The sequence below is a fragment of the Phacochoerus africanus genome, chromosome 2, assembly GCF_016906955.1.
Source record: "Phacochoerus africanus isolate WHEZ1 chromosome 2, ROS_Pafr_v1, whole genome shotgun sequence".
Lineage (NCBI taxonomy): Eukaryota > Metazoa > Chordata > Mammalia > Artiodactyla > Suidae > Phacochoerus > Phacochoerus africanus.
This window is the reverse complement of record NC_062545.1, coordinates 53,270,909-53,415,087: the sequence shown is the minus strand read 5'-3', so window position 1 is coordinate 53,415,087 and position 144,179 is coordinate 53,270,909. Positions and strand designations below refer to the sequence as shown.

Sequence of the window (144,179 nt, the reverse complement as noted above, 5' to 3'; positions counted from 1 at the left end):
CTCCATAGGCAGTTGTAAAAATTTTATTTCTACATGACTTAAACACGAAGAGGTTGAAATATGTTGTCTTTTCTTTTTAACTCGCCGCCATAGGAACAGGGTGATGTTTTCTGTACTGTCCCCTACTTGTAGCCTCTTACAAGTATTTAGATTTGAAGAGAAATAGGAATAAAGAAAAGAATATTTCTGAGTGTATGGATTTTTACTTCCTGCCAAGCATTCTATTCTCATACACCCTTGTGACCCTATGGAAATGGGAACCATGAAAATATTTTCTGGCTTGGAGGTTAATCTATAGTTCACTTTCTCCAGTGTACTCCACTAAAGACCAGATGGGATACTAAAACGAACTAGGTTCTAACTACAAAGCACCCTTGTAGCCTGAGGCAGGGGAAGGCATTACAAATATGTGTGCTATGTGGAAGTCCCAGCGGGATTTCCACAAAGAGCCTGTCTGAAGGCACATGTCCACTCTGGGAAGCAAACCTCTCCGAAATTCCCAATTCCCTCTGAGCACAGATCCTGCAGCATGGCCACGGAGGCCAATTGGAACCATGTGTAATGCTTTGGGCAGTCTTCCATGCCCTTGCCACACACTGCCTTGTGGTCATGGTCCCAGAGCCTTCCTGCTACAAGCTTGCAGGGTAAGCTCCCTCAAGGTGTCTCTAGCCTTCTAGAAAAAGGGTACCTCTTGTGATGGGGAAACACAGACTCTAGCATCATTCAGTTCTCAGTTGAATTCTGGCTCTCCTACTCTCTAGCTGTATGATTTGGGACAAGTAACTGAATCTGGCTTTGTGTCCTCGTACATAAAAGGTATAATTACAGCTATTTTGTAGAATGTTACAAATATTGAGTAAGAAAACAGTATTATAGAGAAGCAAGCTAGAAAAATGGCTGAGAGCTTTATAGCTTGACATTGTCAGCTTCAGTTTCCTCATCTGCAAAGTGGAAATAACGAAATACTTACCTAATAGGGTTCCTGGTAAGGATTCAGTGAACTTACTATACTTTAAGAGGCTTCAGCCAGAGTTTGGCATGTATTAAATGCTTAATAAATGTTTGTATTATTGAATAATGTCATATAATCTTTAGCAGAATGCTGTGGTAAAGCAGGAGCTCAAAAATAACATCATTGTCTTTTTATTTCTCCCTAAATATAGTATGAAAAGAAACTGTAATGTTTATTACTGTGATCCTACAATTTCAGTATGTTTAGTGTCCTCAAAACCATCTCTTTTAAAATTTGCTGGAGTTTCTATTGTGGCTCAGTAGTATTGAACCCAACTAGTAACCATGAGGATGTGGGTTTGATTCCTGGCCTTGCTCAGTGGGATAAGAATCCAGTGTTGCTGTGAGCTGTGGTGTAGGTTGCAGACACAGCTCAGGTCCTGTCTTGCTGTGGATGTGGTGTAGGCCAGCAGCTGAAGCTCCAATACCACCGCTAGCCTGGGAACTTGCATATGCCACAGGTGCAGCCCTGGAAAGAAAAAAAAAATTGCTAAGAGTTTTATACCATTCCAGATTGCTTGAACCAAATTCAGGTTTTGTCAATTCCCCCAGATTTGTAAGGATATAAAGTATAGGCTGAATTAAATGGATTCAGCAAAAGCTAAAGAAAAGTGTGTAAAGAGAGAATTTGGTTCAGGATCAAAGATGTATGACAGAAGAATTTAGTAATCTCTACCCAAAACACTCTGGTACTTCTTGAAAATCTCAACAAGAAAAATAAATGTTTTCAGAAAAGAATCTTTTCCTAGTGGCCAACTGAAAGATTTGTGTAGTATTTTACTCAAAACAGCAATTTTCATTGTGCAGCCAGGATACTTTAAAGAGGAGAAAGCCCAATTGTGTGCACTGCCATGAAAATGATTCCAGGTGCAACAAGCTCTCAAGATTTATATAACTCAGCTCTTAACTTATTTCCTTTAATCCACACGATATTTCCCGGCTTCTCAATTGTCAGCCACATGTTTCTCAATAGCGGCCATGGTGGCACCAAACTTCCCAAGTTAGATGCTGTAAGTATGCTTCCTGAGTGTCCAATATGAAAAGTAGTTACTGTTTTTAATAATTATTTCTCTGATATTTCCAGAAGAAAAAGTCAAAGTTTTAGGGCCAGACCTTGGTCTTCTGCATAGAACTCATCAGTGGGCACGGGGTTACCACAAAGCCAGATTTATAAACTCTGATGTTAATTCAGTCCCCCTGTATCAGCCCAGAGCACAGAACAGCAGTGGAATTGATAAGCAGCTGTCTCTCCAGTGTCATATGTGGAGCATGGGGAGAGGGTAGCTAATTAAAATCAAAGTCCATCGGAATCTCAATATAGAAGAATTCTTTAAAAAAAAAAAGTATAACATAGGAATATTAGCCAATGGGCAATTTGATCTTATTATCGATGTGACGAGGAAAAACAATATAAGTATGTGTGGAAAACTGTAAGAAAGAAATCTATAATGTGACAAGTTTTGGTGAACAAAAATTCAAACTAAGTTCTTAAAAATCAGTCTTCTGGCAGATAGAAATAAGCTTTATCTATAAGAAGTTCACTTTTACACCTGCCTGCTTGTACTTCTTTACCTGCAAGGACAATTTCTTATAGCCAATTAAGTAAGGAAAGACAATAACGCAAACAGAAAAGTTTTATTACATTTTGTTTTAAATCCATAAAAAAATAAACTATGTGAAATTAAAAGATCCACCAGAGTGACACTATTCGCTTTTTTCCTCTAAGTGGTCTGAGTAAGCATGCATCAAGATGGAAAGGTAATTTGGGAAACTTTTATGCGAAAGTGACATATATTTCCTCCTTTTAATATTAAACATAAATTTATTACATCCTCTCTTAAAAATAGAGAAATCTCTTCTACCCCATCAGCTACCACTGAAAATTTCAGAAGAAGCCAGTTTGTTACATTCTTCATGGTATTTTAGAGCCTTTGTTAATATAAGGAGTCATCATTTCTGGCTGTACAACTTGTGATGATAATTTATTTTTCAGGGTGGAACATCCAAATGAGCAACTTTTCACACGCTCTGAATATGGTGTTCATGTCAACATCAGGCAGAACAATGTGGCTTATGAGCAGAGGTTAAATGATAGGTAAATCATTTCAAGAGCAATGTACTTAAAACTCTACTATCAATGACTTGGTACTGTCTTTATCTTTGTTTCAGCCTGCGTTTTTTTTTTTTCTTTTTAATACGATTCTTAGTGTTTTGATGTCATATGTTTTGCCTTATTCAACCATTTGGACTACAGGTGTGCCACTGTGTTTTTGATGGAGTGTTGCTATTCCAGAAAGCTCCATCCAAAAACACAACCGCACACATGTAGTCCAAACCCGAAGATGAGTCAGCCATTGTGCCTTCACTCCTGTCCTTAAGAGAAGGCCTTGCATAGCTCCACAGAATATAGAATTAGTAACACACGTGATAGTTAAGGAATAATCCTGAACTTTAAAAGACCTCCGTCTTCCTCTGTGAATTTTCAAGGATGAAATTTGGTTTTAAATTCTGTGTACATTCTGCTTGAATTACAGCCAGTGCTTTTAGATTATAAGAGTCTTACCTTGGTCAATAAACCCCATATGCATGTGTTATACCACCTCAAAAATGTGAACACTCCACAATACTGGTTAAATTATTTTCCCAATAAGAACAAAGAAGCCTAAGAGATTTTCTTAGTGAAAATATTCCTTAAAGTGCTGGTCAAGACTATTGATCCTGACAAACACATCAGCAAATTCTTATTTCTTTGAAAATGTTTCAGTTTCTGATCATATTAAGGAAACAACCACTTTCAAAAAGCAGGCAACATACACACACACACACACACACACGTATAACTGAATCCCTTTGCTGTACAGCAGAAATTAACACAACATTGTAAATCAACTGTACTTCAATTTAAAAAGTAAATTTAGGAGTTCCTGTCATGGCTCAGTGGTTAACGAACCCAACTAGTATCCATGAGGATACGGGTTCGATCCCTGGTCTCACTCAGTGGGTTAAGGATCCAGTGTTGCAGTGAGCTGCGGCATGGGTCACAGACCCGGCTTGGATCCTACATTGCTGTGGCTCTGGTGTAGGCCAGCGACTACAGCTTCGACTAGACCCCTAGCCTGGGAACCTCCATATGCTGCAGGTGCAGCCCTAAAAAGCAAAAGAAAAAAAAAAGAAATTTAAAAAGAGGCTTGGGATAGACTGTGATGGAAGATAATATAAGAGGAAGAATATATATGTGTGTGTGTGTGTATAACTTGGTCCCTTGCTGTACAGCAGAAATTGGCACAACATTGTAAATCAACTATAATTTAAAATTTTTTTAATTAAAGGCAACAACAAAGAGAACAGCCTAGTTTTCAGGTTAATCTGGGTATTATTTTCAAGACACTTTGGAGAGAGTTTTTGCGTGCTCTGTTGGGAGCTTGTCTCTGCCAGTGTTTATTTCTTGTACTGATGCAATTCAGAGGTGATTAGTGAAAAAGATGCTGAAAGGGAATAACGAGTAGACAGGTGTCATATTCTTTGCACTCTCATTCAGAGCCTACACAGCCAATTCCTTGGTGGCAAATTCGGCACTATGTGGGTGGCTGCCTGACTTCAAATGCTCAGCTGCTCAGGCTCCCCGGGCACTGACAGACTGCCTCCCCAGTTCAGAGCCCCCAGATGATGAGGCTCTGACCCTTTAAACAAAAAGCCTGAGAGCCATATGGTGACTCTGAAAAGTGCTATCTGAAGATACAAGAACTTTATGAAGAACATTTGCATGCCATCTCAACACACGGGGTTGGTTTGGTCTATTGCTTTTGTTGGGAGAATCCGCCTTCCAGTCTGTATCTTTTAACAGAAATATAGCTGCGGACTAATAGAAGTTTATAGCTAGGAGGATCTTATAAACTATCTAGCCCAAACATCACAGATGATTAACAAGATAACATGTGGGAAACACTTTTTAAACTGAAAATTCTTTGTAGAAGGAATGTATTTTATTTTGGAGATGGGGAAACCAATGACAAGGAAATCATGACTTATCTGCTATAACTTAGGATGATCGATAATGGCCTAATTAATTTCAGCATTTTCCTACAAAGTTTTAACTGCGAAGTTCATTTAAAGTTTAAAGTTAGATCATGGGTTCTGTGACTTCTATTTGAATGTATATTTTGGATGAGGAATTCAGGACTTTTTGGTGCAGATAGTCTATCTTACAAGTAATACATGAAACTTCAAACAAAGAAGTTGCCAACCACAGCCTGAAGGCTTCTGTAAAGATGACCTCACAATCTAACCTAATGGAAGGAAGTGCAAGTGAGGAGTGAATATTATCTCCTTTTCACTGGACAGAAGAAACCCTACATCAAGTTGTGTTCCTTGGGGAGAAACAAAAGTGATATAAACTGTCATGTGTGATTTTTTGTTTGTTTTGTATCACTTGCTACAGACATTTTATTTTTATTTTATTTTATAGTTGTACAATGTTGTGTGTGATTTAAACACCAGAAGCTTCCCCATGCCTTTGTGTAGGGGTGTCCACAATTCACAAAACATAAAGGCATAGGAGGCTGCCCAGAGGGGGGCCTCCAGATTTCTGAGTCTGTCTCCGAGGATCCCTAAACTAACAGAGGCACGGTGGTACCGAGAAGCAAGTTCCAGCTCCTGTTTGCACACAGCATTGCACAGAGGGCACAGGAGAGAGACAGAACTGCCAGCCAGGCTCAGACCCGGTTGATCTCAGTCCAGGCACTGGATGCCACGGTGGCCTGGAAGCCAGGTGCTTTTACCTCTACACGTTGAGTCCATCAGCGACGCTCTCAGGTTTGAAGAAGTGGGGGTGAAACAATAGTTCATTTACTTCCGGATGCTCCCCAGCATCCAACGTTCACATTCCCAGGAAGCAGCTTGAGGAGGTCTGGCTAACAGGGGCATCTGCTGGCATCACAGTCACTGCTGAGATCTCTGCTGAGCCCATCATCCTGTTCCTCATCCTCTTGTATGACCTGAATGCCCCCTAGCCCTCTGCAAGGACCCCAGGATTCCCTGGCCCAAGCGTGCTCCAATTCCTCCATTAAAACCCTCTCCTGTCTCTGCCACAGTACCTCTCAGGGGCTCAGAATACGTTAAGAAGAATCCAGGTACTGATCCATGAAAAGAGCTGAGAAATTCAGGGAGGAAAAAGGAAGTGTAGCAGAGTTGCTTCACTTAGAGTAAAGCATTTAATCTATTTTCAGCTTTGAGAAATAGATTAAATACCTTATTATAATTTGGCTCTTTTTTTTTTTTTTGGCTTCTCCACAGTTTTATCCTTGGGCACCAGCCATGTGGAAAAAAATGGGTATGAATTTGGAGTGATTTTCAAGTTATTAACAAAATGTGACATGTAAGATGATCTTTAACAGTGAGATTGAAATACAAGGCACTCTGGTGACTCCCCAAGCCCAGAAGATGCCTGATGTCCACTCTCTTGGATTTCAGTACTCAGCTACTCAGCCCCTTTGCATTTTTCTTTATTTATTTATTGGCTGCGCCCACTGCATGTGGAAGTTCCCTGGCCAGGCATTGAACCCAGGCCACAGCAGCCACTCAAGCCACTGCAGTGACAGCACTGGATCCTTAACCCGATGCACAGCGCTCAGCCCCTTTGATTTATTTTCTTTTACAAAGTGGTGATGCTGGGGATGGGGACGTATAAGATCACTTACTCAGGAGCCCTGTCAAAGCTACTGACGACAACTGTCAGCACACGGACCACCCCCACCTTCCTGGTGAGACCCTGCCTCCTCTTCGCAGCCCAAACTCTGGCAACCCCAGGCATCCAGGGGCAGAACTGGAACTGGCTTTATTTCTCAACTCCACCTGCAAGATGCGGGGTGGAGGGGTGAGATGGGGGGGTGCAGATTTCCACCCACCCTGACTCCCAAGATTCTCTTCCATTTCCATCACTGAGGGAGAAGAATGTGTTTAATTCTTCCAACATATTAGGAAATTTGAAACAGCTATCTACTTTTATAGCTTAGACTTTGTCCTGATTTACCTTCTAAGCTAATAAGGATGAAAACTGGTTGTAATACTGAGCACAAACATGACTAGAGAGAGACTATCTCAGCGTGGTGCTTAGGATAAACATACATTCACGTACTGTTTATTATACTTCAAAAATTTTTTTTTAAAGTTTAGTTCAGGGAAAATTTTTCTAGCTGTATTTAGAGAGTGACCTGAGATGTGGGAAAGTTGTCTATTGCTTATGTTATTTTTTTCACCCACTTTTGAATTCTTTGAGGCTACATTTCCCCTGAGTTAAGCAGAGATTGCCACCCACCTTGGCTCTTCCTGCCTCGGCCCTGACAGAACCTCTTTGTTGTTTTATCTAATCAGATTCAGAGGCCCTGCTATGGTTGGCTCACTTGGATTTTTCAAGGAGGTTATATTTCTTATTTCCCAGGCTTCAGAAGAACTAAAAATAACTGGGTGAAAATCTGAAAGGCAAAGCTGTCCTATCTGCCGGCATTAGAAGGAGATAGGATCAGGCTTCACCAGAAAAGAGCGCATCTCTGTCCTTCTGTGATGATTAAAGCAAACTTGTGACATACCAGTTTGGTAGCTGAACTTCTGGTTTGCTTGATGCTCATATTGAATAGACTTATATTTTTCTTATTTGCCCATTAATAATAGCCATGTGAACACCTAAGCTTCCGTGTAAAATGAAACTGCCTTTAAGTCATGTGTGGCCTTCATCTTTCTGTATCTAATATTTTAAACGCAAATAATACAAACATTATCAAGATTGAAGTATAGAATGATATAGGAAGAATGTAAAGGATGAAAAAGGCTAAGAGAAGGAATTTCTTGATATCAAGACTGTATTACACTGCAAGCACAAGAGGTTTTGCTGAATAAATGCCTTCTTCAAAGCATCTTGTAATGCTATTCAATTGAGTCTAGTACTGAGACCTCTGCAGGTAGGAATACTCAGGGGTTGGAAAATTCATTTGCAAATTTCTGTCACCCTGTAAGTTCTGTATACGTTATATTATTTCATGACATGAAAAGAAAATTAGTAAATAAATTTAAAATAGTACAAATAGGTACAGGTTTACAATGGAATATTACTCAGCCATAAAAAGAATGAAATAATGCCATTTGCAGTGACATGGATGGACCCAGAAATTATCATACTAAGTGAAGTTAGGCAGTGAAAGACAAACTTCGTATAATATCACTTACATATGGTATCTTAAAGGATACAAATGAACTTATTTGCAGCATAGAAATGGACTCACAGACTTAGAAAAACTTATGGTTACCAAAAGGCACAGGTCGGGGAGGGGAGGGATGGACTCGGGGTTGGGATTGGCATATACACACTGAGGTATGTGGAACAATTGGTCAACAGGGACCTGCTTTATAGCACAGAGAACTCTGCCCAATATTCTGTGATAGTCTATGTGGGAAAATAATCTGAAAGAGAATGGATGGGTGTACATGTATAACTGAATCACTTTGTTGTACAGCAGACATTATCACAACATTGTAAATCAACTATACTTCAATAAAACTTTAAAAAATGAAAAAAAAAAAACACCAAAAAACAGCACCATAGAAGGTGTTCTATCTGAATGGCCCCTGTCTCCCATTGTCCACATCTAGCCACTTTCCACACTGTCGTCTCATGCTGATTCTCTTATTCTTCAGTGTCAAATCTCATCCAGAAACCTGAATAGTGTGTGGCCCTAAGACTCATTAGGAAGGATTTGCTAATCAAGAAAAAGCAGTCCTCTTTTCATGAGGCTTTACTGGCAGAAACATCCACCTCTGTGTTTTCAAAAGACGGATTATGCCCATGAAATATGGGTGAGGGAACATCTGTCATACATGAAAGATAAAATATATCTGGCTTTGCCTTTTCATGTGTTATTTTTTAGGGTCATAAAAAATTAAGAGACTAAGTCAGGGGAAAAAGTTCAAAAAAGGAGTTTGTACCATTAACTTTGCTAGGGCGTAAGAGGAGGTATAGAATTTCAGTTCTGAACTTACAAATATGTGAAACTAGAGATTATGAAAATAAATATTTAGCCATATTCCTAGTTGTCTTTTTTGTAAAGGTTAACAGTTTCATACTGAATGAAAAGCAAACCAACAGTGGTGAATTAAGAACTCTGTTCAGAAGGCTTCCTTTGTCATGTTCACAGCGATAATCCTGCCTTACAAAACTAAGCAAGGAAAAAAGTTAGACTCTCCAAGATAACACTGAAAAGTGACATTGTTTTTGGAGAGCATTTACATGCAATGTGGATAAATCGTTCCTCTTAAGTAGAACGCGTGACTATATAGAACATTTAAATGTAAATTAGTTCAGTCATGAGATTTGCCAAATTGTTCATATATCTGAGCTAAGCCACAATTGATGAGTCAGAATAATAAAACTGACTTAAGTGGGGGCTAGGGCAGTGATGAGTAGGACCATGAGCATATGAGAACAGGAAGGGGATCATTCCCAGTGTCTTTTGAGTTTTCCCTACTGGGTCACAAAAATAGTTGGCAGACAGTTTGGGTTCACTGTGTGGTTTTTTGCAAAATTTTTTTCTACTTCTATTTTTAAGCTCTGTTCAGGGCAAGAATATCTCTACCCTATTCACAGCTCTTCCTTGGAGCTTCTCAGTCACTGGTGCTCACAGAGCATTTGTTGAATAAACGAATAAAGGAATGAATGTGTGAACAGCCTGGGTAGAGGTGGTCTCAGTCTGGATGATAGATTTAAAAGGGGAAATGTGAGAAAAAACACAAGCTTTTGTGTTAGGATGGGTGATGACACCGTCCTTTCCCTCTCATGCTAAAGTAATTTTCCAATCTAAAACTTTGCAGACAAAAAAAAACAGAACAGTTAAGCCATTATCTGTGAATTGGAAGCCTTTTGTTACTAGTATTCCATGTAAAGTTTTGTTGAAGAGGAAGAGAAGATGAGTGGATTTACAGAAGCCAGAAATCTCTAAGAAACTCTGTCCAGTATAAAGTGACCAAAAGACGAGAACATGGTACAAAAAGGCCACAAGCAATCGACAAAATACTATTTTACAAAAATGAAAATGGTCACTATCTGCATTATTTTGCCTTATACAGTAGCTGTGGCACTTATTTTCAGCCCCAAAGCTTGTTTTGCTGCAAAATGCTTTTTAAATCGTAACAGTTCGTTCCAACTCTGTAAGGTGTTGGGAGGCAATAGACACAAAAATTTCGCCCAGTACTTCCTTGTGTCCAGCCCTGCTCACAGATTGTTACGGGAATATCTTGACCATATTTGTGCATTTCAAGTCATTTCAAAATGGGATCTTGCACACACAAAGATTTTAAAAATACTTTCTCTCCATAATGATTAGACACAGCTTCCCATACATATTAAATGACTTCACATACTCCACATCTCTCACCTCTGTGTATAAGCACCTGTCTCTTCTATAATGCATAGGTGCACACATATAGAAGAAGTTGATTTTGAATGAAAGAGTCAAAGAGAACAAAGTGGAATCCCACTTCAATGGGCATATGTTAAGTATGTCCATGTTAAATATCTAGGAAAATAGATTAGACCCATTTCTCTTAATTATTTGCCAAGCACCTACCAGAACCAAGTGTATGACCAGCACTATCTTTAACAGTCATGGGAAGTTACTATTATTGTTATTCCCAAGGAGGCTCCAGGAGGTGAAGTAACTTAAAACCCAAGCCATGCAACACTAGATGGAATAAATAAGATATTGGCCTTATTCAAGTGACAAAGCCATTGTTCTTTCCAAAACAGTCCAGTGGTGTATAAGCTGTTTCATGTGCAGCAGGGCATTTTTGTCTGGATGTTGATGGTTTAGATACCCCCACCCCTCCCCATCATGCATTCATACATATGCATATGCACACAAGCACACCTTGACAGACACATCTCTTTGACTTCATTTATTTGCCTTCATTTTTTTTATCAGGGTGAGAGGCAATAAAAGAAGTGATAGAGGTATGAAAGAAGTATGATATCTCTTCCCATCTGGACTAGTAGATTTATTTAAAAGGCATTCACTCTAGACAGATGGAACTGTTCAAATGTACTTTGAGCTGTGGAGAAAGGTATTTCAGAGCAGGGGAGAAAAGGTTCTTATGCTTACCTGTGTTGGCACCCAACACTGTTCTGGGACTCAGGTTAGGGAGCTTTGAGACAGTGCCCTTCGTGTGGACATTGGTGTTTTCCTGGCAGCAGCGGCAATGCAGCTCCCCCCATGTGACACTGCAAGCATCTACCAGAGGCAACAGGAGCCAGGGCAGCAAAAGAGAAACAGGAATTGGGGGACACTTTGCAGGGAGGCTGTGGATCTATGCTTACAGACCCACATATGTATTCATACAGCTGTCTGTTACACCTGAGCCTTAGGATTCTGAGGAGGTGTCTCAAGGGTCATCCTGGGAACTGAGGAGGAGACCCATCAGGTGGGCCTCCTGGCCTCTATGCCTATTTCATCCAGAGCCCACTTTCCAATGTTTTATAAATTGGGGTTCCATGCAATATGTCACTTGGAAAAAATATTCTGCTGCTTTAAAAATGAAAGTTACAGGAATTCCCATTGTGGCTCAGTGGTAAGGAATCTAACTAGTATCCTTGAGGATGCAGATTTGATCCTTGGCCTCACTTCAGTGGGCTAAGAATTGGGTATTGTTGTGAGCTGTGGTGTAGGCTACAGACATGGTTTGGATCCGGTGTTGCTACGGCTGTGGCATAGGCTGGCAGCTACAGCTCTGATTCAATGCCTAGCCTGGGAACTTCCATGTGCTGCACATGTGGCCCTAAAAAGCAATAAATAAATAAATAAAAATGTAACTTACAAATCTAAACAATAGTACCTCTCTTTTTTCCAAATAAAATTAAGTTTGATTACCCTTCCACAATTATACAACAGAATGACAAGTAAAGAATACAAGAAGGTTTTTTGTTTGTTTGTTTGTCTTTTGTCTTTTTTAGGGCCATACCCGCGGCATATGGAGGTTCCCAGGCTAGGGATCCAGTAGGAGCTATAGCTGCCAGCCTACGCCAGAGCCACAGCAATGTCAGATCCAAGCCGCATCTGTGACCTACACCACAGCTCACAGCAACGAGGGATCCTTAACCCACTGAGTGAGGCTAGGGATCCAACCCGAAACCTCATGGTTCCTAGTCAGATTTGTTTCTACTGTGCCACAACAGGAACTCCTACAAGAAGTTTTAAATTAGCTTTGAGAGTAGTTGCTGATGATATTCCTGAGGATATTTTATTTAGCCAGCTATTTACTTATCTATAACCCTCAAAGATGCTTCATCTACTCTGAACACCTACAGATCTTCCATATTTTTCCATCCCTCACTTCTCAAATTCAGTTGTGCATATATACCTGCCCTTAAATTAAATCAATGTATCCAAACCTCATACGTAGCCAATGGCCCTAGTACCCATGCATCCATCCATTCATCTAAGATAGAAGCCTCAAAGCCATCATCAGCTTCTCCCTCCACCCTACTCCATGAATCAGCAAACCAATATGTTTAGCTTCTCGAAGACTCTCTCAGTTCCACTTTCCCTCTCCCTTCTTCACTACCCCTTTCTTTTAAAGCCCTTATTATTTCTCACTTGATCATCATAAAAGTCTTCTACCTGGACTCTTTGTCTCCATCCTCCCTACCAACCTCAACATAGACAACAGAACAAATCTTTTTAACCCACAAGTATGATCATTATCCCCCTATTTTAAAGTCTTCAGGGTGAACAAAATATTTAGCATGGCACATGAGATCCTTCACACTCGACTTTAACTTTCCCAACTGAAACCTAAACGGGGTCATTCTGTTGCAAGAATTATGGCTAATAAAACAGGAAAGTAATTTAGGACAGGATATATTGAGTAGCTCACAAAAGTTTTCGAAAGGTTGAAGAATCAGATTCAGAAAAGACAAGAAGAGAAGTTAAGCAGACTACACAACCAAGAGATTTGAAATTGCCATTCCTGGCACTACACAACAATGGTCCTGTGCTCTGAACCACCACTGCAGCTCTCTCCGGACACAGTCTCTCTGGAATACTGGGTGTGCCATTGGTCCCACAGCCACCTCCTCTGAGAACTGCAACCACAGTGATGCTATTGACACTGGGAGGGTTCTCCACTCAATGTGTTTTTCTGCTTCCCTTGCTCCATCCAACTGGCAGAGCCTAAGTTAGATAGCCATTCCTTGTCAAAAAAGGGGAAGGTGGTAAGGGATGTAAAAACAAGAGTCAGACTTTTCAGCTTCCTAGGGAGAAGCTGGTCATAAAAAGTGGAGTTCAATGCTAGATGCCAGAAAATCAACAGAAGTACAATCAATCTATGCTTCAGCTATTTCAGCTGTGCAACATTCTCCAAAGGAGACATGTTCCCTTTTCATCTTTAAAAATGCTGTTCTCAATGTTTGAGAAGATAGTTCCCTGTTTTCTAATAAGGGAGCACCTATCTACCTCTGATCCTCTGTGAAGCACTGGCTGGTGCCTTCAGGCAGATTTGGTGCTTTTTTGCCTGTGGTCATCACACTTTATTGGAGTACTTCTCACAGGGTGTTGTAATTATAATATCATTTCACATCCCATCTTAACAGTGAGTTCCTCTTGGCAGGGAATATGTCTTTATCTCTGTGCTCTCAGGGCCAGGCATTGTTCTTGGGACAAAATATATTCTCAGTAACGTTTGTTGAATAATTTTTGTGGCTCCCCCAGGAAGAATGTGTTGGCGTCTATGGATGATCTCTAAAAGACGCTGGCCTCTACCACCAATAAGAGAGGCACCATCTTCCTCTTGCCCATGAACTGACGGTTCCCAGAACTTTACAAAACAATTACAAGCTGGAAGGCACTCCTGACAGGAACATTGTCCCTCAGCTTCATAATCAGCACCTCTCAACTCCACTCTCTTCTAACATTCATTATGTTGTGGTCTTTGGCATGAAACTAAGATTGCATCTGTACCAAAGCTTATGTTCAGTTGTTTTATTGCCTAAACCAGTTATAAGCTGGGTAGTATAGCAACTGTGAAGAGTTTTCCATTATTTTATAGAGGAAGGTTAAAGCAATTTCAAAAGTAATCAAATTCTGTTGGGTAATACTCATACATACCACAATTTATATTGTCTTCCCTGTGTTATGAATACAGTAAAGAACTGATGGTCTCTACCTAGGGTTCAGATTGCAAATGAGATAACATTCTTTAAACTCTTTAATGTTGCAGAGTGTGTCAGTATAACAATATAGAATTTGATAAATGTCAGCATATTCTATAGCTATTAAACTTCTAAAGACAACTTCATACTAAGTAGTACATTTTTTGGAGTTCCTGTTTTGGAACCAGACATAGTGTCTGTGAGGATGCAAGTTTGATCCCTAGCCTCACTCAGTGGGTCAAGGATCTGGAGTTGCTGCAAGCTGTGTCATAAGTCACAGATGCAGCTTGGATCTGGGGTTGCTGTGGCTGCTGTGTAGGCTGGCAGCTGCAGCTCTGATTCAACCCCTGGACTGGGAGCTTCCATGTGCTGCAGGTGCAACCCTAAAAAGAAAAAAAAAAAAAAAAAGGGAGTTCCTGTCGTGGCGCAGTGGTTAATGAATCTGACTGGGAACCATGAGGTTGCGGGTTTGATCTCTGGCCTTGCTCAGTTGGTTAAGGATCCAGCGTTGCCATGAGCTGTGGTGTAGGTCGCAGATGTGACTCGGACCCCAGGTTGCTGTGGCTCTGGCGTAGGCCAGCAGCAACAGCTCTGATTGGACCCCTAGCCCGGGAACCTCCATGTGGGAAGGCCCAAGACAAGGCAAAAAAGATAAAAAAAAATTAAACTTTTTGATCAAGAACATAAATATAAGAGAACATATTCTTTATACAATTAATATTATCTGAAAAGTAACAAAAGCATTTGTGAATAATGTTCACTTATTTTAGAGATGAGATATTCTACTTGATATTCACTTAGATATTGGCCTAAGAGTAGCATTAGTCCTCAGCAAACACCACTGTCAGTCAACAGCTGGATGCCTCTTGGAGGCACAGAGGACTATTGATCTTCAGGCATCTGAGAGATAGTGGTCAAAAAACATGGTAATGGAGTTCCCACAGTGGCACAGTGGGTTAAAGGATCTGGTGTTGCTGCAGCTGCAGTGTAGGTTGCAATTGTGGCTCAGATTCCATCCCTGGCCTGAGAACTTCATGTGTCACATGAGCTGCCATTAAAAAAAAACCCAAAACATGGTAATTATTCTATCAACATGCACCAAGCTTGTTAAAAGGAAATCAAACTGAAATAGCTAACTGGAAGAAGAAATGATACTATAGTTGAAAAGGGAAAATAGTGTAAGGAATAAGTATACATGAACTCAGGTGCAAATGTAATTATTCTCTTGTTGCAAGACTCAGTGAGATGTGGTTTTTACACATATAAACTTATTTTTTCATTTCACAGTGTATGGCTTTTATCAGTGTGCCCAGGAAGCTGTGGCACTCCAGCAATCCTCAGATATTTGTTTTGAAAAAATTTCTTCTTTTATATATGATTTTATTTTTTTGTATCCTAAGTCCTTTTATTTTTTTAATTACTCAATGAATTCTGTTACATTTATAGTAGTAAAATGATCCTCACAACCCAATTTTATAGCATTTCCATCACAATCCCCCAGCACATTCCCCCACCCCCAATCTGTCTCATTTGGAACCATAAATTTTTCAGTCTGTGAGTCAGTATCTATTCTGCAAAGAAGTTCATTGTGCCCTTTTTTTAGATTCCACATGTAAGGGATAGCATATGATATTGGTGCCTCACTGTCTGACTAACTTCACTTAGCATGATAATTTCTAGTTCTATCCATATTGCTGCAAATACCATTATTTCTTTCCTTTTAATGGCTGAGTAATATTCAACTGTGTATATGTACCACATCTTCTTTATCCACTCCTCTATCAATGGACATTTATGTTCCTTCCTTGTCTTGGCTATTTTATATAGTGCTGCAATGAACATTGGAGTACATGTATCTTTCGAGTCATGGTTTTCTCTGGATAGATGCCGAGGAGTGGGATTGCTGGATCAAAAGGTAGTTCTATTTTTAGTCTTCCGAGTAAACTCCATACTGTTTTCCACAATGGTTGCACCACTTACAGTCCCACCAACAGTGTACTAGGGTTCCCTTTTTTCCACACCCTCTCCAGCATTTATTGTTTGTAGACTTTTTGATGATGGCCATTCTGGCCTCATAGTAGTTTTGATTTGCATTTCTCTAATAATCAGTGATGTTGAACATCTTTTCATGTGTTTTGGGGCCATCTGTATGTCTTCTTTGGAGAACTGTCTGTTTAGATCTTCTTCCCATTTTTTGATGGGGTTGTTTGTGTTTCGATAAAATTTCTTGACCTAGGTTTTTGAAAACCTTTTTATTCCACATAGTCTAACTTAGGTTCTATCAAAATACGTTGGGCCAGTGTAGGTGTGAGCAGTATTTTATGAAACTATTAATGTGTATTGTTTGCCCCTCCCTATTTATGTCTCTAAATTAGAATCTTTAGAAGAATTAAAATATTAGGGAATTTTCTTCACCCTGGGCCCACCGCCTTTGGTTCAGTCCTCTAAGAAATTGAATAATAATCAAATAGCCTTAAAAGGAAATGTTTAGATTCACCATGACCTAGATAAAGAAATAGCAATGGAAGGAGGAAGTTTTATTATGTTTCAACCCACATATCCACCATTCCTAGTTTAGTATTTATTTATTTTATAATTAGATCATTATTACTTTGGACCTCTTCCACAATGTGGAGATCCTTATTACAAATATTTAATAACTTTATCTTCCTTTAAACTATAAATATCCTTAAAAGTTTACTGATTATTCAGTCTCCTGTGGATTTTTTTAAAATATAAATCTCTCACATTAGGAACTGCCTATTGAAGAGCCATAAACATATGAAATGCAACCATATTTGCAATAACTTCTCAGAAAATTAAAGCTCCCATTGCTTTTTCTAATTATAAATGTAGTTTTAAATAGAAATTAAACAGAGAACTTTAATTTTGTCTCTGATAATTTATTTCCCTCCCCCAACATCTCGATTAAAACATTTAAAAAATGTTAGCAAGAGTAGTGCATACTTGCATGTTTCATATTTTACTTTGTACTTTCTCTTTTTTCAAATTTAAAAAAAGAATGCACTTTCAGTGCAGATAAGTAGAAAAATATAATAAAGTATCAAGAAAATTTATCAAATATGGCCCCCAGCCCAGATAATTTTCATGTTTGACCCATGCAATTCTTTTTGGCTGCACCCATGGCATGCGGAAGTTCCTGGGCCAGGAAGTGAACCTGTACCACAGCACTGAGATCTATGCCTTTTTTTGTCTGAGATTGTATGTATATTAACAAAATTCAAATTATAAATTATAAATTTAATATTTGAAATGCAATCATATTTTGAGGTTTCAGTCCTTAAAAAGTAGAGAACTTTTCAAAATTTAAAAAAAAAAAAAAAACAGAAACAGAAACAAAAGTAGCCTCTTGCTCTTGAAGAGTTGCCAGGGCTGAAAATGTGAAGCAAATTCAGCTTAGCAATATATCCTGGTTGTTTTATCCAGACTTTAAAAGACTGTTGATCTGAGCCAAAAATATGCAATTCTTTTCTAATGTCAGATGCTACCTTCTCAGTAGGTTGCCCCTAGTTGGTTTTCATTCCATTGCCTGCCATCTTCTGCCAGCCCTGCCTCCCTACCTCTGTGATGCACTGGACAGTGGTTCTGCTGCCTAGGGCTGCAAGTTCTTAGACCATCCAGCTTTATCCTTCATGACGGTAGACATCTTGGCCGTTTGTCTGCCATATTCCTGGGTGTTTGGGTTCAAATAAAGTATATTTGTGATGGTGACATTTCCAAGTTGTATACAAGGTCTACCTCCACACTTAAAATCTTAGCTGGCACGCTCATGAGATGCCTTCTCCCTAATCAGCCTTTTCTGAGATTTACACAAAAAGTACGTTTTGGTTAATATGTGACTTTATTTCTTCTTTACTTTTTGCAGTGTCCGTGCTAACATATTTTTAAAGAAAAAAACTCAATTTCAAGTAAGATTAACTCAAATGTATGCCTTTTAAAATAGTACCTGGAAATATAGAGGTTGTAATCCCATGAGTTTTATTCTTTTTTCAAGAAAAATAAAGCATTAATGCCTCTCTTCCTAGTGGGGAAAAAACATGGGGAGCATAAATCCTGCATCTTTACCTATGTATTAGAAAATAGCTTTTCAGACTAGGTGAACAGCCTAAATGTGTTTACTTTTATAAGAGTAAGGAAATAAAACTGCTGAAGAAAGTTGCTTTAACTGGTCACCTTAGTTTATAGGAAAACTGTGGTAGAAATAGCAAGGCTTCTTCAGATTTCCCCTGACATTAGGGTGGGTACCTTATCCCAAAGGTTGTCATCAATGGCCATCCTCATTCTAAGGATGCTGAGGAACCCTATTATGGCCAGTAAATAATTAGTCAAGATTTCTATTTATCCCTTTTAAAGGTTTTCAGAATTAAGACGCAAAATGAAATAATTTTCCCATTGATTCAATATTTATCCAGATTAAAAGAAGCAACTTATTCACCCATTTACTAGACCCTGGGAGGGTGGAGAACATGTGGGTTGACTCTGCACAACTGCTGACCTGATAGAAAAGATCCTACAGTTCCCAGGTCCCTCATTGTGCTACCCCCTAGACTTTCAGTTTTCATTGCTACCTCTGATATTAGAGAAAATAATAGTGGGTCACACTATAATTAATTGTAATTATCCTACCTAGAAATAATGTGCTTGCCCATGCTCAGGCCAAAGGACAGTTTCTCTACCTAATACTCAGGCGTGGGCTAGAAGGTGGGAGGGGGCGGCATTACCCCCATACATATGACAATCATTTTAGAGAAGTTTTAAGTTATAACTAAACCATCATATAATGAAATGTAACCAAGAGACAATAAAGAGAAAAAAATGCAACAACTAGCTCTTGAACACCTACTTGAGCAAAAACATGGCTATGATCCAAAAATGGGTAACACAACACCCACCCTCAAAGAATGTATGACCTGGTAGGAGAAAGAGCAGGTACTCAATATAAGTAAATAACTATTTTAAAACATAAAGAAGACAACTTCTCTACTAGAAATATAAGCAAAGAGGAAGTTTTGTTTCAAACTTGAGGTGACAGAAGGTCACTGAAGGCTTGGGTGTGAGCATGAAATAAAGCTGAATTGGATGTTCTTTTGACCCTTATGTGGTTTCCCCAAAATTTAATGGATTCCTTTAATAAGGCAATGGTATTATAGAACTGATGGTACTCTCAATATCCTCAGTTCTCAAATGTGGAATAAGGCAGATGGTAGAGTATTCAGGATTTTCCTTCCTTTGGTTTTCACTATGAGAACCAGTTCATTGCTCATTGAAACCTCCTGCAGGGGGGCAAGCAAGGTAAGAGATGGAGATGAAATTCATTTTGGAACTTGTTAGAAGCATTGGTGAAAGGTTTGGTAGAATTGTAGAAATGGTCTCTTTATATTTTCTTTTTCTCTCAAAGAAACCTTGTTTTCCTTCAATGAGATTTATATGGTGACTAGAAAGTGGTACGTGTGCTTTGACTTTCTGGATAAAGGAGTTCTTCAAAGAAGGACTTCAAGAAAAAAAAATCAAAAATTTCTCCCATTTCATATCAAATAGTAATTTATACTTTCACCTTAAGATTGATTACAGAACCCAAACACACAAATAAACTATCTTTCAACTAACAAAATACATCAATATTCACACAAGTAGCAGATTCTATTTTCATGTTAAAATTGATGGACCCTAAATTTAATAATTCGGCAAGTGTTTGCAGCAAAAAAAACCCAAACGAAAATTTTTGAAAACCCAAGAATGACTTTAGAATAGTTATTAACATCAAGAAAAGGGCATGAATTAAAGTAAATTCTGTGGTGAAAAAAAATTTTTTTTTTTTTTTTTGTCTCTTGTTGTTGTTGTTGCTATTTCTTGGGCCGCTCCCGCGGCATATGGAGGTTCCCAGGCTAGGGGTTGAATCGGAGCTGTAGCCACCGGCCTATGCCAGAGCCACAGCAACGCGGGATCCGAGCCGCGTCTGCAACCTACACCACAGCTCATGGCAACGCCGGATCGTTAAGCCACTGAGCAAGGGCAGGGACCGAACCCGCAACCTCATGGTTCCTAGTCGGATTCGTTAACCACTGCGCCACGACGGGAACTCCGGTGAAAATTTTTGAAGCTCCAGCTTCTAACTGGCCTTTGCTGACCACCCCACATCCATGTTCATTGTATGTAAAGAGAACAATTTCAGATAAAAGCTGGCTGCACATATAAGCAGTGTGGAGGCTTCCAGAACTACAAAACCACTGGAAGATCCGAGATTAAACCCAGTAAGATAGAACTGATTCCAAAAAGAGGACAGAAGTGAGGGAAAGAACAATTGCATGGACAATAGCGAAGGCTAAGTTTTGGCTGTTTAAACAAACAGTCCACAAAAACGAATTCCTCGGTCAGTAACAGGCTTATGTTTTTATTACTTTTTAAAATTTTTTGATAGTTGTGATGCCCCTAGGGCTTCAAGAGACAAATGAAAAATCTAGTGTCTTTTTATATCCTAGATTGGAAAGACAGAACAAATACAAATGGTGATAATAACGGGTACCCAGCCATTGTTTACCATGTACACCATTTGACGGTTTCACAAAACATAACACAACAGCTAACATGCAGTGAACATTATGATGTCCAGTCACTGACGCAAAGTTTTACATGTTCTAACTCATGTATTCCTCCTAACACTATGGTATATAGATCCTACTGTTGAACTTTTTGGATCCATGAGGAATTTGGGATGGATGGTGTCACATTTTAATCTAAATTTCTTGTGTAAGTCAAATATAATTTTTCTCCACTAGGATTTTGATTGTGCACTATCAACTCATGTGCCACAGTATTTTTTTAAATAGTGATAAAATACACATAATAAAATTGACCGTATTAACCATTTTAAGTGTACAGTTCAGTAGTGTTAAGTACATGTACATTGTACGATTTTCAGAACTCTTCAAATCTTGCAAAACGGAAATCTCATACTCGTTAAATAATCCACAGACTCACCATTCTACTTTCTGTCTCTGAATTTGTTTACACTAGATACCTTAGAGAAGTGGATTCATACAGTATTTGTCTGTCTGTGACTTCCTTATTTCATGCGTCACAGCATTTGCAAAAAATGTAGAACTATGATAATGCAAAAATGTTAACAATCATTTTATAAGGAGGTTTTTATAATTATTATTAATCCCTCAAAAGGGCAATGACAATGGATGACGTGTGTTTTTATAACCCAAATGAAAATTATTTAACATTGTTTTATTGCATTTCAAATTATTTACCTAGAGCAAGAAAGCTTTTAAATCAACACATGCTACCTATGACAGACAAAATACATAGACAGTAGATATTTAAAATAAAATGTATTGACAATGAGATATTTGATACATTGTGCATTGTCAGTTTCCCAGATTAAAGTTTGAGATACACTTAACTGTGCTTTATGAAGTAGATGCTATGTGCAATAAGAAATGTATTCCTAAACAATTCCATTTTAATTTTATTTATTTACTTTTTCTTTCAATAAGTGGGATATTTTTGTCAGTTATAAACTCCAAAAACCCAAATGAGATTAAATATATATTCTCAGGACAGGAATCATCAACAGTCTGTATTTTAAATTTTATTCTGAAGCTAAAAATTGGGAGCACCAAAGGCAAATAAGAGCCTCATGCTTTTATGATCTATTGGATAATTTTATTGTTAAAAATTATTTTTCTTCCTTTACAAATGACCTTAGGTAGATTGTGGTTTTTCCCTCTGTTAAAAGCCTCCTAAGAGTGTTGCAGTTCAGATTTAAACTTTTTTTCTGACAAAAGCTCAAATTTTTTGTTCAACATTGTTCTTTCATGACCTCTGATGGTGAAAATGTAAACTGACATTATAAATACAACAGAAATAATACCAGAAATTCCATTTACCTTGTTATTGAAGATCCTTTCTCTTCTTTTCATATTTACTTACTTTGAGAATGTAATGGTATCAATTATTCAACAACGTAGAAGAAATGTTGGACAATTTCATACTACTTCAAAGCATAATAAAGCCCTCTTACAGTCTATAAATTCCCAAGTGTATGTGTGCATTTTACATAAAAGAAAGAACATTTTAATGATATAACAACTTACTACCATGACTCCTAGCTCTCAAAAGGAAGTTGAATAAAGTTTAGATAAATTGAAACAATTATTTTAATTTACAAAGCCATCACTCTTCCTAAATCTCCATACATATTATTAAGACAGCATAATTGCATATTAATTCCTGAATTATTTGGATTTATTTATTACTTCAGCTCAATAAGATTACTGTCTCAACCTGAGCTCCTCCCGAACAGGCTTCCCCCACAGGTCGTTTATCTCGGAATATGGCCCCAGAGATCATAAATAATGAGCAGGAGAGTAAAAACAGGAAAGAAGGAAAAGCTGAAATAAGGATGCATTATCAAAATGACTAAAGCCAACCTGTGCTGGATCCTATAGGCCTTCTAAGAAGCCTCAATGAAATCCATGAAATAAAAAAAGTATTTTTCTATGAGCTTCCATCCCCCATGAATTTAGTGGCCCTTGCACTTTGACTACCACATAACCACTTGTAGATTGCACATGTGTGGCAGTTCAATGGGCATTCCACACCTGCACCTCTTGTTGGAAAATGTCCAGGGAAGGAAGTGAGAAGCTCACACCTTGGCCAGAGATGAGGCACTCTCCAGTTGCACCTGTGGGAATCTGGTCAAAGTCTATGAGAACTGGCCATAGAAACAGTGTCTTCAGTAGAAGGTGGGGCCAAGAGGACTTTAAGTGATGCCCAAAGTGGTCACAGATGGATGGACTAGAACCTTTGCACAACTCAGATCCACTCTTTCTCTCCATTGACTCCAGTCTGTCACTGAGTCTCCTGCAAGGGGCTGGCCAGACACAATTTTTGCAAAAGCATTTGTGGAACTAGCTACAGCCCTGCTGCCACAGCTGGTCCCAAAACCTTGATAATAGTCATCATCTCTCTTCTCCACTACAGATTCTAAATTTCTCTCACACTTCGCCAGCATCTCAGTTGATCTAAGGTTGCTTGCCTGATAGAATGACCCAGACCTTCTTCCTCTAGGTTTGGTTTGCTTTGCCCTCATCAGGGCATAGTTGCTGTAACTGCTGATTCACTACATCACCTGGCACAAAACACCAAACATTAATCAAGCTCATGGATAGTCCTCCCTGTGTCCATTATATGGCAGTGCTCCAGGCTCTTTATGTTAATAAGGGCAGGTTAATCTTGCAAATATTAATTCCCTTTTGCTTGATGACCCAGGAATGAGGAGCCCAAATTGACTAGGTAATAGTCAAATTCTGTGGAACCCTTTTACTTAGTGCTCTGGTAGTCCTGATGAATGGCCATAAAGGCCCTTTGGGAAGAATAGGGAGAAAGTTTATTACTATTCTTATGGCATTACAGAGTTCCTCCTTAAGGGCACTTACCCTCCCTTTGAGTCCATGGTAGCTGGATCTGTGGAAATTAATTAAATCCAGAAATAGGGTGATGGATCTGGATCTTCCATTGTAATAGCTGATATTAGTATTCTGCTCACTAGATCTCTCCCCCCACCCCATTTTGTTCACACGCACGCATGCACGCATACACACACACACACACACACACACACACACACACCCCGAGTAATCAAATCACCCAATCAGCTGTCCATTTATCTCATCCCTCAAAACACGATGATTTATCAGCTCTTGGCACAGATTCCTGCAGGTCAGGACAACCTGATTGCTCCTACAGCCTTCCATTGCCAAAACTCACCCTCTGTCCACCAGTGCCGAATAGAAACATGGAGACAGAATTTTGGATGAAGGTGAAAAAAACAGCTTTTATTGCTTTGCCGGGAAAGGGAGGCCATAGCAAGCTAATGCCTCAAAAACTGTGCCCTCCCTTGGAGAAGAATGTTGGGAGTTTTATAGTTTAAAAGGAGAAAAACAAGGTTTCAGATAAAAATCAGGATCAGGGCAAACATGCACTATTCTTTTGTTGGGGGGATCTTAGTCATTAAAGCTGGCATCAGGAGATCTCAGCATGGTCCTGGTTGGTCTTCTGGGTTATAGCATCTTGACTTTTTCCACAATAACAGTCTTACTAAAATGTCATATTGATCAGAGATTCGAACAAACTGGAAAAGTTTCTGAAAACATCAGGCATAATCTTTAACTCACAGGCAATTTTGCTCAGGGTGCATAATCTTTAGCTCACAGGTGATTATGTTTAGGGTGCAATCAAACGAAGGAGAAACATAAGGAAAGGGCTCAAAGCTATTAATTTTAAACTCTGCATCCCCACCCTTCCCCAATCAGCAACTGTCTGAACTTGCCCTTCCAAATTTAGGGAAGGCCTTGAGGCTGAATGAGGCCCATTTCCTAAAAATAAGAAATGGGGGACACATAAAGGCTTTTGTGCCCAGGAGCCCTATAGGGACTTCCTTGGTTTCACTTCTGCCCATTTCAGTTATTATTACCATCTTACCTTTGATAGTTTTGTATTGTTATATGGGCACCGCCACTGAGAAATCTCGTAATTCCAATGATACTAGGGAGACAAGTTCTATGGCGAAAAGATATCACCAAGTTTTTTTACAGATGCTGACATCTCCCTCACCAATGAGTTCCTTATTGCCTTATTGAAGGGAATATCCTATGAGTTCTCATGGGGAGCAAAGTCAGGTGCTAGCTTCTAGATATCACATAAAAAATCTAATCTAACATTCCCATATCTGTGAGCCTTCTGACATCTTCCTTAATACTATGCCAAAGCAATTTTGGCATCTCATTTTCCTACCGGCCATTACGACATACAGACTTCAAGGAAACATCCCATCAGCAGATTAGGACAAGCTCGGATTGTTCTCACTAGCATTTTGAGCCCCAAGGCATGAGTGAATGTTCCTATGTCAATAGATTCTTCCTTATGCAGCCTAATTTTATCCTCCCTACTAGTTCAACTCTTTCCCAATGCACTCCTACAGGTGTTCCCCTCAGTCCTTTTAGTGTATATACCATGGGACCTGCACTTTATGTAAACCATTTCCTCCCAGATCAGGGATTGTTCTTCTCTCCCCCAGTGTCTGAGACCTGATCTGAGCCACTGGCATGAAGATGATGATTGGTGGTGGGGTTTGGATCCTGAAGAGGACAAGTGTTATCTTGTGAGTTGCCTTCCTCATATGAGGGTCTCTAATTCTTTTCAGGCTCTCAGGCAATAGGAGGATGCTCTCCTTTAGCAAGGAGAACAGGACAGCTTCTGCCAGTGTAGGGAGTTCAGGGAAACTTGGAAGTTTAAGATTCCCAGACTCATTGACCCAAATGTCCATATCCCCAGTTTAAGGATTTCAGTTTTCAACCAGGGCCCTAACTCAGGACACCCAAAAAGGCAATGCCTTCAGTCTCCTTTGCACCTATGCTGCAGGAAATGATGTTCTCCTCAAATGCTGGTAGAGGCCCTTGACATTTGCAATGTGCCTTGAGTTGTTCTGGGCTGACTGGAGCCAGCCATTTTCTTTATTGCAAAAAAATAAAATCCAGCCATCTCCATATCCTTACAATTACCACTGCTACCATATCATTCAAGTATAACAGTAAATATATGAGTCAGCCCTTCATTTTCCATCTGTACCTCTGTCCGATCAACCTCATATGAGAATTGCAGTAGCTATTTGCCACTGGTAACACCACCCCATTTTCCAGGACCAGTGGGTCTTCATTGCCATGTGACTATTCCATTACTCAGTTCCTAAATCCCATCCTAGCACTCTGTTGTCCAGGGCTAATCTTGATCTAGCATCTTTCCTAATGTTCCCTTGAAGCAGAACATGAGATAGAGCTCTGCATGACCATAATTTATTAAGGAATGGGTTGCCAAGTAGCAGGAGAGATGAATGAGAAGAATGACATAGAAAAGGATGGAAATCTAATACAAAAATGTGCCCTCAAGTTGGCCACTGGACCACAGAGGATGTTCTGATTAGTCTTATGAAATGAGTATCAATACTGTTCAGGGTCAATAGGGTGAATCATTTGTTCATCAGCTCCAGCCCCCACTGATAAAGGATGGGTCTGTGAGATTATGTTCCCCACACTGGACTGTCAATTTGCAAGTATTGAGCACTGAATAGTTTCCCTCAAGGATCAGAGAAGCCCCATGGATCAGAAAGCAAGAGGTTCACACTGCAGGCTCCAGTTAGACACAGAGTTGAGTTGCACCTGTATATGGCTAATCAAAGCCTGAGTGGAAATAGTTCCCAGCAGCTGTGGCTAGAGTATAAAGTGAGGCCAAGACGATTTGAGCCTAATGCATATTTGTGAATTAATGTAAAAGAGGCCTAATTTGTAAGAAGTTTCCTAATAGGGATGGATGGGAAAGCAACCCAGTGAACTATAGAGTTGGAATTTATCATTATCCCATACCTACACCAAACAAAGGTAAAACATTTTGAAATTTACTCATATACATTACCTATATGTCACTGAACGAGAGCTAAAAAATACAGAGAGAGATTGAGGGCTGAGAGAAGTGGTTGTGATTTAGCAGCCTGTATTCTCACCATTTGATATAGCATATGTAAATCAGCTTTCCATGAGCCATGTGGAGAGTCCAGAAAGTAGCTGGGCTTGAGCCAATTTCTAATATTCTCCCAAAGAAGTGTCCTGGGTAAGGACACTCCAGCAGTAAGAAATGGTTCAACAGGGGGTGTGAGGCATAGGTTGCTTATGATAGAAGCTTCAGAAAGGAGTGATAGAAAAATTGAGCCAGAACTGGATTCTATCCCTTAGGGGGTCCTCTGAAGAATCCACACTTTCATTCCACAATCGTAAACATCTGGATATCTGACCCAAGGAGGGCAATGGAACCAGACTTCTGGCTACCTAGCTAGCCAGAAAGCAGACACAACCAATAAGAAAAAGACTGTGACCTCACCCAATGAAGAAAAGAGACATCTTCCCTTCCCACCATCCCTCTATCCCTCTAGATCTTAAGAGGGAGAAATTTTGTGTAAAAAGTGGATCAGTCCCCCCTTCATTTCAAGCCTTTCCAAATACAAAAATACTATGAATTACTTATGAAAGTTCAGTTTGAAACTGTTTTGACAAGATTTAATAATTAGAAATTGCTAAAAAGTTATAGAAGCTAAAATTTGTCTAAGATGATAAGAAAGGGAAACAGAAGTATTGTAGTGGGGGAGGGGCCCTCCCAGAACAAAGGGAAGGCAACATACACCACCCCGTCTATGCCTGCATGTGCAACTCTGTGGCAGTGTGACATAATCAGTATCCATGTGCACAAGTGCAACTATGTAACACGAACTCTAATCAGAATTTACAGGATGTATGTTACCTTATAAGGGGGACAAAGGTACCAAAGTGCAGCAGGAAACCTAAAGGGGGTATATAAAGCAATGCCCACTGTGTTTGGGGCTCAGCCTTTGTATATAAATCCACTGAGCCAGTGCTGGCACAAATAAATGCTGCTTCCTGGTAAAATGCCTTGGTGTCCCATCTCTCTGTATGTAAGTCTTGTAACAGTATTCAACACAGCATTGTTAAAAGGAGTGATCATTAAAAATAAAACAACTTCATGTTTATACTCCAAAGAGTTTAGGTGTCTCAGAATACTGGCTGTAGTCCAGCCTGTTGGGTGATTTTCTTGAGTTATGGTCAAAGGCTCCTGGGTATTTTATTAGGTAGACATGCTCCAAGGACATCAGAGCAAAGCAGTTGAAAATATAACTGACCCTTGAAGAACAGTGAGGCATTGGAGGTGCCCAGCTCCCCTCCCCAAGCCAAAACTCCTCGTGTAAATTTCAAGCTCTCTGTCCAAAATTCTACATCTGTGAATTTAACCAAGCTCAGATCCTTTGCTACTGTAGCAGGAACTTAGGAAAAAAAAAATCGATTTTTCATTCTGTGTTGTTCACAGGTCAACTATACTGGCAAATGATTTGGAAGATTGAGAGAATGGAAGTTGGATAAGCAAGTGAAAACGAGAATTCTGAAAACCACTGTCAGGCAAGTTACTTAACCTCTGTGCCTCAATTTTCTCATCTGTAAAATGGGGATAACACGGAGACAGACGCTTGTGCTTCTTTTCACATGGCTTCCTTCTCACTGAAAAGGGCCTGTCTCCTCTTTATCAACTCTTGCTGTCTTTTACGCGTCCTTTAAGTGGTTTTGTAGGAGAAAATGTCCCAATAAAAATGTAGAAAGGAGAGACCCCTGCCATGATGACTAAGCAAAGTCTAGCCAACTGCCCCAACCACCCCTCCCCCACAATCTGCTTCTGTAAATTTGTTTTCACATCTACTACCTTGCCTGACGTCACTCTGGTCCAACTAGCCAAGCTTGGACCCAGAAGAAGTAGCCCATAAAAGCCTTGTGAAACCCTTCTTCCGGGCTCAGACTCGAGATCAATCTCCTCCGAGCTCGCCGGCATAATAAAGCTGAGTTCTCCAACTCTCTGAGTGCTTGCTTGGTTTCTCGCTGGGTAAAAGAGCTGATCCACTGCAGCCACAGAGCTGCTGGAGCTAGTACGCTACAGCCACATGGCTGTCACCAGAGCTGATACGCTGCAGCGCAGGGCTGCTGGGTAGCTGCCGTAACATTTCAGGTTTCAGTTTACCCTTCATCTCCTCTAGGAAGCTTTTTCCATCTTCCCAGGGGTTGAGGTGTTTTACAATACTCTACTTCTCCTACAAGAGCTGTGGTCATACAGAATCGCAACTGTCCAATCACTTGTCTACCTGCTACATTAGACCAAAGACTCTTTCAGGGCAGGGATTATGACTATCTTAATCCACTTAGCACATATTAGAAACAAAAATATAAATTGAACTGAATTGCCTTGTAGATTGTAAGGATTAAATGAAATGCATGTGCAGTTCCTATCAACTTCAATGCTCAGTAAATACTAGCTTTAAAAATCTCTATTATTATTCAAATCTTCATCACAGGGTACAGCTCCTGACGTGTACACAATTGTATCTCTATAAACACTTGCTGAATGAAAAGTTCAGGCTGGACATGATGAGGTCCTTAACTATGTCTACCAGCAGCAATGCTTTTGAGAAATAAAATATTGCCTGCCATATCAGTAAACAAAAAGACGTCATGGTCAAGTCGAGTGCAGCTACCTCCAAGGGTGAGCTGGGGAGCCCTGAGGGAACTCAGGAAGGAAACAAAGAATACCTGCCATCTAGCAGCCATCAGACTGCAGCCACTCCCAAGGGTGAGCCCTGAGGAAACTCAGGCTGTGAAAACACAGGATATTGGCCCAAGATAGCTGTGGTGCTTATCAAAGGAATGATTTCAGTGAACCCAGAACTTACATCTTCGCATACATAGAAAAATGCTAAATTCCTTAAGATAGCTGTTTTCTGTTATTAGCAGTAATCTTTTGTTCCTACTATCTGCCCTTTATTGCAAAACTCCTATAAATCCCAGCTCCTCACCTCACCTCCTTGTGAAACCAAGCATGGCCCTGTGGGGCTCCTGGGCACAAAAGCCTTTCTGTGTCCTCCATTTCTTATTTTTAGGAAATGGGTCTCATTCAGCCTCCAGGGCCTTCCCTGAGTCCCAAGAAGTTCAAACAGTTACTAATCAGGGAAGGGAGGGGATGAAAAGACAATGGAGGAACTCTCAAGCAACTATACTGCAAACTTGGGGCAGGGTCCTGGTTCCCCCTCAAAGAACACACATAAGATGTAGGCATCTTGTACACCTGAAAGAAAAGTTCATATTCCTTATGCTCCTTTAGGAAATGAACAGCTTAAAACTGAAGTTTGGAGCCCTTTCCTTGTGCTTCTCCCTCACTTGATTAGGCACCCTGAATACAGTCACCTGTGAGCTAAGATTCTAGCACCTGATGTTTTTCAGGAACTTCTCTAGTTTGTTCTAGTTGCTCATCAGTATAACCCTTTTCATGAGCATTGCTATTCTAGAAAAAATCAAGATGCTATAACCCAGAAGACCACCACCAGGATCATTCTGAGCTCTCCTGACACTAGCTTTGACGATTCCCTCAAAGAAACAAGAATGCATCTTTGCCCAACCCTGATTCTTCCCTGAAATTTTGTTTCTCTCTTTTTAGACTATTAAACGGCCGCCACAATTGTTCTTCAAGGGAGGGCACAATCTTTAAGGCATTAGCCTGCTATGGCCTCCTTTGCCTGGCAAAGCAATAAAAGCTTTTTTTTTCCTTCACCCAAAACTCTGTCTCCCCCTGTTTTTATTAGGCACCAATGGACAGTGGCTAAGTTTCCCCAACACTTGGAGCAGTTTTCCTGGGGTTACTTGAGATGCTGCCTCCTGGGATTAAGTCCTCAGTTTTATCCACCAAATAAAACGAAACTCTCAACTTTCAGGTGTACATATTTTTTTTAGTCAATACTTTCAACTGCAATCCATTTTACTTTAAATATCCTAAATGGGGTCCTGTCAAACTCTAACGGATGTTGTGTTTTTATTTTTATTTTTTCAGAGGAAGAAACAGCAAAAATAAAAAATTCAAGAAAGTAATTGTAAGAGGCCACTATAGAATGGAGGTGGAGGTGGGGGTTGGAGGGGTGGGAAACCATAGAAATGCTCCAATATGGGTTAGGGCTTGGGGGTTTGGGGGCTTAAGGTGTTTCTGTGTATTTTCCAAGTCTTGTCCACTAGATGGTGGAACAGAGTCCCTAGGCTGACAACAGAGTTCTTCCGCAAAGCTTAGAGTGTACCAACGCCCACACAGCGCTTTGCACGCAAAGGAAATCACTCAATAAGTTAAATTTTTTCTAGGCTTTCGCTTGGAGAGCAGAAAGCTGAAACTACAGGAGAGGGGAAGATTAGGAAGAGGGGAAGAGAAGTGATGAGAAATGCGGAACTACAAGGACCAAGGGAGTTAAACTACATTTCCCAGGAAGCTACGGGTGGATCAGCCACACTCATCACGCCTGTTCCGGCTCTCGTGACCCCGTCGTGCATCCACTAACCAAGGAGCGCAGAGAGGGCCCAGGAGTCTCTAGCGCTGCAGCAGCGACGACTCCTAACCCGCCAGATTATTCGGCCGAGCCACGGCCACTCCAACCTGCGCTGGCCCAGAGGAAAACACACTAACAGCTCTCAGTTGGCGCCGCAAGCCACGTGACACGTTTGGGTCATGTGACCCTGAAACCTGGCGGCTTAAGTCTGTTACCCCGGCAACTGCTGTGCCCCGGTCGACCTCCGGAAAAGCGCGGAATTCAGAGGCGAAGGTAGGTGAGGCGTGAATGCTACCTTCCAGCTCGGCTGAGTGGGGCCAAGACTGTGCTCAGACCTGCTTCTCAGGGTTTTAGTTTCGGGTCACTCCCCTTCTCCGCCCTGGCTCCCTTGCAGGTGCGTCTTTGTCTTCCTGCTGACTCCGGAACCCGCGTTTCCCGGGGCCGGGGACCCTTTGGGTGGGACCCGCCTTTAACCCAGAATCTGGGGCCAAGACCTTAACCAGCGCCACTCTGAACTGAACAGAAATGCAAATTAGAGGGAGGGGCTGTTATTGTGCAGGTTGGGCAAAGTATTGTCCAGGTCTACGTAGGCCGCCTCTGCAAAAGGAAGCCGAATTTTAGCTGCCTCTAGGAGTTACAACCCAGAAGCTGGCGCAGATCCGAAGTTTGAGTCTTTAGGGAGACGGGGGAGTTTAGCGTTGCAAGTCACCGTTTCATAGTTTTATTGACTTTCCCTTTCTCAGAATAAACATAACTTGTTTTAATTTGAATACTCCTTTAGCTTTGTTTTATGTGGAGTCAATCTACCTTTTTTTTTGGGGCCGCACATGCGGCATATGTAAGTTCCCAGCCAGGAATGGAATCTCAGTTGCAGCTGGGGCAACTTCGGATCCTTAACTCACTGTGCTGGGGGCGGGAGGGGTAAGGTGGGGGTGGGGCGCGGTGGGTGGGTAATGGAACCCACTCCTCAGCAGCCACCCTTACCCTTACCCGCTGCAGAGACAAAACTGGATCCTTACCTCCCTGTGCTACAGCGGAACTCCAGGTAGATTCGAAATCTTAATAAGTCAATCCAGAAATTTGTATCTGGAAACGTCCCCATATAAGCAAACAGTCTGTTTTGCAACTTTTAGTATGAATTGATAACTAACTGAATGGTAAGGCAGCACAAACTCTGTCCTGGGCTTTGCAAAAGGGAAGCAGGTCTTTGGGACTTGTTAATTTACACTTTTTAACAGATACACACTAATGTGCAAAGATTTAATGTTTTGGAGGCTATTCTAACAATTGGTTGTTAAGAATGAAAATATAGGTCTGAATTCTAAGTACAAGGCAAACTGTGAAAGCTGATTTTCCACGTTAAGTTTTATTAATGAACTGGAAATCACTGTACAGCGTCTTAATCAATATCTGTGTGTATATGCTAGAGAAATGTCTGAAGTTCAAGTCTGGCTGTTTTTATGATGTGATATGGATTTTCTTAAAGGATATTTATGATCTCTTGCCATTTAGTGTTTCCAACAGTGTACATACTTTGGAATGTTTACTTTGGGAAGTGAAAATTATTGATAATGGCCCACTCTTCCAAAGAAGAGCTAGATGAAGAGTTTGAACAGTTCATGAAAGAGGTAAGTGTAAATTTTTTAAAGTTGTTTTTCGGATTTGTCATAAGAAACTTGTTCTGGAGTTCCCATCGTGGCGCAGTGGTTTACGAATCCGACTAGGAACCATGAGGTTGCAGGTTCGGTCCCTGCCCTTGCTCAGTGGGTTAACGATCCGGCGTTGCCGTGAGCTGTGGTGTAGGTCGCAGATGCGGCTCGGATCCCGCGTTGCTGTGGCTCTGGCGTAGGCTGGTGGCTACGGCTCCGATTAGATCCCTAGCCTGGGAAATCTCCATATGCCGCGGGAGCAGCCCAAGAAATAGCAATAAGACAAAAAAAAAGAGAAACTTGTTCTTTGATGCTTTCACCTCTAAGACACAATCAGTCTATCACCAAGCTCTGTCATCTCTCTCCAGAATGTATTTATCATCCCTCTAGTTCTCTCCCTGCTCACTGCCACCCTCCTAGTCTAGGGCACCATGTCACGTAAGCTCCTGCAGCAGTTCCCAAGCACAGTCCCAGCATTCTTTTGTCACACTGCAGTGAGCATGGTCTGGCGCAAAATCAGACTCTGTTCCTCTTCAATGTAGAACACTCTGTTGGCCTCCGATCACATAAAAAATAGAATCCAAATTCCTTACTGTGGTTTACAAAGCACCCGGTGATTTTGCTCAGGTCCACCTCCCTAATTTTATACAACTCTTCCGCCTTATGCATGAAGTAGTAGCATTTTTTCTCCTGCAGATATGCAAAGCTCATTTCATATTAAGAGCTTTGTTCTACCTGGTTCTCTTCTTAAAAATTACTACCCGTGGAGTTCCCACTGAGGCACAGTGGACTAAGAACCTACTGCAGCAGCTGGGGTCGCTGGAGAGGTGCAGGTTCAATCCCTGTCCCAGCACAGTGGGTTAAAAAGGGTCCAGCATTACCACAACTACAGCATAGGTCTTAGCTGCAGCTCAGATTCAATTCCTGGCCCAGGGAACTTCCATATGCCTCAGGTTCAGCCACTTAAAAAAAAAAAAAAAAATTACTACCTAAGAGAGGATTTTTTTTTTCTGCTGATCCAGTAAAAAAGTAACCATCAAGTCCCTTCTTAGTATAACTTGTACTTAAATCTCCGTGTAGCTCTTAGAACCATTCATTATTTTACTTGTTAAGCTCTATTATCTACGGCCCATTATAAGAATGAATGTCTGTGACATGACAGTTGTACTTTTTAATTGTTGTTGATATACAATATAATATTAGTTTCAGGTGTACATCATAGTGATTCTACATTTTTATAGATTATACTCCATTTAAAGTTATAATAAAATGCTGGCTATATTCCCTGTGCTGTACAATATATCCTTGTAGCCTTTTTCTGCTTTGTTATATTCATTCGTTTTATTTTTTGATTCCACATATCTGTTATATTAGTGTTAGTCATTCTCTATCTGACTTAATTTCACTAAGCACAATACCCTCCAGGTCCATCCATGTTGCAAATGGCAAAGTTTCATTCTTTTTATGGTTAGGTAATGTTTCATCATGTGTGTGTTTATGTGTGTGTATGCCATATCTTCTTTATCCATTCATCTGTTGATGGACCTTTGGGTGGCTTCTATACCTTAACTGTTGTAAATAATGCTGCTTTGAACATTGGGGTGTATGTATCTTTTCAAATTAGTGTTTTTGTTTTCTTAGGATGTTTCCCAGAAGTGGAATTGATGGATCATGTAATAGTTCTGTTTTTAGTTGGTTTTTGTTTGTTAGTTTTTTGAGGAACCTCTATACTGTTTTTCATTACTGCTCCATCAATTTACATTCCCACTATAAGTGTACAAGTGTTCCCTTTTCTCCAAATCCTCACTAGCATTTGTTACTTATAGCTATGTTGACAGAGGTGAGGTGATATCTCTTTGAGGTTTTGATTTGCATTTCCCTGATGATTAGCAGTATTGAGCATCTCTTCATGGCCATCTGTATATTTTCTTTGGAAAAATGTCTTTTCAGGTCTTCTTCCCATTTTTTAATCAGTTTGGGTTTTTGGGGGGGAGGTTGATACTGAGTTGTATGACCTGTTTCTGTATTTGGGTATTAATCCTTTGTCGGTCAGGTAATTTGCAAATATTTTCTCCCGTTTCCATAGATTATCTTTTCATTTTGTTGATAGTTACCTTCGCTGGGCAAAAGCTTTTAAGTTTGATTAGGTCTCATTTGTTTATTTTTCCTTTTGTTTCCTTTATCTTAGGAGATAGATGCAAAAAATATTGTTCCAGTTTACATCAGTGTTCTGCCTATGTTTTCTTCTAGGAGTTGTATGGTTTCAGGTCTTACATTTAGGTCTTTAATCCATTTTGAGTTTATTTTTGTATGTGGTATGAGAAAAATGTTCTAATTTCATTTTTTTAAGACTAAATTTTTTTTTAATTTTAATTTTTGGCCATGCCTGCAGCATGTGGAAGTTCTGGAATCAGGGATCAAACCTAAGCCACAGCAATGACGATGCCAGATCCTTAATCCACTGAGCCACCAGGGAACTCCCCAATTTTATTCTAATACATGTAGCTGTCCAGTTTTCCTAGCACCACTTATTGAAGAGATTGTCTTTTCTCCATTGTATATTCTTGCCTCCTTTGTTGTGGGCTAACTGACCATAAGTGCATGGGTTTATTTCTGGGCTTTCTTTTGTTCTGTGGATGTGTGAGTCAATACCATGCTGGGTCAATACCACACTGTTGTAATTGTTATAGCTTTCCAGTATAGTCTGAAATCAGGGAGCCTAATATGTTCAGTTTTGCTCTTTTTTCTCAAGGTTGCTTTGGCTATTCAGGGTCTTTTGTGGTTTCGTAAAAATTTTAGGATTATTTCATCTAGTTCTGTGAAAAAATGTCATGGGTATTTTGATAGAGATTGCATTAAATCTGTAGGTTGTTTTGGATAGTGTGGGTATTTTAGCAGTATTAATTCTTCCAATCAGTGAACATAGGATGTGTTTTCATCATATTGTCTTCAGTTTCCTTCATCAATGTTTTATAGTTTTCAGGCTATAGTCTTCATCTCCTTGGTTAAGTTTATTCCTAGGTATTTTATTCTTATGCAGTTTTATTTTCTTTCTTTTTTTTTTTTTTTTTGCTTTTTTAGGGCCCCACCCACAGCATATGGAAGGTTCCCAGGCTAGGGGTTGAATCAGAGCTGCAGCTGCCGCCCTACACCACAGCCACAGCAACACGGGATCCAAGCCACGTCTGCCACCTACACCACAGCTCTTGGCAATGCCAGATCCTTAACCTGCTGAGCGAGGCCAGGGATCAAACCTGCATCCTCATGGATCCTAGTCAGGTTCGTTAACCACTGAGCCATGAAGGGAACTCCCTCTTGTGCAGTTTTAAACAGGATTGTTTCCTTTATCTTTCTTATAGTTCATTATTAGTTTATAGAAAAGCAACAGATTTTTCTGTATTAATCTTGCATCCTGCAACTTTACTTAATCCATTGATTAATTTTAAGAGTTTTTTGGTGAAAACTATAGGGGTATTTTAATGTAGTATCATGTCACATGCAAATACTGACAGTTTTACTTCTCTTTCAATTTGGATGCCTTTTATTTCTTGTCTGATTGTGGTGGCTAGGACTTCCAGTATCATGTGAAATAGAAGTGGTGAGAGTGGGCATTCTTATCTCATTCCTGATTTTAGAGGAAAAGCTTTTAGCTTTTCATCAGAGAGTATGATATTAACTGTGGGTTTGTAGTAAGTAGCTTTTACTGTGTTGAGATAAGAGTTGGGGTGCCAATTTTGATGAGAGTTTTTATCATGAATGGAGGTTGAATTTTGTCAAATGCTTTTTCTGCATCTATTGAGATGATCATGTGGTTTGTTAATGTGTTTTATCACATTGAATGACTTGGAAATATTGAACCATCCTTGTATCCCTGGGGTAAATTCCGTTTGATTATGGTGTATGATCCTTTTTATATATTGTTGAATTAACTTTGACAGTATTTTGTTGATTTTTGCATCTATATTCATCAGAGATACTGGCCTGCAATTTTCTTTTTTTGTAATGTTTTTGTCTGGTTTGAATTTGGTTGGAATGAATTTGGGCATGTTCCCTCCTCTTCAGTTTCTGGATAGTTTGAGAAGAATTGGTATTAGCTCTGGCAAAGTTCCCTTGTGAAGCTGTCCTGTCCTGGGATTCTGTCTGCTTGGAATTTTTGGTTACTAATTAAGGTACACTACTACTGAATGTCTGTTCAAATTGTCTGTTTCTTCCTGATTCACTCTTGGAAGATTGTATGCTTCTAGAAATTTATCCATTTCTTAGGTTGTCCAGTTTGTTGGCATATAACTCGTATTCTCTTAGGATTTTCTTTCATTGTTCTCTTTCATTTCCTATTTTGTTTATTTGGGTTCTCTTTTTCTAGATGAGTTTGGCTAGAGGCTTATCAATTTTTATTTGTCTTCAAAAAATCAGCTCTTGGTTTCATTGATATTTTCCATTGTTTTGGGGGGTGTTCTCTATTTATTTCCTCTGTGATATTTATTACTGCCTTCCTTCTACTGACTTTGGCCTTTGTTCTTTTTATTTCTTCAGGTGGTGGATTAGGTTGTTTGAGATTTTTCTTTTTTTTTGAGGTAGTGCTGTATCTCTGTAAATGTACCTCTTAGAATTGTTTTTCCTCTGGCCCGTAATTTTGGAAAGTTAAGTTTTCATTTTTGTTTTCCTCTCTGATTTCTTCATTGACCCATTTTTTTTGGGGGGGGGGTTGGTTTTTTTGGACCCATCGGTTTTTTAGTAGCATATTATTTAGTCTCCACATATTTTTGTTTCCCACTTTTTTCCTGCAGTTGATTTTTGGTTTTATACTGTTGTGATCAGAAGAAAAAAAATGCTTGATATAATTTTTGTCCTCTTAAATTTGTGAGACTTGTTGTATGGCCTCACATGTGATCTATCCTGGAGAATGTTCCATGTGCACTTAAAAAGAATGTATATTCTCTTGTTTTTGGGTGGGATATGTTGTAGATATCTATTAAGTCCAGTTGGTCTAGTTTGTTATCTAAGGCCACTATTTCCTATTAATATATTTTGTAATTAAAGTATAGTTGATTTATAGTGTAGTACCAATTTCTGCTGTATAGCAAAGTGACTCAGTCATACATATATATATTTTCCATCATGGTCTGTCCCAGGAGATTGGATATAGTTCCCTGTGCTATGCAGTAGGTCACTGCTGCCTATCCATTCTAAATTTAATAGTTTATATTTACTAACACCCAACTCCCTGTCCATCATATACCTTCCCCCGACTTGACAACCCCAGGTCTATTCTCTATGTCTGTGAGTCTGTTTCTGTTTTATAGATGGGTTCATTGTGCTATATTTTAGAGTCCCGTATATATATGATATCATATGGTATTTGTCTTTTTCCTTCTGACTTAATTCAATTAGTATGATAATCTCTAGTTGCATCCATGTTGTTGCAAATAGCATTATTTCATTTATTATGGCTGAGCAGTGTTCCATTGTGTATATACCATCTTAACCTGCTCATCTTTCAGTGGACATTTAGGTTTTTTTCATGTCTTGGCTATTGTGAACAGTGTTTCTGTGAACATAGGGGTGTGCATATATCTTTTTGAATTATGCTTTTCTCTGGATATATGACCAGAAGTGGGATTGCTGGATCATATGCTAATTTTGTTTTTAGTTTTCAGAGGAGCCTCCGTACTGTTTTCCATAGTGATTGCACAAATTTACACTCCCACAACAGTGTAGGAGAGTTCCCTTTTCTCCACACCCTCTTCAGCATTTGTTATTTATAGACTTATTAATGATGGTAAGAACACTCTTTCCTTATTGATTTTCTGTATGGATGATCTGTCCATTGATTTAAGTGGGGTGTTAATTTCCCTGTTATTATTGTATTGTCAGTTTCTCCATTTGTGTGTGTAAGTATTTGCTTTATATATTTAGGTGCATATATTTTAAGAAGTATCCTCTTCTTGTTTTGATTCCTTTATCATTATATAATGCTCTATTTGTCTTCTATTGTAGACTTTATTTTAAAGTCTATTTTGTCTCACATCATTACTGCTACCCCAGCTTTCTTGTTTCCATTTGCATGGAATAACTTCTTTCAACCACTCACTTTCAATCTGTGTATGTCTTTATCTCTGAAGTGAGTCTGTTGTAAGGAGCATATAAATGGGTCTTGGTTTTTTTGTCTAATTAGCCACTCTGCCTTTTGATTGAAGCAATTCTTTTTTTTTTTTTTTTTTTTGCCACACCCACAGCATGGAAAAGTTCCCAAGCCAGGGACTGAACCTATACCACAGCAGTTACAGTGCTCCTAAGTAACTCCTTTTTGTTTTTTCCCTTGTGATTTGATGCTTTTTCTTTTTTCTTTTCTTTTTTTTTTAGGGCTGCACCTGCGGTATATGGAGGTTCCAAGGCTATGGGTCATATCGGAGCTACAGCTGTCGACTTATGCCATAGCAATGCCAGATCTGAGCCACATCTTCAGCCTATACCACAGCTCATGGCAACGCTGGATCCCAGGCCAGAGATTGAACCCACATCCTCTTGGAAACTAATTAGATTCATTTCTGGTGTGCCACAATAGGAACTCCAGGTGCATTTTTTTTTTAAGTATGTTTGTCTTCCTTTCTGTCTGGTTTTTCTGTAGACTTTTGATTTGTGGTTACCATGGGGTTCATATATGTATACCTATAATTACATCTACTTGTTTTACACTGGTAGTCATTTAAGTTCAAACACATTCTAAAAGATCTATGTTTTTTCCCCTCCTCGTCAACATTTTGTGTTTTTGTGTTATGTCATCCATACATCTTCATGTTTACTCCTTCACTGTTTATTGTAATTATAGTTAATTTTATGGGGTTTTTTTTGTCTTTCAGTCTTAGTACTAGCTTATTTAAATGGTTGATCCACAGTCTTTGCTATATATTTGCCTTTCCTTGTGGATTTTTTTCCTTTCCTACAGATTCTTCCTGTTGTAGCTTTTTCCACTAAGAAGACCCTTTAATGCTTTTATTTTTTATTTATTTATTTATTTTTTTGTCTTTTTGCTATTTCTTGTGCTGCTCCCACGGCATATGGAGGTTCCCAGGCTAGGGGTCGAATCGGAGCTGTAGCCACCAGCCTACGCCAGAGCCACAGCAACGCGGGATCCGAGCTGCGTCTGCAACCTACACCACAGCTCACAGCAATGCCGGATCGTTAACCCACTGAGCAAGGGCAGGGACCGAACCCGCAACCTCATGGTTCCTAGTCGGGTTCGTTAACCACTGCGCCACGACGGGAACTCCCTTTAATGCTTTTAGAATCAGTTTTAGTATTGATGAAATATTTTAGTCTTTGCTTGTCTGAGAAGTTCCTCATCTTTCCTTCAATTCTGAATGATAATCTTGCTGGATAGAGTATCCTAGGTTGTAGCTTTTTCCCTTTTCAGCACTTTAATTGTATCTTGCCACTTCCTCTAGTCTGCAGAGTTTCTACAGAAAAATCAGCTGATAACCTTATGGGGGTTTCCTTAAATGTTATACTTTCTTTTGCTCTTGCTGCTTTTATAATTCTCTTTTACCATTTTAATTATGATATGTTCTGATATGGGTCTGTTTGGATTCATTTTGTTTGGGACTCTTCGTGCCCTCCCATACCTGGGTATCTGTTTTACTTCAGGTTTGGGTAGTTTTCAGCCATAAATTCATCAAATACATTTTTGACCTCCCCTTTCTCTGAAGGTTGCTGTACTTGACATTGTCTCAGAAATCCCTCAACCTTTTTTTAAAAATTTGTTTTTCTTTTTCCTGTCTGATTGGGTGATTTTCATTATTCTATCTTCCAGATCATTTATATGTTCTTTTGTAGCACCTAGTCTCTGTTAATTCCTTCTAGCTTTTCTTTTTCTTTTCTTTTTTTTAATGGCTGTACTTGTGGCATATTGAAGTTCCTAGGCCAGGAATTCAGTCCAAGTCACAGCTGCAACCTATGCTGTATCCTTTAATCCACTGTGCCACAGCAGGAACTCCCCTTCTATTGTATTTTTTATTTCAGTTATTGTATTCATCAGTTGTGACTGGTTCTTTTTTTTTTTTGTATTTTCTAGTTTATTGTTAAAATTCTCAGTGTATTCATCTGTTCTTTTTTTCTAATTTAGTTGGTATTCTTATTACTAATGCTTTGAACTCTTTATCTGGTAAATTATTTTCCTCTATTTTGTTAGGTTTTTTTCCTTGGTCTTTCATTTGAACATCTGAGAACATTCCTATCTTATTTTGTTTAGCTTTCTCTAGCTCTATTAAATTAGGCGATACAGTTACCTGTGCCCATTTTGAAGGAGTGTCCCTTTGTGGGAATGTCCCTTTTCAGTCTGGGTGTCCAGCGGCTTTGATGAGAGAGCTGGATCCCATTTGGGCAGGAGTCCTGTCTTTCCCTAGGGTGTACTAGCAGCTATCACCCCCGTGGGAGGTGGGATTGGTGATGGATGGGTGACGCCATAGCCATTTGTGATCCAATACCTATCTGCTCAGTGGTCAACATCCTATTGGAGGCAGGGTTCAGGTCCCAAGTTGCTGGAGCAGAAGCCCTAAGAGTCAGGTCCCAGCTGGTTCTTTTCCCTCTATTGTGAGCTTTCACCTCTCCCAGAATTGGCACCTTTGCCCCGGAGGGGAGCAGTGCTGGAGTAGGAAGGGCCAGAGTGGGTTCCTAGTGTGGCCCAGGGCATGCATTGGGGTGGTCCTAGCATTGGTCATAGGTCCAGACTGCTCCCTATCTGTTGCCCCTGTGACTGCCAGTATCTGCTCTTGCCCTGTTCAGGGGCTGTGCTGGGTCTGAGACAGCTCCACCCCCTACTGCTCCACAATTTCCTCAGCCACAGCAGCCTTCCCCTTGGGTGGAGCTGTGTTGGAGAGGGCTGAAGTGGGGCTTTGGCTTGGGCTGGACCAGTCACAGAAACCAGCCAGGATCCCAGGCAGTTCAGTGTCTTTCCTTTACCTTGTTGGGGAGTAAGCAAGCATGTACACACTCTTCACAAGCAGAGTCTAGATTTCCTACAGTCCTGCTGTTGGCCAGGGCAGTTTTCTAGCCAGCTAAGGAGACTCATCTTCCCAGTGTCAGACTACAGAACTGGGGCTCCTGATAGGTGTTTCAAACCACCCACTCCCCAGGGTGAATCTTCAAGTCTTAATCCCCCTCCTTTTCTGTTTCTCCTCTGTCAGGCACAAGACCTGACCTCATTGTTTTTCTTCCCTCCCTACCCAATTCCATGTGGATCTCTCCTACCGCCTTGATCATATAAGAGCTTTTGTGCCAGACTTCAGTTTGTTTTCAATGAGAATTGCTGCACGTGTAGGTGATTTTTTGATGTGCTCATGGGGGGAGGTACCTCCATGACCATCTTGATCTTCCTCTGGCTGTGCATTTATTGCTATAGCTGTGGTACCTAGTAGGTGCCTAATAAGTATTTGCTGATAGAATAAATTAGAGGATCACACCACATCCTGTTATTTCTATAAATGGAGAGGCCTTGTAGAACATTTAGGAGAGTTGCATTTTAAACTATGATACTAAATTCTTGTTCGTTACGGGAATTTGATTCATGGTGTAGGAGGAAGAACCTCAGTTTCATTGTCTAGCAGGAAAAATAATGCCTACTTTTTAGGATTGTTGTAAGAATTAGAAAAAGCATCTACCAACTACAGGACGTAATAGACACTCAGAATATGAGTCTTACTTCCCATCGGAAAACATTTTGAAAATCAAATCTATAGGAAGTATGTTCATTTCAAAAGATAAAAAGCAGTACAGGCCAGTTGTTTTTCTTCTCATTTATCACCTTTCTAGAAATCTCCACTTCTTTCTGTCTCTATTTTCTCATATTCAGCCTCATCTCATATAAGCTCTTATCTCATGATAGAGCTTTGAGTAAGGCAGTATCTCATTTTTAACAATGAAAAGTACTAGAGTTGTGATGATAGCTTGATCATTTTGATAATCTCTTCCACCAGTTTGTTCAAAGATAAGATTTACATATCTTTATTTTTAAGGAGGTTGGTGGGACCAGCTTTTCTTTTTAATAGCTTTATTGAAATATCACATACCATACCATCCATTTAAAGTTCAATCCAGTTGTTTTTAGTATATTCACAGAATAATGCAGCCATCACCATAGGCACTTACAGGACATTTTCATCACCCCAGAGAGAAACCCTGTACCCATCAGTTACTCCCTTCCTCAGCCTTAGGCATCAGTAATCTCCTTTCTGTCTCTAACGATATGCTATTATAGGCACTTCACAGAAATGGAATCATATAATATGTGACATGTTCCATTTACCATAACGTTTTAAAGGCTTATCCATTTTGTGGGATCTCTCAGTACATCATTCCTTTTTTATAGCTGAATAGTATTCCATTGTGTGGATTTACCACATTTTGTTCACCTGCTTATCAGTTGATGTACATTTGAGTTCTTTCCATTTTTGGCAGTTATGAATAATGCTGCTGTGACAATCATGTACAGGTTTTTTTGTGGTTGTGTGTTTTCATTTCTCTTGTGAATATACCTAAGAGTGGAAATGCTAGGTCACATAGTAGCTCTTTGTTTAACCGTAAGAGGAACTACCAGACCATTTTCTAAGTGGCTGTTGCGATTTTACTCTCTCACCAGCCATGTGTTCGTAATATTAGAGTTCCAATTTTTTGTGACCTCACCAACATTGTTATTAACTGTTGGTGGGGTGGGGGGAGCTTTTTTGTTTCATTTTGTTTTTAATAGTAGTAGCCTGAAAAGCAGTGTGAAAGATGGTTGGAAGTTAGAATACCTACTGTGTGTTAGACAGTAGAGCAGGCATTCTTTTATTTCTTTTTCTGATCTTTCCCATAACCATGCAGGGTCAGTGTTAACTATTGGCTATTTTACAGATGTATAAACTGAAAAGAGGCACGATTTTCCCTAAGCAACAGAACTAGCATATTTTGAAGTTAAAATTTGAACTTGGATCTTTCTGGCTTCAAAAACTTAGAGTCCTTTCACACGCCTCTGTGGGTTTAGGAGGAATAGACTGAATCTGAGGCAGATTATCTGAATTTGATAGACAGGGAAAGATGTAAAAGAGAGAAATGGAACATTTCAAGGTGACAGTGAAATTAGAGACTGGAAGATGATGCAAATAAAATTCAGATGAAGTGAAGAATATTCTTTCTTCCTTCCTCCTCTCTTCCTGCCTGGTGGTTAGGGAAGATAGTGAGTTCTCTTTGAACATTTAAAATGACATTTTTACAATCACTGAGGTAGGGTTGTTTGGTTGGCAGGTGGAAGCATGTGTGTAGTCATCTCGGAAGTTTGAAAAGTCACACAGCTCACAGTGTCCTAGTTGAGGGACTACATAGGGTATTCAAAAGTGGACAGCTTTAGTCTGAGGAGCCAGAGTTTGAAAAAGAATAAAAAGGACCAAGGGCAGAGTCTTGGGGAGGTCTCATGTCAAAGGGAAAAGGGAGGAGAGATGGAAGAGCAAAGGGGCCAAGAGCTATTAGAATTAGTTAGAGAAGGTCACAGCAACAAAATGTGGCTTGGGGGAAATGGTGCTATGGAATCAAAAGGAGAGGGTTTCGGGAAGTGAAAGTTGGTCACCATGTCAAATACTATGGTGTGATCAGAGAGATGACCGACAGTGGACCTTTAATTGTGGCGGTCAAGAGGCCTTTGGTGCCTGGAGGAGAGCTATTTTGGATGGGAACCAGATTTTATTTTATTTTTATGTATTTATTTCTATTATAGTTGATTTACAGTGTGGTGTCAATTTCTGCTCTACAGCATAGTGACCCATTCATATATATCCATTCTTTTTCTCATACACTATCTTCCATCATGTACTACCGCAAGAGATTTGATATATCCCCTATGATGTAAGGTAGGACCTCACTGCTTACTCATTCTAAATGTAGTAGTTCGCATCTACTAACCCCAAACTCCCCATCCATCCCACTTCCTCCCCCAACCCTCCGACAACCACAAGTGTGCTCTCCATGTCCATGATCTGTTCCTGTTTTGTGGATAGAATTGTTTGTACCATATTTTAGATTCTACATATAAGTGATATCATATGGAATTTGTCTTTCTCTTTCTGTCTGTCTTAGTATGAGAATCTCTAGTTGCATCCATGTTGCTGCAAATGGCATTATTTTGTTCTTTTTATGGCTGAATAGTATTCTATTTTGTATATCTACCACATCTTCTTAATCCATTCAATTGTCAATAAACATTTAGGTGGTCGTTTCCATGTCTTGGCTATTTTGAATTAGTGCTGCATTGAACATAGGGGTGCATGTATCTTTTTGAACAAAAGTTTTGTCCAAATATATGCCCAGGAGTGGGATTGATGGGTCATATGGTAGTTGCTCTTTTTTTTTTTTTTTTTTGGTCTTTTTAGGACTGGGGTTGAATCAGAGCTGTAGCTGTTGGCCTACGTCACAGCCACAGCAAGGCCAGATCAGAGCTGCGTCTCTGACCTGCACCACAGCTCACAGCAACACCAGATCCTTAACCCACTGAGGGAGGCCAGGGATCAAACTTTTGTCCTCATGGATACTAGTCAGATTCCTTTCTGCTGAGCCACAATGGGAACTCCTGATCATATGGTAGTTCCATATTTGGTTTTCTGAGGAACCCCGTTTCTATTTTTCATTAGCAGTTGTACCAAGTTACATTCTCACCAACAGTAAAGGAGGGTTCCCTTTTCTCCACACCCTCTCAAGCATTTGTTTTTTGTTGACTTGTTAATGATGGCCACTCTGACCTGTGTGAGGTGGTACCTCATTGTAGTTTTGATTTGCACTTCTCTAGTAATTAGATGTTAAGCATTTTTTTCATGTGCCTACTGGCCAAACATATGTCTTATTTGGAGAAATGTCTCTTTAGGTCTTCTGCCCATTTTTCAACTGGGTTGTTTGTTTTGTTGTTGTTGAGTTGTATTAGCTATTTGTATACTTTGGAGATTAGGCCCTTATCAGTTGTATCATTTGCAAAGATTTTCTCCCATTCTATGAGTTGCCTTTTCATTTTTTTAATGATTTCCTTTGTTGTGCAAAAGCTTTTGAGTTTAACTAGGTCCCATTGGTTTTTGGTTTTATTTTCATTATTCTAGGAGGTGGATCAAACAGGATATTGCTGTGATTTATGAAAAACAGTGTTCTGCCTATTTTCCTCCAGGGGTTTTACAGTATCTGGCCTTACATTTAGGTCTTTAATCCGTTTTGATCCATTAGGTCTTTAATCCATTTTATTTTTGTATATGGTGTTGGAAAATGTTCTGATTTCATTCTTTTTTTTTTCCTGGCTTTTTTTTTTTTTTTTTGGCTTTTTAGGACTGCAACCATGACCTATGGAGGTTCCTAGGCTAGGAGTCAAATTGGAGCTGTAGCCACAACCACAGCAGTGTGGGATCTGAGCCATGTCTGTGACCTACACCACAGCTCATAGCAATGCCAGAACCTTAACCCACTGATTGAGGCCAGGGATTGAACCCATAACCTTGTGGTTACTAGTCAGATTCGTTTCTGCTGCGCCACAAGGGGAACTCCTAATTTCATTCTTTCACATGAACCTGTGCATTTTTCCCAGCACCACTTATTGAAGAGACTGTCTTCCCTCCACTGTACATTCTTGCCTCCTTTGTCATAGATTAGTTGACCATAGGTGCTTGGGTTTATTTCTGGGCTTTCAGTCCTGTTCCATTGAGCTGTCTTTCTGGTTTTATGCCAATACCATACTGTTTTGATGACTAGCTTTGTGGTATAGTCTGAAGTCAGGGAGCCTGATTCCTCCAGTTCCTTTTTCCTTTTTCAATATTGCTTTGGCTACTGGGGGTCTTTTGTGTTTCCATACAAATTTTAAAATATTTTGTTCCAGTTCTGTGAAGAATGTCATTGGTGATTTGATAAGGGTTGCTTTGAATCTGTAGATTTTCTTTGGTAGTATAGTCATTTTGACAATATTGATTCTTCCAATCCAAGAGCATGGTATAACTTGGCATTTGTTTATGTCATATTGGATTTCTTTCATCAGTGTCTTGTAGTTTTCAGAGTACAGGTCTTTTGTCTCTTTGGGTAGGTTTATTCCTAGGTATTTTATTCTTTTTGATAAAAGAATGAAATGATGGTAAATGGGATGGTTTCTCTAATTTCTCTTTCTGATCTTTCACTGTTAGTATATAGAACTGCAATAGATTCCTGTTTGTTAATTTTATATCCTGCAGCTTTACAGAATTCATTGATGAGCTCTAACAGTTTCCTGATAGTATGTTAGGATTTTCTAGGTATAGTATCATGTCATCTGCAAATAGTGATAGCTTTACTTCTTCTTTTCCAATTTGGATTCCTTTTATTTTTCTTCTTTGACTGCCATGGCTAGGACTTCCAAAACTATGTTGAATAACAGTGGTGAAAGTGAACATCCTTGTCTTGTTCCTGATCTTAGTGGAAATGCTTCCAGTTTTTCACCATTGAGAATGATGTTAGCTGTGGGTTTGTTGTATATGGCTTTTATTATGTTGAGGTAGTTTCCCTCCATGCCCACTTTCTGGAGAGTTTTTATCAGAAATGGGTGTTAAATTTTGTCAGAAGTTTTTTCTGTATCTCTTGAGATGATCATATGGTTTTTATTTTTTAGTTTGTTGAAACAGTGTATGATGCTGACTTGCATCCCTGGAATGAATCCCACTTGATCATTCTTTCTTTTATGTTACCCAGTTGTGTAAAGTTTTTCTTGCTCTATCAGAATCCTAAGGTCTTTTTTCAGCATTCATCAAATTTTCTGTGTGAAAAATTCTATATGTAGATGGATTTTCAGTGTATTTGTTGTGCAAGTAGGTGAGAAGTGAGTCTCACATCTTACTCCTCTGCCATCTTCTTGCTGCCCCTGGAACCAGATATTAAAGGGTTGAGCAGGAGTTCCTGTCGTGGCTTAGTGGTTAACGAATCCAACTAGTAACCATGAGGTGCGGGTTCAATCCCTGGCCTTGCTCAGTGGGTTAAGGTTCCGGCGTTGCCCTGAGCTGTGGTGTAGGTTACAGACGTGGCTCAGATCCCGTGTTGCTGTGGCTCTGGCGTAGGCCGGTGGCTACAGCTCCGATTCGACCCCTATTCTGGGAACCTCCATATGCCACGGGAGCAGCCCAAGAAAGCAAAAAAAAAAAAAAGTTGGTTGAGCAGTGAACTTGAGAAGTTGTAGAATATATGTATATTATACATATACAAATATATATACACACATATATATGTTAAGTATAAATATATGTATTTACATATTTATATATATATAAAGTGATGGGTAGAATGAAAGGTGTTTAGTTTGTTTGTTTTGCTTTGTTGTGGTTTATGTTTGTTTATTTAAAAGTAGAGTTGACTTGAGTGTTTATTCTTTCATTCTGTGACTGTGCCAGGTGCTGTGCTGGGCCCTGGGGATGCAGCAATGAGCTGGTTTATAACCTGGGGCAAGGAGGGTGAGAGAGGAGGTGGGTGAGGATGCAGGGTGGCTGGGGGATAACCAAGGAAGTGAGAACCCGGCAAGTGGGAGTGAGCCCTCTGCAGGTTCTCCTTGGAGTGGAGGAAAGAATTTCTTTTCACAGAGAGGAAAGTAATGTCTTAACAGGCAAGTTTAGTGGTGGGGTGAGGGGATGGAGGGTGGTTTTTGGCTGAAAGTCTTCATTTTCTCAGTAAAGAGAAAGGCCAAGTTGTTGGCTGAGAGTAGGGGAGGTAAGTTGGAGGTTAGAGTGGGGATTTAGGATTGTAGTAACATTTGGACCTGAAGAGTAGAAGAGGACAAATAAGTTTGTTAAAGTTTGTTAATCACTGTGATAAGTGGTAATTTCTCTGGTAAACTTCTGACACTCAGTTCTTACCAATCTTAGAATTTTATGTTCTTCTGGAGTGATACTAGGTGATTTTGCTCAATAGTTGTTTATTCTTGATCAAGCTTTCTTTATTTCTTTGTTGTTATTATTGATGTTTTTCTCCTTGGTTAGTCTTCTTGTTTAATTCTATGTATAAAATCAATCAATGTTCAGAGATTTCTCTTTTTAGGGCCACACCCATGGCATATGGAAGTTCCTAGGCTAGGGGTCAAATTAGAGCTGCAGCTGCCAGCCTACACCACAGCCACAGCAACACAGGATCTGAGCCACATCTATGACCTACACCACAGCTCACGGCAATGCCGGATCCTTAACCTACTGAGCAAGGCCAGGGATTGAACCCACATCCTCAGGGATGCTAGTCAGGCTCATTACTGAGCCACAGTGGGAACCCCCAGAGATATATTCTTGATGTTTATCTTATTTTGGCTACATATGTCTTGAAATATGAATTTATATGTTATTGCTGAGAATATTTCTGTGCTAGTGGAACTGTGAAAGAACTAAGAGAAACATTTTTAGTGATAAATCTGAGATTCTTAAATTTAAAATTCAGTAGCTTATGTCTGATTCAGCTTTCAGATGATTCTTTTGAAAATTCAAACAAAACACCTAGAAAACCTAAAGAAGTGCAGAAGAAAGATACAGTGCCATGGTGGATAACTGAAGATGAATTTGATGATGGTGGTAAATATTGCTGATCTTTAATTTTTAAATTATTTGACCACAAGGGGGCAGTCAAGATTTAATTCTGAATTTTTTCTTACTCTGCTATAAGGAAAGTAATACTAACAGTGTGAACTTTTGAGGTTTGAATTGATTTTCATTTTACTTAACCATATTTTATATTTCTTATATAATTGAGAATCTGTGGTTCTATATTTATCAGATTGCTTTACATTGTGATAACATTAACTCAAATTATGATGGTGAATAATTCAGATGTATTTACATATTATCATGTTTAATGGTACATTGATTTAAGGTGATTTACTAAAATATTCTCACAAAAAATATTAATATCTTTACATTGGAAAGGTTTTAACAAGTCTATAGATTTTGGTATCCCTTTCTGTTAAATAACAGTAGAAAAAAAATAATGTTTTGCCTTAATGATAACTCATTATCGATCCTGTCTAGCACATGTGTATACCTTTCCCAGAACTATTCCTGGTCACGTCTTTACAAATGGGAAATTGCTCTCTTGAACATTTTCTTTAGTTTACCTACTATAATATGAACATTACCATATCAGTAAGAGGACCCCCAGACTATCTCTATTAAGTACCTGTATTTGCCCTATTTGTGGATCAGTAAGCACCATGTAATGAACTGATTTCTATCTCTTCTTTTTACTAGTACTCCCTGACCCTCAACAGTAAATAATAAATATTTAACAAGCAAATGTTATAGTAAATTTGATAGTCACTTCTTTTTTTTCTTAACACTGTACAATAAGTAGTTGTCTAGTTGAAAAATTGTTTTTTTCATAAATCCATAAACCACGCAAAAGTTTGCATAGGAAGAATTCCTTTTTAGAATCTTTCCCCCTATTGTGCTTGAAAACAATGTTATATGACTAAGTGCTATTGAAATAGTTGCCAAAGATTTAAGACTTAATTAGCGTTAAAATATCTTTCCTAGAAAGTAATGAATGAGAGGTAGAATATGCAAACTCACCCTAAAGGGAAAGGATGGGTTCTAAACCAACACTTATATAATATAACCTGACTAAAGATACTAAAATATTTTTAAAAGAATGTATCAATCAGAGTGGATTTGATTAGTAAAAGATGCAAATGATACTTAAGAAGGAAACTTTGACAATGTCCATTAAAACACAGGGGAGAAGTTTTTCTGCCCAGGGGCATAACCTAGTCCCTGGTTTAATCACAGGCATTTATTGAGATCATGTTATATTTTGAGTACTAGGCACTGGTATGCAAAGATAAAATATGATTTCTGCCATCAAAGTATAGACGCTTCTAAGGGAGAATTGAACACCCTTTTTTTTTTTTGTCTTTTTGTCCTTTGTTGTTGTTGTTGCTGTTTCTTGGGCTGCTCCCGCAGCATATGGAGGTTCCCAGGCTAGGGGTCCAATCGGAGCTGTAGCCACCGGCCTACGCCAGAGCCACAGCAACGCGGGATCCGAGCCGCGTCTGCAACCTACACCACAGCTCACGGCAACGCCGGATCATTAACCCACTGAGCAAGGGCAGGGACAGAACCCGCAACCTCATGGTTCCTAGTCGGATTCGTTAACCACTGCGCCACGACGGGAACTCCTGAACACCCTTTTTTGAGGAGAGAAGTGCATTCCCAATCTTAGATGCCATTTAAACATCAACATGGAGCTATTTCACATTTTCTTTCAGTTGCCATAAGGATAAAATATTCTGCGTGAAAGGTGAAACTATCTAATTTTCTTACTGGTTATTCTCTTCTTTATAAATAACTAAGTCTGATCTTGGTTTCCATTGTATTAGTCAGAAGGTTAGAGGCTGTGGCTCAGAGCCCTGGCCCAGCTTCAGAATTGGGGTTAGACCCTGGGCAGACGCCATGTTGGCACCCCGACCTTGGGTGGTGTTTTCACGTGAGGTACCTGCAGAAATGTCTCCTGGTTTTCTCCAGCTGTGTGGAAGTTATGAGCTCCATTAAAACCATTATTCACACAGAGCTGTAAAATAATTTGGACTAATTAGAAAATTGAAGTTAGAATTTATAACTTCTTAATAAGGCTTCCTTCTAAGCAAATTGTTACTTTTCTAATCTTTATATCTCACAATGTAGTTATTTACTTTTTGCATATATCGGTTTTTTAAAACATACTGTTAGGGTTAAAGAGAGTTTGATACTGTTTAACTTTTCCAGTGTTTTCTAGTGTTTTTAGAATGAAGAACAAAATCTTAACCCCTGACCTGTGAAGGCAAGTGTGGTCTGACCATTGACTCCTGCCCTGGATTATTTCCTCCCAGACCACCCTCCCTCTCTAGCCCCAGTCACTGGGTTTTTTGCATCTTCAAAAAGGACATGGTGGTTCAATCCCTGGCCTCACTGAGTGGGTTAAGGATCCGTTGCCATGAGCTGTGGTGTAGGTCACAGACACAGCTCAGATAGGTGTTGGTGTGGTGTAGGCTGACGGCTGCAGCTCTGATTCGACCCCTTGTCTAGGAACCTCCATATGCCATGGATTCGGACCTAAATAAATAAATAAATAAATAAATAAAAGGACATGGCCTATCTCTGCCTTGGACCTTCTTGTTCCCCAGCCTGGGGTTGTCTCCCTTCTTTCCTTCACATAAAGCAGAAGATACTCCTTAAAGTAGCATCGATATACAATATTAAATAATTAAATACTTGTGCTTCAAAATAATTTTTAAAAATCTTGTCTCATTATGCAAATTTTTGAAATATTCCATTTAATAAAGTGCACTGCTATCAAATAGAATTGTAATTTTTCTTTTGTACATTTTTGGTCTGATGGATTTTTATTTAATAGACCAGATTTATTTTGTGTCTACTGTCTACTGGTATACTAGTATAAAAGTATAACTAGTATAAACTAGTATAACAGTAGTACTGTATTGGTGCAGTGGTCAAAACACTTGTTTTTAAATATCCATGCTATACCTAACTACATTAAATATCTATAAATATCCAACTATATTAAATCTCCTCCCTAGGACTGCTGGGAACAAATGTAAGCTATTTGAAAACAAAGAAGACCCCTCAGCCTGTTATGGAAATTGAAGAGGAGTCTGCTGAAAGGATTCAGTTTCTTAAAAGCAGTGGAACCTCTGTCCTAAGTATTGACAGCTTAGAAGCCAATGGTAAGAAATGTGAGGGGTGTGATTGGACAGTTTATTATTCTTGTAATCAGAATTTGTAGAATATTAATTCATAACTATCTTGGAGCCTCCTTTCCTGAAGTATGTAAACAGATTTAGTATCTTGGAGGAGCCTTATATCCTTCTGTATTATTATGAATATAAAGCTATATTTGGTGAGTAAAATAAAATATGTAAAGTAAAATATGATTTAAATTTTTTTAAGTTTTATACAATGCCAGTAAATACATCATTGACATTAATTTTGCCAACATTTTTTATGTTAATAGACTATATTTGTGCTTTCCATTTAGAGATAGTTTCAGAGCTCAATCATAGTGTTCTTGGATTGGGATTGGACACATTAGAAGAACAAGAGGAAAAAGAGCAGTTTTTTGCCAGGCTTGAGAAAGGCTTAACATCTTCCATTGATTATTCAAGATTAAATAAGGAATTGGATTCCAATGACTCCATACATTTTAAAGCTTTACATAGGTAATGTAAATATAATATAAACTAATCATTAAATGACTTGTGTCTTTATTTTTGAAAGGCTGGTATATGCATGGGCTTAAGTGGGTAAATATTATACTGGCAAAAGTTAAACCTTATCTTTAATTCTGTTTCCTGTTCATTATTTTGGTCAAGGGTGGGTGTGTGTGTGTGTAGAATGAGCATATGTGTATGGCCTTTGTGATATGGATTTGATTCTCTAGGTATCTGAAATTGCACATGAGATGCTTTTGAGACTAATAACACATTCAAATAGACATAACTAGGAAGATAATTTATTAAGCGACTGTCTACAGATAACAAATAAGAGAAGCCAAGTAGCTATCATAAACTCAGGGAAAATAGAAACAGAAAGGGAAGGAGGAACCAAGGAGCCAAGACAGATTTGGTTCCTGTCCTACTGTTGTATTTGTTTGACCCTCATGATTACCAGGAAACCTCATTTATGCTGGAAATCCTGTGACTTGAGCTGGTGCTCTGTAAATGCAGTAGACCTTTGGCATTCTCAAGGCTTTTGTGAAACCTGATGTCTTTAATTGCCTCAGTTTCAGTTTTATATCTAGGTTTTAAAGTTATAAATGAAAGTCAGATTACAATGTTAAGATTGTAAGAACACCAAACTGTAATTAAATTAAGGGTCGGGAGAATGCTAGCCTCTGCTCATTAGAGTGTCTGATCTCCTCAAGATGCCTAGTTTCTTATAGAGAGTGGACAGAGCCGTGACTGTCATGGACAGTGTGTGGTGTGAGATTTGTACCCTACTTTCAAGCTAACAGTGTGTCAGCCTGCCAGATTTATGGATGCTGACAATAGACAAGATTCCTGGGTCAGAAACAAAAGGACTCATTTCTCATCATAAAAGCAGAACTCGAGTGTCATGTTTATTTGCCTCAGGTTCCCCAGGGCAACCCAGAGGGTCCATGATGGCTGACTGCCCATGTAGTGGGTTGCTTTACAGGAGATGATCACTGAGCTTGGGGAATCCATTGCCTGTACAAGTGGAAACAAGCTGGCTTTGGGGGCAGAAGCATTACCTCATACTCAGGGATTGCTCATGTCACTGCAGACACTAAGAAACGGCTGAGGAAGGAGAGGTCTGGGCCATGGGTTCTCTGCATAGCCAGCAAGAACACACAGGGACACTCAGGGCCCAGGGTGAATGCCTGTCCTAACAGTGACAACACAGATTAAACATACCCAGGCTTGTTTGACACAGTTTTTGCCTCTTTGGAATACTTCTTAACTTTTTCTTATCTCTTAATAGTCTTAACTAATCTTTCCACTCTGGAACAGACTGGTCAGAGTGCAACATAGTACAGAATATGCAACATTAGGTGTTTGCTGTTGTTACGGTTTCTTGGATCTGCTAATAATCTCACTGGAGACAAGAGTAGGTAGACTGAAAAAGGTAGGACTGACTCCTTGGTTTGAAAGAAGGCAGTGTATCAGTTAGTATACCCAATATCAATAAAACTAGCTCAGGCTCTGTTGCCACCTTGCTGAGTGTTTACTGGTTTAAGGCTGTCCTTCAGCTTCCATTTCAGGGTGAAATTTCTTACCAGCATATAAATGCTGACTGGCAGCTTTTCTGGCCTCCCCTAGACTTTACTGGTTCTCAGAGCTTGTGGTCAGTTCCTATCTTTAGCATAGAAAGGGTCTCTGGACCCTGTGACATATAATTGCACACATTTATGTATAAAATTATGTATATTTGTATTAAAAGTTAAGAAATACAGCATTTTCCCCTTTGTATTACTTTGGCAGCTACTATTAGTGTTAGGCTTTGAAGATACTTTATTTTCAAAACATTTCCCTCATAGCTTCCAAGTTTTTAACTTTTGCTAGAACAGGAGAACTTGAGAAGAAATATGTAATGTTAGAGATTTTTTAAAAATATACACAAAAATTGCATGGAAATATATAATTAACATGGTAAATCCTTTTCTAGTAATCAAGCTCTCATGGAACTAACCGAAGATATGCATGGGAGTGAAACAAAACATGAAGAATTAGCAGGTAATGTCACTGGTTTTAAAATTTACACTATTTGAAAAGAAAATATGAGCTTTTAATAATAACATTGATATGAGAAAAATAATTAAAACGAAAATCATATTATCTTGGAAAGAGCTTGAACAGGTAGAGTGAGTTGCCTGCATTAGAATTTGAGCTGCTAAGAAATGGTTGTAAGTGCAGTACTGCCTCATTTTTTTAGAAGTGGGTGGTGAACCCACTGGGATGACAGAAAAAGGACTTTTATGCTAGGGCAGGGGTATCTATGAAGCCAAGAGAAATAATTCTAAAGCATGGTGAGAGAGGTGTATCTTTTTCCATCTTTTGACGTTTAATGTGTCTTTTTATATTTAAAATGGTTTTTCTTATGGGTAGAATATAGCTGGGTTTTGCTACTTTATCCAATCTGACAATCTCTGACCTTTAAATGAAATGTTTTTACCCTTTGCAAAAATGTATTCAGTGATATGGTTATTTACTGTTTTGAATTTTTTTTTTTTTTTTTTTTTTTTTTAGTCTTTCCAACTCTCTCTCTCTCTCCTTTTTTTAATGGCCAAATCCCTGGCACATGGAAGTTCCCAGATCAGGGACTGAAGGATTGAATCCAAGCCACGGCTGTGACAAGCCAAATCCTTTAACCCACTGTGCTGGACCAAGTATTGAACCTGTGCCTCCACAGCAACCTGAGCCACTGCAGTTGGATACTTAACCCACTGCACCACAGTCAGGAACTCCTCCATCTTTTTTGTTATTGCTTTGTCCTGCATTTTATTGGTTTCATCATTTATAGGTTCCATCATATCCCTTCTTTTGGCTTGTTGTATCTCTGCATCCCTGGAAAAGACAGACAAAAAAACGAAATGAAAAAAAAAAATTTTTTTGTCTTTTTTTTTTTTTGCCTTTTCTAGGGCTGCTTCTGCGGCATATGGAGGTTCCCAGGCTAGGGGTCTAATTGGAGCTGTAGTCACTGGCCTACACCACAGCCACAGCAACGTGGGATCCAAGCCGTGTCTGAGACCTACACCACAGCTCAAGGCAATGCCGGATCCTTAACCTACTGAGCAAGGCCAGGGATCAAACGCGCAACCTCATGGTTCCTAGTCGGATTTGTTAACCACTGCGCCACGATGGGAACTCCAGAAATGAAATTTTTTTTAATTAAGGTATGATTAACATATAGAACATTATATTAGTTTCAGGTGTACAACATGATTCAATATCTGTATACATTGTGAAATGATCCCATGTTGTCTATTTAATATGTCACTTTACATAATTACCCCCCAATTTTTTTCTCATAATGAGAGCTTTTAATAGTTCCATTCTCTTAGCAACTTTCAAATAGTTGCTATCTAGTATTATTTTGAATTTCTATCAAATATTTTTCTTCAGCATGAAGAAGCTTCTTGTAGTACAGGCGTAGTAAGAATAAATTCTCTCAGCTTTCATTTTTCTGAAAATACATTTTTCTTATTTTTGAAGAACACTTTTGCTTATATCATTCAAAAGTATATCAAAATTGTAGGTAGTTTTTTTCCTTTGAGCACTTTAATGATTTTATTCTTTTGTCCTCTGACATCATTTCTCATGAGAAATCAATGGTAATTCCTATTATTGTGAATTTGTATATATTGTGTCTTCTTTTTTCCCCTCTTGTTTTCAAAATTTTCTCTCTAGGCAATTTGATTAGGCTGTATCTTGGTGTGCTTTTCTTGCATTTGTCCTGTTTGGAGCTGGTGGAGCATCAATTGACTTATGAACATCAACATCAAAAAATGTTTTTATCATTAATTCTTCAAATATCATTTTTGCCACCCCTTGCTTTCTGATTCTAATTACAGATGTGTCAGCAGGTCAGATTTTGTCCCACAGGTCACTCAGACTATTTCATTTTTTAAAGCTTTTTTTCCCTCTCTGCTTCAGTTCTGTTGCTGTGTCTTCAAGTTCACTGATCCTTTTTCTTTTCTTCAATCTTTTAATTCATTGAATGATTTCTTTTTTTTCTGTTACTCTAGAAGTTTCTTTTGGATCTCTTGTCTGTCTCTTCAAGTATGTTTCCTTGTATTCTTTGTTTTCAGGTCCTCAACACTGAGTGTATTTTGCCAATCCCAGTATTTGTTCATTTCTGGGTCTCTTTCTCTTAACTGCTTCTTCTCCTAGTTGTGGTTACTCCTTTCTCCTGGTAATTCTAGTAATTTTTTTTTTTTGGTCTTTTTGCCTTTTCTAGGGCTGCTCCTGCAGCATATGAAGGTTCCCAGGCTAGGGGTCTGATCAGAGCTGTAGCTGCCAGCCTACAGCCAGAGCCAGAGCAACTGGGAATCTGAGCCGCGTCTGTGACCTACACCACAGCTCACGGCAACGCCAGATCCTTAACCACTAAGCAAGGCCAGGGATCTAACCCGAAACCTCATAGTTCCTAGTCGGATTCGTTAACCATTGAGCCACGACGGGAACTCCTCTAGTAATTTTTTAATTGAGTGTTTAATATATTGTAGGTTTTTACATTGTTCAGTGTCTTAGTTTTCTTCTTTTGAAAAGTGCTGAGCTTTGTTCTGACAGGAGTTGATTCCCTCCAGGCTTTTCTTCTGCTTTGTTAAGGGACATCTAGAGTAGCCTTACTTACTCTAGTAGAGTTTGACACCACTACTGAGCACAAAGAACCCTTTTGAGATTTTCACTGAACTCCCCTACTGAAAATGAGGATTTTTTTCCACTCAAGCGAGGTTAGAGCTTCAGAGTCTCCTTACCCTGTGCTAACTTTGGAAATTGTCCAGCCGTCAGCTTCCCAGTCATTCTTTGCCCAAGCCACATATAAATGACTTCGTATTCAGGAAGGAAGGACTCCAGGGGACCCCATGCAGATTACTAGTGCTCTGTTTCTTCATAGTCACCTCCTCTCTTTATCACTGCCCTGCAGCTTCGAGTCACCTCATCTTTTCTGTCCTCCTATCTCTGTCTCCTTAGCACAATGAGACCATCGTGATCTCACCCTCCACACTCAGCACTCCAGGATGTACGAACGTACCTTCTAGTAAGTGGAGGGCTCAGCTCACTTGTTTGTCTTGTCTTAGGAGTCATATTTTGTGCCGCCAGTTGTCCAGTGTCTGGAAAGAGTTGTTTCATATATCTTGTCCATTTTTCTCATTATTTACAAAGTCCTTAAAATCCAAGATGGTAGAGAAAAAGCCCTCCTAGAGTCCATCATTTAAATTAAAATTTGCGCCATATTTTCCAACAGAAAATAAAAAATGTATCTAAGGAGTTCCCGTTGTGGCACAGTGGTTAATGAATCCAACTAGGAACCATGAGGTTGTGGGTTCGACCCTGGCCTTGCTCAGTGGGTTAAGGATCTGGCGTTGCTGTGAGCTGTGGTGTAGGTTGCAAACACGGCTTGGATCCCGCCTTGCTGTGGCTCTGGCGTAGGTCAGTGGCTACAGCTCCGATTAGACCCTATGTATTTTTTAGATTTTTACATTGAGTGTTGTTAACTTATTTTCTATTTATGCAAATAATATTTTCAAAGTTACAAGGTAATGGAATATAATAATAAAAATATGTAACATTGAATATGTAACATCTTCCTGCCAAAAAGATGAGAAAAATAAAAATTAATACTTTCATTGTTTTCCAAACTGTGAGATGAGCTGGATATTGTTATCTCTGATATTTCTCATTTGAAAACTACCTTCTCAATTGGGTTTTATTTTTTTCATTTTTGTATAAATAATTTCCCTTGGTGTTTCTTTCCAAAATCTCTGATATGCTATTTTCCTTCCTTCTGTTTCTTGTCTGTCTCATTTCTCTCTGTGTCTACCAATGTTATTTCTCAATGAAATGAAGAAAAAAAAAAACTGTTAGCATCCTCACTTGATGGATGGGAAGATGAGGCATTGTGGGTTTGTGACCTGCTGATGGGTCTACAGCTCAAAGTAGTAGAACCAGGGATTGAATCCAAGTCTTCTGGGTCCTGGTCATGCTCTAAGCACTATGCTGCACTTCCTTGAACTGTGTTTATACTGCTGCTTTGCAGTGACACAAATACTACATCCCCTTGTATTGACTTCAGATAGTTCCCCAGTCCCAAGTAGTTGTCTAAGTTCATTGTTACACCCTCCTGTATCTCCTGCTTCCTTGTTTACCATCTTTACTTAAGCAAGACTAATCACTGAAGTGTTTAAAATTCAGTGAGTCCCACTCAACTATTAGAATCTTAATCATCTGATATTGGTCGTAGCACCTAGGATTTGTCTAATACCAAGTAATTTCTTGGTAACTGTTTTGTGAATTTTATTAAGTCTGCTGATACTTAGAAAACCCTGGGCAGTCGTCTTTCTCATATGAAAGAAAAGCAAAGGCGAGCTTTTCAGCTTCAGAATATAGATGTTGATATAGTTAACCACCTAACCTAGCATATCTACCTAAGTCACAATACCTGGGCTTTTCCACCCTTGTGTTCCTTATGAACTAAAATGGAGATGTTTCTGTATGTAGATCTCACTAGAAGCATTTCTGTTTGACTTACTCATTTTTCATACTTCAGTTGTTAATGATACTCAAGTTGTCTGCTCCATTCTAAGAGAAGAGTGAAGAACAGCCATTCCAGAAGCAAATTCTCTCATACCTCGTGCAGTCTGTCTCCCACCAGGCCATGCATCCTGTCTCTGAATCTGATCTAATCTTCGAAATGCAAATAAGATTTTGAATGATCATTTCCACTCTGAAAAGGCCATTACTACTCTGCAGCCCATGAATCTCAGGCAGTCCTTTAATTTAAGGACCATAAACAACAAATTAAACATTGATAAAGAGATTCAGGCCCCATAGTCCTTGCCTGCTTTCGCCAAGTGTAATCTGGTGCCCTCAAGTTAACATGGACACGCCTTTCCCTTCTGCATCCAAGCCATTGAGATATAATTTGGGACTTTAGCTGAAGAGTGGAGGCTGTAGAAAGCTAGTATTTACCTGAGGGAGGGATCAGAGATAGACCTTTCATAAGTACTACCTAAAGATCACAGTAGAGATAACCATAAAAACCAAAATAAATCAACTTAAATAAGCAGAGTGTCAGGGTTTCATAAAAGTGCAATTTGAGATTTCCATCCTCAAAAAAATAAGTAAAATAATAAAAGTTTGTATTAAAGATATAAAGCCTTTGGAACAGCTCTAGAAAGATTTATTTGGTTAATATTACAAAATATTAAAAATATAAAACACATAACTATTTGAAAGTACAAAAAAAAAAACCCTAAGTCTTATGAATTAAATTCTTATTAAATCTTTGCCCCAAATAGTATGTTCTTTTTCTTCCTTTTTTCTTTTGTCTTTTTGCTATTTCTTGGGCCACTCCTGCAGCATGTGGAGATTCCCAGGCTAGGGGTCAAATCGGAGCTGTAGCCACCGGCCTACGCCAGAGCCACAGCAATGCAGGATCCGAGCCACGTCTGCAACCTACACCACAGCTCAGGGCAACGCCGGATCGTCAACCCACTGCGCAAGGGCAGGGACCGAACCCGCAACCTCATTGTTCCTAGTTGGATTCGTTAACCACTGCGCCACGACAGGAACTCCCAAATAGTATGTTCTTAAAGGTGTCTTTATGTTAACATTTAAATAAATTGTTCTTATGCAGATTTCTTTTGGAAATACAGTCTTTTCCTGGAATTTGACTTTTCACAGTATGATCCATGTATTCTTAAAACTGTTTTCTTCAGAAAATTACAGTGACGATTTTGAAGATGAAGAGGATGTTGATGCACCTTTGACCCCTAAGGAAGAGACTTATTCCAAAGAAAATCCCAAATCAGAAAAAATATGTGTACCCAAGCAGGTATATATCAATTGATGTTTGACCATATGGAAACTTCTTTCATCACCTTAGCTGACTGTTGCTGTATAAAGAGCATGAGATACAGATTTCTTTATAGTCTTGCTCATTGTTGTAAACTTTTAGATCTCTTAATACTGAGACATTTTCTTAACCCAGGATGTCAATTTAAATCTTATTAAAATACATGGCATTAGATGATTTTTTGGAAAGATTTCTTTTGGGAAGTTCCCTTAAGCTTTAGAAAACTTCATTAAAATCTCTAATTTTTAAACAAGTATATTAAATTATGCTTCTCTTTGGTAGGTCTTGTTCCTGTCATGTGCAATACATACCCCAGCTCAGTATTTAGGATAATAGTGACGTGGCTATCCGAAACTTATTGGGCTGAGATTGTAAATTATTGTGTTGTTGGACTCCAGTTCTGTCATTTCTCAATTCTTCCCAAGAACTGGCTACCAAGATTGGCTAAGGGTACTGTTCCATATTGCCTCCCAGAAGAGCTTACCCTTGAAGCTACCTAATAGGAACCAGTAGGACAATTACTGTGTGTTGTGTTGGTCTTGATCTGGATACAGTTTGTTTTGGGACCATGTGTTAGAACTAGATGTTTTGAACATATATGAAACCGTAGACTCTAAATAAAAGCAAGAATCACCTTCTGAGTATTAAGAAATACTCTTAATTTTTATAATTTACTTTGTCCTAGGTTGTCTTACGTAAGTCAGTTGTGGGAGAAAAGAATATGACCTTAGAAATACATGAAGATTAATATGATCTGATGATTATGTTTAGAAACTTGATGGTATCAATCCAAGGTATCAATCTGGAATATGGCAATTACAATGTTTTGTGTTATAATAATTTCCTTTAGAAAATTAAGTAGGTCAGTAGAAGGCACAGTAGTTTGGTAAATTAAGAAAATATAACCTGTTTAAAATGTGTCCACCTAAGTGTGGAAGCCTAGGAGAGAGCTGACTGTTAAGGGTCAAAACAGGAAGGATGTAAAGCTCTGCTGTTATAATGGTCCTGCCCTCTGCCTATCTAGGTAGAGAATATGGGTGACACAATTAGAAAACTTACTCCAAGGGAACCTATAATTTTGAAAAATTTCAACTATCTTGCCATTTGATGCCTGCCTTTTTGAAGATTTTGTCTCAAAATGTAGATGAAACAATGGGTACAAGTTATATTTGATCATTGATTTTGAGCAGTAGGGAAAAATGGTGACATTACAATAGCAAGAGTTTCATGTGAATTAACCACACGTCTTGCAGTTCAAAAAATAAGAGAATTTCTGAGCAAGGTCGATGAACACATGTCATCTGGGTACTTTAAACAAGGCTTATAAAGGCCTGAATTAATTGCTGGTAATCACCAAAGTTCTGAAGAGACTTCTAGAAGTTCTCTCACAGCTCCATTCTCTAGTCTTGTAGAACTATTGGTGAGTGAGAGTGATGAAAGAAACCTGGAAAGCACATTTCTTGATCTTTGAAGTAAAGCACTGGCTTTCTTTTTTTTTTTTTTAAAGCCGCACCTGCGGCATATGAAAGTTCTCAGGCTAGGGGGTCAAAGCAGAGCTGCAACTGCCAGCCTTTACCAGCCACAGCAACACAGGATCCAAGCCACCTCTGCAAGCTACACCATAGCTCACAGCAGCTTGGGATCCTTAACCTACTGAGCAAGGCCAGGGATTGAACCCCCATCCTCATGAATACTAGTCAGATTTGTTTCTGCTGCACCACAATGGGAACTCCCCCAATTTTTTTATTATTTGCATTGCAGTTATTTCATATAACTTTGGTTTCAAATCATATAGTTTATTTTTTTAATTTAGGAAGAAGAGAAGACTGGCATGTTGGCTAATGGTAAGTATTATATATGTTCATAAATTTTCATTGGTAAAAAATTGGTCTGTTCAGAACTATATCTTAATTACGAATAAATTACTATCGCTTTGTTTTCAAACATTTACTGATGAATTTAAGTTTACAGAATTTTTTTCAGTAGTATGTTCCTTATGCCTACCTTAAATTCTTCTTGTATTTAAGAATATTTCATTTTTTAAAAGCCCAGGACCAGATGCCTTTATAGGTAAATTCTACAAAATATTCAAAGATGAATTGATATCAGTCCTCATTAAACATTTCCAAAAAATAGAAGAGGGAATTCTTCCAAACTCATTTTACAAGGCTGACATCACCCTGATACCAAAACCAGACAAATACTCCTCAAGGGAGGAAAACTACAGAAAAGCAATTCTATTAATTGGTTAGCAATACTGTTTATTTCAAAAAGAATGAACTACTTAGAAATAAATTTCATCAGAGGTAAATTACACTTAAAAAACTCCTAAAACATTGATGAAAGAAATTGAAGAACATGCAAATAAATGGAAGACTTTTTGTGCTCATGGATTCAAGAATTAATACCTTTAAAATATCTGTACTTCCCAAGATGATCTATACATTCATTGCAATCTCTATCAAATCCCAATAGTATTTTTCACAGCAATCTTAAAATTTGTATAGAACCGCAAAAGACCTCACATAGCCAAAGCAAGCTTGAGAAAGAGCAAAGCATGGAAGGATCACACTCCCTGATTTCAAATGATTACAGGGCTGTAGTAACCAAAACTGTGTAGCACTGGCATGAAACAGGCATATAAAACCATGAAACAACATAGCCCAGAAATAAATCCATGCGTCTGTGGTCACCTGATCTTCAATAAGGGCACTAAAAATACACAGCAAGGAAAGGTATTCATTCGCTTCTATACATCATGTTCAGAAAACCAGGCATCCACATGCGGAAGAAGGAAATTGGACTCTTATCTCACACTACATACAAAACTCAATGCAGAGACTTAAATATACGACCAGAAACTGCAAAACTACTAGAAGAAAGCATAAGAAAAAAGCTTCTTGATGTTGCACTGGGCAATGATGTTTTGATGTGACCCCAAAAGCACAGGCAACAAAAGCAGAAATAGACAAATGCAATTGCAGCAAACTCAGAAAGCTTCTGCATAGCAAAGGGAAAAACAGAGTGAAAGGGCAGCTATAAAGTGGGAGGAAATATTTGTAAATTGTATATCTGGTTTACTATTAATTTACATTAATATTCTATATAATGTAATACTCAAAATATATGAGAAACTCATGCAACTCAATAACAAACAAAAAATTAAAAATGAACAAAGAACCAAATAGACATTTCTCAAAAGACGACATACAAGTGGGCAAACAGGTATGTGAAAAGATGCTTAATTTCACTAATCATCAGGGAAATTCAGATCAAAACTATAATATCACCTCACACCTGTTAGAATGACTGTTATTCGAAAAAGGAAAGATGATAAGATTTGGCGAGGATGTGGAGAAAAGGAAACTCTTGTACCCTGTTGGTAGGGATATAAGTTGGTGCAGCCACTATGGAAAACAGTATGGAAGGTCCTGAAAAAAATTAAAAGTGAAACTGCCTTATTATTCAGAATCCTACTTCTGGATATATGTCTCTCCAAGAGAGATCTGTACTCCCATGTTTATTGCAACATTTTTCACAATAGCCGAGATACAAATATAACCTAAATGTCTATCAACATTTGAAAGGATAAAGAAAAATGTAGTATATATAATATTACACATGAGCATGTATATACAATGTATTATTTTGCTTTAAAAAAAGAAGGAAATCCTGCTGTTCGTGACATGGATGAATGCAGAGAGCATTATGTTGAGTGAAATAAGCCAGGCAGAGAAAGACAAATGCCACGTGATCTCGCTTATGTGCCAGACACCTAGAAACACAGTAGAATGATGGTTACCAAGGGCTGGGTTGGGGGACATGGGAGGATGTTGGTTAGGGGGTACCAAGTTTTAATGATGCAAGGTAAGTTATGGAGCTCTAATGCACAGCAAGTTGATTATAGTTAATAGTTTTGTATACTTAAAACTTGCTGAGAGGGGAGATCTTAAGTGTTTTCACCACATACACAAAAAAGGGTAAATGGCTATGTTAATTAGCTTGATTGTGATGATTTTTTTTTCGCAGTGTATATACATTTGTCAAATCAACAGGTTGTACTTCTTAAATATGTACAATTTTTAATTGGCAAATATACCTCAAAAAAATTGGGAAAAAAAGAATGTTTCTTTTTTGCTCTTTTTCTCAGGCCCTTTGCCTGCCACATATAAATATACATTAGATCTGTATATATGCATAAATATGTATTGATATAAGCCTACTCTTGTATATAAGAAAATCAAGCTTTAGATATATGATTATATGTTTATATACAAGTATTTATCTTTGTTTTTATATAGATTGCATATGATTTAAATATTTTATTAATAGAACCATACCAACCTCTCTATATTCCTAATGTTTTTTCTTTTATGTTATTTCAGTAGTGCTGCTTGATTCACTGGAATCTGTTGCAGAGGTCAACTTTGATGAACAGAACAGGGCAACAACCAAGCCAGAGGTCCTCCCAGATATGAATGATAATGAAATGACAGGAACAGGTAAAAGTGAAAAACTGGCTATTCTCTAAGTGTGTAATATTATATGACTAATTGACCTCATTTTTAGAGAAATATATGTGTATGTATAATATATGTATTAATATGTAATATATAATATGCTATATTAACAATAAAATTTTACATTTTTTAAATTGAAGTATAGTTGATAATGTTATGTTAGTTTCAGATTACAACAAAGTGATTCAGTATGTGTGTGTGTGTATCATTTGCAGATTCTTTTCCACTCTAGGTTATTACAAGATATTGAGGAGTTCCCATTGTGGCACAGCGGAAGTGAATCTGATCAGGAACCATGAGGTTGCAGGTTCGGTCCCTGGTCTTGCTCAGTGGGTTAAGGGTCCCTGTTGCCGTGAGCTGTGGTGTAGGTTGCAGTCACGGCTCGGATCTGGTGTTGCTGTGGCTCTGGCGTAGGCCAGCAGCTGTAGCTCCAATTCCACCCCTAGCCTGGGAACCTCCATATGCCGTGGGTATGGCCCTAAAAAGCAAAAAAAAAAGAAGATATTGAATATACTTCCTTGTCCTATATAGTAGGTCTGTTTTTACCTGTTTTATATGTAGTAGTGTATATCTGTTAATCTTAGACTCCTAATTTATTCTTTCTACCCCCATTTTACCTTTGGTAACTAAAGTTTATTTTGCATGTTTGTGACTCTATTTTGTAAATAAGTTCATTTTAATCATCTGTTCGTATTCTGTATATAAGTGATGTCTTTGACTTAGTTTACTTATTATGGCAATATCTAGGTCCTTCCATGTTGTTGCAAATGGCATTATTTTATTCTTTTTATGGCTGAGTAACATTCGATTCTGTGTATGTACCACATTTTCTTTTCTTTTCTTTCCTTTCTTTTTTTTTTTTTGTCTTTTTGACATTTCTTGGGCCACTCCCACGCCATATGGAGGTTCCCAGGCTAGGGGTCTAATCAGAGCTGCAGCCACCAGCCCACGCCAGAGCCACAGCAATGCAGGATCCGAGCCGCGTCTGCAACCTACACCACAGCTCATGGCAATGCCGGATCGTCAACCCACTGCGCAAGGGCAGGGACCGAACCCGCAACCTCATGGTTCCTAGTCGGATTCGTTAACCACTGCGCCACGACGGGAACTCCTCTTTCCTTTTTTTTTAAATACCACATCTTTATCCATTCCTCTGCTGATGGACACTTAGGTTGCTGAGTGTCTTGGCTATTGTTAAGTAGTGCTGCTATGAACATTAGGGTGCATTAGAGTTTTCATCTTTTTTGAATATATGCCCAGAAGCAGAATTGCTGGCTCATATGGTAACTTTATTTTGAGTTTTTTGAGGAACCTCCATACTGTTCTCCATAATGGCTATACCAGTTTACATTCTCACCAGCAGAGCAGGAGGGTTCCTTTTTCTCCACACCTTCTCTAGCATTTATTTTTTGTAGACTTTTTGGTGATGGCCATTCTGACTTGGGCAAGGTAATACCTCATTGTAGTTCTGATTTGCATTTTTCTAATAATTAGCGATGTTGAGCATCTTTTCATGTGTCTATTGGCCATCTGTATGTCCTCTTTAGAGAAATGTCTGTTTAGATCTTATGCCCATTTTTTGGTTGGGTTGGTTGTTTGATATGGAGCTATTTGTGCTGTTTGTATATTTTGGAAATTAAGGCCTTGGTTGCATCATCTGCAAATGTTTTCTCTCATTTCATACACTGTCTATTCTTTTTGTTTATGGTTTCCTTTGTTGTGCCAAAGATTATGAATTTAATTACGTCCCATTTGTTTACTTTTGCTTTTATTTCCATTAACTCTAGAAGATGGATCCAAGAAAATTTTGTTGCAATTTATGTCAGAGAGTGTTCTGCCTATGTTTTCCTCTAGTAGGTTTTTGGGGGTTTTTTGCCCCCACCCCTCCATGGCATATGGAAGTTCCAGGGCCAGGGCTTAAATATGAGCCAGAGCTGTGACCTACGCCATAGCTGCAGCTGTGGCAATGTCAGATCCTTAACCCACTGCGCCAGGCCAGGGATTGAACCAGCACCTCCACAGAGACAAGCCAGATCATTAATCCACTGCTCTACAGTGGAATCTCTGGGAGTTTTATAGTATCCAGTCTTACATTTAAGTCTTTAATCCATCTTGAGTTTATTTCTCTAAATGGTGTTAGAGAATGTTCTGATTTCATTCTTTGACATGTGGTTGTCCAGTTTTCCCAGTACCACTTATTGAAAAGATGGTCTTTTCTCCATTGTATATCTTGCCTCCTTTGTCAAAGACTAACTAACCACATCTGTTTGGGTTTATTTCTGGGTTCTCTATTCAGTTCCACTGATCCATATGTTTGTTTTTGTGCCAGTACCACACTGTTTTGATTACTGTAGCTTTATAGTATTGTCTGAAGTCTTGAGAGGGTTATTCCTCCAGCTTTGTTCTTTTTCCTAGAATTGCTTTGGCAATTCTGGGTCTTTTGTGCTTCAGTATAAATTTTAGGATTATTTGTTCTACTTCTGTGAAAAATAGCATGGGTAATTTGATAGAGGGTCACATTAAATCTGTAGATTGCTTTGGGTAGTATGTCATTTTAATTGTATCAGTTCTTCTAATGAAGAGCGTGGGATATCTTTCCATTTCTTTGAATCATCTTCAGTGTCCTTTATCAATGTTTTATAGTTCTCAGTGTACAAGTACTTTATGTCCTTGGTCAGGTTTATTCCTAGGTTTGGGGTAGGGGTTGCTTTTTCCTACACAGAGGGAATTATGGAAAAGCACAGGACTAAAATCTCAATTCTCCTACACAGCAAATTTAACTAAATACTCTGGGTGTTGGCACACAGAATATTAGTTAGTATTCATCTACAGTGCTATATTTTATATCAGCAACATTCATTCTTTATTAATAAGTATTTTATTTACTTAATTTATTTTGCTTTTTAGGGCCTCACCCATGGCATATGGAAGTTCCCAGGCTAGGGATTGATTTGGAGCTGTAGCTACCAGCCTACACCATAGCCACAGCAACGTGCGATCTGAGCCGCATCTGCAGCCTGCGCCGCAGCTCATGGCAGTACCGGATCCTTAACCTACTGATCGGGGCCAAGGATCAAACCCACCTTTTTTTTTTATTTCCTTTTATTAAAGTATAATATACTTGTAAAAAATTCATGTGTCGTCATAGTGCAGCATGATAAATTTTTAACAGCACATCTAATAACCAGATCAAAAAACAAAACATGATCAAAACCACAGTCCACTCAGATCTCTTATTTCTTGTCACTTCCATTGCAATAGTACTGCTATCTTGTTTCATCCACTTCCATTTTAAAATGTAAACATAAAAGGTAAAAATTTCAGTAGGGGTGACCACTGTGGTGCAGTGGGTTAAGAATCCAACTGTAGCGGCTCAGGTTCTGTGGAGACTCAGGTTTGAGCCCCGGCCTTATGCTGTGGATTAAAGGATCCAGCATTGCCACAGCTGCAGCTTAGATTCAATCCCTGGCCTGGGAACTTCCATATGTCATGGGTGTGGCATAAAAAAAATTACAACAGAACATTTCTGTCAAGACTTGTTATTCATTTAGTAGTTATTATCCAGTTGGGTATTCCTCCATGGTGAACACATGTGCTGAGCACATGTTCCTAGTTGTATGCTGTTTATTTAAGTACATTCACATATGCGCTGTGATAATCCACTTGCACTGTTTTCATTATACAGGTATGATTTCTTTTAAAAAACCAATGTCAAGCTTTAGCTTTTCTAATCAGTGATACTTCCTAGGAGATTCCTTTATGTCCAGGATGGTCAGATATGCATGAAAACAAAGCTAGAGGCAAAAGTTATCACTCTACCAGTCTTCAAAATATTATAGCTACGCAAGGGGCACATTTGATTGTGCAGATTAATTTCTGTTACAGTTTTTATGTTTTAAAATGAAATTCCAACCAAACGTCTGTGCAACCCATGATTTTCTTTAAAAACTATGGTTTTGTAAAACTCAGTATGAAAAATAAGTAAATAAAAAGAAATTAAAAAAATAAAACAGTATGAAAACCATTGCTGTAGATTATAAGAAAAACTCAGAAATTTTTTTTTTTAAATGTATTGCTGAAAGCAAAAATTCTGTTATGATGATCTGGGATGTTACATAAGGCTAAATTTTTTGGGTCTTATTTCTTAAAGAATGTTCTTAATTCTGAAATAATTTGCATCAATTACTGGAAGAATGTAGAGTATGATCTTCTTGTCTCATAGCCTTGGATTCATATTTCCAGCCTTGCCAGTTGGTGGCAGGGTGACATTTGACAATCAATGCCTCTAAGCCTGTGCCTTCTTTAAGAGAAGATCATGTGGTAATCAACTGAGAATGTATAATACCTGGTATACTGTTAAGATTCAACAAGCTATGGCAAGGCAACTCTGTTGTTCTCATCATCATTATTTATATCAACACTTTGTTAATACTACAAATTATGATAAAAAACCTGAAAGCATACAGTATAAATACCTATTGGCTGTTGGGGGTATTGAATTTATCTAGTGTTTAAAAAAAAAAAAAAACACTTAAAAATCTTTAAATCATCATCTGAACATATAAAATGCTTGGAAAAAAAAACATATGAACCTGGAATTATTTTCATTATCAGTTGTTTTAATGACTCAAATTAGGACAAAAGTACCTTTCCCCTGCTCTTTTCTGACCAGCCTGTAATACCGCTCTATCTTCCATTTCTAACTTTCAGGTCATTTGCTTTTCTTCCAGTTTGCTCTGCTCTTGCTTTAAGGCGGAACCTCTTCTTTCCAACACCTCACACCTGTTAAATCGGGTGTGAGCATGCAGTACTGTATGCTATTTACCACTGAGGTCATTTCTTGTATACATACTCAGCAGATACTTACGTGCCTTGGTATTTCTGTAGAGGAGAAAAAAAAAAAAAAACCTTGTGCCTTTTTTCTTTCTTAAAAAAAGGCACAAGGTATTTTTGTAAAATTCTCTCTCTCAGTCATGCTACTCTGAGTGTGACAGATGGTTTAGGACAAAAATTAAGCTTATCTTAGCAGGGAAGATCTTTTTCCTCAAGTCCTACTGAATATCCTTGCCACTTAACTGTTTTTGTTTGTTTTGTGTTTTTGTTAAAGTATAGTTGATTTAAAGCATTCTTACACAATCCTGTGTAGCACTTGGTGACCTCTTATGATTAAAGTTGAAAATACTCCCTCAGAATTTTATCCTATGCAGCTTACAGATTATATAGAGGAGGAAGAGGCAGTATACTAGGTTTTATCTTTAGGCATTAATTAGTCATGAGTATCAAGCAAAAAGGAGACTGGTCATCCTATTTCTATTTTTTTCCATTCTCCTATAGTGCTTTTATTCTTTGATTTCAAAATTCCAGTATTGGTAAGGAAAGTTACAAAATGAATAAGAAAATATTCATAAGAATCTTAGATCATTATTGTCTTTAGGTCCTTCAGATTCTTTTGACAAGGGTTTATTTATCTGTTGGTGAGCAGAGGAGGCTGTTAGTAGGGAAGGAAGAGTGAACAGTTCCATGAGGCTTTCTCTTTTGGATAACTGGGTGCAAAATCATGCCATAGCCAATACAGCATACTGCTGGTAGAACAGATTTTGTTGGGGAGTAGAATAATCCACTCAAGGATGTATTATATGTGATTTACTTACAGAACAGCCTAAATGTCTGCTAGGAAGTTTAATATTCAGAAAGGAGATAAGGACAAAAGACTCAGATTTGGGAATCATGTTCTATGGGCACTTGATGAGCTAAGGGTCTTGCTGAAATTATCCAGCCCCTCCCCCACCCCACCCCCAAAAAACAGAGAAGTTTTAAAAAGAGGGCTAAACCTAGATAGAGCTCTGAGATGAGCCATTTACCATAAAAGATGGAGGAGCAGCCATCACAGAGGTAGGAAGAACAAGAAGGTGCTATTTGGAAGAAACAGTCTTTAGGAGAGGGGCAGTGTCAGATGTCTCACAGGGCGAAGACAGTTTAAAAGGCTGAAGAAAAATGCTGCGTTTGGCTACTAGGAAAACACATATTGGATTGAAGACTTAGGGGATTGAATTTCAGTTGAAGAAATGCAATGTGTGAGATGCTTGGTGGCCCAGGAAGGCAGAGAGAAAGGGAGGATGGAGAGGAGAGGCAACATCCTTGACATATTGTGTCAGTCTGAGAAATTTGGAAATGGTTGTATCCATTGTAGAGAGGTTGGCTAAGGATGGTAGGAAGAGATGATGACTAGTGGAGTGAGAGTGTACAGTTAGCTTGTCAGGACACATCTCCACCTATTGAGAAGAGTTCCTGAGCCCCCTGTGCTTCCTGCTGGTAGACTAACCATCTATCACCAAGGTCTGTATTTCTGTCTTCATCATGTCGGTATTTCCCAGAGCCTCGTTCGCCATTCCTAACAAATTCAGGGATGATATTAATGGTTTATATTTCTTAGGTGTTTGTGTGATGGTGCTAGAGGTAACATTTATTTCAACAGGTGTTTCTTATGGACAAAGCAATAGTGACATTGAAGCTCTGCATCAGGCTTACTGTCATATAGCCCATTCTCTGGGAGATGCAGATGAACAAAGAACTGAGAGTAATGCAGTGGGAAGTATCAAAAGCTCGGCAAAAGGGCATCAAGAAAATGAAGAGTCTTCTAAAAACATCTCTACTACGGAATCTGGTAAAAGCGGATTCATTTGAGACCCTCTCTGAACAGTTTCCAGTATGGTGTAATTTAAATACAAGTTGCTATAGTGATTATTTCTCAGTATATGAATTTAAAGGGTTTGTGTAAATGAAATCTGGGAATAACTGGCTTAACTATAAAGTTAAAACTGCATATAGGATAAAATTTTAGTTCCTTCTCTGACAGACCTTGACCAAACTAAGAAATCCCTTGACTATTTTCACATTTTTTTACTTTTCCACGAACATATACGAAAGTTATTTTTTAAGTAGAGAACAGTATTTTGTGATTGGCTAAATACATAATTATTAATGTGTGTGTATGTATTTGATGGGGATATATATATATAGACAGAGGTAATATATGTAGATATATATATTTCAAATATAAATATCAAAGAAGATTTCCTAAGTACAAATAAGCTTACAGTGGGAAAGTGGGGTTATTATATGTGCTATTGTATTAACTATGTCAATCAGAGAAAATGTAATTTTGGTGGTATTAGACATTAAATTAAGCAACTTACATAATATTTTTGGTTTCTGTTTTAACTTTTCTCTCCTCTCAGATCTGCCCACCGTAGAAGAGCTGATGAAACCTATCAGAATAGATTCCTTTGGAGTCAGCGATTTTGATTTACAACCTGTCAGGTATGATTTTTTTTTTTTTTTTTAGAAAGGATTATGCAGGTTGTTTGTTTATTGTTTTGTTACTGGAAATTTTTAGAATCCTTTGTTCTGCATAACCAATCCTAGCAAATGATTAACAGGTAGCTGATACAAGTTTACCTGTGAGTCCCTCCTGTTTTCTTTTCATATTAGTTCTTATTCAGTTTATCAAAAGTCTTCTAGTGCCAAAATTAAAAATACTGAAAAAATTTCTGCCATTAGGTAAGTAGTCTTAAAGCTTTTCACTGAACAATAAAATCCCTTCAGCTTTATTTGTATTTATTTTTTTTTCCACTGTATAGCATGGGGACCAAGTTACACATACATGTATACATACTTTTTCCTCCCATTGTTGTGTTGCGATGTCAGTATCTAACATAGTTCTCAATGCTACACTGCAGGATCTCATTGTAAATTAGCTCAGGGACAGTTGATTCAAACACTGCGAGGGAACATGGATTTTATTCTCTTTGTGAGTCATCCATTCGCTTTCTTATAAACCAGTTAGTTTTGCACTTAGTCACAAACCAGTGATCATCTCACAGGGTGAGTTCTTTGGTCACAAGAGAAACGGGCTTGATGAGAATGCTCCAGCTCTGATACATTTTAATGACAGGGCATGGAACCTGGCTGTTCTTTACCAACTCAGAGTAGCATATCACAGTAACCTTGTCTTAAGTCAGCTTCACACTTGGTGTCGCACTTAGGAGTGTCCTATCCGTCATCTCCTGAGAGCCTCATAATAAGTAGGTCAGCATCTTTATCCCCATCATTCAAGTGATGAAACAGAGGTAAACCAACTTAGTGATGGAGGCCTCACAGGAACCTGCTGAAGATGATGATGATGACAGCTAATATTTTTATCACATGCTTACTATGGGCCAGGTTCTGTGCAAAGTTCTTTACACATTAGATTTTAGTTAATCTTAGAGCAACTCTGTGAGGTCTAGTCCATTATTCTACCTATTTCGTAGATAAGAAACTGCAGCTTAAAGAGATTAAATAAATTTTTCAAGATCAGATGGCTGTAACCCAGGAACACATACAGGTTGTCAGGTCTTTGATCTCCTTGAAATAGTTCTGTGAAAAGCCTTCATCCATTTACGTATTCATTTGTTCATTTGTGTTTTGAACAGACAAGTTTTTGAACCCTTCCTTGAACCCCATCTTCATCATGTAAATCCACTTGCAGTGATTTCTTGGCCTCATTCCTGCGTTTGTGCTTGTTCAGAGAAAATGATACAGTATGGCTTACACTAAACCCATCCACCTGAACACAAAGTCTAGTGTTCTTCCACTGATCTGCAGTGCTAGTTAGTATTTTTAAAAAGCATTGTGCTCACTTATCATTTCTATTTGGGGCTATGCTAGTGTTACTGAAAAGACTTCTTACATATCTATGTTTTTGTTGGCATAGATGGCACCATCTTAGTAATGTGAATTCTAAATAGGGATTTTTTACATTTGTGTTTAAAAGCCAAAAACAAGTATACTTACATTAAAGGCGTAACAATAATTATAGAAATGACAGTAGTATAAATGTTAGAACACTTATCAAATATTTTTTCTGCAAACTGTAGTTTAAGTAATCCTAGGTACTGTAACAAATAATCCTTGAAATTTATTTATTGCTTACATGATAATTCTGTATGTCTCCAATTCGGCCTTAAAAGGACCAAAAAAAAAAAAAAAAAGAACTGCTATATTTTCTAATGATTCATAATTTCTAACAGTTGTTAAGAAGCCAGTCTACCTTATATGAAAAAGGTAGCTTCTTTAACTTTCTTTTTTTTTTTTAAAAACTCCTTCTTTGCTTTATTTCATATAAGGTACTTGACAACACTTAGAGGTACGTTCTATCATTTTTTCCACTTACCACATAATAAAACTGAGGTCAGAAAGGTGAAGTGAATTAACCATGGGCTCTCAGACAGAAACAGAATCCATGTTTGAACTCATAGCTGTCTGGGTTTAACACTGCTCTGTGCACTCTACCATACCACCTCCTTGATCCTTGGAACTAAATGGCAAATGGAACATGGAGCTCTTTCTCTCTGGAAATAATTTGGAATAGTCTGGATCCTTTAACCCACTGCATGGGGCCAGGAATCGAAGCAGCACTTCCACAGAGACCTGAGCCACTGAGGTTGGATCCTTAACCCATTGTACCCAGTGGGAACTCCTTGTATGCTTTTTGACCATTTGTATTTCCTCACCTCCAAATTGCATGCTTAGCGTGTATGTGTGTGTGTTCAGATCTTTTTCTACTAGGCTGCTTGCACGTGGTGACCACGGTGGTGTTTTCTACTTTGTTTCTCTAAGTTCTTTGTATATTCTGCACACCAAATCTTTTTAGTTTTCAGATAACTTTGCCCCATTTTCAGTTTGTCTCCACTCATTATGGCATCTTATTGACAGGCTGCTTCTAAAATGAAAATGCAAGGGGCTTGAATAGCTAAGTAACTTCTCAAAAAGCATGACAAGATGCAGGGACTTGCCCCATCAGATAGTAAGACAGTTTGATGTTACAAAAGGTTAGACAAATAGACCAGTGGAAAAGAACAGAGGGCCTGGCTACTCAGGTATCCTACACACATGACATCTGATAGATGACAGGACGGCATTGCAGAATAATTCAGTAATTTCAGCAGTGGGACAATTTACTATGTGTATGGGAAAAATAAAATCAGATGCCTTCATCATACAAAAATCTATTTTGGATGGATTGAAGATTTAAATGTAAAAACAAAGGAAAAGTTTAAAACTTTTAGAGAAAGTTTAGGAACTTAGAGTATGGAAATTGTTCTTAAATATAAAACAAAAATGCAAGCCTTAAAGTGGAATTTCGATACATTTAAACTTTCTTTTAATTTTACTTTATAAATTACAAAATTAAATGATCTTATTGACTATGATTAAGTAATTTGAAAATGTCAATAGCCGTAGTTTTGGAGCTCCCAAGATATTCTGGTATCTAACCACATTTATAATATTTTAAAAATCTAATGGTTTGAAATGTTACATTGCATTTAAGTTTTAAACCCTAGAAATTATTTTATTTCAAGATCCTAGTGATTTTCTTCCTTCCTTTTCTTTCTCTCTCTCTCTTTTTTTTTTAATGGCCGCACTTGAGGCATATGGAAGTTCCTGGACTAAAGGTCAAATCAGCTGCGGCTGTGACCTACACCACAGCTGCAACAATGCCAGATCCTTTAACCCACTGTGCCAGGCCAAGTATCTAACCTGTGCCTTTGCAGCAACCTGAGCCACTGCAGTTGGATTCTTCACAGTGGGAACTCTGATTTCCTTATCTTACTTTAAAATTTTCCTATGCTTTGATGAAATTTATGCCTTTAATATTCATATTTTTTACCTTATTAACATAAATTTTGGTTACTTCTTTGGTTTCTTCTAGAAATGTATAAAATGTTTTTCCTGCCTCCAATGTATGTTGACCTGATAAGATAATATGGATAAAAGCATGTTACAGAAAAGCCATTTAGAAATTCTTTTTTTATTTTTCCTACACAAAAGCAATCTCAGTCTTGTTTGGTTTGGCTTTCCTTTGAAGTAGGTGTCAGAGTCAACCATGAAGTCCCTTAAATTATACTGCATTAAAATCCTTATATGACATTTAAAGCAATTATGTGATTCTATGAGTAATATTTGGTTAACCAGAATTTTAAATAATATATTTAACATTAATGACCCAATCTGAATAGTCACAAATATTAAATATATAATAAATTTGTAAATTACATATTATAATAATATATTAATGTTAAATATATTTAGTAGTATAGATATTAATAGTATGAATAGATCTTATATACATTAGTAACACTGATATTTGAGGAGTCGTAAAATGTTCATCTCTGTGTCCCGTATTTTTCTATAGCTATAAGAAATTGACTGAGAATAAAGAAATCGAATTTATTAGCCCTTTACCCCTGAAGATGGACCCAAATGTTACATCTCAAGAACCACAAAATGTGAGCCAATTTTTGGACAAAAATGAAGAAAATGTAGTTTTACAAATGGCCACAGATGAAGGTACAGGAAACAACGGTGCAAGAGTAAATACGGTGGAAGAACAAATAGATAAAATGTATCTTGATATTTTGAAGAAAAAAATATCTGTTGCTCCATCGTTATTACCTCAGGATGACAAAATAAATAAAGTAAGTGTTTATCATTTAAACTGATTGGACATATTTTTAAAGTTATATGACTACAGTTGATAAGTATGTGCTTCTTAAGTTAGTGGGATTGATAACATACTGACTTCCACATAGAATCTGGGTGTTTGTGAGCAGCATCTATTCCAACACCCTGTAGTCCCCAAATTTAAAAATACCACCTTAGCATTAGCTTTCTTTTAGAAGTCATTCTTTACATTTTCATTTTTTTTTTTTGTAAACATAGTCCAGAATTTGAGTAGCATAAGAAAATAAAGTATATTCATCATTCTAGTGCTTTTCATTCAATCTTTCCAGTAGTCTATTCTGCAGAAGGACGTAAGTTGGCATTTCATATGCATGCTGTTAGCAGCTGTTGGGAAACCTATTTTTCACTGTTCCTTTTTTCTGTCCTTGATTTATTCTGTTTACACAGAATATTATATGTTTATTTTACAGTTTTGAGTTGTGTGTTTACCATAAACTATCTCCAGTTCCTTATGGCATAAGGCACGGTACTAATAAATTTTGTCTTGCAAAATGTGGAGGAAAAAGAAGATAAGATTTTCTGTAATTTCAAAACATGTTCTTCCCTACTCTCCTCCATATTCGTTCTAGTAATTACTTGTCTTGCTTTCTAGCAAGCTTATTTTGTTTTATTATTTTGCTTTGTTTTACTCCTAACTTCAAAGACATGTTTCAAAATACCGAAATTTGATGACTTAGAGAACTTTACTGTAGTGATTTGCCTTCTCTACGAACTATGTTCTTTTGTAATCACTATGCATTTGTTAAATCTTAATTTACATCTGTAGTTGAACTTTATAGAAGTGCTAAAGAGTTTGTACTTGTGCACAGACTTCTCAATCTCAGGTCAGTTCTGGAGAAGAAGGGGCTGTAATTGGTAGACAGCTGCCATACAAGAAGGCCAGAAGTGCACCTCCTTTATTTAAAAGAAAACCCCAGAGTGGATTATATGCATCAGTTCGGAGCTCAGGCTACGGCAAACCCAGTTCACCATGCAAGACATTTTCTAACCTTGAAAAGAAAACCTCAAAGGACATTATGAAAAGCAAAAACTTGAGATCCATTCCTACCTCAAATCAAGCTAGGAAAAAAGGTAACCATAGACTTTTCATAAGAGAATTCTCTACACATAGTATATTATTTTCTTTTCCTTGTTCTTTACTTTCCCTGTTTCCTTCTCTCCTATGGACTTCCCATATACATTTTAAAAAATTAATGATCGGGGGAGTTCCCGTCGTGGCGCAGTGGTTAACGAATCCGACTAGGAACCATGAGGTTGCGGGTTCGGTCCCTGCCCTTGCTCAGTGGGTTAACGATCCGGTGTTGCCGTGAGCTGTGGTGTAGGTCGCAGACGCGGCTCGGATCCTGCGTTGCTGTGGCTCTGGCGTAGGCAGTGGCTACAGCTCCGATTAGACCCCTAGCCTGGGAACCTCCATATGGCGCAGGAGCAGTCCAAGAAATGGCAAAAAGACCAAAAAAAAAAAATTAATGATCGGGTAATGCATTCCATTTCTGAAAGATTAATTCAGTTGAGTTCAGGAGGTTTTCCATCATTAGATCTAAGTTACCCTGAAAGAGCCCTAGAAAGTGTGAGAAGTGAATATAAGATGGGAGAGTCAAACCCCTCCTCATCCGTAATGTTTGCCAGAGAAGAGCTGTCAATTCAGAATGCAAATGGCAATGTACAGATGAAGGCTGATACAGAGAGAAGTGTATGTTCAGTATAGACTTGAAGAGTCAGATGTTTTATATGTCATAGAGTGCATACTTATATCTGCCACAGTACCTCTCATGTTATTTCCTAATGTAGTCATTTCTGTTGGCAGTAGGAAAAGGGTAATTTTCCACTTAGAAGCCCATGCAGCTAGTAAAGAAATAGAAATGTTCAAGACAGGCAAAAATTTCTGTTGCCTTTAGACTTCAGTGGAGAAGGACAAGCAATAGAGCAAGAATCTTTGTGATTAAATTGAGCAGGTGGGAGTTCCCGTCGTGGCGCAGCTGAAACAAATACAACTAGGAACCATGAGGTTGCAGGTTCGATCCCTGGCCTTACTCAGTGGGTTAAGGATCCAGCGTTGTCGTGAGCCGTGGTGTAGGTCACAGACGTGGCTCGGATCTGGCATTGCTGTGGCTCTGGTGTAGGCCGGCAGCTATACCTCCAATTAGACACCTAGCCTGGGAACCTCCATATGCCATGGGTGCGGCCCTATAAAAAGACCAAAGATGAAAAAAAAAATTGAATAGATGACCAATTTCATCACTGTTACCTGGTGTTAGTTGTCAGAGGAGAACCACCCTCACTGGAAAATACCCTTCCAGCTTAAAGTGACTCCCTTCCCTTCCCCCTAGATATCCATTCCAAGACCACTTGGACTATGTTTAAAACTTGTTGGCATTAAAGACTCACTTCTCCGTCTATATTGGTGTGTATTCCCTATAGCAACAGGTTGGCTATTATGGAGAGAAAGGAGTAGGATTCTGCCGGCTTAACACAAGCATCCTTTCCTCTTGTTCTTAACATCAGGACCCCTATCCCGTCCCCTAAGAAGTCTCTTGTGTTCTCTTATTTCCTTTTACTTTTCTGTAGAACATCTGCTTGTATGATGTCATGTGTACATTGTCACTAATAATGACCCATTGGATCTATGCTTAATGTTAAGAAAAACATTTGAAGCATTTCCAAAATTTTAGAATCAGCAAGAGGAATGTGAAAATTTTTCATTAATGGTTTAGAAGTATTCATTCTGAACTTTTGGGAACAAGAAAATGAAATTCTGTTTTTAATATTATTTACTTGATTGTATTTATTTTAGATAAATTAACCTCTAACATTTTTAAGTATATCCAAATCCATTCATATAACATACATTTTTTGAGCACCGACCTTGGTCCAGGCACTGTTAGAGGCCTTTGAGATACATTGGAAGACAATAGGCAAAGATACCTTTCCTCTCCCATTGTGTGGAACTTTCATCTGATGAGGAGATAACAACTTTTAACAATAACCATAAGAAATAAGTAAATGTTATATGCTAAGGAAAAATTTAAAGTAGAGTAGGCCTTGTTAAGAGAGAACCATTTGAACAAAGACATGGAAGAGGCAAAGGAATTGTCTGTGTGGATATCTTGGGGCAGCATATTCCAGAAAAATGAATCAGCCAGTGCAAAATCCTGGAGCAGGCAAGAATAGCTGGCATATTAATGAGCAAGCATGGGAGCCCGTATAGCCGGAGCAGAGTGGGTAGAGGGTAGGAGAAGATGAGATCAGAAAGTCACAGGACAGACACATAGAGGCTTTTCTAGGGCATTTTAAAGACTAAAGCTTTCACTCTTAGTGTGGAAAGGTGAGCTGCTGCAAAGTTTTAAGCATGGGAGTGAGTTCGTCTGACTTATCCTTTAGACAGAATTCTCTGATGTGTTATAGACCATCCACATACAAGTGTATTCACATGCCATAGAGGGCATAGGAAGAAGCACAGAGACCAGTTAGGAAGTGATGTTAGAAACGCAGGCTAAGACTGATGAGGCTCAAACCAGTGTATCCTCAAAGAAGCCATTGCATACAGGTATATTTAAAAAATAGGATCGAAAGTCTAGAGGATTGGCTTGGGGTTGTGAGAGAGGAGTCATGGATGATGGCAGAGTTTTTGGCTCAAATAGCTAGAAGAATGAAGTTACTTTCCATGGGATGGGGAAGGCTGAGGTAGTGTAGATTTAGAGGTGGAGAGAAGACCAGGAGTTCAGTTATTGGGGATGGTTTTGAGATGTCTGTTCTACATGTAAGTGGAGAAGACAAGGAGGCAGTTAGATATAAGTGTCTAGAGTTAAGAGGAAAGTGTGGACTGTAGCTATCAGATGTTGTTAAAGACGAATTTTTTGAAGCCATGGGGTTTTTTTTTTTAGTTGAAGTATAGTTGATTTACAGTATTGTGTTAATTTCAGTATATAACATAATGAATTGGGTTTTTTGCAGATTATATCCCATTATAGGTTATTATAAGATATTGGGTATAATTTCCTTTGTTTTATATATATATGTATATATATATAATTGTCATTTATATATATATAAAACAAAGGAAATTATACCCAATATCTTATAATAACTTATAATGGAATATTATATATTTGTGTGTTTGTGTGTATATATCCCAAACCCTTGTTGCTTAGCTATTACATATATGGTAGTTTTTATCTGTGAATCCTATATACCTAATTTGTTACCTGCTCCCTTGATAACCACAAGTTTGTTTTCTATACCTTTTTCTGTCTTGTATATACATTCACTTTTATTTTTTAGATTCTATATATGAGTGATATATAGTATTTGTCTTTCTCTAGCTTATTTCACTAAGCATAACATTCTCTTGAGATTGACTAAGGTTGTCAAAAGAGCATATCTAGAGACAAAAAGCAAACCAGAGCCTGAGTTCCAGGCATGCTAACCTTAGGATGTCGGGAGCAAGAGGAGTAACCTGCAAAGAAGGCAGAGTAAGGTTGGAGGAAACCTGAGTATGTGGGGTCCTGAAAGCGAGTGAAGAAAGTGTATATAGGAGAACAGATCTGCCCTATCAGTTGCTGCTAAGAGGGAAAGAAAGATGGAGACCGACAGCTGGCCTTTAAAAGAGGCCATCAGTATTCGACAGGCAGTTTCCATGGATATGTGTCTGTGAAAGGCAAATCGCATAGGAATATGAGTGGAATTAGATACTTCAAGTTATAAACCACCCTGGACAAAAGGGTGTAAAAGCTAGGGGAGAAAAATAGCAGTTGCCGGCATGGAAGTGGAGTCAGGAACAGCCTTTGTTTTGTCTTTAATTGAAGAAAGTAGAGGGGAGAATTATTAGAGCCTTGTCCTTGAGTAGAGGAACTATAATGGGATCTAGCTTACGCTGGAAGGGTTGGCTTTGGAGAGGACCATGGACAGTTCATCGATGAGATAGCAGATAGGGTGGGGAAGAGGTGGGTGCAGGTACTGGTAGGTGGGTAGAAACAGTGAGAGAACGGAATGATTTCCTCTGGCTGCTTCCTTTTTCTCTGAGAAGTAAACGGTAATGTGATGAAGTAGACTGAGGGTGGGGCAGGGGTGTTGGAGGAGAGAAGATGTAAAAGAGGAAAATTAGACCACAAAGAGCAGGAAGCATCTACCTGAAGTTAGTGACTGAATATTAGTTGAGACCAGGCAGGGTTTGTGTGTGTGTGCACATGTGCACATGTATATGCACAGCCACGTTCTGCTGCACAGTTGCAACAGTTGCAGGTGTTGCATAGTTGTGTAGCTGCATTTATCAAGAAGAGTATTTTTGGCCAAATGAGTGCAGTGAACTGAGAGAGGAGCAAGAAGGGGGCTATCAGGGTATGTGGAAGCTAAGTTGAGTCATGAAGGAAAAAAAGACATTGAGGGTATATGTACAGTATGAAACAGGCAGACCCATAAAGTGAGTTCCATTGGGGCCAAAGGATTGTGGGAATCTGAGTACCAAGGGCATGAGATAGAAGGTAGGGTCGATAAAGAGTAAATGCCAGGAGTTCCCGTCATGGCGCAGTGGTTAACGAATCCGACTAGGAACCATGAGGTTGCGGGTTCGATCCCTGCCCTTGCTCAGTGGGTTAACGATCCGGCGTTGCCGTGAGCTGTGGTGTAGGTCGCAGACGCGGCTCGGATCTTGCGTTACTGTGGCTCTGGCGTAGGCTGGCAGCTACAGCTCCGATTAGACCCCTAGCCTGGGAACCTCCATATGCCGCGGGAGCTGCCCAAGAAATAGCAAAAAGACAAAAAAAAAAAGAGCAAATGCCTAAGATTGAGATTCCACAATGAGGGCATTACTGGTAGTAAAAAAAGACTTAGCGAATCAGTAGGAGAGAGAGCAGCCGGGGCGGAGAGGAGATGTGTACAGGGTTGAAGGAATGTTCTGTGTGAATATGGAAATTACTAAGAGTGAAGGCAGAAGTAATGTCGCAGTAGGTGGAAAAGAAATGAGAGGATTCTATAGAGGTTGATAGATGAAGGCAACAGTAGCTTTATGAGTATTTTTCCCTATTTCAAAATTTCATAGTGTTTGTGACTATCAAACCAAAGATAAAACACATCACTAGAATTGAAAGTACAATAATGAACCATGGTGGGCTGTTTTTATCCTGAGCTACTTTTTCTCATTAGACTATCTATTAAGTATGATTTTTTTATCTCTGTCTTTTTATTGGAAAATTGCCTGGAGTGACTTTAGTTGTATTCCAGAGAACTGGAATCCCTTTGGGATGGTTGTTACTTGTCCCAGGTTGGGTCTCTGAGACAGAGATAAGTGTTTAAAGACTTCACTTGGGATCAACTTTGGTTACAATGAAAAAGAAGCCCAATGACGGTCGCTCACGCAGTTAAAAGGCTTCTCTTTTCATGTAACCAAGCAGCCAGGACTAGTCAGTTCAGAGCTGGTGCAGCTATGCAAGGAAGCAGACCCCTTCTTTCCTGCTGCAAAATCCTTAGTCAGTGACATTTGTCTTCTTTGTCACAAGGTGGCTCCACAGCCTCAAGGCGTGTCGGAAGGAGAGCTGAAAGGTAAAATGTCCATCCCAGTTAACTCAGCAGCTTCCTAATCAGAAGAAGTAGTCACTTTTCTGGAAGCCCCATGTTGGAAACTTTTGCTTTCAACTTCCTGGTCAGAACTTTGCTCCTGTGTTCCCCACCCCCCGCCCCCCAGTTGTGTGGAGTCCAGGGTGGTGGGTGTTTTTAAGTGGCACAATGATATCCCAGGCAGAATTAGATTTCTGTTAATAGGAAGAGGAGATTGGTAGCTAGTCATGTCTGCCATGTGGTGGCTTTCCTTTTTATTCTAAATTAATTTTCTTTGGCTATTCACTGTGGTATTTTTATTTTTAGACTAATAACTTTATTGTCACAAAAGGAGTAGTTGCTTATTATTTAAATCAAAAATAGAGAAGAGTAAAAAGAAAGCAATAATTTAACCAGAAACAACTGTCACACTGGGTGAGCCCCATTCCATGCTTCTCAAATGTGTGTTCTTATTCAGACAGAAGGAAGTGAGGGTGAGAGCGGGAAGGACAGAGAAGGGCAGGCATGTGGACCCATGGACAAAACATTTTATAAGCATGGATTACACTTTAGTTCTTCTTAAAATAAAATATTAGATTTAGTTTTACTTAAATCTGTAAGAAGAAAAAGAAACTTCATCCTAAGAAATAGTATATCCCCAAAGCTCCCTTTCAGAAAGCAGATTATGAAAACTTCTGAAAGGCTGCCACAACCTTGTTGTTTTTAACTACACGTTTCTGTTTTATACGTTATCAGTTTTCTTTTCTGTGAAATCTGAGATAGGAAAACCCCCACTTGCATGCTTCTGACCCATTTTTGCAGTCTTCCTCATTCAAGATGTATTTATTATATCTTCTCTAGCAAATGTAATTCCCTTCAGGTTTGAATGTGGACCTTGGTTCTAGTTATTAAGAGCCAGAGTGCTTTTCACCAGTCCCTTAGAACATCGCTTCTGCATTCTGGAATTATTTTGATTGGGTTATTTCTTATTCAACTGAATTTTCTCAATCCATTGTATTTTTTCAAGAAGGGTTACAAATTCTGCAGTGTTTTCATGTTTGAATTTTATATTCAAGCAAGTTCTCTTCCATGTATAAAAGGGAACGATACCATCCATCTATTACTGCAAATATAACCACAATTAAGATCTCAGGGGAAGGGAGAATTCCAGTACAAGAGCATTGGCTAACTGCAGCTTGAGCACGAACCACCTTCCACACTCTTGGCTGCCATGTCCTAGGGAGAATCACTGTGCTAGCAGATCACGCACCATTCTCTGGCCATGTTAATGGATCTCCAGTGACCTGGAAGGATTGATGCCTGCTTTTACAATGACTCAAACAGCTCCTTTATGAATGCTTTAAGAAATTTCTCCAGAAAAGCTTCTATATCAAACAGTCCAATTAACTACTCTATAAGGGAATACCCCCATATGCCTGCAAAGATGACAAGGAAATCTTGGGGTGAGGTGCTACTGGGAACTTGTTTCTCCTTTGACTTTTCTATATTTCCAAATCTTTGATAACCATGTATTTCACCTTAATGAAAATGTAACCTTTGCATTTAAAAAGTTAGCATCTTCGGAGTTCCCTTCATGGCACAGCAGAAACAAATCCGACTAGGAACCATGAGGTTGCAGGTTCGATCCCTGGCTTCGCTCAGTGGGTTAAGGATCTGGTGTTAAGGATGAGCTGTGGTGTAGGACTTGGATGCTGCATTGCTATGGCTGTGGTATAGACTGGCAGCTGTAAGTCTGATTGGAACCCCTAGCCTGGGAACCTCCATATGCTGCGGGCACAGTCCTGAAAAGACAAAAGATAAAAAGTTAGCATCTTGAAGAAATTATGTTAAATATATAAATTTGGAATTCTTCATTTACCTCTAAGGCAGTCAGATAAATGTTTACTGAGGATTCAATTCAGAATCTGTAGTATTTGAAGCTTTAAGATCTCTTCTAGCTATTTCCCTTAATTTTTTTTTTTATTATTAACTGAATAATGCATAGACCTTAGAATACTTCCACTGCTTTGGGATTTGCAAGGTACTTTAAAAGCTGAAAATTTGACTAGAGTACACATTTGTCACATTTTTTATCATATATTTTCAAGGTATTATAGCCATATTATCATTTTTTAATCAAATTTAAACTAGTTGTTATAGTCTCCATGTAATTTTTATTATTCCAGTGATACTGTATCTTAATATACTATATCTTGATATACAAAATGTGCTTCGAAAGCACACTTAATCTGATGAAAATGAATTGTAAAGTTATCGTCTGCTCTTTGATCATTTAGATATTTTATTGCTGTGAACATTTAAAAGATTAATTTTTTTAGAAGTTATAATGGAGTTCCCGTCGTGGCACAGTGGTTAATGAATCCAACTAGGAACCATGAGGTTGCGGGTTTGATCCCTGCCCTTGCTCAGTGGGTTAACGATCCGGCGTTGCAGTGAGCTGTGGTGTAGGTTGCAGAAGTGACTCGGATCCCGAGTTGCTGTGGCTCTGGCACAGGCTGGCAGCTACAGCTCGGATTAGACCCCTAGCCTGGGAACCTCCATATGCCGCGGGAGCGGCCCAAGAAATGGCCAAAAGACAAAAAAAAAAAGAAGTTGTAAAACCTGAAATCCCAGGCTGCATTCTCCTCTCTTTTATTTAGCTCTGTTAGCCTTCTGTGTCAAATTGAGGAGAATGTTGATCATGGCCAGGAGTTCTGAGTTGAGTGAAACACCTGCATTGCAGTATTTGTTAGGCATCAGACTATTGAGATCCTCATTTAACTTCATATTCTGATTTATTAGTACTTTCTGTTACATAATTGTTGAATACACACTCAAGTTAAGTTTGTATTTGTGGTGCTTTTACCCATTGTTTACATTATTTAGAAATCTTATCTGGAACAAAACTCATCAAGCCTGCAGCTTTGGGTAAACCATCTCCCCAAATTGAAAGTTGTCTGGCTCCTCCTGAGAAATCTGAAGGCCCCACAGAATCTGATTGCTGTGTTCAGTTTCGGAATGTAAGTATTGAAGTTCAAAATAATATTCATTAAGTTTTTTTATGTTCTATAATTATGTATTGAAACTAAATTATGAATAATGAAATATATGAAATCTCTTTTGCATTGGGTAGCATTCACTCTTATTTGAACATATATTGGTCTTGTATAGTAGAATATTATTAACCATGTAATTTTTGTATGTTTGTGGTGGTGGTGTTTTTCCTAACCATCTGTGTTTGAATCTAATATGTAACTCTGTATAATTAAAAGGATTCTTCAGGATATCATGGTGGGAACAAAGAGACAGAACTGATTATGTTTAGAAGAGTTCAGGAAGCAGAGGAAAAGTGGAGGGGTGCACAAGCCCTAATTGAGCAAATTAAGGTTACATTCTCAGAAAAAGAGAGAGAACTGGAAAATAAAATGGAGGAACTAAAGAGACAACAGGAAAAGGAACTCTTCAGATTGAATCAAGACAATTATATTCTTCAAGCCAAGGTACTAAACAGATATATCATCCTATTTTTCCTTTTATGTATTAAAAAAGAACTTGTACCCCCACTGAGAGCATTGTCATCCTCTATCCTGGAGCTGTTTTACTTGATGTATTTGCTGTGTAAAACATGAGCATGGCTCCCCAGAGTGCCTCCTTACAGAAGAGCCTAAATCAAACCCTGGAGAGAAAATCAAAGTTTAAATTGGTTCATTTTGACAGTTTCCTTATTAGCAGTCCTTTTTGAATACAAATCCCTTGGTTCACTGTGACCTTCAAGGTAGGCAAGAGTTTCAGAGAGAATGCTATAGAAGGTCTAGATTCAGAAAGTGACACCCTATAGCGTTTGAGTTATTTCCATCATCAGAACCATCAGCACAAAACATCGCTGTAAGGCTTTAACTGTAGTTGATGTTATATTGATTCCAGTGTGGTTATTATATACAGTGTTAGGTCTGTGCACCTTGACTTTTCTTTTATTCTTCCTCACGCCTCGCTTCATCATTTCTTTCCCCAAATAAAACAATTTCTGCTTTTTCTCAAAGTTAAGTAGCTTTGAAGAAGCAAACAAAAAGCAAAGGTGGTTGCATTTTGGAGAAATAACTGATCCTGTCACTGAAGAAAAATTGAAGCAAATCCAAAAAGAAATACAAGAACAAGAGACCCTTCTTCAGGGATATCAGCAGGTATGGCTCCCCAGCACATAGTGAGCTTGTTGTGAGATTCTTGATTATAAAAAATACGTCATTTTGAAATATTTCTGTGTCCATTTAACAGGTAATGGGAATACGGGCAATATGAGGAAGCAATAGTTTACCTAGTGTGCATATCTCTTATGGACAGAATTAAAGTGGTTAAGAAGATGGGTTCTGGATTCAAAAACTTTGGCTTTAGGAGTTCCCATCGTGGCTCAGTGGTTAACGAATCTGACTAAGAATCATGAGGTTGCGGGTTTGATCCATGGCCTTGCTCAGTAGGTTAAGGATCTGGTGTTGCCGTGAGCTGTGGTGTAGGTTGCAGATGAGGCTCGGATCCTGTATTGCTGTGGCTCTGGCGTAGACCAGCAGCTACAGTTCTGATTGGACCCCTACCCTGGGAACCTCCATATGCCATGGGAGTGGCCCTAGAAAAGGCAAAAAGACCAAACAAACAAACAAACAAAAACTTTGGTTTTAGACTTTGCTTTGATGCATGCTGTGCAGCCTTAGGCAAATCACTTCCCCTCTCTCAGTCAGTTTCCTCATCTGTGAAATGGGAATGAGGATAATAGTACCTATCCCATAAGATGGTTGTGAAATTAAAATAAAACAGTGCAGACCAACCTCTTAGTGCCTTCCGTACAGTAACCAGTTAATGCATGTTGCCTATTACTAATTATAAGAGCCATATTTCCTTAGGAACTGTCCTATTTTTCTTTAGTTTTCTATAATTTTTTTCAGTAGGTAACATTGGCTAGTTTTGATATTACATTCAGAAATATGAATCTGACATCAATTGCTGGTATCCTGAGAGCGAAAAAATTTGAAATAAATGGGGGAAAATGCATGTGTCCTTAGAAGCCATAAATTTGTTCTGTGTGATGATGGAACCCTGGTGATGTTGACCTGACAGTCAGCCAGGACACGTAGGGCGAGCTCCAGCCTGAGATTGTTTTAGGTTCTTCCCCACATCCTCCCCCGCCCTTTTTTTTTTTTACTTCCCTCTCTTTCTCCTATCTCATTACCTTTTTCTCTTTTGACAGTAGCCTAACCATCCAGCCTACCAATAACAAGCATTTTCATTCTGAGGACATCCAGAGAAAGTATTACCACATCAAAGATTACAGTTTTTGCTGTAAATGAAACAGTTCTGATTTTGCAGGTCACCCTGCCCTGAAGTTAGCGAGGACCTTTCAAACCCTTTGCCTGCTGTTCTGAGCTTGCTATATAGAGCATGGGTTTAAAGAGGATTTCACAGAGCTATGAGTATGCCAATCACCCACTCCCACAAAGATAACAGAAAATTTTTGTGTCTATGTATGTATGTATTTTCCTGATTTCATTAATTCTGCAGATAATTAAGCATAGACTCTCTGTCAGGCACTATGCCAGACATGGTGAGATGGTTCATAGTTTTCATTAGATCCTCAAAGGTTTTTGCTTTTCATCAGATTCTTGATTTTAAAGAGGTTAATGAGCCAGAGCAACTAAGCACAGATGGGTACTTTCTTTCTGATCCCTCTGCTTTTGTCTCTCTTTAATTCAAGTTCTTGTTCTGGGTCTAATATCTGCTCTGCCTCATCCTGATATTCTAGAAACACCCAGTTCTCTAACTCCATGCTCACAGAAAGTTCCAGAAACAAGCATGAATACCCACTGTGGCTACATCCAGTTACTTCACCACAGAAAGACAAGCCAAAAACAGAAAAAAAGAGGGTGCAAACAGTCCCACTGGTTTTTCCATCCCTGGCATACAAAGTCAGGATGTTATTCCTGCAGCCACTCACTCGTTTACTCCTGTGAAATGCAGTACATTACACCGACAGGCTGTTAAGGATTTTTGCAGCTTTTTTTTAAACTAAGGATTTTGAGCAGTTTGGAAAGAATTGTTTTTAGATAACAAGTTTTCTTCTGAGACAATCCAAAGTGTTTGAAAGAGATTCTGCTTGTGTAAAAACTGAGGGAATTAAAAAAAAAAAACTTGAAAAACGTTTCAAGGATGTCTCTTTTATAGGCATATATACTTAGGTAAGTACTACTGACTTTTAACCAAAATGTAATTTTCTGTTTATAAAAAGGAAAATGAAAAATTATATAATCAAGTGAAAGAGCTCCAAGAACAAAACAAGAAAAATGAGGAGCGAATGTTCAAGGAAAACCAGAGTTTATTCAGCGAGTTAGCTTCCTTAAAGTAAGTCCTTTCCGAATTCTTACAACCAGATCTGCTAAGACTATTTCTAAGAAGTTTATTGTTACATTAATAATACATTTAGTTATACTTAATTTTTTTAATTGTACAGTTTTATAACTTTTATATTTTTAATATTCAATGGATTTTCTTTTGGTGTTAGATGACTAGTACATACATACTTTGGTATTTTCAGCATATTCATGTTTGAGTTAGACATCAGTTTCAGGAAATTGAATATTTCTTTTAAGCCTAAATATTTAGGTAGTAAATCTTTGTAATAGTGCTTTTAGTAATAATAGTAAAAAAATATATATAGTATTATTTAGTATCTTAAGTCAGATTCATTCAGTAGAGCTTGGGGTGGGCATCCTCGTGGAGGTGATTTCCTGGAAGAGGGAGAGCATGAGAAGCGAGATGGGGACCGGGGGTGGGGGTGGGGGGGAGGTGAATAAGAATGTGGTCTCAGCTCAGAGAACAGATTGCACCGCAGAGCTGGCCCCCACTTGAGGCAAGTGGGAGGCAGCCTTTTGTACCCTGTAAGCCAGCCAGTCACTGGCAGAGGTGTGCTTCCAGAAATTGGGTGGGGGTATCCTCTGGGCCAGGGGGCAAGGGCTGCTGTTTGGCCAGCGCATTTCTCCAGCGACGAGAACCTATGAGTTGTTAAAACCCACACTCACCAGGGTGGGCTGATGGCGCACCAGCATCTACTTATGAATCAGTCATACTTCAGACTGTAAGGTCTTTGGGATGTTACTACATCCATCTCTAGCATACCAAGTGAAAAAGCCAAACCAACAAACACGGGCAAGCCAGGGTATTGTCTTTTATGGAGTGGCTGCCTCTATGCATTTCACCTCAGCACCTAAAAACTCAAGTAGAACAGTGTCAGAAGAAACTTCTTTGGCTGCAAATGTCATGTATGTTATTTAATTACATACTTCTTCCATTTTTTAGTAAGATAACTCAGGGCATAAGAGGCAGGACTTCTGTTGGCACACACTGATCTTTCATGAAGAATAGAAAAAGGCACATCTTGTAGCAGACAAAGCTTGAAAATATACGAGTTAGCAAATGAGGGCACTTTAATGTAAATTGGAGGGACACCCCTTTATCCTGATAAGTGTGACCCCAAGCCAAGGCTGATAAGCTGCACAGTTCCGATGCATTAAGGTATTTGCGTCTACTTTCTTCCTAGATGCATCAGTAAGGTATTTTAAAATTTCATATCTTATATTGGCTTTCAAAAGAGAAGATCTATTCCAGGATCCAAACCTAAAGATCTAAATGAATTTTCACAATGAAATAAATGGTACCTTTAGTACATCAGGGTTAGATGATCATACCTGAATTTCTAAACTCTTTGTATAATGTCTCTGGGAAAAAAAAAAAAAAAACAGAAAAATTGATCCCAAAGTACCAGTAGTAGACTATCTGGTTTTATTTGTTAGTTTCCATGGGTATGATTGGCAATTTGTATTTCTCAGAAAGGAGTCTAGAATGATGTGATGGGGAAATGCCACAAGGCTTTCTGGGATGTTGGGTTTTTTTAATCTCTGAGAATTGGCAGGAAATATTTATATTACAGGAAATATTTATATTACAAATAAACCAGTACTCTTAGCGTTTCAATTCTTTTAGATGACACATAAACATTTCCTTTAAAGTGTACTCCTCCTTTAGTATCATAATATTTTATTCTTTAGATTAAATGAACTTTTTATCTTAAATGACTCACTAGTTCAAACATGCAAAAAGTTTTTAATGTTTAAGAATTGAATTTCTGGGAAAGTTCCCTGGTGGTTGAGTGGTTATGATTTTGGGCTTTTACTGCTGCAGCTCAGGTTCAATCTCTGGTCTGGAAACTAAGATCCCACATCAAGTGGCAGCACCTTGTGGTTTAAAAAAGAAAAAAATCAAGTGTTTTGTATCAAAAGGAGTACTTTGTAATACAAAAATATTCTTTTATTTTGAAAATAAATCAGAGAACAGATGCACAAAAATCGTTTCCTGTCTCACGTAGTGGAAGATTCAGAGCCCGCCAGAAACCAGAATTTTACAGACCTGTTAGCAGAACTACGGGTGGCACAGGTAAGCTGCATAAGGATTTCAACTGTTAGTGATAGTAGAGATTGTCATAATAATTCCCACATGTGTAAAAAAGGGTCTGTTTTGGTAATTTATGAATAAAATCTGTTTATAGATTTCATACCAACTAAATATCTAAGATTAGCACTGGGATACGTGACCTTAATATAGAGGAAACAATGTAATTCTGGTTTTAGGTGGTATTCTCTTTATAATCCAGCCTCTCATTGGGCATTTATCACGTGGAGCCGTATTGGAGGCATAATCTTATTTAGGGCATGTATACCTTACTTCAAACAAATTCCTCCCTGGAAATGTACAGCTAAAATAGGAAAGTAATTTGAAGACAATTGTTGGCCTTAAAAAGTTAGTTTTCCCTGTCTTCTTAAGCAGGCTGTACCCTTCTAGGGGGCAGAGGCTGTATCTTTAGCTATTTGTATCTAGTGTATCTAACACAAAGCTGACATGCAATAGCTGCTTCATAACTTTTTTCTTTCATTTTATTGAAATGAATTATAAAGAATATGGCCTAGAATTTTCTGAAGTGGTATTTATCAATGGGAGAAGCTTGGGAATTTAGAGTAGCTTAATTCTCTTTTAAGCAGGACAGTTTTATGCATCGCATGATTATCGTTGCTGTCCCCAGGAACTGTGCTCACAGCAGTCACTGTAGCCTCAGAACCACTGCTGCATTTCCAGACATCTCCTGTGCGAGGGCGAGGGTTAGCTGTCCTCACTCCTGCCCATTAAGAACCCCTGGAGCACTCCACTAAAAAGCCCTTCCTTCCAGTCTATTTGAATGAATATGAAAATCAGAAAATTTCCAATTACATACCACTTTTTAATTAGAAATTTATTATATAAACTTAGGTTACATAGAAATTTAAACATGCCAGGGTGTAATAATTGATGTCTTACAGATTTTTGTAGTAGATAAAACACAGCTACAAATATGAATCCATTAGAGAATGTTCTTGGCGTTCCCATTGTGTCTCAGCAGTAATGAACCTAACTAGTACCCATGAGGATGCAGGTTTGATGCCTGGACTTGCTCAGTGGGTTAAGGATCCGGCATTGCTGTGAGCTGTGATGTAGGTTACAGACGCAGCTCAGATCTGGCATTGCTGTGGCTGTGGTGTAGGCTGGCAGCTGTAGCTCCAATTTGACCCCCTAGCTTAGGAATCTCCATGTGCTGTGGGTGTGGCCCTAAAAAGACTAAAAGAAAAAGAAAATAGAGAACTTTCTTAAGATATGTGTATATAGAGAATGAAGAGATTGTCAGGCAGGTGAGTAGAAAGAAGGGATGAATGATCGGACGCCCTCACTTGTCAGTAGGCCTGAAAAATTACAAGTTAGGAAAGATTAATATTGCTCTATTTTATGAAAGCTTGGGAAAACATGGTGAGGTTTCAAGCATAGCATTAGCTTCATTTGAAGGCTGTTATTAATGACCTTTTAAAAGTGCTGTTTTGAACACATTTTCCTGACAAACAGGAAACTAAACTGCCACTGAAAGCACCAGAAAATGCTGGCTAAAATATAATAAACATATTTTAAATGCATACCACAGCTCTCAAGAAAGTAAGGGGAATTTCTAAGGGTGAATAATGAACAAGCATTCAAACCTAGCAGTAAGCATTGCTCCTAGGCTGCCAGTTCAGTAACCATGGGCCCTGAGCTTTAACAGCTGAGTGGAGATGGGATCCCGGGACTTCAGAGGGCCATATCCTTCAGTAAAACCGTGGACTAGGAAAAAATCCACCCACCTCCAGAAGGGACTGAAATGTTGAGTTCTTCTGTCCCATCTTGATGTGTAGATACATAGGGAAGGTGTCCTCTGCTCAGTGCTCCACTGATTGTTTAGTATGAATGTCAGCCCTTCTGCCTTCATTTGTGTTTTAATATTTGAATTGACACTACCTGCAAGGGTTGGTCGTGCTCAGACTTCGAAAAAAAGGTAAAAACTGTGAATCTAAGTCAATGATCACCTCTAGTGTGTATAGAAGAAACAGATGCAAGACAACTCTTTTTTTTTTTTTTTTGATGCAAAACAACTCTTAAGGGTATCTGACATTAACCCAACTCCACGCAGTATTCCTGCAGATAAAATTCTGCTGACAGTACACTCACAATGCAGAATTACAAAACCCAGAGAAACAACCACTCCCCCATGAGTAGACATGGGGTGGCTTAATAAACAGCAGGATTAGAATCCCAATAGAATAACTGAGTAGACTATAAAATAGACTTGAAATGATTAAATATACAGAATAAGTGAGAAATTCAGTGTGAGGAAAGAATAAAACAGACGAGGCACATTCAGAGGAAAATAAACAGCTCTGGAAATACTCCTGAAAATTAAAAAAATAAGCAGAAAAGTTAGATAATAGTATACAACTAAGAAAAAATGGTAAACTAGAAGATAGATCTAGGAACTTATACTGAAACAGAAAAATAGAGAAATGGAAAGTAGAAACATGAGATGCTATAGTTTAAATATTTTTCGAAGGTAATGGCTAAGAATTTTCTAGGAATTATCCAAGAGATGACCTCTCAAATTTAGGAAGCACAGTGAGTGCTTTTTTAACTTTTATGATGTGCCGAGTTCTTTTTTTTTTTTTTTTACTTGCATTTGTGATACAAGGATGAACAAAAAAATTCCACTTTCAAGTAAATATATATACTATGTCAGGTGGTAATGAGTGTGTGAGAAGAAAACGCAACACCCCTGGGTGCCAGGATGGATATTTCTGTTTAGAAAGCATGGTCAGGGAAGGCCTTTCTGGGGCCTCACTTGAGCAGAAATCTTGATCAAGTGAAGGAGCAAACCACCTTGCCATGTGGGAGCAGAGCTGTAGGCAGAGGAAGCAGTAAGGCAGTCACCTGGGGGTAGGAGCTTGCTGAGTAGGTTCAGAGAATAGCCAGGAGGTCTTTGCAGCTGGCCTGGAGCATGAGGGGGAAGATTTGCAGGAGATATGTCATTGAAGTGGGCAGGACTGGGTTATGCGACACTGAAGTCATCTTGGCAAGGACTTCAGGTTTCCCCTAGGAGGGGTGGGAGCCTCCAGAGAGTTCCAGGCAGAGGAGTTATATTTACTGACTCTTGAAAACAACTCCTCTGACTACTGGGAGAAGCGACTTGGTGCTGAGGGTGGGAGGGGCAGAGTAGTTGGGAGGTTGTAAGAAGAAATGAGAACATGAGATTGGAAGGGCTTTGAGACTGTGCTGAGTGAGATGATTAGAACCATTCTAGTGGGCTCTGGGGAGCTCCTAATCATTCAGTGGTAAAACCAGAGCTAAAATTTAGGAAAAAATAATTAGCAGTATTTACAATGAATTGGGTGAAAGAAAGACTATGCCACAGGCTGTTGTGGATGGAAATAATTTGCTTTCATATTTATATGAATATCAAGAAAGAAAAAAACAGTTTATTGGAGGACATTAAAAGACTGAAGCAGGACAAACAAGCTCTTGAAGTAGACTTGGAAAAAATGAAGAAAGAGAGAGACCAAGCCAAAGACCAGATTGCTTATGCCACAGGTAAGGACTGAGCTCAGTCTTTTTTCTCCTAACTGTTCTCATCTTGAGTTTAAGTAATGCAATTGGGTAGTATAATCAAAATGCTATTCTTTGAAGTATATTGTAATTTTGGAAACTTTTCTCTCTTTTTTTGTCTTTTCTAGGGCCACACTCGTGGCGTATGGAGGTTCCCAGGCTAGAGGTCTCATTGGAGGTATAGCTGCAGGCCTACACCAGAGCCACAGCAACACCAGATCCGAGCCGTGTCTGCAACCTACACCACAGCTCACAGCAACACCAGATTCTTAACCCACTGAGCAAGGCCAGGGATCGAACCCGCAACCTCATGGTTCCTAGTCACATTCCTTCACCATTGCGCCATGGCGGGAACTCCCCAGAAACTTTTTAAGAAAGTTATTAATAGGTATGTGCATTTGATTGGTTTTAGCAGCAATAATTGCAAGATCAGAAAAAATCAGGGATTATTCTGAATTCATGGCATTGTGTGTTTAGTTGTTTATAGTCACCCCAGCTAGACTGTGACCTTCCAGAGCATGGTTTCTCTTTTTAGCCCCGGGCCTGAAATGTAAACGCTCGAGTGTTTACTAATGAACAAATAATACTACACTGTGTTTGTAGAAAACACAGGGATGGATATGGTGTACCCCACCAGGGAAAGCAAAGAAGAGTAAGATAAGAATGCAGATACTAAAAAAACTAGAAATAACCATGAGGGTGCTAATAATAAGGGTTTCAGAGAGGAGTGGCATTTGAGCTGGGTCCTGACAGATGGAGAGATTCAGAAGTAAATGGAGAGAGGCCGCTTAGGTGTGTTTCATGAGCATGTTGTTGGATACACCTGTGGATTGGAGCCCAGGCTGGCAGAACCCAGGACTAGAAAGGTGAATCAGAGGAGCCAAAGTAAGGATCTTTCCTCTGTGATATCTCGGTCTTCAGTATAAGATGTGCACAATAAAATCCACTTCCTTGTTTTTAAGAAATTACTTTCCTCATCTGTAAAACAGAATAACAGCAATAGTTCCCATCATAATGGTTGTTGTGTTAAATAAAGTCTTTCATGGTAAGAACTCTCTAGTGTTTGCCGTTGTTCCTTTTTGATATAATTATAGAAATTCTTCATTTTTACTGTCTTTTGAACCCAGCATTTATTTTCATAGGAACAACTTTACTTTGATAATGAAAGTCCATGGGAAAACAATTGATACATCAAAAATTTCTATTTACCAACTTTGCTACGAGTTTGAGGATTCGGACTGGGAACACAACCTTCATCTTCCTTACTAAAACACTAAACTAGATGCAATCTTGCATACCTCAGTTGTTTTTTGCCTCTGATTTTTTTTTTCATAAAACTTTCATTAGACAGGCATTGGTTTTCATTTAGAATCTTTTAGTTTACTTCCATAATTTGAAAAATTACAATCATGTTATTGAGTTACTTTATCTTATAGGTGAAAAATTATATGAAATAAAAATTTTAGAAGAAACACATAAACAAGAAATCAGTCGTCTGCAAAAAAGATTACAGTGGTATGCTGAAAATCAGGAACTTCTGGATAAAGACGCATTTCGGCTTAAAGAAGCAAATGAAGAAATCGAGAAGCTGAAACTTGAGGTACCAGATCATTTCAGAATGTATTCCTATAGATGAACCCTATTATCGTCAGCACCCCCACATAGCCTTGTAAGGGTCATTGAATAAATACTCTAAATTCTGTTAATTAAAATGGCCGATTTGCCTTTGGTTTGTGTTTATTTGGTAGTTTATTTTGTTAAATTTTTTTTTTTCAATTTTATGGCCACATCCGAGGCATATGGAAGTTCCCAGGCCAGGGATTGAACCCATGCTTTTGCAGCAACCTGAGCCACTGCAGTTAGATTCTTAACCCACTGCACCAGAGTGGAAGCTCCTGGATAGTCTATTTATTTATTTATTTATTTTTCATTTTTGGCCACCTTGCAGCATATGTGGCTCCCAGGCCAGGGATCAGATCCAAGCCTCAACTGTGACCTAAGCTGCAGCTGCAGCAATGTCAGATCCTCAACTCACTGTGCTGGGCTGGGGATTGAATCCGTGTCCCAACATGCCCAAGATGCTGCCAACCCCATTGCACCATAGCAGGAGCTCCCAGGGTAATCTATTTTAAATTAGACTGAGAATCCAGTCTGCTCTCTTTACCCATGAGATCCTTATCAGCAGATTTAACCAACTGTAGTTAGAAAATATTTGGGGGGAAGAAAAAAAAAAACAGTTCAAAAAGCAGAACTTGAATTTGCGGTGCCTAGCAACTATTTACACAGCATTTACATTGTATTAGATATTATAAGTAATTTAGAAATGGTTTAAGGTTTATGGGAGTATGTCTGTAGGTTATATGTAAATACTACACCATCTTATATAGGGGGCTTGAGCACCCCTGGATTTTGGTATCTGCCAGGGTCCTGGAACCAGTGCTTTATGGTTACTAAGGGACAGGGCAACTGTAAATCCAAGCTTCTTATCACAGCCTTTGAAGACCGCATGTGGTCTGATCCCTGCCTGTGTCTCCAGCCCCATCTGTTCTACACTCCTCCGAGTCACTCTCCAACCACACCAGTTCCCTCTGGTTCTTGAACGTGGCAAGTTCATTCCATGGTGGTTGCCTTGGCGTAGCGTGCTCTGGCCTCGGTCTCTCTTCTCATTCGAATCTCAGCTCAGATTTCTATGCCCCAGAAAGATCCTTCTGACCTCTTAAAAATGGCTATCAGTCTGCCTTCCTCTGACTCTTTCTTCTCATTCCTTCACTTTATGTTCTTCATAGCACTTGCCAGCCTCAGAAGTTATTTTATTTACTTTTTGATTTACTTTATTAGCTTATCAACTGTCTCCTTCCATTAGGGCATAAGCACCATGAAAGCAGCGCCCTGGCTTGTCTTGTTTGCCCTCCGTTTCTTCAACGCAGTACCCTTTTTGGGATTTAACAAGTGAACGAATGTACTGCCATTATGCTTCCCTCCTGGGGTTTCTCTGCTCTGTTTTAAATATGCTTCTTAACATGGTCTTTACTTATTGACAGGTGGAGAAGCTAAAAGCTGAATCTGGAAATCCATCTATTCAGCAGAAGATACGTTTAAAAGAAAAAGCAGCTGATGCCAAAAAAATTCAGGATCTAGAACGACAAGTACGTGTTCAGGGTAAATGTTCATTAAAGTATTTTACATACAGTGCATTTTTGTTTTCTCTTTTGTTTCAGAAGTTCCTACAAGATGTAGTCAAGCTGGAAATTTTTTTTTAATTCATTTTAATATAGAACTGCCTCTAAACATACTTTGTGTACAGTATTTAAAGGAACATTAATAAAAGGAGTAAACATTTTGTGTAATCTACAGCTTTATGCATAAAGAACTTTTTAGGGTAATATGTCTCATGAGATGGTAGACCTGTTGATGAAAGGTTATTTATATCCCAACTCTTTGACATCCAGGAAGAATAACAGAGCCTTGGCACTCCTGATGTAGAGCTAGGATCCCTTCTCCTGAGGAAGGGTGGGTAAAAGGGGAGGCAGGAAAGAGATCCTTCAACTGGGGACATGTTAGGAGCACTTGGGAAGTCATGCAAAACACCCCAGAAACAGGACATCCAGCCGTCCAGAGAGCTGGCTATAATTTTGAGCTCTATTTAGGCCTAAAAATTCTCATTTCATAATCAGTGTGGCCGGGAGACTTTTTTTAAAAAACCATATCCATATGGTGACACTTAATAGGATAAAGTTGGGTGTTTTTTGTTTGTTTGTTTGTTTGTTTTTTCATTTAAAGAGTTATAGACTGGAATGTTAATTAACATTTTCCTTGTGTTTTAAAAACCTTCTGTACTGTAGAGTTTGTATTCATAATTAAATATTAAGACAAAATTAGAATTTCCAGCCCTATTGATAAGGTAACATGATTCTGTAGTCACGACACTTAAATGTTCAGCTATTATTCCGTCACAGACCTAAAACTGTGATGTCATCACTAGGCTGAGTATGATCCCAGTTTTATGAAAAGAAAGAGAACTCAGCAAAAAATTGATAACTTTTTTATTTTTACAGGACCTATTATATTAAAAGGTAGGATTTAGTAATTGGTTTAGGAAAGGAAGAAGACAGAGGTGGTTTGAAGAACTAGAAATAATTTCAAATAACTGTAATCCAGGATTGCTTGGCTCTTTTTTTTTTCTTTCCCAGTGCTTAAGACTTAGATTAGCCCAAGTAGAAGAAGCTACTTGGATTCATGAGAGAGAACAGACCAAAGGAACTACTTTTCCACTAGTTGACTTTATTTTAAGATAATAATGTAGAACTGAATGTATAAGAGTAAAACAGTAAAGCCTGCTTAAAACAAAATTAAGACCTGAAATGGTGTGAACCATATTGACCGGAAATATAATGTTTTAGGCAAGTAACATCCCTCTTTTACTAATGCTTTCATTAAAAATTATATTTATCATCTGAGATTATATCTTTCTAAAACAGTATTCATTAATATTTTGCATGGTTTGCTACATGGACATTTCAGGTCTTACTCTGTTCCCATGAACAGAACATTTCTATCCTAATGATTTTAAATCTTAATAAATATTTCATCATCAAGATAGATCATAGTAGACTCAGAATCATTTCAAGCCATATTCTGAAGTAGGTTAATTTTAGAATAAAACATGTTTTTTTCCTAAATGCACTTAAGCAAAAGCAGGAAAATATGCACGTTATAGTGAAAATTTCAGATTATGTGCAGTCATTCAGCACCTTCATTTAATGGGATATTCCATAGTTTAATTTCCAGTGAGTTTTTTTTTTTTTTAAAAAGAAGAAGCATTGTATGATAGAGTTACACTAGTATAAATTACCAAAGAATAATATTATAAAATAAAATTAGCAGTTTCCATTGTGGCTCAGCAGTTTACAAATTGAGGATGTGGGTTCGATCCTTAGCCCTGCTTAGTAGGTTAAGGATCTGGTGTTCCCATGAGCTGTGGTGTAGGTCACAGATGTGGCTCAGATCCCAAGTTGCTGTGGTTGCAACTCCGATTCAACCCCTAGTCTGGGAACTTCCATATGCCACTCGTATGGCCCAAAAAAGAAAACGCAAGAAAATAATTTAGAATCATGATGTGTTTTTCAGAGGCATCTTAACCATAATACCTTTCAACAAAAGCAGGCATACACACATATGCACATATAATATCAAGCTCTAATTTCTCTGGACCCAAGTGCAGTTCATTCTTACAGAAGGATTGTGTAATACATTGTTGTTTAATAGGCTAAATGAAAAGTTTCTATGAAGACTTCATTAAATACAAACTAGTCCTATTTGCTTCTTAATTGAGAGAAGTCATTTTAAAGTAGACGAAACTGCTTGGAGGAGGGTTGGGGAAGGAAAGAGATTGTTGAAGGTCAGGGCAGGTGCTCAGGAAGCTGTACATTCATTACAAAAATTTTGCACATGCATATGCATGTAAGTAATATTTCAATCAATAGTATAAACACTATTATCTGAGGGGATCTGTGGGAAAAAAAGAAAGAACTTTGTCTTCAAAAAGGTCACTTATGGAGTTCCCGTCGTGGCGCAGTGGTTAACGAATCCGACTAGGAACCATGAGGTTGCGGGTTCGGTCCCTGCCCTTGCTCAGTGGCTTAACGATCCGGCATTGCCGTGAGCTGTGGTGTAGGTTGCAGACTCGGCTCGGATCCCACATTGCTGTGGCTCTGGCGTAGGCCAGTGGCTGCGGCTCCGATTCAACCCCTAGCCTGGGAACCTCCATATGCCACGGGAGCGGCCCAAGAAATAGCAACAACAAAGACAAAAGACAAAAAAAAAAAAGGTCACTTATTACTAGTGTGATAGGAAAACCCAAGAGCTATTTCAAATAAATATAAAAGGATTTCCATAAAATAAGCAGTATTAAATTAGACATCATACTATAGTGTTTTTTAATCAGATAATCTAGGATATAAAATTTGAAGTTAATTTGTGCTGCTGTGCATTTGATTGTCTTGAGATGTGATATAAATGTCTCCTTGAGATCTAGACATGATTAATAGAGCCTAATCCAAATGTATACATTAAACTGCTTAATTTTAATATATCTGTGACCTACATGCATACAAAAATATCTTAATAGGTTAAGGAAATGGAAGGAATTCTCAAGAGACGATACCCCAATTCTTTACCTGCTTTAATATTGGCTGCATCAGCAGCTGGTGATACAGTGGAGAGAAATACAGTGGAATTTATGGAAAAAAGGATTAAAAAACTGGAAGCTGATCTGGAGGGCAAAGATGAAGAAGCAAAGAAAAGCCTCCGTACCATGGAGCAGCAGTTTCAGAAAATGAAGGTAAGTGCCAGGTAGCCATAGAGATGGGGCTCAGAGGGGTACCATAGCGGCTGGAGGCTTCTTAGATCTCATTTTAACAAATAGCTCTGGACATCTTTTCCCATAGAACCTTACCATGAGTGTCAGTAGCTGGAAAAACAAAACAAAACAAAACAAAAACCTAGATCCCTCCTGTCTTTCTGTCCTCCAGAACTTGTTATTTCAAACATGGAATAATTAAGTACAGGGTAGTCTTTACATAAGCCCCTCTAAATTAAGTCATGAAAAGGCAAAGTAAAATACCTCTAAAAAATACAATATCATGGTTGAAAGTGTTTTTCTGAAATTTACTCAAACAATGGAGAGGGAATGAAACAGAAGAATATGTTTCTGGGGTTAAAGCAGGGGGCCAGGCAGTGTGTGCTAAAAATGTCTGTCAGTCTGAGTTTCTGTCCTTCATCAGGAATGAATCAGAAAATACAAGTGCAGGTATGACCACATGAGAAACAGGACATGACCTTTTACTTTTTTATGATCATTTGCTTTTGAAAAGTTGTTGAGCACACAGTCTTTGCAGTAATTCAAGCTACAGGCTTTCATAGACATTTCAGTTCATCCTGTGTAATCTTTCCAGTCACCTGTGAGAAATAGATATTTTGACCCTATTTCACAGATGAGGGAATGAGAGGTTCACAGTTGAACTTCTTACCTAAGGTTTTGCTGGTGAGCGACAGCGAAGCCTCCAAACCAATGTGTTGCTGCTTCTAGCAGATGTCAGTCCCCATGGATACCTACCCTCCAAGAAGCAACAGTGTAGAATATTAAGATTCCAGAGACAGTAAATGGTTGAAAACCTGGAAATACGTCTCCTGCTGTCTCGGGTCATATTAAGGAGCATAGGTTTCTTTTGCTCGACCCTCTTTTTCAAGTCTCTCAGCCCCTTACCCAGCTCACTTTCTCTCTCACTGACCTGAATTCTAAGTTATGCTCCTCCTTGAGCCACCCAGTGTGCAGCCACCCTTAACTTACTCACCCTCTGCTGCTGTTTACCCCTCTCCTCCACTCCTCTGCTCACACAGCCTCATGCTTCTGAAGGAGCCCACAGTCGTGAGAGGTGTATAGATGCCCAGTCTCAGGAGTTGCCTCAGTGCTGCCGGCAAGTCTCCTCCCATCCCCTCAGCACTCGCTCCAAACTATCCTTTCTGTTCCTCTTGTTCCCACTCGTACCCCATCCTACTTTTGGCAGACTCCACCCTACCCCCACCCCACCCCCACTCCAGCCACATACAGGAGACAGTAGCACAGCAGAAAAGGTGGCCTTGGAGTTCCCATTGTGGCGCAGTGGTTAACGAATCCGACTAGGAACCCTGAGATTGCGGGTTCGATCCCTGGCCTTGCTCAGTGGGTTAAGGATCGGGTGTTGCTGTAAGCACAGGTGTAGGCTGGAGGCTACATCTCTGATTAGACCCCTAGCCTGGGAACCTCCATATGCTGCGGGAAGTGGCCCTAGAAAAGGCAAAAAGACAAAAAAAAAAAAGAAAAAGAAAAGGTGGCCTTTATGGCCAGACTGCCCTTCAGTTTAGGCCCAGTTTCACCATTACCACTTCATGACTTTCCTCTAATTACCTTCCCTGGGCCTCAGTCTCCTCATATGTAAAAGAGAGATAATAACTGACTTACTGCCAGTTATGCCACTTTTCCTCCTAAATTCTTTCTGTTCCTCTTAAATCCATGTCACTCTACTACTATCACTAATTTTAAAATGGCCTGGGAGGTCCTGTTGGGGCTTAGTGGTAACGAGCCCAACTAGTATCCATGAGGGTGCAAGTTCGATCCCTGGCCTCCCTGAGCACGTTAAGGATCCAGCATTGCTCTGAGCTGTGGTATAGGTTGTAGACGTGGCTCTGATGTAGCATTGCTGTGGCTGTGGTGCAGGCGGACAGCTGCAGCTCCAATTCTATCCCTACCCTGGGAACTTACATATGCCACAGATGTAGCCCTAAAAAGACAAAAAAAAAAACGGAAGGAAGGAGAGAAAAAAAAGGAAGGAAAATGGCCTTGATTACTGTCATAAGCTCCTGACTAGTCTGCATATATCTATTTTAGCCCCTCCTTCCTCTCCAGCATTTCCTCATACCATGCTTTTCTTTTTTTTTTGCAGTTTCTCTTTCCTTTATTTTTTTTTAACTGAGTGAATTTTACTACATTTATAGTTGTACAACGATCATCACAAGCCAGTTTTATAGCATTTCTATCCCAAACCCCCAGGCCATCCCCTCTTACCCCCAACCTGTCACCTTTGGAAACCATAAGTTTTTCAAAGTCTGTGAGTCAGTATTTGTTCTGCAAAGAAGTTCATTGTGCCCTTTTTTTAGATTCCACATGTAAGGGATAGCATATGATATTGGTGCCTCACTGTCTGACTGACTTCACTTAGCATGATAATTTCTAGGTCCATCCATGTTTCTGCAAATGCCATTATTTCTTTCCTTGTTATGGCTGAGTAATCAACTGTGTATATGTACCACATCTTCTTTATCCACTCCTCTGTCAATGGACATTTAGGTTGCTTTCTTGTCTTGGCTATTTTATATAGTGCCGCAGTGAACATTGGAGTTCATGTATCTTTTCAAGTCATGGTTTTCTTTGGATAGATGCCCAGGAGTGGATTGCTGGAACCATGCTTCTCTCCAGTCATACTGAACTGTTTTCCCTACTTGCCTCATTTCTTACAGCCACAAAAATGTGTATGCTTTGTGCCTCTGACCAGTATGCTCTGTCCATCTCTTCCACAGTGAAGGCGTTCCTGTCTTTCAGTTCTCAACTCAAGCATTACTTCCCCAGAGAAACCTTCCCTGGCCTCCCTGGTAGACAGGTGCCTGTGCAGGCACCCTAGCCTGTGCACCTCTCCTTCCTCCACGTTTACAGCCATTTTGATGGATCATTAATGACCTCTCTCCCCATCTAGCTTCTGGACTTAATGATGGCTGGGACTGTTCTGTTTGTACTCACCGTTTCCCTGTTTATTCCATCATTCAACAAGGTGCCTGGCACAGAGTAAATGCTCGATAAATATTTTAATCTAATTAATAGGCTATGGAGAAGGCTGAGGCAGAGTATGTGTAAAGCCCTGGTCCCGTGCCTGGAGTGTAGCAAACACTCAATAAATAATTATCGTAACTACAATTATTATTAACATTCCACTGATCAAATAAAAGAATGAATTCCAACCCCTCCCCATTTTAACTTTCAGTCTACCTCCCTTTTTCCTTTTTCTAATCCATACTCCATCCCATTGCTGCCTCTGCTCACTTCCTGCCACTTCCTCCTTTCATTTCTGATGGCCAGTACACGCCAAGCACCCATCTGCCTTTGCATGTGCTCTTCCTACTTCTAAAATGTCCCTGCTTCCATTTATCCCCAAACTTACACTCAACCATGAAAACTGACCTTGAATGTGCTCTCTATGCAGTCTTCCCTCAGGCCTCCAGACACAATCGGTTCTTAGGCCCATTACTGCGGTTATCATAGGACATTGAAACTTTATGTCACTCTCATCCCTAGGCTATGAACTTTTTGAAGTCAAGAACTGAGTTTATCTCTAGGATCTGACACAGAACCTGGCATGCAGTTGTAGCTCAGTAAATATTCATTGAATGAATGAACAAAAGTCATCATGCTCCCTCCTGAGTAGACTTTTAGGTTTTTTTGTTTTTGTTTTTGTTTTTTTTTGTCTTTTTGCCATTTATTGGGCCGCTCCCGTGGCATATGGAGGTTCCCAGGCTAGGGGTCTAATCGGAGCTGTAGCTGCCAACCTATGCCAGAGCCACATCAACGCAGGATCCGAGCCGCGTCTGCGACCTACACCACAGCTCACGGCAACACCGGATCGTTAACCCACTAAGCAAGGGCAGGGATTGAACCCGCAACCTCATGGTTCCTAGTCGGATTTGTTAACCACTGCGCCACGACGGGAACGCCGAGGTTTTTTGCTAATAAAGCTCTAATGTGCAAATTCTAAGCTGACTTACTCCCATGAGTTTTCTAAATCGATGTAAGAAAGTTGAAAATGTGCTGTTTGTCACAGATATTAGTAACCCCAACTGTTTTCTGTGTTTATCCTCAGGGAGTGTAGTTTGTCAACTTGCAGAGAGATAGGTACACAATAATGGGTTTGCTTGTGAGGTTTAAAATAAGTTTTGGTGTATAAAAATGTGTAATGTCACGAAGCAATGTAAAATTATGAAATTAAGTAACACATATTGAGACTATGTAATGGTATGACCTTCAGAGATTAGACTTCAGTGCATTTGCCTGATTCAAGGCACATGGAGTTGGAGGCATCAGAATATGTGAGGGATGCTGAGTGAGGAGGAGGCAGGACCTGGGGGAATGCAGGGCTCTGGTAACTAATGGAATGTTGAACCGTGGTTTGGCGTTAAATGAATTCTTTTCCACAGATCCAGTATGAACAGAGACTTGAGGAGCAGGAGCAGCTGCTTGCCTGCAGATTAAAGGAGGCAGCCCAGAACCAACACGACAGCCCCTCCAGGGTGAAAGCACTAGAGAAGGAACTGGAGGAGGTTAAGGAAAGTCACCAAAGCACCGTGAGAAACCTTGAAGCCGAAATAGATGTTCTTAAACACCAGAATGCGGAGTTGGAACTCAAGAAAAATGATAAAGATGATAAAGATTTCCAGTCTATAGAATTCCAGGTGGAACAGGCTCATTCAAAAGCTAAACTGGTCAGGCTCAATGAGGAGCTGGCTGCAAAGGGGAGAGAGATACAGGACCTTTCCAAAACTGTGGAGAGGCTTCAGAAGGAGAGGAGAAAGATGCTCTCACATCAGCACTGCAAGGCTGGAGAGGAAATCACCACCAAAAGGCTGAAGAGAGATGGTCTGCACCCAGGTAAAGGAGACGCAAACTCCTTCCCTGGATCCCTGGAGGGCAGGCTTTACCAACCACATGCTTTTACTGATGCCCATGTTTCAGAGGTTTTACAAGAAAACTGCAGATTGAAAAATGAACTGGAGAGATTAACTGTGGAGAGGAATGAGCTGAAGATGAAATCTGAAGTAGCAGTGAACCAATTTGAAAATTCCATGAAAAGGTAAAAATGTGTATTTGTCAGTATATAGGGACATAAAAAGATAAAGAAATTAAATATTATAAGATGTATATTTCCCCTGGATAATTAGTTTGACCGTTTACTAAATTCATAACCAAATTTTAAGAAACTGTATTATATACTAAGCATAGATCAGTTTCAGAGTTGGATCCTCTACCTGTTGGGAGCCCAGATTCTAATGAATTTGAGTCTCCAGCGTGGCCCAGTCCTTGAGCTGACCAGGCTTGTCTTTCTGCACGTATCCAAATGGCTTAAAGAAGTTGACCCATGGGGCCTTCCTGCAAGTGCATATCATCATTTATGATTGCCTTGAGCAGATGGCTGGCAGAAAACAGCTCTTATTAAAATTGACATTCTAAGAGGAAAAGGTCCTCTTTTCCAAAATAACTTTGTATTGATCTTGTGATCACCTCTATTCATGCCTTTAGAACTGCTGTACTCATTTACCCTTTCCTTCTCAGAATCTCCAGGCACCCTCTCCAGTCTCTTTCCTGAGCCTTCTTACATCTGCTGCCATTGGCTTTTTGATTTGGTCAAAGCAAGTCCTAGTCTTTCTGCCTTCCAGTACCAGTTTTCCACAAGTAGCCTCTCCTTTTATTTCCCTGGACTTCATCCAAGCATGGCTGTCATCCTCTCTTTTGAACCTGGTCTCCTGACAATGGCCTTTCACAATCAGTGGAGTTTTCTCCAACCTCATTTTCCATGACATTGTCCACTACACTGCCTTTCCTGAAAGGGTGTCCTCCCTTATCCTCCATGACTTAGCAGCTCTGACTAAAGCTCCTTTTCTGCTCCTTTTAACTGACTCCTCACTCCTTTTTTCATTCTTCCTCCTCAAAAAAACTTGGCTTTCTTCCAAAGTTCACTTTTTGGCTTTCTGTCCATCTGTTCTTTCTCCTTTGCTAAACTCATCCATTCCTATGGCTTCTATAAACCATGACTCCTAGATTTATTATTCAAGGTTTATTCTCTTCCCTGAGCTCAGATGTCCAATCTGAAAATTTATTGGATTGTGCCTCTTAGAATCAGTAGTATCTTAAATTTTCTTTTTTACTGTAGACTAGCTCCATCTCCCACCTTCCCTATCTCTGTACATGGGTTCACTGCCTATGGGATGCTTCCTTATAAATATTTATTTTGATTTTTTCCTTCTTGTAGTGTGGCCTCCCTGGTTTACTAGGCAAGTTTTCCCACCCTGATCTCCCTGATTTCGGTTTCTCCCTCAGTCATCTTGCTTAAAAAACCATTATTCTGTAAGTCCTCCTGGATCTGAGCCTTTCTGCCCTCCGGTGACTCCCAGCTTCCCAAAGTATTGAGACTGAATTTCTCTACCTGACATCTCAGGTCCCAGAGTCATTCAAATACTACTGTCAGAGCAGTATTATTTGGAATTCCCTGGCAGCACAGTGGGTTAAGGATCCAGCATTGTTACTGCTGTGGCTCTGGTCAATTCCGAGGCACAGGAACTTCCAAATGCTGCAGACTCAACCACAAAAAAAAAAAAGAAAAAAAAAAGAGAGAGGGTGGTATTACTCACCTTTTCCTCACTGCCTTTTACTCAGTCATGTTTGATTTTCTAGGAAAAATAGCTAGAGCTTCCTAGAAATTTCCTGCTCCCACCTCCAACTCCGGTGTCACTTATGTACCAAAAAAGTACTAATCATATACCACCTTATAGCTCCTTGAAAACTGATGTAAGATTATACTTCTTTTGCAACCTATAGGCAATAATAGATTTGATTATCAGGTTTAAAATAAGGTTTAGGGTATGCAAAAGCATGTAGTTTAATGTTAGTGAAGCAACCTATTAATTACAAAGTTATATAACATATATTAAAACTGTATAATGTTATCCCCTTCAGAGACAAGGATTTCAGTACATTTGACTGACTTAAGGAACCCAGAGTTGGAAGCATCAGAATATGTAATGAGTGCCTGAATGCAGGAAGAGGTAGGACCTGGAGAGTTCAGGGCTTCTACCAGAGAATGGACATAGGGAGCACCTAACAAATGCTTCGTGGGTGATGGGCAGCCACATCTCATTGAGTCCTCACGGCAACCATATCTTTTCCATATCAAGTCTTGTTCCCTTAGTCATGAGTATGATAGTAGTCATGAAACTATTTGGAAAGAATCACATTCTTTCTTAGAAATAATTTAATATTCAGGTTTTTTCTGTAAGTTTTCATCTATATAATGTATAATTTTTTAGCTCTGGGCCTGAGAAGTGAAAGTAACCTTTCCTAGGCCCAGATTTAGGCTGCTTTTTACTACAGTTATATCATGGGTACTTTTCCTAGGACCCTAATTCCACTGTTTCCATGAAGAAGTATTCTTACAGTCAAATAAGCAGCTGATGTGTTTGTAGTTTGGGAATTGCCATATTAAGAAGTATCAACAGTGATTTGCTAACTATCTGCTTTCAGTAAAATTGTGTTATATTTTAATAATTTTTCCAATAAGAGAGGAAATGTTTCTCTATTAGAAATGTATCAGCTTTTTAGTCATAACTTCACCATTTACTGAACTGCTGCTGAATGCATACATTTTGTCACAGAGATAGAGGAGTAGCCTCTCACACTTAGTGGTCCAGATTAATTTGGTTCAGACTACCCTTTGTCCTGAGAATGCCCGTAAGGATCATTTCATTCTCCACGCAGCTAGCCCTGGAGTCCTGTGCATGGACCAAACACTGGCGAGTGTTTCCTAGAGATGAAGCATTGGAGATTCTAAAGAATTTGGGCAATAAATCTGTTTATCTTAAAAGATAAGATGGAAAAGTCTTTGCTTTAAATCCAAAAAGAATATTTAGAACCTTTGCTTCTCTGAGAAAGTGCCCCAGAATGGGGTCTTGGGGAGGACGTGGTCCAGCTCTGCGGGGGTCAAACCCCCAGCTCTGCAACTCACTGATCTGGGACCCTAGATAGATCTCTCTTTCTTAAACTGATGTTTGCCTTTGTAATATTGAGTAACTAAGAGTGATCTTGTGGAGTGGTTGTAAGAACTTATAGGCAATAATGTATAAAGTGCAACAGATATTAGTGCCCTCTCTCCCTTTGCTTCCTAAATTCCCAGGCTTCTTAATCTATTTTTGTGCTTGAGTTAGAGGTCAAAGAGCTGCTTTTATGTGTGGTTTTTTTCTTTTGCTCTAAAGGTTCAAGGAAGATACTGCAGCACATATCGCATCTCTCAAAGCATCTCATCAGAGGGAAGTAGAGAAACTCCTTTGCCAAAATGCAGTAGAAAATGCTTCTTCCAAAGTAGCCGAACTGAATCGTAAAGTAGCAACTCAAGAGGTAGGTAACTTGAGTAAACTTTGGCTGCAATGCGATTTTTTTTTTTTCAGAACGTTTGCCAAAATATTTGGAAATATTTTAATTTGACTTCTTAGGGTTGGTGGTAGAAATGAGAAATTATTGCTGCTTTGATTTTTTTTTTTAATAGAAGATGACCCCATTGGCATATATGGGTTTAATAATTCTACTTTACAGTTATACCTCTACATAAGTGTGTGTGCAGTTTTGTCCCTATATTTCTCAAATAACTCTTCCCCTAAGTAGGTTGTAATAGGTGGTTGAGGGGTACCTCTAGTGTGATTGGGACCTTAGCACTTGAAACTGAATGTTTAAGCATCTCCCTCCACCCCAAGTCCCGCCTGACAAGTAATTATTCTAGTCACTCTTTCCCCATCCCCTGTTATTCATGAAACAAGTAATGATTCTTAGTCTATAGACAATCAGATACTGAGGATGAGTAATGAACAGAGACATGTACACAACTCTAGCCAGTATGAAGCATAGTCTTCTGAGGATCACGACGGGCGTGGTGACAGCTCAACTACGTTTCCTCAAGTGTGTCTTCCTCCTTGGATAGTATATGTGTTACATGGTGTATTGATGAATATCTCCTGTGTGGCCCACCTGTGGTATTTGCAAGTTTAAAAAAAAAAAACAAAAAAAAAAACAGCATTAAAATAGAACTTGCAACTTCCTTTCAAATGGTGTATCCAAGAAAAAAGAAAAGAAAGCAAATATAATAAAATGTTAGCAATTGGTAATTCAGTTTAAAGACTGTATATGAATGTTCATTGTGCTCTTCATCTTTTTTGTGGGTTTTAATTTTAAAAAAACAAACTGAGGAACAGACACTTCAAGAAATAATTATCTTGGGAGTTCCCACTGAGGCTTAGTGGGTTAAGAGCCCAACATAGTCTCCGTGAGGATGTGGGCTCAATCCCTGGCCTTCCTCAGTGGGTTGAGGATCCCACATTGCTGTGGCTGTGGCGTAGGCCGGCAGGTGTAGATCTGATTCAGCCCCTAGCCCGGGAACTACCCTATGCCATAGTTGTGGCCATAAAGAGAAGATAAAGAAGAAATAATTACCTTATTAACACCTCTCCCATCTGTAATTATTTAATAGCATCTTAAACAAAAAACATCAATTTGAGTATGGACAGGATGTGAGGTATTATAAAGTCATTGTCAGTTTTCTCAGGTGTAAAAAGGTTATTGTGGTTTTGTGAGAAAAACGCCCCTATTACAAGGAGATGCATGTTGAAGTATTTGATGTATCAAAGGGTGAGGTGTAATGAGGTCTTTAACTTCAGATAGCTCAGAAACAAAGAACTTTGACTGTTTCATTACCAGAGTAAGAATGATTTAAAGTGTTTTCAGAAGTAACCATTATACAGTCTTACAGATTGCTTCTCTAGTTTTTTTCCCCTCAGAGGAATGGGTGTGTAAACATTCTATCAAGTGATCAAATCAAAAGGAGAGGTCTAGGAGGGATGGGGAATGGTAGTGTCATCATGCCATAGGGCCGTAAATGGTATTTTCCTAGAGATTGTAAGTTGGCAAGTAAATGAAGTCAGCATGGTCTGATTGTAAAAACAGTGAGATAAATCATTAGGTAGAAGAGAGATGAATTTTTTTCTAAGATTTTGCAGTTTCTTGATGGAAGTATTTATATTTACTTCCAATTTCTTTGTCTAAAAATATGAGATTTCACAGATTTTAGACTATCTTTGTTTAGTCAATAGCTCTTTAATAAAAACTCTCAATTACAAAATAGGAATATCGGCCACTTTCTTCAAAATGTTTAGACTTTTAAGTGGTATTTTTCAGGCCTTGACAAGAAAAGTATTAGATATAAAGAAGCCAAGTAGTTTCATAGTTATTAATTTATAATATGTGTGGTATTAGGTATTAAATGTTGAAAGAAACAAAATAATGGATTTATTTAATGTTGAATTTATTCAGTGAACTTTATTTCTGTGGCAATTGATTTTTATGTTAGAGTTGGACAATTTTAAAATATTAGCATCCTTTTTATTTTTTTAATACAAATAAAAGTCATTAGTTCACTTTCTTAACTTTTTCAAATAATTTTCAAGGAAAAGCTTTATTAATTTCTGTACTTCTAACATAACCTCCTAGGTACTTCTAAAACATTTCGAAAATCAAGTTAACGAACTGCAGGGTAAACAAGAGTCTCTTGTAGTTTCTCAAGTTCGAGAAGAAATCCTGCAGAGAGAGGTAAGTAACCAAAATACTGGGCTAATAGAAGCTTTTCTCAGCCGTTTCAATCATATACATATTTCTGTAAAAATTCTTTAACTTAAATGCATAGAAATAACCCAGAAATACCTATCACATCAGGGAAATATTTGTGGAAGCCTGCTTTCTCCAGATAAGCTCAAATATTTATTAAGTTATTTGTATGTTTGTCTTTGTTTCCTGGGCAGTGGGGGAATGGGATGGGTTGGTATGGTTGTTTTGTTTGATTTGATTTTTTTCAGGAGGTAAAACTGGGTGGTTAAGGGCATTTCTGTATTAAGAACTAAGACTATTTAATTTGGTTAACGGATAGGTAAAAAACAGTGGTGCTGGCTAACCAAGAAGAATGTCATTACAGGAAGTAAATTTTTCTGGAAACTCACCATTTTTATTAACTCTGAGATCCTTTTTGGATTCCAAAATATATGAAAAACCAGATAAGATGTACATTCTGTTCTTTGAAGCATATACATTGTTTTTTGTTGGGGTTTTTTTTTGTTTGTTTTGTTTTGGTTTGTTTTTTTTTTGTCTTTTTGCCATTTCTTGGGCTGCTTCTGCAGCATATGGAGGTTCCCAGGCTAGGGGTCGAATCAGAGCTGTAGCCACCGGCCTACACCAGAGCCACAGCAACGCAGGATCCGAGGCACGTCTGCGACCTATACCACAGCTCACGGCAACGCCAGATCCTTAACCCACTGAGCAAGGCCAGGGACGGAACTCGCAACCTCGTGGTTCCTAGTCGCATTTGTTAACCACTGCGCCACGACGGGAACTCCATACATCGTTTTTTATTATTCAAGGATTTATCATGATACAAACAAAACATAAAACTAAATTGCATTACAAAAAGACTGACATAAAAGTACTCCACAATTATGTAACTGTCCATTTTAAAAATCTTGTTCTAGTTAAAAGACTATCATTCATGGGAGTTCCCGTTGTGGCGCAGTGGAAACAAATCCGACTAGGAACCATGAGGTTATGGATTTGATCCCTGGCCTCGCTCAGTGGGTTAAGGATCTGGCGTTGCCATGACCTGTGGTGTAGGTCGCAGACGAGCCTCGGATCTGCTGTGGCTGTGGTGTAGGCCAGCAGCTACAGTTCAGATTAGACCCCTAGTCTGGGAACCTCCATATGCCATGGGTGCGGCCCTAAAAAAAAAAAGACAAAAAAAGACTATCATTCAGCATTATGCATTCTTTTCGGTGTTTAGTGGAACATAAACTTTGTTGTATAAGCACTAAATTTACAGAATCTGAAGAAAGTATGTGTTTCTGTTTGCAAGGTAAAGAGCAGTGTCAGTTTGGGTCAAATTACAGTATTAGTTTGAGAGTAGCTAAGTATTTTGAAAATAGGAAACTGTGACACATGATTTTCAAGCCGATTTACTGGAAAACTAAACAAAGCATTCCATCTCTTGAATAAAGCTAATCTGCCTTTTGATATGGATCATATTTATAATAGCTGCTTTAAGGGCTAATGGAGTCCCATCCCCATTACCCTCTGAAGGCCCTCTCTGATGCCCTGTGTGTTATGAGACATTCCCTCTCAGGCAGGTGGTAATGTAAAGCATTTCCAGCCTGTATGAGCTCCAGGAGTCATTCAGAATATTTCCATTGGCTTCAGAACTGCCTCCGGACAACAAACTAGGTAATCACGGAGCTCATCTTTTGTTTGTTTCCTTTCTGTCATGTCAGCGCTATTAGCCACTATTTGAAAATAGTTGTTTCCTGTACTATCTGCTATTTCTGGTTGTTGAGGAAATCCCTGTCTTTCCACCATGGCCGCAAGTGAAAGTACACTGTACATTTTTAAACAGTGGTGAATTCTCTTTTGTTTGTTGACTACTTGTTTTTAAAGTAATTTTATAGAGCCGTATGGAAATTGAGTGATTTCAAATTTTTCAACATAGTTCAAGTCAGTTATTAGAGCTTTTTAGTTCTTTGGTGATGTCGTACTTACCTGATTTGGGGTGGGGAGGAATCCTTGGTTCCTGCATTGATATCTGTGCATTTGAGTAAGTGGTATCCTCTTGCAGACTTTGCAGGTTTGCTTTGGCAGAGACAGTTAGCTCTTTACCAGTCATCTCAGTTTGGGTTTCTGGATGTCTCTGTTGGTCAGGTCCTAGGGCAGGTGGGGCTTGCTTTCAGGATCTGCTTTTGGTTACGGCCACTGCCAAAGCTCTGAAGTTGGGGAAAGAGGGCTGCTGCTGGCTGATTACATACAGTTGGACAGGATTTCTGGTGTGGTTCCTTGCCTAAGTGAGGCTGTTTTGTAGCCAGTATCCAGAGTACCAAGCATGGCCTCTGATCACTGTATGACTCTTAATGTTTACTTGTACCTACATTTTATAATAGAAGTGTCAAATAGTAATAATAATACTTACTGTTTATTAGGTGTTTACTATATACTAGGCACTGTGTTAAGTGGTTCTGGGTGGTTCTCACAATAGCCCAAAAGAACAGGTACTGTTATTTCCATTTTACACATGAAGAAATTGATGCTAAGAAAAATGAAATAACTTATTTAAGATTACCAAGTGATATGTAGAAGTGCCAGCATTAGGACCCAGGGCCTCTGGTCTTAGGTCCCAGGCTCTTAATTACTTTTTTTTTTTAAACCAATTTCCTATCATTGGACATTCAGGTTGTTGCCAGTTTTTTCTATAGTATTCAAATAGCAGGAAACTTTTTTTTTTTTTAATAAAATGTGACTGGGGGTGCTACTTTATTTTATTGAATTATAGTTGATTTACAATGTTGTGATAATTTCTGCTGTAAAGCAAAGCTATTCAGTTATACATATACATATATGTGTTCTTTTAGAAATTCTTTTCCCACATAGGTTATCACTGAATATTGTGTAGAGATCCCTGTGCTATACATCAGGTCCCTGTTGGCCAGTCATTCTGTATACCACAGTGTACATATACCAATCCTACAATCCTACCCCCAGTCCAATCCCCCACACACACACCTATCCCCTTTGGTAACCATAAGCTTGTTTTCAAAGTCTATGAGTCTGTTTTTATTCTGCAAATAAGTTCGTTTGTATCCTCTTTATAGATTCCACATATAAGTGATATCCCATGATGTTGTCCTTTACTAACTTCACTTCTCCAGGTCCATCCAGGTTGCTGCAGATGGCGTTATTTCATTCTTTTTATGGTTGAGTAATATTCCATTGTATAATGTGCCATATCTTCTTTATCCATTCTTCTGTTGATGGACATTTAGGTTGCTTCCATGTCTTGGCTATCGTAAAATGCTGCAGTGAACGTTGGATGCATGTGTTTTTTTGAATTATGGTTATCTCCAGACAGATGGGGTTGCTGGATCATATGATAGTTCTAAATTTAGTTTTCTGAGGAACCTCCCTGCTGTTTTCCATAGTGGTTGTATCAATTTACATTCCCACCAACAGTGTAAAAGGGTCCCCTTTTCTTCACACCCTCTTCAACATTTATTATATGTAGTCTTTTTGATGATGGCCATTCTGGCTGGCATAAGGTGGTACCTCATAGTTTTGATTTGCATTTCTCCAATCATTCTGTGAGTGGGGTGTTAACATCCCCCTCTGTTGTGTTATTTTAGATTTTTCCTTTTATGACTATTAGCATTTGCATTATATATTGAAGTGCTCCTATTTGGAGTGGTGCATATATCTTTACAATTGTTATATCTTCTTAGATTGATCCTTTGATCATTATGCAATGTCCTTCTTTGTTACTTATAACCATTTTTATTTTAAAGTGTTTTGTCTGATATGAAGTATTGCTACTCCAGTTTTTTTTTTTTTTTTTTGATTCCCATTTCCATAGAACATTTTCTTCCATCCTCTCACTTTCAGTTTGTATGTTTCCCTAGAACTGAATTGGGTTTCTTGTAGACCGCATATATATTATTGGTCTTGTTTTTGTATCCATTCAGCCAGTTACATGATATATAGGTCTTATTTTTGTATCCATTCAACCAGTCTGTCTTTGGGTTGCAGCATTTAGTCCACTAACATTTAAGGTATTTATTGATATATATATGTTATTATTGCCATTTTGTTAATTGTTTTGGATTGGTGTTTGTTCGTTTTTGCATTTTTAGGGCCACACCCATGGCATATAGAAGCTCCCAGGTTAGGGGTCAAATGGGAGCTACAGCTAACAGCCTATGCCACAGCAACACAGGATCTGAGCTGTATCTGAGACCTACACCACAGCCCATGGCCATGCTGGATCCTTAACCCTCCAAACAAGGCCAGGGATCAAACCTGCATCCTCATGGATATTAGTCAGGTTCGTTACCACTGAGCCACAATGGGAACTCCATTTCTTGGTGTTTTATATTCCCTTATTTTGTTCTTTTCTCTTGCGGTTTGATGACTGTCTTTACTGTTGTGTTTGGATTGCTTTTTCTTATTTGTGTGTGTATCTATTGTAGATTTTTGGTTTGCGGTTACCATGAGGTTTTTGATAAAGGAGTGTGTGTGTGTATAAGATTGTTTTAGGTTGCTGGTCTCTTAACTGCAAATGCATTTCTAGTATGCTGTATTTGTAGCCTCCTCTTCTCACAATTGCTGATTTTGATGTCATATTTGTGCATGATTTCCTACCTTTACTATGTGTTTACCTTTACCAGTGAGCCTTCTTATTTGTAATTTTCTTGTTGTGACCATTTGGGGTTTTTTTTGTTTTGTTTTGTTTTGTTTTTCCCCATTTAGAGAAGTTCCTTTAGTATTTATTGTAAAGCTGGTTTGGTTGTCCTGAATTCTCTTAGCTTTTGTTTGAATGTAAAGCTTCTGATTTCTCCAAATCTGAATGAGAGCCTTGATGGATAGATTACTCTTGGTTGTAGGTTTTTTGCTTTCATTACTTTAAGTACAGCATGCCACTCCCTTCTGGCCTGCAGAGTTTCTGCTGAAGAACAGCTGATACCTTTACTGGGGCTTCTCTTGTATGTTATTTGCTGCTTTTCCCTAGCTACTTTCAATATTTTCTCTTTGTCTTATTTTTGCTGAGTTTGATTAACATGTGTCTCAGTGTGTTCCTCGAGTTTATTCTATATGGTATTCATTGTGCTTCTCAGATTTGAATGAATGATTCCTTTTCCATGTTAGGGAAGTTTTTGGCTATTATCACTTGGAATATTTTCTCCTGCTCTTTCTCTTCTCATTCTGGCACCCCTCTAATGTGAGTGTTTGTGTGTTTAATGTTGTCCTAGAGTTCTTAGATTGTCCTCACTCATTTTTTTCATTTTTTTTTCCCATACCACATCAGTGATTTCCACCTTGTTTATTTTGTTGTTCTGCCTCCTGTATTCTTCTGTTGGTTCCTTCTAGTGAATTTTTCATTTCAGTTATTATGTTGTTCATCTCTGCTTGTTTATTGTTTAACTTCTATTTCTTTGTTAAGTGTTTCTTCTAATTTATTGATCTTTGCCTCTAGTTTTTTTTCCCCCAAATCTTGGATCATCCTTACCATCATTACTCTAAAGTCTTTTTCATGTAAGTTGCTTATATCCACATCAGTTAGCCATTCTTTTGGGTTTTTGTCTATTCCTTCATCTGGCTCAAGTTTCTCTACTGTTGTACTTTGTCTAGCTTTCTGTGTGGTCTCCTTTTTGCAGGCTACAGGATTGCAACCTCTCTTGCTTCTGATGGCTGCCCCCTTGTGGGTGAAGTTGATACAGGGGCTTGTGGCCAACTTCCTGATGAGAGGTACTGGTGCCTTCCCCCTGGTAGGAAGACCTGAGTCTTGTCCCTCTGGTGCTTTTTCTCTGGATGTGATTAGCGTCATCTGTGTGACTGGGAGTACTGTAGGCAGCTTGTTTGCTGATAGGTGGGGCTACATTACCACCCTGTTTGTTGTCTAACCTGGAACTTCTCAGCCCTGATGGTTGGGGCCATATTTTTCAAAAATGATGTCCTCCAGGGAGCTCATGCTGATAATTATTCCCTAGGATCTCTGCTTCCAATGTCCTTCCCCCACAATGAACCACAAACAACCCTTGCTTTCCTAGGAGTCCTTCCAAGACTCACAGGTAGATTGTAAGTCCCTGTTTTCCCTGGGACCCAGTGCTCATGAAACCCTGTGTGTGCCCTTCAAGAGCAGTGTCTGTTTCCCTGAGTCCATGGTAGACCTCCTGCACTCAAGTCCTGCTGGCCTTCAACACCAAATACTCCAGGGGCCCCTCCTCCAATTGCCAGACCCCCCCCCCCCCAAACTGGGGAACCTGACATGGGGTTTGGAAACTCTCGCTCCTATGAGAGAGCCTCTGTGATGTAGTTATTTTCTAGTCTGTAGGTTGCCCACCTGGCTGGTATAGGATTGCTTATATCACAGAAGCACAGCTCCTACCGTCACAATGTGGCTTCTTTGTCTTTAGGTGTAGGATATCTTTTTTTGGTAGCTTCCATTCTATCTTGTTGATGGTTCATTGTTCAGCAGTTAGTTGTAATTTTAGTGTTTTCATGAGAAGTGGTGAGCTCAAGTCCTTCTAATCTGCCATCTTGTCTCTGAATCATCAGGAAACATTTTGATCATACATCTTTGCTTATGTATCCAGTTGCTTCCAGTGGATAAATTCACTGAAATATAAAGATTTTTTTCCAAAGTAAAGACAATTATCTCTCTCAAAGGTACTTTTAAATAGAGTATAAATGAAGGGAGGTTATCACTCTATACTTTGTCTAGAACCAAATATCTGAGTTTATGTAACTTATAAATGAATGTTTCATCTTTGAAAGATGACTCAATTTATTCACAGATAATCGTTAAATACCTCTCTGCTAGGCATGGCTCTAGGTGCTAAGAATACTGAAGAGAACAAAGACAAAATCCTGCTGTCATGGAGCTTACATTTTATTTGGGAAATCAGACTATAAACAAATGTAAATTTTGACAAATTAACTGAGACAACATCTATAAAGTACTTAGCATAGCACCTAGCACATGATAAAGGAAGAATAGCAGTAAGTTACAGCGTTAAGATTTAATTCAAACACGGCTGCCTCAGGTTAAGAGTCCTTCAAACCCACCTCTGCTTCAGGTTACATGTCCCTCTTTTATCACCTCACTGCTTCTTGGGCATCTCTCCATCATAGCACATGCTGTTAGAATTCTCATTCACTTAGCTGCTTCTTCCCTGAGACCAGAACTTCCCAGCTGGTGTACCCAGAATGGTTTACTTGTGGTCACAAGATGGTGATGGCTACAAAAGTTGTCTCATGACAAACTCCTTGTCATTTTTCAATCATTGAAAAGTTGAAGTGCTCTTTGACCACTGCATGTGTGATGATGCCTCCAACAACTTTCTTAGTTCAAGAATTATTCGTTTTGGGGGGGAGGTGGTTTTGTTTTGTTTTGTTTTAACAATCATTGTTTTAACATACAAGATGTTTATGTTCAGCACCTATCACAAAGCATGGTATATAAGGCATCTCCCTGACCTTTCAGCAAATCATCCTAATTAAGGTCTGCTTATGTCTTTCATCACTGGTGATATCAAAGATGTCCCATATTTAAAATACATAAATTTGCCTCTGATTTAATTTGCTTATATTTTCACATTTTTAAACTAACCTCAAAGTATATGAGTTCCTTTTTTTTTTTTTTAAAGCATTATCAATGTTATTAGGTACTGAGTGTTTCCATGTAAATCGTGATTGAATTTGCTAATTTTATCCTAAGGCACAGCCAGCACAGAAAGAGTTCAGTATGTCCTTACTGTTTTATATGCATCCATTTACATATGCAATGGATTATTACAGGTTTTAAAGTAATAAGAATCAGGAGAGAATTACAAATAGAATTATAGAGAGTTGAAGAGTTCCCAATGTGGCTCCTTGGGCTAAGAACCCAACTAGTATCCATGAGGATGCAGGTTCAGTCCCTTGCCTCACTCAGTGGGTTTAAGGATCCAGCATTGCTGCAAGCTGTGGTGTAGGTCACAGATGCAGTTTGGATCCTGCATTGCTATCGCTGTGGCATAGGCCAGCATTTGCTGCTCCAATTCAACCCCTAGCCCAGGAGCTCCCATATGCCACAGGTGTGACCCTAAAAAGGGGAGAAAAAAAGAAAAGAATTATAGGAAGTTGGCAAAAAAGAATTCATATATTTGAACGCTTTGTGTGTGTTGGGTGCTTTGACTGTATTGTTTAATCCTAAAAGCAATTACCTATTAACAAAACACTTTGTAGCAAGGCTGAATCCATCCAAGAAGGTGCCCAACTTCATTTTGAGCACTGCAACCAGCCTGGCATATGTGGAAGGGAGAAAGTAATCCATTCATCTGGAACCTTTTGGAATGTGAGTCATTTTGGAGCAAGGATGAACCTTTACTTTCTGGATCTAGGGAATGAAAGCTGTTATTTTAACAACTCCAGATATCTTTGCTGTTGACAAGAAGCCTCTTATCTAGAGAAATTTTATACAAAGAATATGTAGTGAATGTTCTTACTTTTTTATGCTACCTATTAAAATGAATTATTTTCTTATTATCGTAATTTTCCATTTATTTCATATCTCAATGTTAGATTACAAAACTCTTGGAGGAATTGAGAGAAGCCAAAGAAAACCATACACCAGAAATGAAACATTTTATGCTCTTAGAAAAGAAAATTAAACAGATGGAAATGAGACATGAACAAAGAGAGCAGGAGCTTCAACAGGTAAAGTAGTAAATAAATCACATTTATATATTTGTACAGTTCTTTGCATTTAAGTACCTCCAGTTTGCTGTAATTTTGCCATCCCTAGCAAATTATTTCTTAAGTGTTTCCAGTGTATATTGATTTTATTAATAATACATATATAGCTTTTCATTGTAAAGGTGTGGCTTTTAATAGAAATTAAGACTAATTCTCAAATACCTAAAGATCGGTTTGCCTTTTATCTAGAGAAATGGAGAAATAATTTTGTATTATGCTCTTAATTACTGATGGATACCTAAAAGACATTTTACTCTGGGAACAAGGCTCTTGGGAATGATGTTTCATATTTAAGTCATTTCAATAAATATTTGTAAGAAAACAAGCTTATATTAAAATGTTTAAAATATATGCCTAGCACTAGTAACATTAGGATTATACATGTAACTACAAACAGATAAGTTAATAGAAATTAAAAGTGGCAGAAGGGCTTGCTTGATATGTTTCTAGGCACTAGCTTTGGTCCTGATATTGAACAGTATATTAGTCTGCTTGGGCTGTCACAACAAAATATCATAAATTGTGTGGCTTAAAAAACAAATTAATTTTCTCAGATCTGGAGGCCCAAAGTTTATGATCAAGTTTCCAGCTGATTCAGCTTCTGGTGAGAGCTCTTTTCTGGCTTGCAAATGTCCTTTTCTCCATGTGGGCTTTGTGGGGTGGTGAAGGGGGAGTAGAAAAAGAGCTCTCTGATGCCTCTTCTTATAAGGACACAAATCCAGTCTGACCAGGGCACTACCTTTATGACTTCTCTTAACCTCAGTTAGTTCCTTAATCCAAATACAGCCATACTGTGTATTAGGACCTTAACATACAAATGAGAGGGTGGGGAACACACAGTGTAAATTTGTATACTATTTAAAAAACAATAGCTACCACATACTTGAAAGCTTTATGGTTACCTGAGTTCCACCGAGAAACCCGAGCTCATCAGGATTCTAGCTCTTTTTCGTTATAGAAACTACAAAATGTGAAATGGAGAACTAAGAGATTAATGCAATTGATTTCTCATTCTTACTCTTAGACTTTTATTTGCAGACTTCTCTTAAAAACTTATATTGTAATCTAAGAAACCATCAGCCAAAGTAGAAAAAATGTGTCCCCATTTCAGCAGAGCCTGCCCATGTTGTATAATGCCTGTTCTAAAGAAATAGAGGGAAGTTTTTGATGAATATGTTTAACATTAGCTTCCTTACTTTGTTACAAGCACATATTATAGCCTTATGACAAATATTTTATAGTCTTGTTATAAACAAATGTGATTATATGTTATTTCAACACGGTTTATAAAATGTGTTATATTTGCTTTAAAAAATGGCTTTTAGGACATCCTTGATTTGTAGAGAAGGTGATAGATTCAGTTTCATGTACAGCATGGTAAAATGCTGAATTAGGATGTCATCAGAATGGCAAAATAGATGATTTCTGACTTCCGTCCCCCTCCAAAGAAGACCAGCTAGCAACTATCCATACACAGAACACAATTGTGAAAAATCCCAGAATACAGATGTGAGGTTGAAGCACCCACGTAGACCACAGAGACAAGGAAGGACCTTAGAAGGAACAAACTCTGACAGCATTTCCCCTCCCCTAGACCGGCACAGCGCTGCACAGGGAGAGGCTCTCTGGAGCCTCCCTGGGAGGAAGAGAGAAACCAGTATGAACATCCACCTCACCTACCCTTGTGGGTAGCTTCCTAGGAGACCCACTCAGGTCTTGCCTCATAGGTAATTCAGGGATAATCTGTAGGAGATCAGATGGTGACAGAAAAGGGGGACAGGACAGGATTTACAGCAATCAGCACTTGGCTCTTGGTAGACCAAGATCCTCCTCAAAGTCATGCCCAGGTATTGATACCAACCAGTGGCTGTGCCCATCTGCAGAACCAAGGTGCTGACCCAGTATGACCAAGGAACTTGGTGCACAGCTCTCTGATTCAGGACTCCAAACAACAACCCTTATTACCCTTGGAGCCAGTTCTGCCAGGGAAGCTTATTTGTATCCCCGCCTACTGAGTACATCTTCCAGCTCTTCCAACAAGGAAACCTAACTAGGTACCCAGAAGCCATGTAGCCCATCTTACAGCCTCATTTACAATGGCACTCGAGCCCAGACAGCAGCACTGCCTATTTGCAGAGCTAAGCCACTGGCTCAGTAGCCCTGTCTGACCTGGGAAGTAGTCACAATTTTGCCTGATTCAGGTCCTCCAAAAAAGAGTCACTCCCATCTTGGACCCATTCTGCTACCCTGCTAATTCATAGCACTATCTACTGCTAAGTATAGTACCCAGTTGAACCTTACTATAAAGCCTGACCAGAAATCTGGGCAACTGCAGAGCTTACCTTATAGCCACACATGGACAGGAAACCAAGCCACCAGTCCTATCCACTTGTTCCAGCCAGTGACCTCAGAGCTCAGGCAGTGGCCTCACCCACACAGAGACCCTAATAGCAAACTCTACCTGCCTAAGGACAATGCCACCTGACCTGTCCAAAATGCCAGCCGAGCTAATGGACAATGGACTGCCTCTGCCAAGGCAAACCTGTAAAGTCTAGAAAAGGTGTCCACTTACTCTAATGCTATCAACACAACAGTGATCACAAAAAATCAGTTTAACATCACACAACCAAAGGAAACCAGTAAAGCTCCAGTAGCTGCTTGTAACAAAAGTAGAGATCTGTGGACTGTCCTGAGAATTCATAATTCTCTTAAAGAAGTTAAGCGAACTGTAGAAATACACAGAAAGAACACCAAACAAAATTAGAAAGACAAACATGAGCAAAACAAATTAAAGAAATATAAATCATCAAAAGAAAAAAGAATCCTAGATCTAAAGAATATGGCAGACTGATGAATTCATTAGATTGCTTCAACAGCATACTCGACCATACAGAAGAAATCAGTGAGTTAGAAGATAGGTCATTTGAAATTATCCAATCAGAGAAACCAAAAGAAGAATGAAAAATCACTTTTATGGGATTTATGGGACACCATCAGAAGAAATAATATCATCCTTATGGAAATCCCAGAAGGAGAAATCAAGGAAAAAGGGGCAGAAAGTATACATAAAGCAGTAATGGCTAAAACTCCTAGGGAAAGATACAGACATTCATATTCATGAAACCCAAAGGACTCTAAATAGATTGAACCCAAAAAAAGGCTATACCAAAACATTATAATTAAATTGTAAAAAGTCAGAGACAAGTTATAGTTCAAGAAGGCAATATAAGAAGATGCTGAACTTACCTCCTGCCATGGACACAGTGAATCTACAGCATATGGAACAGTTTCCTCAGAACAGAATCCAGAAACTAGCTGAACAAGAAACAAAACCCACATCAATGTAAGTAGGAAAGGATGAGACACAGTCTCACCATAAACCTCACCCAATCAATAGCAAACTAAAAACCCCAACCTTCTCCTTGAAGGAAAAAAAGGATTTGAGCTCCCAAGACCTTCAACATTGAAAGCCAGTGGTTCTTGTGTCCACAAAGCTATAGCAAATTGAGAAATAGCTTTTAAAGGGCTTTCACACATATACTCACTCACCTCAGGGCCCAGTGCAGGAGCAGCTGGCTGAAAAGCACTCAGACTGTCTATGAAAGAGGCTTATTTGCCTATTTTGAAACATGTAGAGGTCTGCTGAAATATTCTTTGGGGATGGAGGCCCAAGAAGCCATGTTTGCACTCTCCTTTCTTACCTCACAGTAGCTTGCCAGAATCTCCCAAAAAAAGATGTTTGGCACCCTATTTTTATACCTGCCTTCAGGGGACACCTCTAGGTTGCCTGGCTCTCATGGCCAGTGAGGCTTATGCTTCTGGTCCCAAGGGACCAATATATATATATACATACATATATATATATTATATATATATTTATATATATATTTATATATATATGCAATAATATGTATGTGTATACACACACACACACATTATATATATGCCTGCAGTATTTTCAAAACTGCTGCCCAAGGGTCTGGCTTCCAATAAACCTGAATATAGGTGCTGACCTAGGTCTTCCCCTTTGGTATGTTGAAAGGTCTTGACACACCAACAACTACTGAAGCCACTAAAAATAAAATGGACTGTGTGGACAATCACAAAAGTTTCCAAAAGAACCAAGAACTAGGGAAAAGTTGAACAGTAGGTTCATCTCTTTCACAAGAACCTTCTTCAAAACTGGAAGAGGTGACTGTCTTATCTAATGCATAGAAACCAACAAAAAGAGTCAAGGAAAATGAAGGAGCAGAGAAATATGTTCCAAAGGAAAGGACAATACAAAACATCAGAAAAAGACCTTCATGAAATGGAGATTTGTGATTTACCTGATAAAGTAGTTAAAATAACATGTATAAAGATGGTCCCTGAGCTCTGGAGAAGAATGGATGAACAAAGTGGGAGTTTCTACAAAATGATAGAAATTAAAGAAAATACCAAATATAAATCACAGAGCTGAAGAATACAATTACTGAAAAATACAAACAGAGGTGTTCAGCAGCAGACTAGATGTAGCAGAAGAAAGGATTGGTGAATTCAGACACAGGGCAGTGAAAATCACCCAATCAGAGCAACAAAAAGAAAACATGAGAAAAAAAGTGAAATAGATCAATAGATCAACATTTGCATTATAGGGTTCCCAGTAAGAGAAGAGAGAGGAACAGAAAACTGTTTGAAGAAATAATGGCTAAAAACTTGCATAACCTGGAGAAGGAAACAAAATCCAGGATGCTTAAGGTAAACCCAAAGAGACCTACAAAAAGACGCATTATAATTGTCAAAAGCTGAAGACAAGGAGAGAATCTTAAAGAGCATGTGAAAAACTACTTGTAATATACAGGGAACCCCCATAAGACTATCACCAGATTTTTCCACAGAAACTTTACAGGCCAGAAGGGAGTGGTATGACATAGTCAAAGTGCTGAAAGAATAAACCTTCCAAGCAAAAATACCATATCCAGACTTGATGGAGAGAGTTTTCCAGACAAGAAAAAGCTAAAAAATTTAAGCACCACTAGACCAAACTTGTAAGAATGTTAAAAGGACATCTTTAAGCTTGAAACAAAAGGGCATTAATTAGTAACAAGACAACATATGAAAGAGTATCACTAGCAAAGGTAAATATATAGTAATATTCAGAATAATGTTATAAGGGTGGTAGGTTAGTCACTTATAAAGCTAGTATGAAGGGTAGAATGCAAAATGTAACTACAATACTTTCTTAAAAGACAGACAAGATAAGTTACAAACTGGAAGATCAGATCAAGATGGCAGAGGAGTAGGATGTGGAGCTCACCTCCCACAAATACATTTTAAAAAAAAAAATCTATATAGAACACTTCTTACAGAATATCTATTGAATGCTGACTGAAGAACTCAGAAAAGGGCCAAAAGCTTCCACACGACTGAGTAGGACAAAAGGAGAGAAGAGAGAAAAAGAAATCAGCTCAGAACGAGCAGCCCTGGGAGGAAGCTGTGAAAGAAGGAAGGTTTCTGCACACTGGGAAGCTCCTTGACTGGTGGGGATATCAGCCAGAGCAAAAGGGGAACTTCAAAGACCTGGAGAAAAGCACAGCAGCTGGTCTGAGAAGGGCAAAGTGGGGAAAGAGCTGCACAGATTAGTGAGTGTCACTGCCCAGTGCACCCCAGCCTGAGACACTGACACACTCATCTGCTGGGACAGGTGGGGTCTGGGGGCTGAGGCTCAGGCTTCAGAGATCCGACCCAGGGAGAGGACTAAGGTTGGCTGCATAGAAACAACCTGAGGGGCTAGGTGTGGTGTGCCACAGCCAAAGGAGTGCGGGAGGAGGCCTGGGCCCAGCAGAAAAGTAGGGCGCCGTTGCTGGGGAGTGTAATAGAAGGGGGTAGAACTGCCATAAGAATTTACTTTTCCATGAGTGTGAGCTCTCAGACAGAAGGGCACCACTTGCATGGGCTACAGGGGCAGGCACAAGCTGTAGCAGCCATCTCAGACTTCAGAGGTGGGTGCAGCCCCCTGCCACTGCCAAGGGTCCTACAACCAGGCATCAGCCACTGCTGCCTTCCTGGGAGTGTGCATGGCCCACCACTGCTGAGGGCCCCACAACCAGGCATCACCTGCCACACCCAAGGGGCTTGTGCCTGGGTACGACTCATTGCCCCCACTTTCCTGGGGCTCATCTCTACTGTTGAGGGCCCTGCAACCAGGTGCTTCCCATAAATGGTTATTTATAGCACATACACAGCCAATATAATACTCAACAGAGAAAAGCTAAAAACCTTCCTACTAAAATCTCAAACAAGATAAGTAGGCCCACTCTCATCACTTTTATTCAACATAGCACTGGAAGTCATAGTCACAGCAGTCAGGTGAGAAAAAGAAATGAAAGGTATTCAAATTGGAAGGGAAAGGTAAAATTGTCACTGTGTGCAGATGACATGGTACTATATATAGAAAATTCTAAGGACTCCACACAAAAACTACCAGATCTGATAAATGAATTGAGCAAAGTAGCAGGATACAAGATTAACATTTAGATAGCAGTTGCATTTCTGTGTATTAACGGTGGGAATGCAGAAAGCAGAAAGGGAATGTAAAAAAGACAATAATCCTTTAAAATCTCACACACACACACACACACACACACAGAGAAAAAACCTGACCAAGGAGGTGAAAGATGATCTAAAACATGGGAAGATATCCCATGCTCTTGGATTGGAAGAATTAATACTGTTAAAATATCAATGCCACCCACAGCAATTTACAGATTTAATGTGATCCCTTTCAAATTAATATATGTAAATTGTAACATCAATAACCTAAAATTGGAGTTCCTGCTGTGGCACAATAGGTTGTTTGTTTCTTTGTCATTTTAGGGCCACACTCACGGAATATGGAAGTTCCCAGGCAAAGGGTTGAAACAGCTGTAGCTGCCAGCCGATGCCACAGCCACAGCTACACGAGATAAAGCTCATGACAACGCCAGATCCTTAACCCACTGAGTAAGGCCAGGGATCAAACCTGGATCCTCATGGATACTAGTCAGGTTTGTTACTGCTGAGCCATGATGAGAACTCCTGTATTTTTTTTTTAAGATTCCACATAGAAATGATATCGATTGTGTCTTTCTCTGCTTTATTTCACTTCACTTAATATAATAGGTCTGCCATTGAAGTTAAGTTTTTATCAACTTAAAATAGGATGTTATAAATGTATAACATCTTATGTAAGCCTCATGGTAACTATAAAGGAATAACCTTTAATAGTTATACACAAGATTATGCTGAAGGAGTCAAAGTATAACACAAAAAAGTCATCCATTCACAAAAGAATGGAAATGTTAAAAAGCAAGGATCTCCAAAACAGTCAGAAAACCACAAAATGGCAATAGTAAGTTCTTATCTATCATTAATTACTTCAAATATAAATGGATTAAATTCTCCATTCAAAATGATAGAATTGCTAGATGGACAAAAAGTAGTATTCAAACAATATGCTACCTACAAGAGACTCACTTTATTAAGAGCATACATAGACTGAGAGTAAAGGGATGGGAAAAGATTTTAAGCAAATGGTGACCAAAAGAAAGCATGAATAGCTATAGTTACATCAGACAAAATAAACTTTAAGCTAAAAATTACTGAAAGAAACAGAGAAGATAATTATGTAATGATAAAGCACTCAATCCATCCTTAAGATATACCACATAAATATTTATGTATCCAACATCAGAGCAACTAAATATATAAAACAAACACCAACAACTAAAAGGAGAGGTATAAAAAGCAACACCATAATAGTTGGGGACTTTAGTACCTCATCCCAACAGTGGAAGGAAACAATAGGATTGGAATAATACTGCAGAAAGAATGATCTAATAGATATATACATTACATTCCTGCTAACATTCCCACTAACAGCAGCAGTATATTCTTATCAAGTACACAAGAAACATTTCCTAGGATAGATCATATGTTAGGCCACAAAAGAAGGTGACAAACCTCAGAAAATTGAAATCATAGCAAGTATTTTATCTGATCAAATATCTTTTGTTAAAATGATAACTAAAAATCATCAGGAGGAAAACTGGAAATTTGACAAGTACATAGAACTTACAAAACACATTCCCAATAACCAAAGACCAAAGACTTGAAAGGAAAATAGAAAAGTGTCTTGAGATAAATGAAACTTGAAATGCAACATACCAAAACTAATGAAATACAACAAAAGCATTTCTAAGAGGGAAAGTTATAGTGATAAATGTATATATCAAGAAAAAAGAAAAGATTTAAAAACCTAACTTTATGCCTCAGGGAAGTAAAAGAAGAACAACAAACTAAGCCCAAAGTTAACAGAAGGAAGGAAATAAAGATGAGAGCAGAAATAAATGAAAAGAGTAGGGAAATGTTAACAAAAAAGAGTTGATTCTTTAAAATGATAAATAAAATTAACAAATCTTTAGCTAGACTAACCAAGAAAAAAAGAGGACTTAAAATTATAAATGAAAGGGGAGACATTGTAACTGATAATGCAGAAGTGCAGCAGATCATAGGAGACTAGTGTGAACAACTAAATGCCTACAAACTGAACAACTTAGAGGAAATTGATAAATTGCTGAAAGCATACAACTTACCAAGACTGAATCATAGAAAATCTTGAAAAGACCATACTAGTAAGGAGACCATCAGTAATCAGATACTCCCAACAAAGAAAATTCCAGGAACAGATGGCTCCACTGTTGAATTCTATCAGATTTTTAAAGAATTAATACCAGTCCTTCTCAAACTCTTCCAGAAAGTAAAAGAGGGAACACTCTCAAACTCATTTTACAAGGCCAGCATTACCCTGATACCAAAGCCAGAAAAAACTTCAAGAAAACTATAGACCTCTTTCTCTGATGAATATAGGTGCAAAGTTCTTAAACATACATAAAAAAAAAATATATATAGTAGCAAATCAAATTCAACAGCACATTAAAATGATCACACACCATTATCAAGTGGGATTCATCCCTGGGATGCAGGGATGACACCGCATTTGCAGATCAATAAATGTGATACATCACATTAACTGAGTGAAAATAAAACTTATTTGATCACCTCAATAGACGTAGAAAGAGCATTTATCAAAATAGAACACTCATTCATGATAAAAATGCTCAGCAAATTAGGAATAAAAGGAATGTACCATAACATAAAAAAATGTTCTGTATAACAAGACTACAGGAGTTCCCATTGTGGCTCAGTGGATTAAGGACCCAGGATAGTCTCATCTCTGAAGATAGAGTTCAAACCCTGGCCTTACTTGGTGTGTTAAGGAGCCAGTGTTGCCTTAAGCTGTGGCATATGTTGCAGATGTGGCTCAGATCTGGTGGTTATGTCACAGGCCTCAGCTGCAGCTCTGATTTGACCCCTAGTCCAGGAAATTCCATATGCTGCAGGCGCAGCTGGCTGTAAATACACATATACATGTGTAAAACAAGACTATAGCTAACATCATATTCAGTGGTGAGAGGTTGGAACCTTTTCTGCTAAGACAGGAATAAGACAGGGGTGCTCATTCTCACAGCTCCTATTCAGCATAGTACTAGAAGCCTTAGCCAGAACAATCAGGCAAGACAAAGGCATCAGAACTGGAAAGGAAGAAGTGAAATTGTCTCTATTTGTGAATAACATGATTTTATAGAGAAAATTCTAAAGACTCCAAAAAACTGGTTAGTCAGTGAATTCAGTAAAGTTGCATGATACCCAAATCAGTATACAAAAACCAGTAATTATTATATATGCTAACAACAGATGATCTAAAAAATAAAACTATCCTTTGTACATCAGAAACATTAGAATACTTGGAAATAAATTTATCTAAGGAGGTAAAAAGGTCTGTACACTGAAAACTATAAGACACTGATGAAAGAAATGAGATACAAATAAACAGAAAGACATTCAATGTTCATAGATTATAAGAATTAATATTGTTGAAATGTCCAAAGCCATCTATAGATTCAACACGATCCCTGTCAAGATTCTAACTGTTGGCTGTATCACACAGGCCTACAAGTTTTGTACTTTCCCAGCTTCAAGACCAAAGAGAAAATCCAAATTCAGCAACAGAAACATGAATGGTTTAATACATGGGAGAACTTACAGGTCTGAAGCAAGGTCCTGGAGCAACACCCCACTGTGTGCTGCAGACTGCAAGCAGGCCATGATGGCAGTCCTCACTCCTGGGGAGAAAAGAGGTTACCAGTTATGGGGGAATTGACATCAGGTTAGCTCATCAGTTACCAGGGGAACCAGCAGAGGAGTACACCCCTCACCACCCTTTAGATAAGCTATCATGGTGGAGATCGTTCTGATCTAAAAGTTAAAAGAATCACTAGCTGGGGTCTGGGGCAAGTCTGTAGGAAGGTCAGTCATGTGAGTGTAGATGAAGTAGGCAGTGGTTGAACAGGGGATGTACAGAGAACAGCCATCTTGAGTGGCCTGACCATACACAATGGCATTTTTTACAGTTTTGGAAAAGTCATCTGGAATCACAAAAAATTATGAATAGTCAAAGCAGTCCTAAGAAAGAACGAAACTGGAAGCATCTCACTTCCTACTTTTAAACTATATTACAAAGCTATAGTAACCAAAGCAGTATGATCCTGGTATTAAAAACAGACACATAGGGGAGTTCCCGTCATGGCGCAGTGGTTAACGAATCTGACTAGGAACCATGAGGTGGCGGGTTCGGTCCCTGCCCTTGCTTAGTGGGTTAATGATCCGGCGTTGCCGTGAGCTGTGGTGTAGGTTGCAGACGCGGCTCGGATCCTGCGTTGCTGTGGCTCTGGCGTAGGCCGGTGGCTACAGCTCCGATTCAACCCCTAGCGTGGGAATCTCCATATGCCGTGGGAGCGGCCCAAAGAAATAGCAAAAAGACAAAAAAATAAAAAATAAAAAAAAAACACACATAGACCAATGGAACAGATCAAGAGCCCAGAAATAAATCCATGCATACATATTTGGTAAGATAGCCAAGAATACTCAGTGGAGAAAAGACAGGGTTCTCTATGAATGGTTCCATGAAAATTGGATATTCACATGCAGAAGACTGAAACTAGACCCCTAATACCACTCACAAAAATTTACTCTAAATTGATTAAAGACCTACATATAAGACTTGAAACCATAAAACTCCTAGAAGAAAATATAAAGAAAATGCTCCTTGACATGTGTCTTGACATAGATCCTTTCTGGCTATGATACCTAAAACATAAACAACAAAATAAAAAACAAATGGGACAAAGGAGTTCCCATCATGGCTCAGCAGTAACAAACCCGACTAGTTTCCTTGAGGACACGAGCTTGTTCCCTGGCTTCGGTCAGTGGGTTAAGGATCTGGTGTTGCCTTGAGCTGCAGTGTAGGTTGCAGACATGGCTCGGATCCTGCATTGCTGTTACTATGGTGTAGGCCAGCAGCTGCAGCTCCAATTCGACCCCTAGCCTGGGAACTTCTATATGCTATGGGTGCAGCCCTAAAAAGACAAAAAAAAAAATGGTACATCAAACTGACATAACATCTGCACAACCAAAGAAATCAACATAATGAAAAGGTAACCTGTGAAATGGGAGAAAATATTTAGAAACCACGTATTTGATAAGGGTTGATATCCAAAATATACAAGGGACTCATACAACTCAGCAGCAAAAAAAAAAAAAAACCCACAAACCTTAATTGGGCAAAGGACCTGAATACACAGTATTCCAAAGAAGATATTTAAGTAGCCAACAGCTAAATGAAAATGCGCTCAAAAACACCAATCAATAGGGAAATGCAAATCAAACCCACAATGAGCTATTATCAAAAAGATAAAAATAGCAAGTATCCTTTAGAACATGGAGAAAAAGGAACCCTGTGCACTGTTGGTGGGAACATACATTGGTGCAGCCCATGTTCAGTGCAGCATTATTTACATCAGCCAATACATGGAAAATAACATAAGTGTTCATCAGTGGATGAATGAATAAAGAAAATGTGATGTATATACATACAATGGAATGGTATTTAGCTGCAAAAAGGGAAATTCTGCCACTTGCAGCAATATGGATGGGCCTTGAGGGTTTCATGCTGTCACACAGAGAAATACAAATACTCTATGATCTTAGGTGTGGACTCTAAGAAACCAAACAGATACAAAGATCAGATTGGCAGTTGCCAGGGGCAGGGTGTTGTTGTGAGGGAATTAGGTGAAGGTGGTCAAAAGGTTAAAATTTCCAGTACAAGATGAGTAAGTTCTGGGGATGTAATGTATAGCGTGATGACTATAGTTAATACTATATGTGTATATTTGAAAGTTGCTAAGAAAGTAAATCTTTAAGATTTTTATTTTTTCTATTATAGTTGATTTACAGTGTTCTATCAATTTCTGCTGTACAGCAAAGTGACCCAGTCATACACATATATATTATATACATTCCTTTTCTCACATTATCCTCCATCATGTTCCATCACAACATGACTATATATAGTTTCCTGTGCTATACAGCAGGATCTCACTGCTTATCCACTAACCCCAAACTCCCAGTCCATCCCACTTCTTCCCTCTCCCCATTGGCAACCACAAGTCTGTTCTCCAGGTCCATGGGTTTATTCCTTTTCTGTAGATAGGTTCATTTGTGCCATATATTAGATTCCAGATATAAGTGATATCATACGATATTTGTCTTTCTCTTTCTGACTGACTTCACTCAGTATGAGAGTCTTTAGTTCTGTCCAGGTTGCTGCAAATGGCATTGTGGCTGAGTAGTATTCCATTGTGTAGATGCACCACATCTTCTGAATCCATTCATCTGTCGATGGACATTTAGGTTGTTTCCATGTCTTGGCTATTGTGAACAGTGCTGCTATGAGCACATGGGTGCATATGTCTTTTTAAAGGAAAGTTTTGTCCATATATATGCCCAAGAGTGGGATTGCTGGGTCATATGGTAGTTAAACTGTATTTAGTTTTCTGAGGTATTTCCATACTGTTTTCCATAGTGGTTGTACCAATTTACATTCCCACCAACAGTGTAAGAGGTTCCCTTTTCTCCATACCCTCTCCAGCATTTATTTGTTGACTTAATGGTGGCCATTCTGACAGGTGTGAGGTGATACCTCACTGTAGTTTTGATTTGCATTTCTCTAATAATCAGTGATGTTGAGCATTTTTTCATGTGCCTGTTGGCCATCTCTATATCTTCTTTGGAGAAATGTCTATTCAGGTCTTCTGCCCATTTTTCAATTGGTTGTCAGTTGCATTGTTTGAAACTATTTTCTCCCATTCCGTAAGTTGTCTTTTTGTTTTTTATTTTTTTATGGTTTCCTTTGCTGTGCAAAAGCTTGTCAGTTTGATTAGGTCCCATTGGTTTATTTTTGCCTTTATTTCTGTTGCCTTGGGAGACTGACCTGAGAAAACATTTGTAAGGGTGATGTTAGAGAATGTTTTGCCTGTGTTATCTTCTAGGAGTTTGATGGTGTCTTGTCTTATGTTTAAGTCTTTAAGCCATTTTGAGTTTATTTTTGTGCATGGTATGAGGGTATTCTGGTTTCATTGATTTACAGGCAGGTGTCCATTTTTCCCAGCACCACTTGCTGAAGAGACTTTTTCTCATATTATTGGTTCCTTTGTCAAAGATTAATTGACCATAGGCGTCTGGGTTTATTTTTGGATTCTCTATTCCATTCCATTGGTCTGTATGTCTATTTTTGTACCAGTACCACACCATCTTGATTGCTATAGCTTTGTAGTATTGTCTGAAGTCTGAGAGAATTATTCCTCCTGCTTGTTTTTTTCCCTCAGGATTGCTTTGGCAATCCTGGGTCTTTTATGGTTCCACATAAATTTTTTTGTTTGTTCTAGTTCTGTGAAAACTGTCATAGGTAATTTAATAAGGACCACATTGAATCTGTAGATTGCTTTGGGTATTATGGCCATTTTAACTATTTAATTCCTCTAATTCCGGAGCATGAAATGTCTTTCCATTTCTTTGACTCCTCTTTAATTTCCTTGATGAATGTTTTATAGTTCTCAGCATGTAAGTCTTTCACCTCCTTGGTTAGGTTTGTTCCTAGGTATTTTAATTTTTTGGAGTGTGATTTTAAAAGGTATTACATTTTTATATTCCTTTTCTAATATTTCATTGTTAGTATACAGAAATGCAACCAGTTTCTGAATGTTAGTCTATATTCCTGCTACTTTGTTGAATTCATTAATCAGTTCGAGTAGTTTTCGTGTGGAGTTCTTAGGATTTTCTATATATAGTATCATGTCATCTGCATAGAGTGACATTTTTACCTCTTCTCTTCCAATTCGAATACCTTTTAATTCTTTTATTTCTCTGATTGCTGTGGTTAGGACTTCCAATACTATGTGGAATAAAAGTGGTGAGAGTGGGCATCCTTGTCTAGTTTCAGATTTTAGCTTTCAGCTTTTCTCTGTTAAGTATTATATTAGCTGTGGGTTTGTCGTAAATGACTTTTATTATGTTAAGGTATGTTCCCTCTATACCCACTTTGGTAAGAGTTTTTATTATGAATGGATGCTGGATTTTGTAAAATGCTTTTTCTGCATCTGTTGAGATAATCATGTGGTTTTTGATTTTTCTTTTGTTAATAAGGCAACAGAGATCCTAAGTGACACAATAGAACACATAGACTTAATCCACATTTTCAGTACATTACATCTACAAAAATAAGAATATATATTCTTTTCAAGTGCCCAGGGAACATTCTCAAGGATTGACCACATATTGTGGCACAAAACTCACCTCAACAGATTTAAGAGTATAGAAGTTATTTCAAGTATCTTCTCTGACAACAGTGGCGTCAAAGTAGAAATCAACCATAGGAAAAGAAATGAGAAAAAAACTGACTACATGGAGACTAAACACATGCTATTAAAAAACCAATGGGTCAACAAGAAAATCAAAAGGGAAATTTTTAAAAACCTCAGGACAAGTGATAATGAAAATGCAACCATTCAAAATCTATGGGATGCTGCAAAAGCAGTTCTTAGAGGGAAGTTTATTGCAATATAGTCTTCCTCAGAAAAGAAGAAAAAATCTCAAATCAACAATTTAACCTACCACCTAAAAAGAATTAGAAAAAGAAGTACAAACAAAACCTAAAGAAGGAAGGAAGTCATAAAGATCAGAGAGGAAATCAATAAAATAGAAATTCAAAAAACAATAGAAAAAGAAAATCAAAACCAACAGCCAGTTCTTTGAAAAGGTAAACAAAATTGACAAACCCCTGGCCAAGCTCACCAAGAAGAGGAGAGAAAAAACCCAAGTAAACAAAATAAATGAAAAAAGAGAAATCTCAATGTATCCTGCAGAAATACAAAAAAAGCGTTTTAAAAGAATACTGTGAACAATTATATGCCAACAAGTTTGACAAGCTAGAAGAAATGGATAACTTTCTCGAGACTTAGAGCCCACCAAAACTGAATCAAGAAGAAATAGGTCAATTCAGCAGACTGATTGCTAGAAATGAAATTGAATGTGTAATAAAAGTATTCCCTACAAACAAGAGTCCAGGACCAGATGGCTTCACAGGCAAATTCTACCAAACATACAAAGAACTTAAACCCATCCTTCTTAAACTTTTCCAAAAGGCTGAAGAAGAAGGAACATTCCCAAAGACATTCTCTGAAGCTACCATCACCCTAATACCAAAACCAGACAAGAATACTGCCAAAAATGAAAATTACAGGCCAATATCTGATAATTATAGACACAAAAAAATCTCAACAAAATTTTAGCCAACCAAATCCAACAACATATAAAAAAGATCATACACCACGACCAAGTGAGATTTATCCAAAGTTCACAAGGATGGCTCAACATGCTCAACACATGCAAATCAATCAGTGTCGTACACCACATTAACATAAGAAGGTAAATGTTAAGTTTTCATCACAAGGAAAAAAATTTTGAAACTTAGGAGGTGACACATGTTAACTTATTATAATCATTTCACAGCATTCACATGTATCATTACCTTGTATGCTTAAACTTATACAATGTTATATCAATTATGTCTGAATATAATTTTTAAAGTATTAAATGCCAAATATAAATATATAATAGTCATCCAGAGTTTTCAAATACAATGTTTAAAACTTAAAATTGAAAATTAATACAGCATTCTGTATCCCTCTTAAGCACCTGTTTAATAGAACATTTTTGAAATTTTTTAGAATTATGAAATTACTCTATATCCAGGCAGAATTATAAATTTATAAAATTATTTCAGAGCTTCAATATGTATAATGTTTAGAAAACATTATTGGTTTTTTGCCCTAACTAGTTGTTTTTATATGTCTAGTTTTCTGTGGTTTGTAATGCCAGTGACTAACAGTTCCCTTATGGTAAGGTATTTTGAAATTATAAGAAAGTTTAAGTTACTGAACAAGGTACAATCATTTCTCAGTTGAAAAAAATTGATCCACATAAGCAAGACAGTCTAGTGTGGTAGTTAAGAGCAGGGGCTCTGTAGCTAGCCTGCCTGGGTGTGAATCCTGACTGCCTCCAACAGGTTCTATGTGAATCTTGGGCTAATTATTTTCTTTTTTTTATTCTTTTCAGGGCTGCACCTGTGGCATATGGACATTCCCAGGCTAGGGGTCAAATCGGAGCTACAGCTGCTAGCCTGCACCACAGCCACAGCAATTGGGATCCAAGCCACGTTTGTGACCTACACCACAGCTCACGTCATTGCCGGATCCTTAACCCACTGAGCGAGGTCAGGGATCAAACCCACATCCTCATGCATGCTAGTGGGATTCATAACCTGCTGACCTTCAACAGGAACGCCAGCAAATTATTTTCTTACTTATTTGCCCTGCTATATCCCTACCTGTTAAAATGGGATGAATATAGAATGTATTTCCTAGTGTGTTGGCAGGATTAAATGCTAACATTATATAAAATGCTTAAAACCAAGCCTGGTACCTGATAGGTGTGTGTGCTTTTACTAATTCTTACAGTTACAGTGACACGTGTTGCATTAAACCTGTCTTGATTGCATCTCAAGTACTGTTCTTAAGAACAGCATTGGGATGTTTGAATTCATTCTCCGGAATTAGAAATTTGATGCCTTTTAAATGGTACCCTTTTCTTCCCCCTCCCCCCCTCCCCCCTCCCCCGGCAAAAAAAAAAAAAAAAAAAGACTTTAAACTCCTTTACTCTTTATCGTAATTACATACTAAAGTTCCCACTTATTTTCACTTGCGAGCCTGTTTGGTGAGCCCATCGCCAACCCTGACATATATAGATAACCGGTTTACCATAGTCTACATTGCCCCATCTGAGCTCTCTTAGATTGTTGATATTCTGCACCCCCACTATGAACCCTGACAATAATGAGGCATTTTTTTAAATTTGCAGATAATACAGCAAACACACCAGGTAGCAGAAATCAAGCAAAACAAAGAGATTGAGAAATGGAAAAGACTTGCACAGTTGAAGAATCGTGAGCTGGACAAGTTCCGCACAGAGTTGGACTCGATTTTGGATGTTCTCCGGGAGCTGCACCGGCAGGGGGTGGTCGTGCCAGCTGCTTTTGCAGATGAAGTGAATGCACCCGAGTATTACTAGAAACCCCCATGTCATGTGACCTCACAGAAAGGCCTGATAATGGATGGTGTCCCTGTCACGAGGCTTTTGAAAAAGTGTTCCATTATGTTGCCAGAATGAGGACAACACAAAAGCACCATTTCAAAATAAATTATTCTTTTAGCAATGAGGGGGAAGAAAAGCAGCATTAATGGTGTATTTCACCAAAAATCATTAACCCATCACATTTTAAATAATTTATGGACAAGTCCCTTTATGTCAGATGGTTAGAACTTGTGAAACTTATTGCGAAAGGTCTCACATGTTAAATGTGGAAAGAAAACAAAATTGCACATACTTTGCCATTATTGATTAAGTGTGTGTTCTTAATTCTTGGTTCTAGAAAAACAGCTTCTCTTTCTCAGAAACACAGGGAGGAATGTGAGCACGGTGGCTTGGACATTCTCATCAACAGTCACCTAAGTAGTGGCACTTGCGTGATCATTTTGATGAGAATTGTAACTTCTATACAAGTAGTGTTTTCCCAGGTTTGCACTCCTACCTCTAGGTGCCTCATTTTGCATTTGATAAAAGGTGCAAAATATACTTCTCAAGAGGGGGATTTGATTTATTTTAATTTTTTATGCTATGAATCTTATTAAATGCCAGTCCTTGTTTTGTAACTCTTAAGATTATAAAAAAGAGTATTTTTACTTTCTCTATCCAAAACGTAATGTATATTCACTATAAAAAATTAAAAGTATGCATAAAAGTAGCCAGATTATTCTTTTATTTTACAATTCAATTTCCAAAAGCAGAGAGCAGGCTAGGAGATACTGATAAAATTCATAGCTACTTTGTTTTCGAATGTTCTAGCCCATTTGCTATCCAATAGAAGAATAATGTGAACCACATGTAATTTTAAATTTTCTTGTAACTACATTTTAAAATATTTTTTAAATGAAATTCTGGTAATTTATGTAATACACTTAAAGTAACACTATAAAAATTGGATTTTTACATTCTTTTTTTCATACCAATTCTCCAAAAGCTGGTAAGTTTGCCATTTATAGCACATCTCGGTTTGGACCAGCCACGTTCTAAGTGCTCAATTACTACATGCCAGTTGAGTACAGTTCTGGAATAATCATTACAAAGTGCAAAAGGACAGGTGAAATAGATCTTGGTGAAATTGTAGATAGCAAATGTAAAATGTAGAAATAAAATGTAAGGAATATAATGTCTTAATGTTCAACATTTTTTTAATGTCCTTTTCCTAAGAGGGTAGAAAGCATTAATTATAGTTTGCTGTTTTTTATGTGAAAGAATTTTAAGTTATAAACTATTTTGGTTATTTGAGTGTGCTTTTGTGTATTTTTTACTTGCAAACCTATTAATTTATAACTACACCCTTCTCTCCCTTGGTTCTTTTGACCATCCGTGGGCTGATTCTGAAACACAAGAAGTGCAGACAAATAGATGATCCAAGTACACCCTATTTTGATGAGCAGTCCATATTCTATTTTGGAATAAACAGTGCACGTGGCACAACTTCAATTTTATTTACAGAGTAAAGGTCCACAAGTGCTATCAGAGTGTTAGTTACGACTAGAAACCTCAGGGACCACATCCCACCCCTTGGTTATTACACTAAGGGTCTAGGGTGAGAAGGTACACACATTCAGGCTATCTTGAAAAGGAATGTTTTCATTAAGATTTAAGCTCCAGAAATTATCAGTCCTCTTCTACCAGTCCCTCCCCTGCCCCTGCCACCACCTCAGTGTCATAAGACACCTGCATAAGGACCCCTCATCAGGAGCCTTGTCAAGATACATATTTATTCTCTCACCACTGCTTTTGTGCAGAGAGATTTCTGATCAGATCTAAGATTTATGAGCCCATAGCATTCTATAACTAGTATCTACCCATCAATCCTCAGAACGTCAGGCTTTATAGTATTAAGGTCCCGTTCATGTGGCAAGCATCCTAAATTTGTGACTAAATCATAAGATGGAAACATATTCCTCTTTTCCACTCAAACCTCCTAAGGGCTCTAATTGGGTAGGCCTGAAATCTGCAGGCCTCTGTATAACAGGGGTAATCGTACTCAGAACTAGGTACTTTGTAATTATATAACTATTCAATGGGCCATCCTATTTTGAAGAGCTCCTTAGCAATGAATGGTGGAAAGAAGTTTGAAAGTTCCTGGTGATTCTACTTTAATATTGAAACCCATTACTTTTAGCTTTTAGTTTCTAGCCAAGAGTCTTAATGAAAAGCACATGTATTCCTTCTCAGCACCTGTCCAGCTTGGTAAGGGATTAGCTCCTAGCCCTAATTAACCTATTTCCTCCCCCTCTAAACCACAGTAGGTCTATTTTTCTCTCCAGGTTTGCTGAAAGCTTCCATCAACATCACCTGAATAGTGCAAATAGGAGGAAACATCATTTCTCACCAACACCTACTTTATAGGGTTGTAAGAAATCAGTTTGAAGGGCAGTATTCATCAAAGGAAATCTCTAGGTGGGGGAGAGGCACCAAGGTCCATTAACAGACTAAGAGGAGTTGTTAGTAAATTCAGTAGCAAGAGAACAGACTTCGTGGAGAAGCAGCCAAAAGGCAGGGGGTGGAGGCGGGCAGGGCAGTAATTGTTGCAGGCATGCATCTTTGGAGCCCAAAAGTAAAGAGGCAAGAACACAGCAGGAGTCTGACCAGTGGAGCTAGTCTCAGTGTAAGTGAACCCCTGCTGGTTGCCTGCCGATGGTCCCCACCTTAGGGTATTGATGTTACAGTGAGAAAGCCCTGATGCAGAGGACAGATAATAGAATTGCACATGGTCTGTGTAGCTCCTTGGGAAAAGATCTGAAACAGATTTGGGGGAAAGATTTGTGAGGTGGGCAAAACAAGTCATTAGAGGACTGTTTATAAAAGGGTTAAATTCAACTGGCTCATTGAAGAAGACTGAGTGAAATGAAACTTGGTGGGGGGGGGGGGTTCCTCCCACCAGTTCTGGGCAGTATAAATAAAATAGTTGCATGTCCACTGGTTTTGCTCTTTATCACAGCCACATAATACGGAACCCCAATGAGCTAGGCAGGCACTCACTCCCTTCATAGCATTCTTGTCCTTCACACCTACTAGGGGCTTAGTAATTTGTCACCTTCTGGTGTCCTTTGACCAGCATCTACATATAACCCTCTGCTCCCTCCAGTCCCCCAATATCATATCTACTCCCATAGGGCAACCACCACCAGCAGCAGGGGAACTTTGAATTTGCATTGCAACATTTCCTCTCTCAGTACCAGTCCCTTTGTCAGAATCACCCACTGTTCTCATAAAAGTCAATGTGTTTGAAATCAGATCCTTACTGTTCTCCCTGAAATCAGCTGCCCATTCCCCTCAGCATCCTCACTCAGCCAGTTCCAAATTCTGAGGCGTTCCAATGGCTGTCTTCTCACTGTACCATCGTGTGGCGGAGAGAAGAGAAACACATGCTCTCTTGGGACTCTCATAAGGGCACTAATCCCATTCATGAGGGCTCCACCCTCAAGACCTCATTTAATTCTAATTAACTCCCTAATTGCCTAATGCTATCACACTGGGGAATAGGGTTTTCACATGTAAATTTTGAGGGGATACAAATGTTCATACATCAACTAACTCTCTCCAACATGGGGTCATCAAACTTGTAGCCAATTTCTTCAAAATCATGTGTATCTCTATCTGTCCTTCTCCCTTCCTATGTCCACCATCACTGAAGCCCTGTCACCACTTTACTCCTTGTTTTTCTGGTAGAGGTTTAATTGATTCCTCTACTCCAATGTTCTCATTCCCCACAGTCTGCTGAACAGCCCTGCCACATAGTTCTTCCTAAAACGCTGATAGAGCATCCACCTTCCTGCTCCACCCTGTTGTTCTTTAGGTGTAAATGTCAAAATCCTTATCCCAGCCTTCCTCTTCACATCCAGACCTCTAATCTCTTTTTTTTTTTTTTCCCCCAGGGGTCAGATTGGAGCTGTAGCCACTGGCCTACACCAAAGCAATGCCAGAACTAAGCCACATCTGCAGCTTACACCACAACTCATAGCAACGCCAGATACTTAACCACCTGAGTGAGACCAGGGATCGAACCTGCATCCTCATGGATGCTAGTCAGATTCATTTCTGCTGAGCCACAGCAGGAACTCCAGACATCTAATCTCTTACGTGAACCCTTCCTATATTAGTTTTCTCTTACTACTGCAACAAATTTTCACAAACTTAATGGCTTAAACCAGCAGAGATTTATCACCTTACAGTTCCAGAAGTCAGGGGTCCAACACAGTTCTCATTGGCACAAAAATCAAGGTTATCAGCAAGGCGCATTCCTTCTGGAGGCTCCAGGAGAGAAGGTTTCCTTGCCTTTGCCAGTTTCCAGAGGCCCCCCACTTCCTCCGTCTTCCTGACCAAGAACCTTACATCTCTCTGAACATCCCTCCCTCTCACTCTAAACTCAGCTGGGAAATGTTCTCTGCTTTTAAGGACCCATGTGATTAGATTGGGCCCACCTGGATAACCCAGGCCACTCTCCCCATCGCCTCACCTCAGAATCCTCTTTCCCCACCATGTAGCCATCCTGTGGCTGTGATACTCACTTTGGGAAATATTTCCTCTTTTGAGCAACATAACGATCAGGATACTTATGAATGGGTATTGTTTTTGTTTTTGTTTTTCTTCCTTTGTCTTTCCACATTCATTATATCTAGTGAGATTATATGAGTTGTGTTTATTTGCAGACAAGCCCTAATCTTTAATAAACTATCATGTGTTTGAGGCTTGTAGACAATTTGTTGGAAGATAGATAGATCTTCCCAGACTTTTGTGCCAAATATCTGTAGTCCCTTTTACTAGGTACAGTAGCATTTTCACAGGTGGCTGCCTGGTGGGGGAGGGAGAGACTTTATTCTGCCTACCACACTCTTCTCATTCACACCAAGGTGCTGATCTTCTAATTGAGACATCTGTGCTCCTGCCTTTGCTCTCTTCCTCCTCCTTTCCATTTAACCATCTTGTTCCACCACTCCCTTTTATTCTCCTCATTGGGATTTCCTGATCACATTCTTCTCCACAAGGAACATGTATTCCGCATGGAATGTCTGATCTGTTCTCATCGTACAAGCACACACCCGTGTACGCACATTCCCTACCCATCTCTTTATTTCCCTAGACCTTCTAGAGGAATCAATTCCAAATTGATGATGATATTGACAATGATGACAGAGGCCTCTCAAGGACTCTTAATAAAGTCAGTCATTGCAAAGCTGCTACAGAAACAGGCTTAAAGGTAAATAACTGCTATACTGTTAAATGGAATCAACAGT

At 38.8% G+C, this 144,179-nt stretch overlaps 1 protein-coding gene across 3 annotated transcripts; it reads left to right on the top strand.

Annotated features, from left to right (window-relative positions):
* Positions 1-31,204: 31,204 nt before the first annotated feature.
* Positions 31,205-140,173, top strand: CEP162 (centrosomal protein 162). 3 transcript variants are annotated; one of them, XM_047760495.1, is made up of 28 exons: positions 31,205-31,466; positions 32,706-32,821; positions 49,293-49,404; positions 52,401-52,547; positions 52,859-53,039; positions 55,006-55,073; positions 60,782-60,897; positions 62,732-62,762; positions 65,304-65,420; positions 71,914-72,102; positions 72,677-72,758; positions 76,675-76,957; positions 77,813-78,074; positions 86,418-86,551; positions 86,804-87,031; positions 87,572-87,712; positions 89,803-89,915; positions 91,898-92,003; positions 95,414-95,540; positions 96,992-97,155; positions 98,597-98,701; positions 101,683-101,895; positions 106,335-106,785; positions 106,870-106,987; positions 110,160-110,301; positions 112,441-112,539; positions 121,087-121,221; positions 138,652-140,173. In XM_047760495.1, exons 2-28 carry the CDS (start codon positions 32,765-32,767, stop codon positions 138,859-138,861), a joined length of 4,131 nt encoding a protein of 1,376 aa, XP_047616451.1. In that variant the 5' UTR covers positions 31,205-31,466; positions 32,706-32,764; the 3' UTR covers positions 138,862-140,173. The 3 variants fall into 3 exon arrangements, with proteins under 3 accessions (XP_047616451.1, XP_047616432.1, XP_047616441.1); XM_047760476.1 differs by having other exon boundaries at positions 106,335-106,987; XM_047760485.1 differs by lacking the exon at positions 31,205-31,466 and adding an exon at positions 31,470-31,587 and having other exon boundaries at positions 106,335-106,987.
* Positions 140,174-144,179: the final 4,006 nt, after the last annotated feature.

Coding starts and splice junctions, on each gene's coding strand:
- CEP162 (XM_047760476.1), top strand. CDS start 32,765: ATGGCCCACTCTTCCAAAGAAGAGCTAGATGAAGAGTTTGAACAGTTC. Junction 52,548..52,858: donor TGACAGCTTAGAAGCCAATG/GTAAGAAATGTG, acceptor CTTTCCATTTAG/AGATAGTTTCAGAGCTCAAT. Junction 97,156..98,596: donor TCGAGAAGCTGAAACTTGAG/GTACCAGATCAT, acceptor ACTTATTGACAG/GTGGAGAAGCTAAAAGCTGA.